The 133307-nt window shown below is 35.8% G+C and overlaps 1 protein-coding gene and 1 long non-coding RNA gene across 5 annotated transcripts in view; one reads left to right on the forward strand and one right to left on the reverse strand.

Moving 5' to 3' along the window:
* Positions 1–50855: 50855 nt before the first annotated feature.
* Positions 50856–112331, reverse strand: Sbp2 (SECIS-binding protein 2). 2 transcript variants are annotated; one of them, XM_081736092.1, is made up of 8 exons: positions 112177–112331; positions 105127–105206; positions 100259–102253; positions 83433–83884; positions 75844–76064; positions 70320–70474; positions 57276–57383; positions 50856–51559 (listed from the first exon to the last, which is right to left on the reverse strand). In XM_081736092.1, the coding sequence occupies exons 2-8, from the start codon at positions 105148–105150 to the stop codon at positions 51362–51364; spliced, it is 3153 nt and encodes a 1050-aa protein (XP_081592218.1). In that variant the 5' UTR covers positions 105151–105206; positions 112177–112331; the 3' UTR covers positions 50856–51361. The 2 variants fall into 2 exon arrangements, with proteins under 2 accessions (XP_081592218.1, XP_081592219.1); XM_081736093.1 differs by lacking the exon at positions 112177–112331 and adding an exon at positions 111864–112096.
* Positions 112332–127607: 15276 nt separating this feature from the next.
* LOC145668340 (uncharacterized) overlaps positions 127608–133307 on the forward strand; it is a 56983-nt gene continuing 51283 nt past the window's right edge. For 2 of the 3 annotated variants that reach the window (XR_014128019.1, XR_014128018.1), the window contains exon 1: positions 127608–127675. This is a non-coding gene — a long non-coding RNA (uncharacterized LOC145668340). The remainder of the gene's footprint in view (positions 127676–133307) is intronic. The other variant, XR_014128020.1, reaches the window with a different exon arrangement.

Raw genomic sequence — 133307 nt, forward strand, 5'->3', positions numbered from 1 at the left:
CAATAAATTCCTATGGGAATTATGATTATCATCCTTGCCTGATAGACTACCCGAAGTGCTGATAGGATTAGCTGGTTTGCATAATGCACAGAACTCAAAATACTAACTTGTCTAGAGAATACAATGCTGAGAAGAGACTATATAACTTTCTTCTTGCCAAGTCTAAAGACTTGAATATTTTCTGATTTTAAATTTTCATTCATTTGACTGAAGATTTTTTTTTTTTTTTTTTTTTGAATGGGAAATAGATGGTGAGGGCAGATGCAAAAATTCAAATTTTAATTTTCATGTTGCGTATACTATGACATTGCTACCAGTAGCGGATGTGGAAGGTTAAAAACTGGGGGGAGAGCAGCTAGAACCCAGAGTATGATAGGTATATCATGAGTTTACCATAAATATATGTTATTTTTGTCACTCCGCCACTGAGTGCTACCTCTATGTCACTTATGGTGCACTTTCTGTTTTGATATTTTATATATGTCTCGCTGTCCTCAAAATTTAATACTAATTTATTTTGAAACATAAAAAAAACAAAAAAAAAAAACAATGATATTGGTGCCTCAAATTTTCATCAGATGACCTTATAATCGCTTCATAAACTGTATCAATTTGATTTGACGAGCGAAATTATTATTTTTTTCTATAAAAGAGAAGGAAAAAAGGAAAAGAAAATCCGTGTTTATGACACTTTAAACTGGATTGCGTTTCTTTTAACGCATTGCAAAAAAAAAAAAAAAAAAAAAAGTTCGTATCGTGAAAGTGATAAATTGTTTGAAATCAGTAGGGGAAAAAAAAACTAAAAATTTAGTAGCATCAAGACCTAGAAACGAAACAATGAAAAGGTATGAGTAACATAGATACTTTGACAAAAAAAAATTCTTTTATTTTTGCATTAAACGAGAGTACAGAGCAGAGAGAGAGAGAGAGAGAAAGAAATAAGTGAACATATACATTTTGTAGAAAATATTGCCAGATTGGGAAACAACAACACAAAAATAATAATCAGTTTGTTGTTAACTTGCTTGCTTGTAGAAGTTTACCACCGCCACGGAGTGAATTGGAAGCAGGACGTGAGTATAGCGAAAAATGCCTTCGAGGTTTGGTATGCTGTGGAACCGGTCATCATCAACTTATCTTTTTCTTTCACTGGCATAAAAGAGAATGCGCTCTCTGGTGGCTTGCTCGAGGTAAAATGAGCGGATGGAGGAATCATTTTACAACAAAAATAATAGTTAAAAAATGCTTGCATTAAGAGAGAGAGAGAGAGGGGTAATATAACCTAAAGGTAAGGAAACAATCGTGAAATCGGGGACATTTTCATTCCCCGACTAACAAATCATTGGTTCTTTATTCTCTCTCTTTTTTTTTTCTTTCTTGTCTGTAATCTTTCTTGAAGATACATTCATTATATGAAGTTCTTTCTTGCTAAAAAGTCGTTCTGACATGTATAAGAGTCAAATGCACGCATTTACATGAAAAATGAACTTTTTCTTTTTCTTTTAAGAAGTAGTAGTTTCTACTACAAATCTTATACTGATATGAATTGGTCACTAATACAGTTACTTAAAATTGTAGGGAATCGTGTACCGATGGCATTGGAAAGTATTACTTACTTTTCAACGAGCTTTTAAAGACATACCTGCCTTGTCTCTCTTTCGAATGACACGTTTCTTTAAAGAGAGAGAGAGGAAAAAATCTTAAGCATAAATAATTCTGCATTGCAAGTAGAACGTATACGCATAGCGACGATTGTGATGACTACGACAATTAATATTATTGCTAAATTATTTTATTTTGAAATCTTATTATAAAAATAAGGTGCTTAGTCTGTCAGTCACGCTACTAACTGTTCAAGTCAAGTCAAAGTCGAATTTATCACTCTCACATAGTATTATGGGAGTGGAAGGGTGTCTAGCCACAGGCTACTTTACTCAGAGTAGAATAGTCTAATATTTATAGCTGTATTGTCTTCTGACACCAAAAGATGTCGCTAGCGTGCAAGCAATTTGGAGACGAGCTCGAAGGCTTGGGGAAAACAACTAATTAAGAAAAGAAAAGAAATTTAAATGGTATATTATCTTTTGCAGTTTGCAACATGAATAATAAAAGAAATTATCGTATCATCGCGTGTATAAACCGAACCTTTAATTTTTGGTACGAATTTGAATATACATTTTTAAGTCTTAGCTGCGTGAAAACAGTTGAAACTCAAAAAGACCAGAAACCGTACTAACTAATCATACTTAATTAAACTGCACTCGTCAACTCATAAACAATGACGACTACACCTTTACCAAGTACAGAATGAATTAAAAATAGTGCTACACATTTGATCAACGAGAAGTGAGATAGACCATTAAAATGTCAATTCTAATTAAAGAGAGAATACCAATCTGACTCCATTTATCGCCTCATCGTAATGGTGTTCACATCAGTGCATAATCTGCAATCACCAATAGTGCTGTATCGATACTGCTTCGAGGTCTCGTTGTAAGGCTTTCCTCCACTTTTCCACGGTTACACGGAGAGGCAGATCTAGCCTGGAAGAAAGGGGCCTAGACCCCAGTTTTTTAAGTGACAGAAGTAATTTAAGCTATTATTTACTATTATTCATGTATTTTTGAAATATTATAATAAACTCATGATATACCTATTATACTCTGGTTTCTCGCTGCCCCCTCCCGCTTTTACGTTCTAGATCCGCCACTGGTTACAAGGTCTCACAATCTTTCTGATATGGAATCATACAAGCTGTAAGTGCTGATGTTGCGTGCCCAGTGCCATCTTTTGACTAATGATGAAATCTCAAGCTGGTAACTTTTATCTGAAGTGAGAAACGAAGTTTTAAGTTTTATACACCACTCACCATTTCCCCTCTACAATGTACAGTAACACAGTACATTTACTTCAAACCTGTAACCAATTTCTAACTAACCTTGTAAGTGCTGGCGTGTATCTGGATACATGTGCATTTCTTATCATTGATGGATATAAGCCGCTTCCAAGGGCGCCGATCCTGGGGGGCGGGGTGCCCGGGCCCCCCAAAGCTCACGTAGGCCCCCCTATTGTATTTATGAATATACAATATTTGGTATAATTTGAGTGCAATTTGACTTAAAATCCTGATATATATACCTTTTGCATCTGAATGGCTCCCCCCAAAATTTACAGAGAAATGGGCGCCCTTGGCCGCTTCCTCTATTTTTGACGATTTTTTGAATAATGCAGTTTATAATGTAAAAATAAAGGGGTTAAGTTCCAAAGTTGTTGTCCGTTTGTAGCAAAATTTTGAAAATTTACCGGAAAGAAATGGATAATTTGCTCGTTTGTGTGTTTGATAATATGTAAGGAGAGCGGAACTTGTATATATATATATATATATATATATATATATATATATATTAATAAGCGGATATAATATGGGACTATTAGGCAAACGAAGAGAACTATTCACACAAGGTTACAGCAGGGTTGATTTATGGAAAAGTAACGAGCATTTGTATTCTGAACGTGGCTGCAGGTATACAGAGACACTCCAGTCAGTATCCTTACACAGAAACGGCAATTTATACCCTATTAATTTTAACAAAATGTGTCCAAACTTTCCTAATCCTAAGCTAACACGACCCTACCCTACCCTACTTATCCCAACATAGCCTTTTAAAGCGTTCCTAAAAATTGATGATTTTAAAATTTTCGTAGCGGACGACCAACTTCGGAATAATTGCCAAATAAAGTATTAAACTTACATGGATGCTTTTGTCGCTATATCAAATTGCTGTATTTAGAAAGAACATACATCAAATTTTACTTTATAGGTTAATAACAACCAAACACTGTATTGTTTCTACGCATTTTTCAGTAACCTATTTCGATTGATTACTGGTGAAAAATGAAGTGAAATCTTTGAGTTTTACGTCCCACGCTTATGCCGGTTAGGCTAAAGGAGACGGTGATAATGAGAAATGAATGAAATGGTGGAATGAAGAAAGTGGGAGAAAACGGGAGAACCCCGAGAAAACCCACGAGCACGGTGTTTGTCCACCGCAAAGTCCACACGGCGCGAGCTGTGATCGAACTAGGGACCCCAAGCACCGGAGGTTTGATTACTGGTGATCTCGTAAAATTAACCTTTTTTGTCTCAGAAGGATTGTTGCAAATTATTAACTGGGTTTAGCAGCCAAATTGTCCTTTAACCTCCACTAGGTTAGCGCTTATTTTTCTCAGTGTACCTTGGGACATTTGAGATATTTTCTACATTAAGGAAGATTTATGTTTGTCTTGGTGCTGGTAACACTGCTCATGAGATGCGCCATTTCATATATAGAAAGTTTGTGTATGTGATTGGTTGTGCACGAACAAGGAAGAAAAACGATTTTTGACAAATTCAGGTTTTTATTTTCTGAAGATATATATATAATTACTAAATTCATTGTTTTTCTTTATTTGGTAGTATAGTTATAATAAATGGTCTTTTCTTCTGTAAACTGTAAAATCAACCGAAGTTCAGTCGTAGCGTTGGAAATGTTAAAAGCAGAAATGTAAAATAAGTCGGGGTGATGTACCATGGGACAGAGTACAGCACGAATATTATATTGTTTTCATTTCCATATTTGGAAAATACCTCGAAGTTCTACTGGTCTTAAACGCCCTGGCCCTCAGAAAGATTCAGTAGAAGCAGCCGTCCAAGAAGTACTTATTGGGAAGTTAGGAATAAGACTTGCTGCCAAAAAATATGACGTTCCAAAGACATGCGTTTTCCGCCACGCCCAAGTGTCCAAAGCTGTAGGGCTGAAGAAGTTCGTATATCAACTCAAATATGACTGTAAGAAAGTTTTTACTGCGAATGAAGAATTAGGGTTAGTGGAGTACTTAAAAAGTTAAGTGCACAGTTGCAGTATGTCTTAACGACAGAAGCAATAAGAAAATTAGCATTTAAATTTGAGAAATGCAATAATAAGAAATATCCGACCGAATGGGAAGAAAATAAAGAATTTGGTGAAAGTTGGCTGCGATGCTTTCGAGAGAGGCATTCTACTGAAATATCGCTGCGCAAACCAGAACCAACAAGTGTTGCTAGATCTCTGTCGTTTACAAGATTAAATATCAAGACGTTCTTCGCCATTTACAAAGAAGTTTTACAACGTAGGAAGTTTTCCCCTAGTAAAATCTACAACGTTGATGAGACAGGACTAGAAGTTTTGCAACGTAGGAAGTTTTCCCCTAGTAAAATCTACAACGTTGATGAGACAGGACTCTCAACTGTACACAACCTACCCAAAATTCTTGCACCCAGAGGAGAAAAACAGCTTGGTAGTATCACATCAGGTGAAAGAGGGCCCAACGTCACAATGATCGCATGTGTTAATGCTATAGGGAACAGTGTTCCACCCTTATTTGTATTTCCCAGAATCAACTTCGTTGAATCGACAATGATGAGAGAAGCACCTGCGGGAGCTATTGGAGAGGCAAATATGTCTGGGTGGTCAAACGATGATATTTTCCTCAAGTTTCTGAATCACTTTATTGATCATGAAGAGCCGACGAAAGAAAATCCAGTTATTCTTTTTCTACCTTTCAGTTCCTGTAATACCTAGAGCAAAAGATGCTGGAGTGATATTCCACCCACACACAAAATGCAGCCTTTGGACAGAACAGTATTTGGACCCTTTATAACATTTTACAACAAAGTAGCAACCGAGTTTATGGCTTCACCGTCCTCTACCTCTCCCGGGACATCTTCCTCTGCATATAACAGAATCACGATATATGATGTGGCTGAACTTGCTGGTAAGGCTTATGACAAGGCGTTCACTTCATGGAATATCAAGAAAGGATTTGAAGTTTGCGGGTTAATGCCTTTGAATGAGGACATATTCACAGATGACCAGTTTTTAGAATCAACTCCACCAATTTCAAGCAGTAACTCTCCATTTGATCAAGCTGATTGTTCATTTGATGTAGCTACATCAGAACACTCTATCTCTGAAACTGCTTGTGCTGATTTTAATATTTTTTTCCCCGAAGAAACCTCTTCGTGCGTGGTTGTCCAACGTGTTCCAAGCCCTCCCTTTACGAATTTGTCAAATTGTGCAAGTGTTTCTTCTCCGTCCGGGCAACCTCAAGCAAGAGCTGCATCCCTATCACCGGAAGAAATAAGACCACTCCCTAGTAATGGATTATTTTTATCTACAAAGGAAAAAGGGAGCCGAGTTAAAGGCAGAGCTCGGGTGTTAACCGACACACCAGAAAAAAAAAAATGAAGAAAGGAAAAGAAATGCGACAAGAAGAAAACGTGATAGCTCACTTACACGAACGAGAGGAGAACCTAGAATAACACGAAAAAAAGCTTGGGAGGAAGATTCAGATTCGGAAGACCTAGAAGCAGTAGAACTCGTAACTGATGATTCAGTAGACGAGTTAGAGGATTTACGAAACGAAAGTCAACAGGAAACAACCTGGAAGATGAAAACATAGAGAAGAATGATTTTGTTCTTATCGTAGTCCGGGGAAAGAAGTCGATCAAGCATTATGTTGGGGAAATATGTGCAAAAATGAATGACTTTGCAATACACTGTTCAGTATTTGACGAAGCCAAAGAAAATTGGTGGTACGTGTTTCACATTCTTGGAAGATTCTGAGGAATTTTATCTTCCTGTTGAGGACATCAAAGTAAAACTACCTCCGCCAAATGAACTTCAAGGTTCATAATCTCGAAAGTTGAAATACCATGTGTTTCCTGTTTCGTTTGAAGGATATGATCTTGCTTAGAGCGTTCTTTATGCAGGTATAAAATTTGTGAAGTATAGACTTTTCATGGAGAGAGATCGTAGTCTGATATTCTTTGTAAATGCTTAAATATTTCAATATACAGGTATATTTGTAACTTTAGTTTCTCCCTTTATACTCAAGTATTTTCACTTTTTTAACTATTGGTGAAATGGAGTTCTTTTATACTACTGAATAGATAAAATAAATGTGTTAGGTTTCGTACCACTCGATAAGTAAAGAATAATCTATGTTTAATTTATATTATCAGATAGATGAATACAACATATGTGTTTCAGAGTCTCAATTTCATTGTCCCTACACCTTTATTTTAGTATACATTTAATTTGCAGTTATTTAACAACAAATCAAACCCCTTATACTTAGTTTAATTTCATGTTTGAAAGTGTCTCGAGGTACATCATCCAATGTTTCAAGGTGTATCACCCCTATGTACCTTGGGACATTTAGCAGTGTCTTAGAAAACAGAGCATTGTACCTAGGTAGTAACAACATAAGAAAATCAAACTTTAACTTTATCTAAATAAATGCTCAAAGGACTATTGCACTCTACTATGCTTTCAGGTACCTGCCTGGACCAATCATTGCTGAGAAATCGGAGATTTTTTTTTTAAAAAAAAAGTGTCAAAAGGTACAGCATCTTCCCCTAAATAAATAAACTGTTTCTCAGTATAGTTCATATTATTACTTAAATATAGGTCATCAGTTTTAATAGTAGTGGTAATAGATTTATTAGTAAATAGATAAGTGTTTTCTAATTTGGAATGTCTGGAACACAATTGTAACTTAGCTATTTAGTTATATTTAGCATTTCGATTGTAATAATATTATATTGGTTGTTGATATAGTTTGTAATGCTCATCCTATAATAATTAGGAAATATCGCTGATTAGAATATTGCTTTAGCTAACAGCATTGCTTGTGTATTATATTCGCTTTCGTAGACTTTTCATAATTTCATTATTTTATTTCTATAGAATTATTATTATTTGCATGTAACATTCATTAAACTTTGTAACATAATCTTTAGTAACATAAATGAATATATTTTCATTCTTTTGAATTTCTTCGTTGCTTTATTCTATGCATAAATAAACATACCTCAATCTTAACATTAAACAATTAAGAGAAGACAATTCCAACACAAGATCCTCAAGAGTAAGATGGTACTACAGATGAAATATATGTGTAGGTATATTGTAGCGGACTGCAGGCATCACCATAATCATTGATACAGCATGAGAAGTCTTAAGTAGAAAAGTTGGTAATACTTGCTGGCAGTGGCATATTTAGGATTTTGTTTCGAAAGGGGGGGGGGGTGTATGCAGAAAACATGAATAATTTCTTATATATATATTTTTTTTTTTTGGGTGCCGACAAATTTTAATGAAGTTGTGTGTAGAACAAATTTATTTCGAGGAGGATTGAGCACCATAGCCCCCCCCCTAAATAAACTACTGTTTGTAGGGCCATCTGCTGATTTTGCGACAGATAACGGGTCACCATTTACTTAGAATTTTGACAATGCTCCTATAAAGATTTAAATTACGTAGGAAGTCATAGGATTTTGTTAACGAGAACAAGAGACTAGTTCACTTGTTAGTTTTTCATAATGTCAAATAGCATCTTATATTAACAATACGATAAACAAATTTTAAATCTAAAACTATTACAATTTTATTTCTAGGGATGCGCACGAGACGAGTCGAGACAGGATTTTCCTGATAAAATTCGAGTCGAGACACGGCTCTTATAATAGAAAAATATACATTTTTCGAGTCGAGACATCACTTTTACAGCACATTTTCGAAACGAGACAGCCACAAATATTGTCTCGTGCGCATCCCTATTTATTTCCACTTGAAAATTATTTATATCTGATTTGATTTTCACAACATTGAATTGCGTTACTTAATAATTAAATAGTATTTTGCTATAATCTTTTGAAGTGCAGTCTGTTTCTATGTGGTCGTTTACTTTTTAAAGACAAAATAATGACATTTGCAATTTATATTTTAAGTAAGTATCATTTACTTTATTTTTAGTTTCTTTTTTCTTTTTTTAAGGAAAATAATTAAGGCACAGAATTAGCTTCTGTTCGCCAACGTATGAAATTAATGTCGTTTTGTCAAAATTACGAGGGTCAGTCAGAAAGTTAGTTGCACTGCTTAAGAAAATAAAACAGGATAAAAAATTTTACAGTCACTTTATTTGTATCGTAAAGTTCCATTCACAGTTTACTTTTCAACGTAATTATCCCCGTTATTTAAGCATTTGTCGACAAGTTTTTCTATGCCTTCTGCAAAGAAATCCCGTCCAATGCCCGATGACCATTCGTGGGCTGCTGCTTTCACCTCGGCATCCGAGTGGTATCGTAGCTTTGAAAGTTCGTCTTTCATAGGATCAAACACATGGAAGTTTCACGGTGAAAGGTCTGGGCTATAAGGAAGGTGATCCCACACTTCCCACCTAAATTTTGTCAGAAGTTTGCACGTTTGTTGTGCTGCACCATTTCACGATAGCTTGAAGTAACATTGCATTTTCACCATATATTTCATGCAACTGCCGATATATTTCAGTGCAGTTACACCTTTTCGCCCACAAAAAACGAATCACTGCACGCATTTCCAATTTGGACGCCACTTGCAGCTGTCGATATCAGTTTACGACTGATTATCAGAACACCTCCACTTGCCTCGTGAAAAGCGCTTCGTCACACACTATACAGCTATATTTCTGCAGTGTTGCCTCACAGTTTCATAAAAATAGTCTTTGACCGAAAATATTTACAAAGGAGTGCAACTAATTTTCTGACTGACCCATGTACGCTAAAACTTTAGAATAAAATTAAAGACAGATAATTTAATCACGATCATTGTAAATAAATAAAAAACATGTTGAATAATCATACTGCCATTTAGGAATTTTTAAAGCCATCACGAAATGTGAAGCATTACAAGAATAAGAGGATAAAACTAATCCACACTAGAGAGTTTCTGCATATGGATAAGATAACGAAATCATTCAACACTATAACTTTGAGCTGTGATATAATATGATTTGTACCTTTTCGAGACTTCCCTATCATCTTCATTGCTTGAGATTGAAGTTAATCAAGAATAAAAAAATGTGTTCAAGATAATATCGTAAAAATCATACCATTTTCATGAAATATGATATGTACATGCGTTTTCTGTGAGTTTGAGGCTTAGATCTGTTTCTTAGGACTGAAAGTGGTCAGAGACAAGGAAGTGAATGTATCTAATTCTTTTAAACAAACAAAAAAAAAAGTTTAACGTGAGTTTTCTTTCAAATTACATTTTCACAGAACATAGTATGATTTTTTTTTAAAAGGATTTCCAATCGAGGCTACTGCTTGAGATTGAAGTCAGTCATGGACAAGCAGATGACTTCACTCTATCTTCACAAAAGCACATTTTTCCTAGAAATTATTCAATTCTCGTTAGAGTCATCCATGAGACGAGACAAGATATACTGTACTTTTTCTAACGAGATAGAAGGCTAAACAGCTCTTCCAATGGAAACATACACTTTTCGACAGGGATGATTTCAATCGATGGCCCGGGAGAAAAATTTCTTCTTTCCGGAGGACATATCTCCCATTGTTCTAAATGTGACACTTCTCTAAATGTGATACTACTTTTTATCCAGGGCCGTAACTTATGGGGGGGGGAAGGATAACTGCCCCTCCAGGAGAGCTTCCCACCATTTGAGGGGACCCACTTTAAGACAAAATTTTCTTACTCTATATACGATACGAACATGAAATTATAAATGAAGCATCAAACAAGTTCATTACATTACATAAACAAAACAGTACACAAAAAGTAAATAAAACAAAAATGAGTCTTGAGCCCATTTCAGTAAAAAATGTTTACACTTAGGGGTCCTAGAAATAATATTTATTCGTATAGCTTTGAGATTTGTTAATATTGTCCCCTTAATTTTTCATGTATGGAACGAGCCCAGCGGAGTGTGGGAGAACCCACAGGCTCTGGGGAGCCCACAAAAAGTAAGAGAAAGATGGAAAGAAGGGCCTATTTTCGAATTTTACGGGAGAGCCCAAACCAACTTTTTCTATGGGGCCAAATATTAATGCTTGCCCTTCCAGAAAAAAAAGTTGTTTTTACCCTCAATATGTTAAAAGTCACCTCCCTTCCCTTCGGGGAAAGTTTCTGAAATCACCACTGCTTTGCGATACGAGATACACTTTCACGACTCTTTTCGAGACAAAATAACCTCAAGTGTTATCTCGTAACCAACACTAATTTTCACGAAACATTTCGTGTCTTTCTTTAAAAAGGGGTCTACTTCTTTAAGTCAAATTCTCGGATAAGGGGTCAATTCAACCCTGATTGTTTTAGCGAAACTTTCATAAATAAAAATAAATAAATAAACGACATTTTTTTAAAAAAAATTATGAAATATACGTAGGTGCATTGTCTTTCAGATTTAATAATTACTCTATTGATTCATATCTTTACCTTTGTCGTGTTACTTTGACAAAATAACTATTAGTTATATCATTTTAGCATTTACAAAAAAGCGTAGTAAGATTATCTTGAAATAGTTTACGACTAATAAATAGCGATATGATTATGCTATGACAATAACGTCACATGTGTAATTTCGATTTGCTCACACCTTAGTAATAATAACAAGAATTTTAGGAGTGATCTAAAAAAATGGATCGAAAGATTGCGATCTTGGCCAAAACTTTTAGGAATGATCCAAATATGCAACAAAAGATTGCGATCTTGATCAACTAGTTTTTGGAACAGGGGCCACAAAATTTTATGAACGGTCCTTAAATCGAGTTATCGTATTTTCTACGAAATAAGCACATCATACTCAGTTAAGTGATAGTTTGGGTTTGGCTACACTATACGTAGTTCTCCAGATATAAAGCCTATAAGAAAATTTTTGATTGTAATATGTTGGATCTTATGATTTAAAAAGTGAAGAAAACTTAAGTCACTTTATTTCATGAATAACTAACACTTTCTGACCAGAGTAGTACACTTATTTATTAAAACTAAAATAATGTGTAACAGTTTTAACAAGTTAACGTTGTCTTCCTCAAATACTCAATCATGCTCTGAGTAAGTCATTGAGTATCTGAGGAAGGCAATGTTAAGTTCATTTTAATAAATAAGTGTACTACTCTGGTCAGAAAGTGTTAGTTACTTATATTATAAGCTCCGAAGTCCCAACCGGTAGAGTGACTCTATTTCACTATTATTCACCGTGTTTTTGGTCTTTCTGTTCTTAGTTACATTAAAAAGGGTAAATGATAACATAAAGGTTGTTGGTGCACTTTATTTCTTACTTTCTTTTACCAGATTCTACCTGTCACAAGAACTAGTTCTTTAAAAAGTCCTCTAGATAATTCTATATTCCAATCGCGTCACCTTCTTAAGAATGGTGCAATGGATTGAAATCTTGTATCATTAAATGTAAAATAAGCTTGCGATTCGATGGCTACGAAAGGAAAGGGATCTGCAGTTTTAAACTTAAAAAAAAAAATCTTTTAAATAAAGAAGAGGAAGAAAATTACTTTCATAGGTGGCAGCACAGCAGCATCAATGATCCGGTTATTTTAGTCAGATTATTCATAAATAGCCTTTGGTGATAACTTGGCTACATTGTATACGGGAGAGTAGGGGAAAGTTGAAATACGCAGTATCAAGAAACACGAACGAATGTTATTGAACGCAGAACAAGTTACTTGATCCTCAAGTATGTGATTTTTTCTTGTTTGTACTTGCGTGCAAAATGTATGTTTCAAATTGCTGCGAAAGTAGCAGGAAACGGGTGGAGAACACATTTCATTTTGTTCTTATTATTTATTTTCATTTTTGTTTTGTTTTTATTTTAATTTAAATGTGTATATACACCGAGAGTATTTTCACACACTGCTGCTACTGTTGTTTGATGGTGCTCCAACGTTATTTTAACAACTATATTTTTTGACATATTACTTTCTCATTTTCTTTTCTTGTAATGAATGGCTTTTGTGATGGACAAACAAACTTTTTATGATGGAATGCTTGTGTCACTGTATTCACACGGAAACACACTATGATTTGTACAGTTTATTGACAACTTCACTTTCCTGCTGCCCGACTTTTTTTTCTTTCTTCTAAAAGGTGTATGGATGAGAGCGAAGAACGTTCAAGGAACTTTTCATACTTCATACCAACACAAAGATTACAAATTAATCAAACTAAACGTTTAGCTACTGATAATGTATTACAATCAGGGGTAAAAGTAGGTCTGAAAAGGTAGGAGGACGGTAGCAGCGGCAGTGATGAAAATTTTCCGATTCATAGAAACATACTCCACTTATTCCTACATCGTTGTATAGCCGTGATGTGAGGTGGGAAATTTTCTTCTATATTTTTCCGGAAAATTTTCCGTTCTTAACAAATATAATTAAGTGATCAAGTAACAGTTCCTCAGTATTCATAAAATTGATTGAAATCATGTATAGAAATGTTAAAAATTGAAAGATCGTTTAAAGAATCTGAAAATTTTCATGGCTCAGACAATTTTCAGTACTATGTAGGAACAAGTGAAACAATTTTTCATGAATCGAAGAATTGTCTGTCCTGTACAGTGGTAAAAATTTTCCGGAAAATTTTGATACGGAAAATTTTCCGATTCATAAAACATTCTCCACTTATTCCTACATCGTTGTATAGCCGTGATGTGAGGTGGAAAATTTTCTTCTATATGTTTCCGGAAAATTTTCCGTTCTTAACAAATATCAGTGATCAAGTAACAGTTCCTCAGTATTCGTAAAATTGATTGAATTTATGTATAGAAATGTTAAAAATTGAAAGATCGTTTAAAGAATCTGAAAATTTTCATGGCTCAGACAATTTTGAGTACTATGTAGGAACAAGTTAAACAATTTTTCATGAATCGAAATATTTTGTCTTGTATGGAAAAATTGAAGAACTTTTTATGAGTCGGAAAATTTTCATCATTTTGAAGCAAAAAGTAAAACAACTTTTTGTGAATCGGAAAGTTTTATTGCTCTGTAGAAACAAATGTAAGGAATTTCCATGAATCGGAAAATTTTCATCATTTTGAAGCAAAAAGTAAAACAACTTTTTGTGAATCGGAAAGTTTTATTGCTCTGTAGAAACAAATGTAAGGAATTTCCATGAATCGGAAAATTTTCATCACGATGTAGAAACAAGAAAAAAAACACTTTTCATAATCCTGACAGTTTTGGATATTATATATAGTGATGTTAGGTGGAAATTTTTCCACTATATTTAACTGCACATTGAGATATACAATTCCTGTAGAGGAAAATTAGACAGCAACAAATTATAATTTTCCAATTAGATTTCGGAAACCAGAAAATTTTCTAATATTTCAAGTTGGGAAGTAAAAATTTACATAGTTCTCTCACTCTCTCTGTATTATATCTACTTATTCATAAATGTTGCAGAATGTAAATCTATAAAAGTAGTAAAGCTATGAGAAAACCGTCTTATGCGTATTAAACTGACGAAATCTAATATTGTAATATCAAAGGTGGATTCTGAGGGAAGAATGCATTGAAGTTTTGAAACATTTTTGAAATGAAGAATCGTTAGATTTTCACTTCATGGTACTTTTTAAGACAATATTTATTACCAATACATTTTACGGCTAAACAACGATGTAGGAATAACTGGAGCATGTTTTTATGAATCGGAAAATATTCATGACTTTTAATAAATTGAAATTTTAAATAATAGAATTGGATATTTGTACTCTTCGATCTCATGTTCTCTACACTTTGCACACACACATACACACACAAACACAGAGAGAGAGAGAGGAGTTGAATTGAGTTGATTTTGAGTTTAACGTCCCTTTCAGCAGCGAGAATATATAAGACGGGAACAACTGATTAACATGAAATCCTAACTACATGAGCTCCCGCTGGAAATCGAAGCCAGGTCTTCCATGCCAAAGGCGCGTCCTTCCAGTTGATTCAGAAGGTCTTGGTATTCGTCGGGCTGTCGATTTGGCGTATCCTTCATTTTTAGCGTCGTTCTATGGCTCCCGGCATACCATTGAGATACTCCTCAACCAACTGAATGAGCCTCACATAGAATCTGACGTCCAAGACTGCATATCTCACTGGTCTAACCTAGTTGGTTTAAGCCCTCCTGAAATAACGGGCAGAAGTTTGCAATCAATTTGGGACAAGCCAATCATCAAATTACATCAATCAGTGTAGGCATTCGAACGTGAATGACATTATCTAGAGAGCACTCACATCGGCGGAAGTTCCATCTGTTCGTGAACCTGTGGGGTGTAATAGATCTGATGGCAAAAGACCAGATGGCATGACGCTTGTACCATGGAAGAGGGGAAGGGTTCTTCTCTGGGATTTCACCTGCTCTGACACTTTCGCGTCATCTAATCCCACTCTTTCTTCATCTCGAGAAGGAGCTATTACAGCCCGCAGAGAATGCGAGAAAAGAAGAAAATATAAAGATCTGCTCAATAGATACATGTTCGTGCCCGTAGCCATTGAATCGAGCGGCATTTGGGGCCTCGAAGGGCTCAATTTCATCAAAGAAGTAGGCCAACGTATAGCACATCTTACTGGTGACAAGCGGGCTACTACTTTTCTGATACAACGTATCAGCATAGCAGTTCAGCGAGGAAATGTGGCTTCCATTTTAGGTACATTACCTCCTGGAAAATTATTAGAAGAAGTTTTTCTTTTATAACTAACTGTTCAGAATTTGCTGTTTATCAGTCTGTAAAAAAATGTCAAATATGTTCCAATTTATAGATAAAAAAAATATTCTATTTAAATTGTAATTTATATGAATGCAGTGTAATTGTCACTTCGGTTAATAAATTCCAATTGAAATTGAAAAAAAGAAAACGAACGCTAATAATTATTCAAAATAAACTGTAACAATTGGAATAAAAAATAATAAAACAATGACACAAACAATAAAAAAAATACATATTTAAAACCATTTTTTAACTTGAGATCATATTTGGGCCCAAAGTGATAGAAAAACTTTAAAATTATATTTGACGCAAATTTCACTTATTGCTCAGAAATATATTTGCCAATATTGGCAACAAGGTTATTTTGAACTTCTCTCACAGAAATATTTGGCCTTGTGTAATGGGATTTGAAGAAATCACTGTGATGGTGTCAAAGTAGTTGACCTGACATAGCATCAGTCGCTTTCAAAAGAGAAATTACCTTCTCAGCGCTTCTGTCTGTCTGTTTCTCTTTTTCCTTCCTTGCAACTACATATAGAAATGTCTAAAGTTTAATTCTTTGTTGCATATTAGTGAAAAATATTTCTTTGCACATCCGGGGAAGATTTTAAATACACGTAAGACTAAAATTGTATTGTGAAATATTGTAAAATTGTATTGTGAAAATAGTGTAACCGACATTGAGTACAATCGGAGATAAAACCCCTGGAGAATTTCGTCCCGAGCTAACTCCTGAAATTATCATTGACACTTATGATGAGACTCTCTATTTACATTGAACGTATAAATATTTCTTGAGTATGAGGGATATTTGACAAAAGTTGAAGGATTTTTTTTTGTCATAGAAGCTGGCATCACTGAGTTTCAAGATGAGGGGTTTTTAGCAGTAGCATTAAAGCGTTCAACGTTTGTATAGGGGGAAGACTTTCCAATATAAGTAGTTTCAAGTTTTTCATTAGTAGGGATCATTATTATAATTTTCATTGAAATATATATATATATATATATATATATATATATATATATATATATATATATATATATATATATATATATATATATATATATGGGTGATTCTCCACAAAAGTGTACCTTTGATGTAACTCAAGCTTATTTGGTTAATTAGGATATTGTACCATTCCTTTTTACCCTGAAATAATTTTTGATAACTTGTGCTTCCTACGGCGATATATACATTTGGGAATTTTTATCTCGTATTTTAGTATTTTTTTTTCCTGAAATCAAAAATGTCAGCTCCGTGGCCTGTAACCGAACACATTTTTAACTATGATTTTGTATGTATTTGCATCCAGAACCAAAGAAACGTTCATTTCTTGTTTTGCTGTGATGGCTGATATATGGAGAAAGAAAATGTCCATTGGTATGATATTTTTATCTGGTGTAGTTTTTCAGATATTTAATGTTGAATATCTGTAACTGAGTTGGGTGTCAGCTCCATGACAAAATAGATCTTTTTCTATATTAATACTCTGCCTACATTCACGTGACACGTGATACCTGCTTGAGAAGAAGCAATCATTTTGTTTTCAGTGTAGCTTAGAAGTGCATGGTTTGTGCTGGTGGTTCCTGCGTTTTCTGCACATTTGTGTTGATTTCAGGTATGTCTCATTTAGAGTCCGCCAACTCCATGGTATTTAGAAAAATGTAGTGTTTGATAGTAACAATACATATTGCGTTGTTTTCTATTATAATAGAAAGAAACTTTAAAAAATATGGATTGATAATGTTCGTAATCGAAAACCCAATTTAAAAAAAAATGTTCAAAATATAATTTTGTCAGCTCCATGGCACTCCATGGGCAGTAGCTTTGCATGGAGTTGACACTATATCATGGGGTTGACTCTTTTATACTTCTGAAATGCACGTTATCATTAATATATTTCTCTATATTTATAAACAGGTACATTGATATAGTTTGGAGGTAACATTAGAGTATCATCTCTTAAAGTTTTCACAGGAATGGCCATCCCGTATTTTGTCAAGAGGGAACGCTTAAATTGTATATCATAAGTAGTGAACTTGCCAAAGTTCTGATGAAAGCATAAATAGTTTGTGACGTTAATTATTTCACCTTGTAGAGGTGGATTGTTTAACAGTATACGTGGTGTGTGAGGATTAGTAATCGTACACAACACAAACCTGGTAAACGAGCTCTGGTAGCGATAACGCGCATATAAGCGTAATCATGCACACAGATTGTAAGTGCTAATAAAAGAACATAGGATATACACTGGAACGTATTTAAATATATTTAGACTATGCAATATAACATAAGAACACTTAGAGTACAGGATGACTTGTATCTTGGCCTATGACAATGGAACCTTTCGCCAAGCACATATACTGTAAGCCATCCGCTTGTATTATTGCAATTCCAAGTAGTATGTAAGATCACCTGTATAATATAAACTGTTAGGCACAATATATTCACATTTGCGTCTTGGATTATCACTTATTACACCCGATGATAGCAGATAAATACAGCGCTACACTGAGAACCAACTCACGGCACCACATGTTTTCGTGAATACATCAAGAATTAAAACTGCTAATGTATAGTAATATGGTAAAAATATATATGTTAATAACCTTTGTCACTGAAAGAATACTATATCACGCTTGTATAAGCACTGGCTAAGACGGATTGGTACAGATAACCAATTATTTCATCTTCGCACATAGAGTTTCTGCAAGCAGCACCTTTGTTTCTCTTTTTACCATGCACAGACTATTCACTGTTTACAGTGTTGCTAACTCGGAGATCTCTTTGCGAGATGAGCAGTGGGACCAAGGTTGGTCACAATATGGCTTCCCAGCGTGGGCGAGCTTAATTGGGTCAGCCCTACTGAGCACTAAGCTCCAGAACTCATGATGGTATCACCTGTATGTTGATGTTTGTGTGAGCTAGTTCCCCCAGGTTAGCAACACTACTAATCAGTCGATCGGTTTTCACCTGTCGTGTCTAAGTTACTTCTCGAATTCTTGTTTAGGATCTCTATCCACTGTTGCTCAGTTTTAGGTGTAGGGTTCCATTTCCTACAATTGTCGACGGACTGGGGTCGAAGATTTTTTCCTGTCAACGGGTCCTTCAAGATCAACACTTTGTCGTCGATCACCTCGCACCAGAAGGGACCTTGGTATACTTGGAAGAACTTGCTTATTTTTCTTTGTGCGAAATTGCTGAGATAATGAGTTCGTAAGAACACCCAATCTCGTGCCTTGATCTCCTTTCGGGAGGCTTGTCTCTCGTTATGGGCTTCATTTCTTCTTTGTCGTTTGGTTAACTTATTCGTATAGGCTTGGAGTAGTCGTCTGTCCCATTCCGCTTTTATGTCTTCCGGATCGAGATTTGTCTGGGTTAGTCCTAAATACCTTTGCACATAGTAGTGTGGAGAATGATTCAACATTAATCCAGCTGGTGTCACTGCTAAGGAGCTGGAAACAGAATTGTTCAGGAGCATGATACATTCCTGCAAATGCGAATACCACTTCTCATGGTTCTCGTGGCAAATATGCCTCAATAGCCTGATGAGCTCTGAATGGTTCCTCTCTGCCCTATTGCTGGAAGGATGATACGCAGTAGTGAAACCTAACTGAATGTGTTGTGCTGCCAGGAAGTCGGAGAGGCGCCCACTTCTAAATATGGTGGAATTATCGCACACTACCACGTCGGGTCGCCCAAGGTGCGTGATGTACGTTGATAGCGATTTGATCACATGGCTGGTTGAGGCCTTGGTGCTAGGATATACTACAATGTAGTTGCTGAAAGCATCCGTAGCTGTCAATACGTATCTATAGCCATGAGTTGAAGCTGGCCATGCGCCCAAGTAATCAATACATAGTACTTGCCGAGGTCTAGAAGCTTGAATACCTTAAGAGGATGTGCAGGAGGGTGTCTATCTACTTTGTTTCTCATACACTCTACGCAATCTTGTATGAATCTCTGCACGTGTTCTTTCATGTTCCGCCAAAGAAGTTTTCTGATAATTTCGCGTAGACCTTCCCCACGCCGAAATGTCCTGTACGTTCGTGACTAATCCGCAGCATGTCCGGTACCAGATCGGCTGGAAGGCAAACCCTCCATCGTTGTGGTTCCGGTGGGTGTTTCACCTCCAAAATGCCATTGTCTAGTCGGTAGTTCTCCTTCCAATACTTCCATCTCCTATCATCTTTTGCTACTCGCGGATCCTTGAGGGCTAGGATAATCGGAATTAGGTCTTCATCTTGTTGTTGTTGAAGACTTAATAATACTGGTGTTAGATGCTGGATTTCCTCACAGAGAGCCTGTACGGTATTCACCCTATACTGGTAAGCTTCCTCATCGATGGCTACCCGTGACAATGCGTCCATGGCTATGTTAGTTTTGCCTGGTACGTGCACTACTTCGTACTCGTACTGCTGCAACTCTATGGACCACCTAGTTAGCCTGCTGCTCCAGTTTCGTGCATTCTTCAACCACTTCAACGCTTGGTTGTCGCATAATACCTTGAATTTATGTCCTACGAGCCATTTAGACCATTTCCGCACGGCGAACATAACGGCTAAGCATTCCAGCTCGCTAGAGCTATAATTCCTCTCTTGTGGCTTCAACGTCCTGCTAGCATACTGGAGGACTCGTGCTTCACCATTATGCTCTTGTTTTAGACAAGCGGCTAACGAAACATGTGAGGCGTCACTCTGGATGATGAATTCTTTGTTCCAGTCAGGATGTGCCAGGAGTACATCTTTTTGCACTTGCTCTTTGAGTTTTGTAAATGCTTGTTCACAATCTTCTGTCCAGGACCACTTGCTGCTTCCTTTCAAAAGGTTGAAAAGAGGTTGCGCAGTCTCCGCAAACTTCTCTAAAAAACGATGTTGATACTGGATCAACCCTAGCCAACGCTGCAACGCCTTCTTCGTCATTGGATGTGGGAAATTGATGATCGGTCTTACCGCATCCATATCCTTTGTCACGCCTTCTGTTGTTATCATATATCCCAAGAACTTTCGATTTCTTCTGCAGAAGACACTTTTGTCCAGGTTGAGATGGAGATTAGCAAGACGAAAGGCCTGTAGCAACTTCCTCAAATGGTCCAGATGCTCTTCGAATGTATCGTCTAGGATTTGGATATCATCCATGTACTTGATTAACGAGTCACCAAATTTTTCTGATGGGATCACTCGTTGCAGAGCAGCATTAAGTGCACTACTACCGTTTATGTAGCCGTAAGGCACGACACGGAATTCCCACTGCTGTCCTTCGAAGGAGAACGCTGTGTATTTTCTGGACTCTGGGTGCAGTAAAAGGGAATTGTAACCCTGCACTATGTCCACCGACGATTGGTACTTCTTCTTTTGAAGTTTTCCCAGAACATCTTCGAGGGGTTCCGTCCTTACTTGCTTCAACTTTACGAAAGAGTTCAGTCCTCTGAGATCGACACAGATGCGAATCTTGTTTCCATCCTTCTTAGGAACCACTAAGATTGGGTTATTGTGGATGGACTGACTGGGCTGGATTATCCCGCTCTTTGAGAGTTTCCTTATTTCCTCTCTCACTTGGTTTCGGTACTTCAGCGGTACAGGATAGGGTTTCCTCACTATAGGCTGATCCGTTTCTACCTCTATCTTGTATATAAAGTCACGGCATAACCCCGGTGTCTCGCTGAACACATCTTGGTATTCCATCAGTAGTTCGTGGAGTTGATTTTGCTCCAACCCATTGAGAACATCCGCGCTCCTAATCGCATCATGGATTCGTGCACTTATGTTTTTGTCACCATCCTCTTCCAAGGCACACACCCTACTCAGGTAGTTTATAGATGATCCTTCCTGTTCTTCGCACACCTCCATCTCTGATGGGAGCGGCAGCATGCGGAGAATTCTCCTTACCTTACCATCGCCCCAACTCAACGTACGTGATCGGAAATCTATCAGGGCTCCCAATTCATTTAACACGTCTATGCCTAATATCAACTCTTCTGACAAGTGCTCTACTATGTACACTTTAACAGAGCACTCAACACCACACATCGTTAACGGAATCACAGCACTGCCTCTAACTCCGAATTTCTTCCGTCCAGTAAAGTCAACTAGCACCACACCGTCTGCCCTTTCAATTCTAGGCCGGTACACATCGTGCGTGACTTTCCTCCATGTGTCATAACTTAGGAGGGACGCTTCACTTCCAGTGTCGAGCAGAGCCATTACTATTACGTCGTTGATGTGTATTTTAATTCTAGCGTGCGAATGCGTCAGTTTGCCCTCTTCATTTCCCGTTTGATTGCCATTTGTTGAGTGGGAGGGAATGCTAGAAATCCCGCATACTAAATATTCTTGAACAGGCCCCCAGTTTGCTTCACTGGTCCAAGATGGGGGATCTTGGCCAGGACATGTTAGTTTTCCTGCCAAGGTGTTGACGCATATGCGTCATGACCGCCGCGAGATGAGCATTGGTTTTCTCTTTGGTTCGGGTTCCCTTTCTCCTCTACTACTTGTTTTGTTCTGGACCCACTATCCGTCTCTCGTCTTTTGCGGCAGTCACATCTTTCGTTCTCTGGCGAGCTGCTAGTCACATTTCCTTTTGTTTGCCTCCGGGTTCGCTTATTGCGGTCCCTCTTCCACTGACGTCTCCTTCTACTTTGATTATTCGGCACTTCGTTTTCACTTGTTCGCTGAGCAGTCTTTTCTGCCTTCACCTTGTTCACTGGTACACTTCGAGCATTAGTTTGTTGCTTTTTCTCACCACTATTCTTGTATTTTCCTTCTGTACGATACAGCGTTTCCAGTCTGTCAACCATAGACAAAAGTTCAATGAGGTTATTGGGTGGATGGAGTATAAGTAGTTCTCGCACCCTTCGTGGCACTCGCGATATTAAATCCGCGATAATTACTTTTTCCGGTACAGTCGGTAAGAGTTCCTTCAGGGTCTGAAATTGTGTTAACACAAACTCACGCACACTACTGTGCACTCGAGGATCGAACACTGTATTCTTACAAGTTACCAGTCGGTTCGCGGTTACGTTATCCGACTCGAAAGTAGAAAGTAATGCAGCCTCAAATTCTGCAAAAGTTTTAAAAGACTGCGCTTGTAACTTTAGCCAACTATAAGCCGAGTGAGTTAACAGTATAGGTAACATTGGTAATAAATAGTCAGTGGTAACACCAAATGCGCTAGCTTCGTCTTTCAGATGTTGTAAAAATGTTGAAGCACTAATGCTACTAGACTCACCTGAATATTTTGTAAATAATTGTATGTCCTTAGGGTTAAGACTTACTGCACACCTGTCTTGCACCTTGAAGAATTTCCTAACCCGCGTATCCTACAGCATGGTTTCCTTCCCCGATGTGGGATACAGTCTTCTTCACTCCGTTAGTATCCTGGAGAAGCTAACCTCTTTGGTTCGGTGTGTTCTTGAGGACTTTTGTTATACTCATCACCTACACACCTACTCTCTGAACCGGTACATTTATATTTTCTGCAGGGCTGGCGTCTTCCTCTCCTTTTACCTCCATTCCCCTTAGTGGTTACTTCACCTCTTGCTCTAAGCTTAAGAAGCTCGCTGTCTTCTGACCAGTCCTCTTCCATGCTGGATGACTGCGACACCAAGTCATAGGGTAACTCAGATTCTGATGCGTGCGATTCTTCGCATCTTTGGTTCAAATTACTAGATCCATTCCTGCTTGCTTGCATCGTACCGTCGCGTGTTTTCACCTCTGTAGCCTGTCCCCTTGTCTGCGCGTCCACAAGGCTCTTAACTTCTTTCCAGTCCTTCTCCATCATATAGAACTTGTGCTCGATGGTATCTTGCTTGGCCTCTATGTGTCCAATTTGGATTTCATAGCTCTTCCGTAGCTTATCTAGCTCCTGCCGCATACCATTCGTTGCTACTTCTGTTTCCTGCCTTACATCTTGCACTTCCTTGTTGATGTACAAAATGTCTGCCCGCACTTCTTCTTTAAGTTGTTTCACTTCCTCTGTGACCTGGTTAATATTGTTCTTTACTCTTTGTATTTCCCCATACATTTCCGTGACATGTGTGGACATGTTTCCTATACTTTCTGTAAGCTTTTCCATTCGCGCATCTGCTTTGTTTTGCTGCGTCGTCATGGTTTCTTTGAGTTCCTTCACACTTTTCAATAGTTCTAACATCATGTCTTGTCTGTCCATCGGTTCTACTGTGTATGACGCTGACTCACTGTCACTCATCTTGATGGCTCACTTAAAATATATCTGCACGGAACGGTATTGCAATGTTCTTTTTTCGTTTGCTCTTGTCTGCACCTTGTAACTGTACGCACTTATAACTTATTTTCTAAGTCTCATAATCTTGTATGTGACGTTAATTATTTCACCTTGTAGAGGTGGATTGTTTAACAGTATACGTGGTGTGTGAGGATTAGTAATCGTACACAACACAAACCTGGTAAACGAGCTCTGGTAGCGATAACGCGCATATAAGCGTAATCATGCACACAGATTGTAAGTGCTAATAAAAGAACATAGGATATACACTGGAACGTATTTAAATATATTTAGACTATGCAATATAACATAAGAACATTTAGAGTACAGGATGACTTGTATCTTGGCCTATGACAATGGAACCTTTCGCCAAGCACATATACTGTAAGCCATCCGCTTGTATTATTGCAATTCCAAGTAGTATGTAAGATCACCTGTATAATATAAACTGTTAGGCACAATATATTCACATTTGCGTCTTGGATTATCACTTATTACACCCGATGATAGCAGATAAATACAGCGCTACACTGAGAACCAACTCACGGCACCACATGTTTTCGTGAATACATCAAGAATTAAAACTGCTAATGTATAGTAATATGGTAAAAATATATATGTTAATAACCTTTGTCACTGAAAGAATACTATATCACGCTTGTATAAGCACTGGCTAAGACGGATTGGTACAGATAACCAATTATTTCATCTTCGCACATAGAGTTTCTGCAAGCAGCACCTTTGTTTCTCTTTTTACCATGCACAGACTATTCACTGTTTACAGTGTTGCTAACTCGGAGATCTCTTTGCGGGATGAGCAGTGGGACCAAGGTTGGTCACAAGTTTAGGTACATACAATCACTTTCTGCAAAAGTATGTATCAACACACTATGAATAAAAAGAATATAACATGATCAATGAGTGTAAGATAGTGATGTAACACTCTCCCCACGTAACCGTTGACTGGAGAAGCTCCAAAGTCTTACGATCTTTTGAATAAACTTATACCTGGGTTCAATTACAAACAACTAAGTATATGTTAATACAGTATATTCAACATGAATAGGCTTATAGTCTTCATGTGATAGATACGATTGATGTGCGAGAGACGGGAGTCTGTTAAGCTTCTGATAATAATTATTTGTAGAAATTTAATACAAAGTTTACTTAGAAAGATTGCAAATTGTTCTAATATCATAAAGGAACAAACTGATACTTAACGAAGTTATATATCTTGTTTCTTTGTAGAATGGGAAAAGTTGACAAGGCCCTTCAAGAGAGGAGGGAGGCAGAATAAGTAAGAAGGGACTGTATCAAGAACGATCCTATGCTATACGAAAAAGCGAGATGAAGAAAAGAGAGAGGTATCGCCGGCGTCGGCAATCAGCTGAAATTAAAAGTCACAACTGATTTAAAGTCACAAAGAGAAAAAAGGTCTCGTAAAAAGAAATGGAGGAAGTGCAGTCGAAAGCACCGTGATCAGACTAAAGCCATATCCAAGTTTCGTATTGACGGTCCATTGTCTATCTCAAATAATGAAGTGGATCGAATGGGACATGAGATTCCTTTTCATGTGGACTTGGCTCAAGTTTCAGTACAGAAGCAAACGGTTGACCAGCCGACAAGACTTCACGAAACATTGTCGATTCATTTTATCCTTCCGAACGTAATACATCCGAAATCTCTGAGAAAGTTATAACGAAATACTTTGGATAGTTTAATAATTACCTGTACCTTGGGCAGAAAGTGCTCATACATGTGCACTATACTTAATAGAATGTTAATTTAATATTAACAAAAGAAGAATGTTTTTAATATCTGTAAGAGATATAGATAGTATTATGTCATTAGTTGCTATGTAATTGTTTATGGATACCTAATCATCATGTCTGTGTGCATGACAGTTTGAATGAAAATATATTATAAAGTGTATCAACTAATAAACCATTTAGTACCGTTCATCGACTTTATAATTCTGATCGAAAAGGTGAGAATAATAGTATATAAAATTATTAAAGATAATTTTACATGCAAATGATTACTACCACTCAAGATTTATATATCATCGATCGAACCAGGTTGACGACTACCCTTGGTGAGTCGTTATAAAAATTTTGGTTTACCTCACCCGGGAATTGCTGTAAATTCATATCCCGAAGCAAAGTAAGGGTGAATTTACTTTTGTAATAAAGTTAATGAATACAAATTTCACAAGACTGAGAAGTGGTAGAATAATTATAAGAAAAATGAACGGTGAGGCAATAGGAAATGAATCCAATGAGGGTGATAACGGTGAACATAGTGTAGCACCAGGAATGACATTCGAAGAACGAATCTTGCTAACCTTACAGCGGCAAGAACAATGTCGAAAGGACGATTTTGAAGCCATGAAACAAAATTTGGTCGAATTGAAGCAGACGATAGAACAGAAGATAGAACAGAAGTCAGAAGAATCCAACAAGCAATACGAGGAATTGAAGCAGACGATAGAACAGAAGATAGAACAGAAGTCTGAAGAATCTAACAAGCAATACGAGGAATTAAGTAGACGAATGGAACAGAAGTCAGATGAAACGAAACAGTCAATTGTCCAGGCGATGAATCACATCACCTCGCAGTTCGAGGAAAAGTTAAAAGGAATATCTGAGGATTGTCAGGATAAGCACAACCACCAAATCCAAGAAATCAGTGATGTAAAAAAGGATTTAGAAGTAATAGAATCTTCTGTTCAACAGCAAAAGATTCAGGTCATCAATAATTCTAACAACATACGTGCAAATACGCAATTGATAGCTACTCTACAGGAAGAAATTAGGACGCTACAGGTTAAGGACAACACATACCACAATAATATGGGTAGTGAGCGCTTGGAGTTTCCCCACTCACCAGAGATGACTTCGCCTTCACCTGTGTCTGATGAGGATATTATCTTGGAAGAAATTCATCCGAAGAGTACAGATGGGCGAAAAATGGATGGTGCAACGACACATCACGTCATGGATAGGAATTGTCACCCAATAAGTACACGGAATGATAAAAGAAAGGTAAAGTTAAGTGTTAAGATGAGTGAAATACGGGCTATGAGTAAATTCAGTGGTAAATGTAATGAAAACGCTACTTCTTTCCTGGAGAAATTTCAGGACGAATGCAATATAATGTGTATAGATAGATCACAATATATGAAATTAATCCCTCATGTATTACTCCCACCATGTTCTTTATGGTTTAAAGCAGTACGTGATCACATCAATACATATGAGGAATTCAAAGCGGCATTGATCGCGAATTATGAAAATGACTTTTTGCTTGCAAATCGAGATGCCACCATTAGAAATCAACATTTCAATCCTCGTTTGCACAAATCTGTTGTTGAGTTTGTCGTAAATACATACAACGAATTAAAAGTCGTTAATCCATTACAATCGGAATCTAGAATAATAGCATCGATTCGAAATTTGCTCCCATTTAAGTTACAACAGATCTTGTTTTCTACACAGTGTATGAGTTTCAACCATTTATTAATGCTTGTCCAATGCTATGAAACTCAGTACCATGCTTTGAATCAACAAGTAGGAGTGGGTAAAAATAAGAATAATTCAGATCATTTTGTACCTGTTCGGAATCTAAATATCAGAAGTGTGAACGATACGGAACACAACCTAAGCCGAGTAAATTCTAGCAATCAAAACGAGCAAAATAGGCAAAATTATGTAGAGAATCAGCCTAACCTAATTAATCGTGGTAATCCTGATGTCAGATCACCCAAGAGAAGTAGACATAAAAACAATCGGAATATAGGGCGAAATTACAGGAATACAACAAGCTACATGGATAGACGTAATTGGAGGTCAAGAGATGGCACTTCGTATCAAAATCAGAATCACGATGAAATACATGTACAACATATTGTGGAACCTAATCATGATTGTGCAGTACAATGTACTTTATTAGAATCATATGCAAGTATGAATGTAACCTGATTACCGTTAATGAAATTAGGTTAAACTCATATCAGTTATAGATTCTTGTGAACTTTTATTTTTAAGTTTATGTGTTAATATCAATAATGAAAACAATTCTTATAACTTCGCTATACAGGCAATATGAGGAATTATAATTCGATTCATAATTGATTAAAAGCAAAGATTATTTATATTAGATTGATTTGTGTTGAAAACTTCAGTGTCCAAGATTATGTTACGAATAAGATCCATTCTATTAAACTAATTATTCGACGACTGTCGGTATGAGCTACTTTATTTGTTATTCGAACAAGATTCTTCTTTATTATGACATCTTAGTGCTACGATGTATACATTAAAATACACCATCTAACTTATTTGTTATTCAATGCGCCCTGGATAATGGTAACTCATGTTTGTTTCTTACGATTTTGACTTCGCACCCTTCAAAGATTAAATAAATGGGCGACGACATTTTAATAATAAAATATAATAATAATGTAATGAATGATAATGAAATAAATATAATTAATGTAATAAAAGATAAGTATTAATGAAATGAAAGATTTGTTATAAATGTATCTATATCTATGATATGTAATCAAGATACATACGAGGGGCGATCAAAATGTGATGGACATATGTAATGTAACGGATGTAATCAATGGAAGATCATTATTGTAAACGGACCAGTGGTTCTTGAAGATAAAAGCCAAGCTTGCTTATGACTTTTATATTCAGTCCAATTGTCGGGCGACATTTTATATAACGAAATACTTTGGATAGTTTAATAATTACCTGTACCTTGGGCAGAAAGTGCTCATACATGTGCACTATACTTAATAGAATGTTAATTTAATATTAACAAAAGAAGAATGTTTTTAATATCTGTAAGAGATATAGATAGTATTATGTCATTAGTTGCTATGTAATTGTTTATGGATACCTAATCATCATGTCTGTGTGCATGACAGTTTGAATGAAAATATATTATAAAGTGTATCAACTAATAAACCATTTAGTACCGTTCATCGACTTTATAATTCTGATCGAAAAGGTGAGAATAATAGTATATAAAATTATTAAAGATAATTTTACATGCAAATGATTACTACCACTCAAGATTTATATATCATCGATCGAACCAGGTTGACGACTACCCTTGGTGAGTCGTTATAAAGTTTGGAAAAGTTTCTCTGAAGCAAAATCTCAAAATTCCAGGGAAGCAGCTGGAAGAAGAAAGAAAATGGAGAAGATGGTTTATAGAGAAAATGAAGTTTTGGAAAAAGAGAGAGATACTTACAAAAAGAAGTATATGAAATGGAAAACACGATATTTTCGAGGGATGAAAAAGAGAAATCAAGTCAGCGACACACCTCGTACAATTGTTACGAACATGTTGCACGGCTCTAATGTTGGCCAAGTGTTTCGGAAACACTTATTTACTGGTGAAGTATTGAAAGCACAATGTTGTTCAAACTTTCAAAAATGTCAGTCGAAGAAACATTTACGGAAAAGCTTTTTATTCAGTTCACATTTGGTAAAATAATATGGAAGTACAGATGCATCAGAATTTTCAAACGCATGCTTGAAGATTATACATGTTTTTATGTATATTATTTATTAATTATCAAACATGTTTTTATGATATTTAGGACATAGACATACGTGAAATCATTCAACTCTGTGCTGAAAGTGGACAGGATCATGGCGAAGCATGTCAGTTCCATGGCTAAATGCGTCAACTCCATGGAACGGTAAAAGAAAAAAGTTTTCAAAACTCGAAAATTGATAAAGATTGATTATGCCCCGTAACTGATTTTCGGACAGTGTATTATAACATTGGTTATATCGGAAGAAGCCAGAATCTCGACTTTTAGAAAAAAATAAAACTCAACCTTAAAAGAACACCTTCTAGGAGCAAGGGCGCTGACTTTCCAAAATTTATGTGGGTGCATATCAATGGGACGTATTATATGTTTTCAGGGAAGTCTCGATATTTGATCGATATTTTATTTTTGGTTAAAGTATTTTATGAACACTTTCATATATTACTGTGCTGTGATAAAGTAGACATACCGGTACGATAATTTGGGGGTGCCCTAGTTTAGTCGATAACACGGCTGACAAATGCAAGAGAAACGGGTTTAAACTCGGGTCCAAAATAAAAATGTTGTGGGTGCGGTGCACCCACAAGATTATTTGTGAGTGCCGGAGCACCCACGTAGTCGGCGCGCATGGCTGGAATCGAATCAGGGAAATTATTGCACCAGAAGTGAGCGCTTTACTTATTGCATATTACGCTGTTAATAGATCTAATTAAACTTTGTTCATAAAATACCAAAAAAATCAATAGAGCATTTTAAAGAGAAATATCGAAACAAAATACATCGATATACTACCCTTTCTGAAATTTTGTGAAAATATTTGTTGTGTAAATACAAGCAGTGTGCGAATTAGATAATCTATATTGGGGGGGGGGATAAAATTAGGCCAAGGGACATAGTCTGAAGGTTCAAATTTCAAAATGAGACAATAAATGCCTTACCCCCATATATATATATATATATATATGTGTGTGTGTGTGTGTGTGTGACATCTGTATTAAATAAGAGATTTATTAATTTAATAAATCTACCGACAATAACTATGCACATATATATTGTCTGACATACACACACCCCACTAAACCTTTCTGAACGTGTTTTAATGTTGTACTCACTCTTGTCCCCGTAGCTCTCTAAGGTTTATTTAGTTAATAATTTGGCTCGAGCGATAGCCATGATCACAAGCATATGTTAATTTTTCCACTCATATTGAAAGCTTCCACTTTGCATTAATACATACAGGTTGCGAAAAGAAACCTACTTCAGTCTTGTGAAAACCACTAAAATTATCAGTTAAACCGGACATTTTTTTTTTTTTTTTTAAGAAAATCTAGAGTTGAGTTGAGTTGATTTTAGTTTAGCGTCCCTTTCAGCAGCGAGGCTATATGAGACGTGGACCTACTGATTAACGTGGAATCCGAACCACATGAGCTCCCGCCGGGAATCGAACCCGGGTCTCCCACGCCAAAGGCGCGTACGCTAACCGCTTAGCCACGGAGGAGCTCAAGAAAATCTAGATATTAGCCTATCAAATAAGAAATGGATTGTTGCTGGTCCCGATTTCTCACATCAAGGTCAAATCGAAGGCCAAATATTTAAAATCTCTCAATTCAAATTTCGAGCTTGTGCTTCTACTTCCCGCTAAAGCTGTGCTCATCACGACTTTTTTCTCCAAATATCGATTCCGTCAACACTTAAAAATTACTTTACTGTTAGGTTGAAGATGAGTTGTTTCACTATGGGCTACGTTATTCAAATAAAGTAAAACATTACACTGAAGTTTTTCAGACAACATTAATTACGTGGACAGCAAACTGTACAGCGAAAAGATGGAAAAATGAAGGGTTAACTTTCCAGTTGAAATGCTTATACAGACACGGACAATGACACGGAGAACCAGTCGTATTAACAAATGCTGAAACAAATCTTGAATTATTCGCTTATTCACCTAAAAATCACCTTCATTAACATGTCTGCTCACTAGGAGCGTATCCCCCAGCGTGTACGTTAACATATACTTACGAGAGAATACCTATATCTCAGATTTTGAGTACAGTTTCAAAAGTTAATTTCCGTAAACTGTAAAAGCAGTGATTACTATGCTAATTATCACAAATTAAATGCAAATTTTGAGTTGCATACACACAACCTACTAGGGAATGAAGACCATGTGCTAACAAAGAGTACACTGGAAAATGAAATAACATGTTATAACAAAAATTAAAATAAGATGATAATCGATACAAATATAGAGGATGAATATGACATATCCGAACTTCGCCAAGTATGATAGAAGAAGCTATTTGTTTACTTCTTCTTGGCCAACCGCTAAGAACATTTATAAATCTATATGTGGCTTTGTTATACGCAATTAGTACATTCAAATTCACAAACGATGACGAACTGAAAGGTACGAAGGTACAGTTGCAAGTAACAACCGTAGTCATAATAATATAGTTCTACTAAACAACGTTGAAAATAGTGGGTAATTAGGTGGTAAGTAGAAATGACCAAAACTGAACAGTTTACATCGATCATTTCGAAATACAGCTAGAAGATTAAATTTACAAGAAATAACAAAAATCAGTGAAATTTGGAGTTATACTAAGCATAGTTTGAGGGGGAAAGCGAGCATCCCCGGTGGGGATACTTCAGCTGACTTCTTTGGGGGGGAACAAAATGTGATTGAGGGGGAAAATCCCCCTCATCCCCCCCCGGTAATTCGCACCCTGAATACAAGTCATATTTATTTATGAAATACAAACATAATATTTTATTAAAAGACTTCTTTGAGAAAATCTTACGAAAACGAACATCCCACCATCAACCTACCATGTCTGATTTTTTCAGGAGAAATACTGTAAGTAGGGCTGTGTAATACCCGGATTTGGATGTCAAAAATCGATATAATCAAAATATCTTGAAGAAAAAAATTTCGATATCGATATTAGAAATATCGCACAGCTCTAGAAATAACTTATGCCCTATTGTAAGGTTATTAATATAACATTTATTTAAGAAATACAAGTAAAGTCACTTTGGTGGTTTTTCACAAAAACATTCGAATAAAGCACCCCCACCAATGAACTACTCGTTTCTTCCTGATTTTTCTAATTTTTCGAATTAAAAACAAAATCGCTCAAGCCGTTTCCAAGAAAATATCAAGTTCAAGTTTTCACGTTCCATTAAAGAATCTTTAGTTTGGAGCTTGGAGTAAATCTCGAAAGAATAGGACAGAGCGAGCAAGAGAGAAAGAGAGAGAGAGAGAGAGAGAGAGAAAGCTTGACATAACAGTGTGACCTCTAGGCGTATGTACACTCATGTACAAAATGATTGTCGCATACCTATAACTGTCTTCTTTAAGAATATAATTTGATAATGATTTTGCAGGGTACAGTAGCGTAACTAGAATTTTTCTCAAGAGGGGCCAATGAAGGGGCCAAGAAAATTTTGAGGGGGCCATCTCCAATGAATGATTTTTTCATATTATATATATATATATATATATATATATATATATATATATATATATATATATATATATATATATATATATAATGTGTGTGTGTGTGCTTTCAAGGTGAATGTTTTCATCTTTGTTGTTCATGATTTTACTCTTTTACGGTGAAAATGTATGAATTTACAATTTCAAACAACTAGGATACATTAATACAATTGATTTCCAATATAAGTAAGCAGTAATTTAATCGCTGCATTTAAAATATGTGTTGCTGGTAGATTTAAGTGGAAGCAGAGAAATACACTTTTACAGGTCAAGAAAATAACTTAGGGGTTCATGCCTCTACTTAAAAGAGGATCTTTCTATTCTTGTGGGCAGCAGCAAACTTATCAACAACTTCTTCAAGATCTAACGATTTAGCAATTTTCTTCAATATAAGTAATCCTAAGTTTTTCAACCTATCATCAGTCATTGAATTGCCTATATATCTTTAATATTTTCAAACATGGGAATAGCCTTTCACATGTAGCACTAGAAACTGATATAGTCGCAGAGATTATATCTAAACTTGTTGGTTTCTAGGAATGCGTTTTTGTAGACGCAAAGATCAACGAAATTCACCAAGGAATCAACTTTGGTTTTCTCTCGTCTTCATACAACTTAATTGTGTTTGAGAGGATTTTGAGTTTACATTTAAATATTTTCAGATCACTTTCATAATACTGGGCCATATGCTCCACAATGTTGTAATTTAGAAAGTTTTCACCTTTTGGATGTAGAGTGGTAATTGATCTCAGTGATTGCTCTTTCAACAGTAGGCAGTTAAATGTCTCTTAGTATATTATCTTTAGAAAATTCCTTTTCTGCCTCCAATGAAGGAAGAGATTTATCCAAAATGAATGTGATATTTCGATGGGGAATGTCTAATTCGTTTCCACGAGGAACACCTATAGCCTATTTGTTTCCGGTTCTGGAATTTCAGGACCATTTTCTATGCATATCCACAAATATTCTTGATAAATGTGTTTGAATGTTGTTCGTTGAGAGTCATATTATCCAGACCAAATTTTCGACAGCGTTTGAACTAGTGAATCAACAAGAATCAAACCTTCCGACATGTCTGCATCTACTTAAAATAAGGCGAAGCTCAAAGTTACAGCATGGCAGCAGTAATATTAAATTTTACCCGAAAACATTCCATCTCGTATAGATGACATTTATTTCATGGATGTAATGATGCAAGTAAATAAATATCACAAGTTCCAGATTTGGTTTAATACCGCATAATAATATTAATAGTTGTTTGGTAGATAAACTGTATTATGATTAATAATAATAATAATAATAATAATAATAATAATAATAATAATAATAATAATAATAATAATAATAATAATAAAGTGAAATGTGATATACGAGGACAAAAGTGCTTACGAGACAAACGTCGCACAGAAACAGGAACTGAACTCTAGCAGGACAGTGATTTGCCGTTCCACCCCACTTTAAATTATATGCCTTGCTCTTGAAGCTTAAGTTTCACTCTAAAGTAAACTGAAAATAATTATCATGTATTCTTAATATTTCAGAAAAATTTCAAAATTTCACGCTCTAAAAAATGGTAGCCTAATCAGTGACGAAACTAGACATTTGGTGACCAGGGCAAATTTTGCGATTAGTGCCCCTTTCATCTACATCCACACCAATAAACACACATTAGCTTTCTGGCGCCGGGCAACTACCCCGGTTTCAGGATCTTGTTTTGATCTGGCCGTAGTTCAATTACTTTTAGTTACTTTTACCCTTGAGGTCTAAAACTGAGTAATAAATGTGCCTTTACGTTATTAAAATGATGAAGTGAGCACTCTTTGAAGCAAAAAGAGAAAATATGTTTTTCTTTCCTTAATATCAAACAGTGTTAGAACAGACATTTAAATCGGGACTCCTTACAGCAAAAGCAGTATATGTGGTCCTTTTCTTTCTTTCGTTTGTTTCCCTTCACTACTTTTTAGAATTTGACGTGAATTCAAATACACAAACACTTCACACCCACACCGAATGGCCAAAGCTCAGCGGTAGAACATCAGCTTAAGATTCGAAAGATGGTGTGATTGATCCCTCGTGGATAAATATTTCAACTGAGGAGATTACCAAGATTCTTCCTCGGTGGCCCTATTGACTAATTTCCCTTATTTCTATCCTCTGAGTCTCGGATGTTTCAAAGCCTTAAAATAAATTCAAATGTAGTTGAAATAGCGCTACTATAATGTAGTCGATGCTAAATTAATATTGTTAGTTAAGAGATTAGATTTGAAGGAGGGGCATTAATTAGTATATCTTGTTGAAAATCCATGTCACCACTGATTTACTGTTCTGCATAATTCCTACAATATAATTTTCTCAGAAATGCTTAATGCTTAATTTTCTCAGAAATGCATATTTTGACGCAGAATTAATATAAATCTGTGATAAAAATTGGTATTCACTGACTGAACTTACTGAATGGAATATCTGTAGACCAGTCCCACAAACATCAGATAACAGGATGATACAACCTGGTCATGGGAGTAACTACACTTTTACACAAAACAGCATTACTGCCGCGACCAAGTTGTATCATCTCGGTATCTTACCTGATGGCCAGGAGATTGTAGCACTGGCTCTGTGATAAATTTCGGAATTTCTCTAGTAGGAGGAATTTTGGGATTAAGCTACAGTTAAAATAGTTTAAAAGAAAATACTTCTGAAAGATTTATTTATAAAGAATCACTGATCTTTGTTAGCCTCATTTCCCCAAACTTTAGTTAGTAGAATAGGTCCACCAAGCGCTGACTCCGTTTTCCTTGGAGATCGCTTATTAACATCGCAGCAGAAGGTTTCTACTTAGTTGCCACGGCCAAGAGCGTTAGGAAATTAGACGTACTAGAGACAAGACCAGAAGGTAGACGAGAAGGAGAACCAGTACCAGTAGTAAATAGTAGGTGTTGGTAGTATTCAGTATCTTAATTTTCTCGAACTATTGGGATACGAACAGCAGAGAGAATGACAGAAATAATAAAAACTTCTGCTCTCTTCTTTTACTGTATATTAAACAAGATCTCTCGATATTATTTGATGATAATAATAATACCAAATTATTTAATGGATGCTATGCATTTATTCTATGTTGCCATAATCGATGGAAATTAATTACTTAGTGCACGAAGACCTCTTTCGTCCAACACAAGTGTAATGTTTCACTGCAGTGCATGCTATTTGTAAGTAAACATCTCTTATTTTAGTATGACTTTCAACATTGAAGCAAATCAGAATGCAGACTGATTTTTTTCTTTGTCGAAAACAAAGAAGACAACTAGATAAGGGACAGAGGTTAAAAGGAACGTTCAGATACTGAGGTCAATGCATGCATCTTACAGATTTCGATAAATTAGATCTTGCTGTACTACAAACAAAAAGGAGTCTGAAGACTTTTGCTCGGAACGCAGACTATTGCAACTAATATTCTGCAGTTGGTAACTTTATTGTCGAGATATGTTTCTGTAGTAGTTTCACTTGCGGCCACTATTAACTCACCGTTTGTCGATCTATAGCAGTATCACTCTGTGTGTGTGTGGGGGGGGGGGGCTAGGGGAACCAAGATTTTGAGCAAGGGGGGCTGGCCCCCCAGCCCACCCTTGGCTCCGCCACTGGCAGGGTACTTTTAATACTGATAGTATCGTATAATCGGGAAATATATATTTGTGGTAAATTTCATAGGAAAAGAATTAAAAATATGAAAATTAGAATGAGTAAAAGAAAATATTGCTAAATCGACAAGAAAGTTTTGTTTTCGTTTTATTGTTCTTATTTACTGCTCTTTTGACATGAAATTTGCCACATACATGTCTTTGTCGATTATGCACATACTAACATTATAAGAAATACCGGGCAAATTCGTTATCAAATTATATTCCTACAACAACATATTTATAGATATGCGACAATAATTTTGGACATGAGTGTACATACAATGAACGAACAAACTGACGGGCCCGTAACATAGTATCAAACCTGGCCCCACCACACTAGAGGTGAACGCTCTACCACTTTTATTTATTTATTTTTAGGGCCAATGGATCATACCTCAGTTTCCTGAGCTTCCCGGGTTTTTCTCCTTACCTACCTGAAAAGGCAGAATCACAAACGCATAACAAGAACAGTTTAAATAATTTCTACTCTTCAGTGGAACTGGACACCCAATGGATTTCATCTTACGATCATCAGCCGAACATCTCAGGACATTTGATTACTACACCGGCGCGGCAGTAGGCCATCATGTGTCCTGCGTGAAAATGATTATACAAAATGACGTTGACTTCGATGAGAGAGATTGATTCATTCCTATAATGACTTTAAGTGTAACAATACCGGTAGATACTACTTCTGTCGTTTCCCCATTTCTTTCACGATCCCCCTCAATGTTAAGTGGCTATCTTTCTCGATACTTGGGTTTGATTCTTCGCGGGGGCATATGTGGTTCGGATAATAATAACTAGTATTATTATCATACGTGTGGTACTACAGCTTGCATAAATACTTTTTTTTCATACCAGGTCTAAATATTATTATTCAGAACTTTTACAATGGAAATGATATTTCCGCATTACATTACGTAATATTGTGAAATTTGCTTATGAAAACTTATCTAATTCTAAAGTCACTACCACGATTTACTTTCTTCTTCCGTGTGGGCAATAAGCATTCTCTATTTACTAGCGATTATATGCACATAATATGCGGTAAGAGTTTGATCGAATGTGAGTTGGGTAGATATTCGTATAAGAGAAAACTGTGACGTCAATTCTTTGGAGAAACATGTCTCCAAACCAAATTTGTAGCTGAAGGAAAACAACTTCGCATCGACAAGTTATTTTGCATGTCGTCTTGAAACACATAAAATGAGCAGGGTGTGAATCTAAGTACACCCATATAACGAGACTGGTTTCTTAAAAAGGAGAATAGAGTTTTAAACATAATTTGTCTGACTGTCTGTGACTGGGATGATCAACGATAGATTTGTCACTTGTAAGCCTATTCAAAGACGAAGTCTGAAATATTAGTTTTTTTTTCTACGGTAAGTACCTACAGAAAGAAAGTGAATTAAAAGGTACCTATATTTCATATATTTTATGATAGGTGCACACTAGTTATGTAAGTGTAGAAATGAAATGAAATCTTTGTTCTACGTCCCACTTTGTTTATTATGCCGAATAGACTAAAGGAGTTAGTGATGATGGGAAATGAATCCAATGGTGGAATGAATAAAGTTCGAAGAAACGGGAGAACCCCGATAAAACCCACGCACAGTGTTTATCCACTACAAAGTTCATTTGGCGTGAGCTGAGATCGAACCAGGGACCCCACGCATCCGAGATGAACGCTCTACTGGTGAGCCACCATAGCCCCTCATGTAAGTGTAGAATTGACTTGATTAGCTAGTTTGCAGTTTCACGTTCCGTTCGGTATCGATGGACCTTCATGGACCTACAGAGCACGGTAAGATCCAAAACCTCATGAGCTTCTGCCGGGAATCGAATTCCGATCTCTCTTGACAAAATTGTGTATGCTAGACATACATATATATATATATATATATATATATATATATATATATATATATATATATATATATATATATATATATATATATATATATATATATATATAGTAAAACTTTCTGGTAGGTAGAGCTGGTAATAAAACAATGACCGAAATCGACTCCCACTACCGGTTTATATACAAAAATTCACTATATAACAGTATTTACAAAAAATACTACAAAGTTGTTATCCTCTAAAGTATCAGGTTGAAATTACGCAGTCCTTGATCGTGAGACCGAGGACAGGATCTCCACAGAGCCCCGAAGCACGCTAAGCAAAGTGGCCAGGGAAACCCCAATGCTCCGTGGCAAGCAGTGAGGGGGATAGTACTCACAGAGCCCCGAAGCAGGCTAATCCAGGAGGAAAGGAATAGCCAAGATTAGAGGCTTTGGGATTAGGTGATACTAATGCTCCGAAGCAAGCAGGGGACAACAGAGAACTGGTACTGGTCCGCTGGTTGCCGCCCAATTTATAGGACTCCAAGATGGCGGTGGCGATGCTGCTCTGATGTCATCATGTGCTTCGTAGGAGGTGCCGAAATAAGGTTATTTCCTCAACTGTCTATTTCCCCAACTTTCAGAAATGGTGTCATTTCCTCAAGTGCTTATCTTTCTTCTTAATCTGATGATCATCTAACCAAAAGAAAGAGAACAACTTCTGAAATTCTTAACTAATACAAGAAAGAAGAGGGGTGACACTTCGGTGCTGACTATTTGAGCTGTTGCTGATAACTAGGGTTGCAGAGTATCAAATAAAATCATACTTTATTGAACAAAATTGCATGTTTTATATTAATCCAGCTGAAAATGAACGTAAGGTAATGCACAGTACGAAATGTCTGTTTTGCAATCAATTCATTGGAACAAATCTCAATGCAGAATCACCACACTGATTTATGCTTTAAGCCCCTTAAATCTAAAAGTGCTGGGTAAAGTAGTGTGATATGGAATAAGTCACACGGACAATGAGAAGTTACATTAATCAATTGCCGAGTTTCTATTGACACTGTTGGAATCATGTTTCTCAAATATTTGTTGAATAAATTATATATTTTTATCACTTTTGAAGGAAATGATCTATTTTAATTCAAAGTTTAGTTCATTGGTCAAACTTTTAGTTATTAACCTACATAGTTAACACGTAAACTTACTAGTAGTTCTGTATAACATCAGGTTAAAAGAGTGTGAGGTAAACAACTTGCGCTGCTCTTTTCAATCGTGAGATCTTGGATTCAAATTCCGAGTCTGAATATCCTGATTAGGCCAGCTAATTTCTCAGTCTTAACAGATTAATAAAAGATTATACTTTCAATGTATACATACAATACAAAATAATATTGTGACTCAATTTTATCGAGATCTGTATTACCATATTGTTTTGTTTTCAATACTGGAGAATTTACTATAGTTTTATTCAATACAGTTCATTCGAATTGTATTATACACAATCCAAGAAACTAATGTGATTTACTGAGGCAATCGTGCGTATAGGACAATTTATTTTAAACAATATTGCCTGTAATTATGTATTAAGTATTTAAAGAAACCTTTAATTCTGAATGGTTCAAATGCAGAGTTTTGCCTTCGTAATTCAAAAATGGGATACTGAAAACGGGGAAACTGCTATGATTGAATCCTAAATTGAAAGCTTGTGTACTCTATATAGTTGAGGAATATTCAGATGTCCTTTGATATAAATGACCTTCATTCTTAAAATTTAGTAGTAAAATTTTACCTAACCAGTGGCAATATTGCATTTATTTTATCACGTATAGAAGTCATATCCCCCCATTCTGGCTGTTGGCCAAGATTTCTATTCCTGTCTTGGATTTCTAGTTCATGATCAATATCAAGATAAGACACTTGAGGAAATGTCCCACATTTTGTGGGCTTGAGGAAAACGTACTTGGGGAAATAACCCGATACCGGAGGTGCCAGTACTCTGTAGTTTGCTGCTCGTAGTAATCTCACGTGGTATGTAATACTCTGTCGTAAATCCAAGAGCATAAAGTATTGTTTGTATAAAGTAGCACGTGGAATATTACAATAATTTAATATACAGTTTGCCTCAACCGGGACATTTCCACTTACGAGTCTCTATCTTATCTTGATTCTAAATTTTACGTAATCTAATCTTTTTACCCACTTTTTTCTTTCCTTCTAGGGGAAATATATTGTATATTTCCAGATATGGTCACCCAACTACAAGAATTGTAGCACCACTTTTTTTCTTGCATCTTTTCTTTCTCTTCTAGGGCAAATATTAAAAAACGGTGAAACATGTATCTAGTTATTCTAAATGAGAAGTTCGTACACCAATTTCATGTCTCTAACCTTAAAAAATTCCGAGATAAAGACATCTTACATTATAATAATTGTAATTCGTACTCTTTTTTCCTTCTCACCCCTTTTACTTCCATTCTAATAATGTAAGTCAAATATCAAAAAACACTGAAACATGTGTCTAATTTTTTTAAATGAAAAGTCTATACACCAAATTCTTGTCTCTAACCTTAAGAGATACAGAGATATGGGCATTTTAATATAATAACTTTCTCCCCTTCCTGATGGAATATCCAAAATTTCTTCCTTAGCAGGACCTTACATCACAAACTCTATGCTGTCCAAATTTTAAGTTTCTACCTTAAGCGGTTTTGTCTTGGCATAGACGTTGATCAATCAGTCAGTCAGGATTTCTTTTATGTAGGGTTTTAAGGTAATGTAAAATCTGGTATGATCGTTTGTTTGCTTCATTTAAATAAAGTGAAAATACTTTACAACAAAATATAAATATACAGGATGGGCCATTATGTTGAAACGCGCTTGCAACTTTTAAACTAACAGATAAAATTCACTAAAATTGTAGGTAGAGATTGCTATATTGCTTAAAATAACAGGTATAGAAAATTGTTTAAAAAATGCTGCTTTTGTCTGATTCTACAACATTACAGTAATAGTTGGGATTGTTAGAACAACTTCTCGTAATTTCATAATTTTAAGCTGTGGTGCAAATTTATCAATGTTCATCCTATTTCCACAACGAGTTGAGATATCAAATTTCTGTAAACTGTTTTAAGATCTTTACGTTTATTGAAAATTATCTGAGAGATTCAATGTGATATTTATCTAAAGCATTTATTTTTAAAATAAAATCTTTTGAGTAAAATAAAATTTTCAGTCTCTTGTAACTTTGTTCCTACATGATATAAATACGTCATATCATGGTCAGAGTATTTGACACAATACTGTCGATATGCATTGACATGTCATTCTCACTCGCTGTTGTAGAGGTCCCCGATCTTTATATGTTTGTGATATTGTAGTGTCATTAATTTGTAACACTGAATAAAAAAGAACAATATATTATAAGTTTTCGTTTAATATGTAATTGAAATACAAATAACTTGATGTATTGCCATTTAAAACATATACCAGTAACTTATGCTGGATTGGCAACACTGTTAATAGGGTTATATTGTGGAGTATGTAAAACAATGCTCCCCTTGTCGCTATTTGTATACTGCATAATTTCATTGAGGATTACTGATCCTTCCGATATATACAGGGTGTTCATTTATTACGTAGTCAAAATCCACTAGTAAAATCCTCACACCTAAATAATTAAAAAAGTCCATATGAACATAAGGCGAAAAACGCTTTGTTTCAAATTGCGAGATGCCGAAATCGAGAAAATTGTAACTTTCAGACTGCCTAGCTCGAAAACTGAGAGATATCAAATGCGGTTAAAAAACTATTAAGGGAACTAGTACCCTCTCTATCAAAATATCTATTTTTCAAGGTTGGATTGTACCGGTGCACACGATTTTAGAGAGAGAGGTGGAAGAGCGGAACCTATACCGCAACTCCTTGTATAAAATCCGTTTCGCCGATATGTCCCAACTCTGAAACACGGTTATTTAGATAGACAATGTACTAGTTCCTCTAATATTTCTTCAACCGCCTTTGATATCTCTCATAGTTTTCGAGCTAGGCAGCCTCAAATTTACAATTTTCTCGATTCTGGCATCTCGTAACTTCGAAACAAAGCGTTTTTCGCCTTATCTTCATATGGCCTTTTTTATTTTTTAGGTGTGAGGATTTTACCAGTGAATTTTGGCTACATAATAAATGAACACCCGTTGTATAACGAACAGTATAATCAGACTCATGGTAATACACTAATTTACTTCTAGCGCTCATCTCAAAGAGCTGTATTTTTGGAGTTAGCCGTAGTTGCGAGTGCATTAAAAGAATAAACAATTTTGAATATTCGATAGTGCAAAGTAATACTATCGACCAGTACACCATTTTTCAATATTTTAGTAGTAGTAACATGATCACTACGAGCAAGAGGGCTTGGCCTCCCTTTAGCTCCGTCACTGCTTAGCAAACACAACAATAAAGTGTTAATGTTAAACTGGTTCACGTTCAGTTACATTAAAACCTGGCTGCAATTGACATATCCTGCAATTTTAGGTGCACGTAATTTACATTCTTTCAGCTTGAAAAATGAATCGTTCGTATTTAAATGCAGTGCTTCCGCTATTCGCTTCACTGCACATACAGTGTGTCCGGGAAGTCCGTATACACCTACACCTTACTAGTGTTCTTATATAATGGTAAGTGTTTCTCTTGTGTGAGGACGTTCATGAATCCATACAGTCATGACAACCTCTCCTTAACAGAAAACGAACTTGTGTCTCCATTTCAACTAAAGAATGACTGAGATGAACTCAGACCAACAACAATGAAACAATAAAAATAACAATAACCATGACACCGTGGCGTAGACAGAAACTCATCAAGATTCTCTCTCTCTCTCTCACACACACACACACACACACACACACATGCATATACAGAGTAGACCATTTAACTTGACACCCTCTTATAACTTTTAAATAGAGAAAAAAATCTACTTACTGGTTACTTACATGTTTAGAATATAATTGAGTAAGTTTCTCATCTAGTTACCATAGGTTTCACGGAGCCGTGAATATCATTAGCAGTCTTAATACCTGTATTACTGTCACGGAATTTAAACATGATCTACTATCATCGAATAAATGGCATTGGCTGATTACCAAAGAAAAGGATTTTTTCTGGCAATATTTAAGAAAACTCGAGCTGAAGAAAAAACGGAAAAGTACACAGTGACTCAGTATTAAGAGGCTCTAGTATCTGGGTATACGGGAAAAGGGAAATGGGCACAAAGGTAACAGCGACAGATTTATAAATATATTTTGGTAGGGGCTTCTTCTAGGAATATTTCGTATATAGGAATCCCAAAATTTTGGGAGAAGCAGCTTGAAGATTATGAGTAATATCTGATTCGTTTCCTAAAGAAATCCTAAAATTTTGGAGCTCAGCCTCCACGCCACTGAAGGTAACTGTGCAACAAAGAGGGTAAAAAATTGTTAAAAATAGCGCTTTGTATTTAATGGACAATCTCTTCCTTTCTTACAAGCTTGTGCCATCTATTTATTGTCAGAAAAATTGTCTGAACAAATCTCAATTATGGATATTGCCCATAGCAGATATGGAATGTTTGGTTGCCAGAAAATGTTAGGCCAGGATACGTTAAAGAGAACAACCTTTGAGAAGACTGGAATTGGGCGATAATGAGAATTGGGAATCTCTGGAAAGCGAACCAAGTAATTCAACTAAGAGCCTATCCGGTTGGCCATAAGCACCAGACTGTGTCACGTGATCAGGTCAAAAGTCACGTTGCGTGCTACATCGAGTCTGGAGATTCTAAATCAAGATGTGAGATATTTCAAGCACGTAACCTCCGCGTGGGGTGACCTGGGTAATTCGAAGAAGATACATATACGTTATCATTATTATTGATTTTACTCAACTTGACTTTTGACAATGTTCTATCCATATTTATCCTATGTGCTCTACATAATTTACAAACTCTTCACCATGTCTTTGCAATAAGCTTTCTATTAGCCATCTCCTTATTATAGTTTTTGAGATATGTAGACAATTTTTTTCACTGATTTTCCATTGACTTGACTTTTCCATGTTTCGTGATTTTTTGACTATGTCCCATCCATTTTAGGACAATTTCTTTCTTTGAATGTAGAATCAGCATAGTCTGTTCAATATTTAATCTAATTTTCAGCCTCTTTAGACTTTTGAGGTAAGTGGAGGAAATATTTGTTTTCCATTGATTTTTCCCTGACATTAAGGTTAATGTTTCGTGTTTTTTGACTACGTTCCATCCATTTTAGGAAAATTGGCTTTAGAAATATAAAATCTGCGTAGTCTCTTCTACATTTGAGCCAAATTTCAGCCATATCCCTGTTTTGGTTTTTGAGATAAGTGGAGGAATTATTTGTTTTTCGTAGATTTCCCATTGACATTAATGTTAATGTTTCGTGCTGTTTTTGAGTATGTTCCATCCATTTTAGGACAATTTGCTTTCCGAATTAGAATCTGCATAGTCTCTTCCACATTTAAGCTGAATTTGTGCCATCTCCCAAAAGGCCTGTTTACATAATTGAAACCGGATAGGCCCTTTATTGTTCAAGTACTCTTCCAGTAATTTAAAGATTTATGGAGTGCACTGGGTATCCAAACTGCCGGGCCTAGATATCCATTTGGATACAAAAAGGTAGCTTAAAAAATGCCCTGCTTTGGGAGACTAGTTCGACGGACTTTAATATGTCACAGGTACGTGTTTCTGCCCTGTACTATTGTGTATTGTTGCAATTGACAATAAAACACGTTTAAAACGACAAAATTTTGTTCGTCTTTTTTCTCGTCTTTATTTTATATTTTTATGGTGGTGTGTGTATTCATCCATCACCCTACTTGTAATGTTTACATATGAAATAAGCTTTCGTTATCATCTTCGAGAAAAAAAAAAAAAATAGTTGCCATGATTTTGCAATGCCCCTCCTCTCTCTCTCTCTCTTGTAAACAGGAAGTTATAAAACTATAAATGTATAATGTATAGTTATGGTTTTAGTTTCTAATATAACAGGTTTATGGATTATCCTTGAGACATTGAACTTCAAATTTCATTCTTAAAAAAATCAATTTTGGCGTTCAAGCGGTGTACTGTAAGATAAATGCCCTCCTCATTTTATTCTAATACGTATTATAGTTTGTTCCGAAGCCTGGAGGTTACATCCTCTCAAATGAAAGCTTGAAAAAAGTAAAAGGGTGGCGGAACCACAAAAACCATTAAACTGAACTTTCCTATAAATACATATGTATTCTACTTCCCTTTCATAATTGATTACAGTCTCCATAAAAAAATAAAAACTCCAGTTTCAGGACATACTTCACAGAATCATGGAATGGGTTCTAACCTAAATAAACCCAAAACAAATATCGTGGTCGTATAATAATTCACAAATTATTGTTTCAAAAAAGTTGAACAATGTCTAAACATTGCTGCGAAAAATGGCTTTTCCGTCGATTTGTAGAGTCTGAGGCAAAATTAAATTGCGCGGATGATGATGAATAGATAAGAATTTCATATCCAGCATGAATAAATTGTTTTGTGCCAACTTCGTGTTTTTTCGTATCAATGATATTGATATCCTCTTGTGAGTGCAGTCCATGACATGAATAGTATGTAATCGTAAAAATGACTTGCCGAATGATGGATAATCAGATCTAAATATTTTGAATTCCAAGAATGAATTAAAATAATAAATGTTACATTTCCTGAAGAGCCTAAATCTTTCCTTCTATGGTGCGGGACCTAGAGCTCATTATTTCTATATAACCTGCGAGTGCAAGTCTCACTGAGGATAGCGAGCCCGAGCAGTTAGTAAGCTCTATCCTAGTGAGGTTAATGAGAGTGAGATCGAGATAGTGGTCTTCATTGAGATTAGCAAATGCGATCCCCATTGAGGATAGTGAGTATAAACCCGAGTAAGCACCGGTTGTGAAATGATCATCTTTGCTTCTTCCTATTTTTCTTTCTTACTCGAGTGCGCAAGGTTTATAAACAGCAGAAGTGCTAGAAAGACCTTAGTGGGCACATGGTCGAATTATCCACAGGAACTGTTTAGATATCTGAGAGAACTTGCATTTGCGTGTAAACAATTCTTCGACCTAAATACTGACCAATTAATTCTTCGTAAATAATTACACTATAAGGTATCTGAAGTGGATTTAAGTAGGACTGAATGAAAAGGTGCACATGTATCCAAACTGTGCAATATGTTGTTTATTACTATGAACCGGAAACACGATTTTGTTTTTCTCTTTTCCCCCCCTGCAAATTGCAAAAGGTGTACGTGCACTTTTAGTTACATCAATCATGAATACTCAAAAGGGAGTGCGAAAACTTTACTTCCAACTTCCTCCCCAATCCTAGCATTCAGCAAGGAAGTTAAGAACATTAAAGAGCATGGAGAAAATTCTATTAACATGCTCCTACGGCGGGGAAACCGTGTTAGACACGGAGTTGGTGGATGCGGGCGTGCGTTGAAAAGGTCCAGGTGTCTTGAACACAGCGGTGATGTCAAAAATTAGGTCCAGGTACTGAGACCTCAGAAATGGGGTTCCGAAGATTTGGGCACGAGTCCCTTTTATTCCCCTATTAAACATGGAGCTGTTAGATGTGGGTGGTAGCGTTAGAAAGGCCCGGATTCTCTGATCACAGCAGTGTTGTTAGAAGAAATCGAGCCTTGGCCCCAGAAATGGAGTCCTGAAGTTTTGGGCTTGGGTTCCTTCTATTTGCCTATTAAAATTAAGTTCTTGGACGTGGGTGGAGGCGTTGGAAATGTCTGGGTCCTCTTTGCACATTGGTGATGTTAGAAATAGTACCCGGGACCCGAAGCCCTAGAAATGGGCGTCCCGAAATTTTGGATTCTAATCTCTTCTATTTGCCTATTAAACATAGAGTTGGACGCGGGAAGTGGCGTTGGGAAGGTCCAAGTCGTCTGAGCACAGCGGTAATATCAGAAATCGGGCACTGGCCTCGAAGCTTCAGAAACGGGGTCCCTAAGTTTTGGGCTCGGGTCCCTTCTCTTTTAAACATGGAGTTGTTGGACATGGGTGTTGGCGTTGGAAAAGCCCCGGTCTTCTGAGCACAACGTTAACGTCAGAAATAAGGCTCTGGACTTGAAGCCTCAGAAATGGGGTCTAGAAATTTTGGACTTGGGTTCCTTCTATTTCTCTTTCAAACATGGAGTTGTTGGGTGCGCATTGTAAAGGTTAAGATGCCCTGAGTACAGTGGTGATGTCAGAAATCAGGTCCGGGGCCCTGGCCCCAGAAATGGTGTCCCGAAGTTTTGTGCTCGGCTCCCTTCTATTCACCTATTAAGCATGGAATTGTTGGACGCAGGTGATGGCGTTGGAAAGGTCCGGTTCCCACAAGCACAGCGGTGGTCAGAAATCGGACCTTGGCGCGAGGCTCCAGAAACGAATTCCCGAAGTCTTTTTTTTTGCTCGAATTCGTTCTATTCGTCTATTAAACATGGAGTTGTTGAACGTTGGTGATGGCGTTGGAAAGGTCCGCGTACCCTAAATACAGCGGTGATGTCAGAAATCCGACCTTGACCCCGAAACCCCAGAAATGAAATTCTGAAATTTTGGGCTCGGATCCCTTCTATTCGTCTATTAAACATGAAGTTGTTGCACGTGAGTTGTCCCGTTGGAAGGGTCCTGGCCCCTGAGCAGAAAGGTGATATCATTAATCAGGCCCGGGACCGGAGACGCCAGAAATGGTGTCCCGAAGACTTTTGCTCGGTGCAATGACAACTAACACCAATCGTGGACAAACCAATTCGAAGTAGCAAAGACGGTTCAGTATGGTCGAAATGAGCGGGTGAACATCCAGCCATGGAGCACTTGCTAAATCAGATATCAATTCTAAAGTACTACTTGTGCTTTTTATCAACCTTGTTACCTCGTAACATGTGTAAACGCCCCAGTAATCAATAAAAAAAAGTATTTTAGCAGAAAGGGTTTCGATTTTCTTTGCTCTGTTTCCAGCAGTAGCATCAACAGCTGCCTCGTTTGACTTGAGACGAGGTACCCAACTATGCTGTGAGACAAAACAATTAATGACCTAACTTGAGGTCCTCAAAAGAACTGAACTAATCAAGGTGCTCAAAGGAACATCATATCTATTTAATAGTTACATGTGCGATGTCGGCTTTTGATATCGTAGCACAGATACCAAAATATTGTTATGATGTGGATACAGTATCCCGCAGTCCTTGCATTACTGTCACAATTACCCCAGATATTCGACTACTCTATCAATTGCAACCAGGGTGATGTCCGAATGCACCAGCAGAAAAATCTTTCATGGTCTGTTTTGGCCAGATCATTACAATTGTAGGATACCCTTTACAAGAATGGCATTGAGTTGATCGCTTTCGATGCCAACAGCGCAATAATCGGTACTCCTCTGGCCCGTGTGCCTTTTTAGATCCATGGAAGCATCATGGTCCTTATTATCATCAACGTCAGCATTGTTTACAGTCTCGAGATGTAAGATCCCAGTTCATAGGACCCACAGGTAATGAGACGTAGGTCGTCTTTAGTGAGACGCGGGAAGGTTGTGGTGACATCGACAAGTGGGAAAGGCACTGGCGTGTCTGGCATGTAAAGTTTGGGGGTGGGTGACATCAAAGAAAGTGATTTAAATGGTACTACCTAGCCTAACCTGTTTATTATCTTCGATTCCATTTCTTACCCTTCTGCTTACCTTCATGGATTCCCTGAGGTATATCAAGAACTCTTGTTATAATTGTTTCACAGCCTGAATATTATATTCCAAATAAATATAATAATTATTATTTAGATGTCATTCTGTCGTTAGTTTATAAATTAAATTAGAACAAAATATTGAATATTTTGTACTTCAAAATATTGGGGGACGTGTCCCCCTCGTCCCAGCCCCAGAAACGCCCGAGGGGAAAGGTGTGCAATAAGTGCAATCTTCCGTGTTGGATTTAATGAGATCATTATCATCCTAAGCTCAGAAAAAAATGTAATAATATAGAAAGTATTTATTTCACTTATTTTTTAACTTCATGATGATTCAAATGTGTTCTTAAAACTGCACAAAAGTACTATTATGATTAGAAAGCTGATGTTACGCAAAATGCTTATTTCTTAGTGCTAGACATATGATAAAAATCAACGTATTGAAGTTCATTTGCAGGATACTGCACCAATTTAAGCAACATTTATTTTACCTAAATATTGCCTATATTGCTGAGGACCTGTGCAGTCTAGTGGTTAGATAGATCGTTGAACTCACGTTCGTGTGATCCCGGCCGATGCATCCCAATGTTCGGTGTTCACCTAGTGTCGTGAGACAAACAGGGGTGTCACGTGAATAAAAGAAAGCTTCTGATATGCCTGTTAGAGAGAGAGAGAGCGAGGCAACGCACTCACGTGTCCGTCGCTAGGCTGGGAGTAGTTCAGCCGCTCGCTAACAGACGGCGTTCGAGCGTTTCAGGGCGCTTTTGTTTAATACAGTTCTACTACTTTTTTAAAAATTCTTCTTACACAAGTTATTGGCACTTTTTATATTTCTTTCTTTAAACTGATATTAGGGCAATAGGGCATACACAATCAAGTACACTTCTCTACATGTTTCTCATCGTGTCTGTGTTCTAACCACTACGCTAAAAATCTACTCTCTGAATGGCCAAACGTTCCTCTCTCCTGACGTATGTGCTCAGGCATTTCGAGCGCATGACTGTACCAGAACTCCAGTTGTATTTGGGCAACCCAGGACCTATATTAATGAACATCTATGGCAGCTGAATAACATTTGAAGACTGTAAAAGTGCGGCTGAGTCGAGAAATGAAGCACGTCTCCTGATTCTCGTGCCTGTGCGTGATCCAATTCTCTCCATGAATGGTCCAGACATTATCTAATCCTGAGATCGTTGGCCAGATATTTAATTACATGAACTGCACCATAATTCATGTCATGCCCTGATAACCTACAGTATTTATTAATGAACACGTATGACTGACAGATTCGATACCTATAGAAGGTACGGAGGTAGGAACGTAAGTTTATTTCTCTCATTTCTCAAATTTACGTTAAATAGCGTCAAATTGTACGACGACGAAATTCTTTTATGCTCCATTTGCCCCTTACACGTCTTACAATTTGCAAGATGCTTCTGCTCATTCGTTCCTAAATAAAGATAAATGGAAATACATTATGAAGTAGATGTGCATATTTTCTAATTAATAAATACCGAAATAGCAGGTCAAAACAAAGTAATATCGTTTCTTTTGTTTCTACTACGGAATATTGTACCCGAAATTTACGATATAATAATATGCAAAAGACAAAAAACTTGAGAGATATCAAAAAAACACTTTATATTTATTGAGTTATACATATACGGTTGCAGCTGAGGGTTTTTTTAAAAAAAAATAGATAAACGTCTATTAGTCCACCTTATCTCGAAGGAAAACTGTCCATTCATAAAATACAGCAAAAATCATATCGGGAGAAACTTACAAAAACCGGTGAAAAATTGCAAGTTGCAACTAATCATACGGCATTTACATTCATTTGTTTAAACCAGATTCTTGGGCGAACTGAAACAGAATTTCGGCACAATCATGTTCGTCTCTAGCACTCTTCGCTGCAGTAGATTATATTTCCCAGCAACACTAATTGTTGTATCATTTAGTTACTGTAACATTATTAAAGGGCAAGGATATCGAAAACTTCATATTAAGAAAGTGACAATCGCTGATAGCTTTTAAGTCAACCACACGTAATTCTACAATATCTTACGTCACATCTTACAACTCGAACTCAGTATAAAATCCAGTATAACAATCTTACAAAAATAAACATGTATATATTTAACTTAATTTTGTACAAATTACAACAATATAACAGTATCTTAGGACAATAGTTGTTCATTATATATCTGGTGATTGAGTAGTTCTCTCTATTGCACGAAGAAGGACAGAGCTTTGATTTCCTGATGTATCACTACCTGCTTGCTCTGATGATGTCATTATTTCTTCTTCAAGTTTCGACAAAAATGAATTAATCACCTGCTTCTGTGGATCAGACTTTTCTTCCTCTTCTTCTGAAGGATTATCAGGTTCCTTGACCTTAAAATAAATAATAAAAAAGAAAATATCACGAGAAGTCTGGTCATAATATGTAAAAGAAATGGGCCGAACTGGCTGGAAGCGTACTCTGCAATAAATGTGAAAATATCGCTGAACTTTAAAGTCAAAATATTACTTACTCTTATCTCAGGGTTTCGTGGCCTCGGGCTTCTGTCGAGCCTCCGTTTGCTGCTAGCTTTCCATCTAAAGTCACCTGTACCATAACTCTTTTAACTCTTTATTTGCTCAACAATAAATTTTGGTTAATGAAAACTTCATTGTTCATTTAGTTACTTTAATAATTGAAATGAAAGATAAATGTTATTTATAGAATATCAACTTTATATTAATTGCAGAATTGTATTTAACTCTGATTGAATTTACAGGTTGATTGGAAATATTTTATACTTCACCTAACACAAAAATATAAGTTGGCCTTTTCTTTAACACCAATGATTACATTTATTTTGCAAAACAAAAGGGAGGAAATTTAATTTTACTCAAATTATAAATGAACTTAATTCGAGGGTGTGTCATTTGGAATTTCAGCTTTATCGCGCACTGCACTCAAAATTCAGTTAATGAAATGTTTGCCACTTTACCTCCTTTTTGATGACTGTCCGTTGAACATTTTCCTTTTCTTCTAGTAAGTTAGCTCCGCTGTCTCTCCGTGGAAGATTTCCGTGTTGCTTGATTGTCTCGCTCCCCAGAAAGTTTTAGAGGGTTCACCTCTTGAAAAATTCGCAAAGTTCCAAACGCTTACTCCATTTACTGCGTTTTATCACTACAGGCAACGCTACACTTTTATAAAACGTTGATTAAATTATTATACTTATTATACGGTCTTCTGGTACAAGAAAGAATTGCAATACTGTTCTTTTGTCACAGCCGAAAATAGCGTACTCTTGCGGCCTCTCGCATTTTTTACCACTGCTTGCCCCACTGAAACTGTCTTTCACCGCTCAGAGCGCGAAGATGTATTATTATACGAGCTGTTACCAATGAATTCAGTTTGGACTTCGCGATTCGATGATCTCGACAACTTGATTCTCTCAACCTAACTAAAACTTTTTGTCCTCTTTCTGTCCTCTTCCTTTATCATTTCACACTAATTACTTATTCATTTTTTTTGTTTCTCCTTTCCTATTTGTCCTTTACACACTCTGACCATTTTGACACACCCCTTGTCTAATCTAACCAATAATTGTTCTTTTCATTTTGTTTCATTAAGTTTCATTTTCTGTCTTATTGGTTTCTCTCCTTTTTCTTGACCACCCTCTCTTTTCATTGGTTTTTCTCCTGTTTCTTAAGAAAGACCTCCCCCCCCTTTTTTTTTTCAAAGTCACCCTCTTTAGCCAGAGACCCCTGCTGAGGTTGCCGCGCTATCAATTTAGAATGATCCTCCAGTGCCAAATGTGAATGCCTTACGAAATTATCTTATTTTCAAATATAGATTTTACTATTTATTAAACCCGATTTATTAAATATTATATTCTTTTGTGACAATTTAATTTGATTTTCTCAGATGTTTCTTACTGGAATATGCATATTTATATTTCTATGACAATCTTGTCTTGCTATAATAGTGGTGGTATTGATAATGTTGAACAAAACAATATTTCTATCACTGATAGTGTTAATAATTATAATATTTGTTGGTTAAATAAGACTAATGATAATTATGGTATCCCTATAAAATATCTATATCTACTTGAATATGTTATACACAACTAAAATGATCCTCATTTTTAATAATTCTTTATGCAAAATACTAGTTACCAGTAATGATGATGATAATGAAAATAATAATAATAATAATAATAATAATAATAATAATAATAATAATAATAGTTATTTTATTCTAAATATTTTTACAGATTATGTACAGCTTTTAACTAGTTTAGGAATGATCTTTTGCCTAGCACTTAATTGCTGCTGTTAATACTTATGATTATACGTAATATATAGATTTCATATACATAGAGATAGAGAGAGACAGTCAGACAGACAGACAGACATAGGGAAATCCTTTCAAAGAAATAGTGCTCCATTTATTTGTTTAGATTTGCGTATAAAATATACTCAATTTTGATCATTGTTACGTACTACAGTAATTTTAGTTAAGAAAATTCCCCCACTTTCTTTCTGTGTATTTTTACCCCCTCATCTTTCTACGTTCCTTGTTTTGTGATGTTTTTTTTCTTAGGGTTGCTTTTCAAAGACCTTTTCTTTTTCTCTCTCTCTTGCGGCTGCAAAACTGACCGCTTAGGGACAAAATCTCCTTGTGGTACATGTTACGTGTCTCAATAAATATCGAGAGACGCCGGAGTCTTGAGAAAATTTCTTAAAATGACCACAAAACTTAGCCGTGTTACTTTTCTGTCACCATGCGTTTTGTGTTTTCGCTTATGTGTAGAATAATTAAAATATTTTTCTAGTGTCATGGCTAGCCATTTTGGACCCCTTACGTAGCCGATTTTGGGTGGTTTTCTCTTCTTTTCCGAAGCGAAGTGTCAGATTCACAGCGTTGGGGTAATTTCTTTCAAACATGTGTTTAACTGTTGCCACATCTCTACGCGTCTAATTCTAATAATTCATTATATAGCTCATTATTCTCGCTCGTCTCATTACTAAATAGTATTATCCCTCTCGCGGCAATGTTATCTATTTTATTATACGCTCTTAGTAGCGAAGCTTTATTTATACTTTAAAATTTTGCGTGCTTATTGCTCTTATAAATATGACAACATATTGGACATTCTGTTTCTGTTAGTATTGTCCCCAGATAGTCTGGACTGTGTGTATGTTAGCTAGTTTTGGGAAATGGTTCACCCACGGTTTAAAACAGCAGTTCGTCTGTTATATCTATGGTCATTTTCTTGAAAGTGCCTTGGTGATAAGCTACAAGTAACAATCTTAAAATAAATAAATGGTCTGTTTCGTATCCGTCAATGAATTGTATATGTTAAAATTCCTCTCCAGGGTGGTAAAGACGCTACAGTCTAAAATTTCATGAAATAAACCACGAAACTTACAAGCTTGTTGCCTATTTTTTTCTCGTGTGTGGCCGTAAAATAATAAGGATTACCTTCTGTCTTGTTTCTTTCTTTTTTTTTTAAAAAAAAGGGAGAAAAGAATTGGATGTATGCAGCCGTCTTGTTTCTTTATACTTTGTTAACCTTAATGAATATAGTTAAATAATATATATAATTAAGCAATGAATGTAGTTAATTAATATATATATAATTATGCGTATTACAAATACAACAAAATAAACTCTGAAGACAGTAGAAAGGATCATGCACTTGAAGTTTAAATTTCATTTAGCAGATGTCAATTCCTGGAAGACGTTTGGTGCCATCTAACGGCGCGATATATAAATTCTACTACTTTTGTTTCAATAGTAGAAAATGAGGCAAGGATAGCTACCATTGAATTCATAGTTACCCGTTAAGATGTTAACGAATTGTTTCGATTAACGAACTCAGCCGAGCTAATCGCTCTATCTACTATAAAAAAAAAATTCTTTTTCGTTCAAGTTATTGTGTCGAGTAGTGGATGGGTTAAAGTAACCGTTACCTGTTAAGATACTAACAGATTCACTCCATTAACGAACTTGGACAGGTAATCAATTTAGCTACCTACTGCTAAAAAAGAATTCAAAAATTCGTTTTTGTTCATGTTATGGTGTGGAGTAACGAGACGGACAGTGGTACTAACAACATAATCTTGTAAGTCTAACTTGCGTGATCTTAATAATTTCAGAAGTTTAGACAAGTACTCACTTCCTATAAGTATTCTTGCAATGGAGCTCAGATTCACTACTCATCAATAACTTCAATTACAGCGCTGTGACCTTCATTCTGGCAAAACAGATAGAGTTTTGAAGAAATGCGTTCTCGTAATATTTTTGAGGTTAAGAATCTTTTCCCACTGAATTTTCGTTAGTAATATAAAATATTGTGCATAAAATAACACTTGTGATAGGAAGTGTTTCGTAATAATTGTGCGTAAGATGAATTTATTAACTTACCTTATCTTACCACTCGGCGCTACAGCCCTCCTCAACTATTAGCCTCCATTCGTCTCGGTTCTTCAATCTGTTAGCCCATCCTTTTATCTTCATCTTTTCCAGATCTCTCCTTACATCGTCAATCCATCGTAACTTGGGTTTTCCTCTTCCTCTGTTTGTATACATTCTTTCGTGCAGGACTTTCTTCGGCAGTCTGTCAACCGTCATTCTTTCCACATGTCCAAACCATCTTAACCGCTGAGCCTTAATGAACCTAACAATATCCTGATTCCCCAGTATATCAGCTATTTCCTCATTAGTTCTTCTTCTCTATTCGACGTCCTCTTTCACGAGTCCGTAAATTTTTCTTATAATTCTTCTTTCAAATACCCTGAGCATGTTCTCACTCCGCTTCGTCATGGTCCATACTTCCGCTCCGTAGGTTATTACCGGCCGAATCACTGTTTTATAAATCTTTATTTTTGTGCCAATTATTAATTAGTTTACTCTTCAGCAGCTGCATGTTACAATAGAACGCTTTGTTCCTTGCTTGTATTCTTACCTGTATTATATCACTCATTCGGGGTTGACTGTTCAGTGTCATACCTAGATATCTAAGGCTTCTTGCAACCTCGAAGGTCTTGTTTTCTATCTTCAATTCCGTTATGTTGAATTTATTAACTTCTCAGTTAAAGACACTGCAATATATATATTACAATATCCACTTTGTATTTTACTCTGTCATATGTATAAAGAATCTACCTCAATCAAAGCAATGCTACGAACAGATTCTGACCATCAAGGAGAAAGTTCTTAACTTTAATAATATTTAAGAAGGCACTTTCTTCTGCCAAACCTCATCTATTCTTCCTGGCTGAAGGTCAGAGAACAGTGACTGAAATTATTGGAGGATAAAAGAACGAAAGTTCCACTATAGGAATACTTATAAGAGGTGAGTATTTGCCTAATAGAATATGTTTCTTGTATACATTCTCAAATAACTAAGGTTTAGGTTAACGTGAACAATATTCTAATCATAATCCTATTTTATTCAATCATAAGTATTCAAGAGTTCTGTAGTATTTTTTTCACATTATTCACAATCAGCTGTTGCGCGTGTCTTTGGTCTGCTGTACATTGTGTTATCCTACTTTCAAATCATTAAATTGAAACACACTAGTTTTCAAGTAGCAATTACACTTTCGTAATAGTTTTAAAACTGCAATTTGCCAGCACAATAGCGAAATCTGCTGGTATCAAAAGGCAACGCAGGTAGCGACACCTATTACCATGACTATTTTATTAATTGGAATTAGTGTTACGCACAGATTGACATGTCTTGCTATTATAAATAGGATACTGCAAATATCAAGAAACAAAATTACAATTTTTCTACGCAATTTTTTGGTACTAATTAAATGATATATTGTAATGAAATATGTTGATAGTTAACAACATGAAAAATTTTAGTACTGTCATAATTTTTCTTTTCTGGCTGGAATTGAAATTCACCTGTATATTATATTGACGAAGAAACTGGACAACAATGTCAATGAGTGGTGTTGAATGGAAAATAAGCTACAACTCATATGTTCCACACAGGAAAGAAAAGTTAAAATTTAATGAAAAATTTAAATTTTCTGTGATCGTTGAAATTAACTGATGGGCTCGTGTATAAATTAATACTTTATCCTTGATAATTACCTTCAAACAGGCTAAACTTCCTTCCAGCTGCTTTACCAGGTTGGCAAATATTTCGTTGTATTTAACTCTTTCTTCCGAAAGCAATCTTATAACACTATCAAAGTTACCCTACAGAGATAAAAAATAAACAAACAAATAAATAAATAAATAAATAAAATACAAGTAAACACTTTATACATGTATATATGACTTATCTACAAATGACTTTATAAAAAATTAGTGATCTTGTGTGGGTTCAAATCACGAGAAAACTACTCAATCGTTTGAAATGGATTTCTGAATGTAGTTATAACTTTTTCTTGAACTGGGATTTTATTATGTCATTTTGATTAAAATGCAAATTCTATGGGGTTACGGGTGGGGCAGAATTTGTGGCAAAAACTGAGTATCTCATGAGCCTGTCAACTTACGAAGATGAAACTTGTTGTATAAACTTTTCTTTAAAATAAGTGGAACCGTGTCCTAGCATTTCTGAAAATTCTTGTTTTAAGGGGGAAAGGGCCCTGCACCATATATTTTTTTTTTTTCGCAACATTGAATGCGACGTTGGCTATTGCTTGTTATCACATCAGGGAAAGCGATTGACCCGCTTGAAATGCATTTTTGAACATAGTTATTGCCTACTTCAAACTCTGAAATTATCACACGATTCTCTGAAAAAGTCTATCCTAAGTAAAGTAGGAGATTCAAAATCTATAAGTAGAGGATCTCATGGGTTTATATCATTCCACTTTCATTGAAATGGTGTCCTAAGGAGAAAAAATGCGTCTAAATAGTTTCCACAAACCTATTCTCCTCGTTCGAAGAACTGATATTTCAGCTAGTCAAATATAATGGAAACGTTGAAACATTACACAAATAGAAGAAACTAGAATGTAAGAACTTTCGCTAAATATTTCATCACTTAGAATCAGGAACTGAGAAGCTTCCACGTTTGTAACATCTTTGTTTGGAATTTCGTGATAGTGTTATCGGGTTGAATTGGAGAAGGCTTAGCAGAGAAATTTAAAGTAAAAATAAAATTTCAAATTTATCCACATTAACATCTAAGTTACGTAATAACCTTCATATTCATATTATATATATATATATATATATATATACTGACTTTATCACGTAATAGTAGAAGGATGATCTTTTAATTACAGGAAGCAAAATGAATAATTCGACATAGCAAACACAATAATGTATTAAACAAATACGCTATCGTACAGGCATGTACAGGCATCTGATTTGTTACTTGTGGTAAACTTAGTAAGATATGTTACTCTTCCTAAAATCAACTCAACTCAGATAATGTTTTCTCTTCTCGTACAATCACTAGATACTATATATACACACACAATTATTTATACAAAACAGATTACTATTAAGATACTACAATAACTTAATTAGAATTGAATTCGAATGATTATTTGAAAAATCACTTAATTTCAAATTATACGATATCGAAACTTTTCAATCGATACAAATAGAAAATCTCTAACAGAAAAAAAGAATACACTTGACTGTAATTTTTCGGCCATTAGTGTCAGTACGTCGGAGGCGAATATTCGTTATACCCCGATTTTAACTTCTAATATAAATAAAATAAAGTTAGTTTGTGTGTGTGTCTGTGTGCGTCCTGGGGACCAGACGAGAGGACCGAGAGTTACCAAATTTGAGTCACGGGCGCCTTGCTCCAGGCCCCAGACCAAGACGAAGCGTTTTTCTTTTTTTTTCAAATTTCAAACCTGAGGGTCTCAGGGGATCGTTAACTGGGACCGTCCTGGGGACCAGACAAGTTCACCGAGAGTTATCAAATTGTGGTCACGGATACCTTGGTCCAGGGCCCAGACCAAGACAAAGCGTTTTTTTTTTTTTTTTTTTTTTTAAATTCGAATCAGTGGGTTCTCAGGGGGGCGTTTACCTCAACATGTAAAAGTAGTAGAAAATGACCGATATTACTGTCGAATTCATAGTTTTCGCGGTCGCTGAGATCAATGGTGAAACTCTGATCGCATTAACTTCCAAATTCACCCTATTTCGCTGCGTGTCGGGAGACAACGGGCGTGGGATACCGAGGCATGTAAAAGTAATCCAAAATGATCGATATTAGTGTAAAATCCATAGTTTTCGCGGTCGCTGAGATCAATGGTGACACTTCCATTAGCGATGACTTGCAAATTCAGATACCATTGTATGCGAGCCTGGGGTCAGCGTGGGGGGGGAGGAGGAGGAAGGGGTACCGAGACATGTAAAAATAGCCCAAAATGACCGATATTAGTGTCAAATCCATAGTTTTCGCGCTTGTTGAAATGAATAGTGGTACTCCCACAGGCACTGACTTCTAAATACATCCCCCATGAGAAGAATAAGTATATTCAGCTAGTTTACAACAAAATAACGGAAATAACGATATAAATCCAATACTAACAATAACTAAATAAACTTTTGCTATTGGTTAAGATAAACAATAAGGGTACATAAAAAGAACAACAATCTTACACTGTAATGGAGACAAAACGGGTCTATTATAGAGGGATTGAATTACATATTTCAGTACGTTTGTATAAAGCTTGGGAGAAATAGTATCACCCTGTTGTAACCCTTCTCTTTCTCACGGCATTTGTACAGCCAAACAGTTAGATAGTTTGTTTCTTATTTCTCCATCAGTTTCGCCCTCCCTGATGGTTTAGTGGCTAGAGCAATGCATTTGTTACACGTTGTCTCGTGTTCAATTCTAGGTGAAAGAACACAAAAATTTAATTTCACAATAAACTCACTTCACTTTCACTTCACTTCACTTTCAATTCACTTTCATTAATCATGCGTCTCCTTTAGCCTAAAGGGAATAACAGTGGGATATTAAATTAAAAAAAAATAATTAAAAAAAAAAAACATTTCTATCAGTTACGTCACTACTTGAATATGCTCTATTGTGTTGTGACCCCTTCCATATTCCGTCCGTTCTCTTAGTTGGGCGATTGCAAACAGTACATTATTAGGTATATAATTACATAGGTCTCTGGGTCCATTCTTACTCAGCAGTATGATCATGGCACTTCTCCATTTCTCGGGACCTTGATCGCTTCGTAAACATTTAGTATAAAATTGCATTAGAACTTTTTCCGTAGCTTTATTTAGTGAGTCTAATATAACTTCATCTTCTTCTGATGCCTTTTCTCATTTCATGTACTTTATAGAGTATACGACTTCTTGGATTACACGTGGAAGCTCTGCCTTCTCTTCATCCTAGCTTTCTTTCACTTCCGGTTCATTGCTTGAACAAAATTTGCTGAAGAATAGCTGAATCTTGTTCAGTGCTTCTTTGCTGTTTTAGTGTTATTATGTAATCAATTTCCGTCGTCCTTACACTTGTCCATTTTTTGTGCGTTTTCTGTTGAAGAAGGAATTCATAATGTACACTTACTCGGCTTCGGCAAATTCTACTAAAAGGTTTATCACGTTCGTCTCGCTTGCCATATCTGAAATTTCCTATTGACCTTTCGTTTGACTCTTTTTGTCCGATTCTGGCGTTGAAATCTCAGATAATAATCTTCATGTACTCTTTATTACGCTAATTTCCATGTAGAATTCCTCCACTTCCTTTTTTAAATAGCTTTTGTGGGAGCATATATACTTGAATTACTTGCAGGGTGAGTTGAAAAGAGTGAATTTTCGAGTATCGAGTTCTAATAGTGTGGAAAAGTTCCGTATTCGCATGCTAATAAAGTAAAAAAAAAAAATAAAATAAAATAAAAAAAAAATCCCATATTTTATCTTCAGTTCACGCAAAGGGTCTGAAGTTTGAAAAAATGAACAAAAACACCAATTATTGATTTAAAGATTAAGTTTCTCGGCTTCTATTAGCATGACTTTATTTTAAGCTGCTTATTAATGGTAAAATATTTTTAAAATTACAGCAGTACATTTAGAGTTCACGTATATGAAACTTTTTTTTTTACAGTATTACAAATAGACTGGAATACCGAGAAAGCTAATTAGATTAATTAAGATATGTTTAAGTGAATCCCAAAGTAAAGTCCGGGTAGGAAAATTTTTGTCCCCGAGCTTCCACGTCGAAAATGGCCTGAAACAAGGAGATGTGTTGTCGCCATTATTATTTAACTTTGTGCTGGAATACGCCATAAGGAAAATCAAAGATAGCAACCAGGGCCTAGAGTTGAACGGCATTCACCAGGTTATGACATATGCTGATGATGTAAATTTAATAGGGGATGATAGGAGAACAGTAGAAATAAATGCAGAGATCTTATTAAACGCTTGCAGGGACATCGGTTTAGAAGTAAATGCAGAGAAAACTAAATACATGGAAGTGCGTCGGGACCGTAATACGGCAAATTGTGGAGGCGTTAAAATATTAAATAATGCTTTTGATAAAGTGGATACTTTCAAATATTTAGGATCAATATTAACAGACGAAAATCATATTCACGAAGAAATTAAATGTCGACTAAAAGCAGGGAATTCGTGTTACTACTCGGTTCAAAATCTCTTGTTGTCGCGAATTCTGTCGAGGAATTTGAAGCTTAAAATATATAAAACGATAATCATGCCTGTTGTTCTGTATGGTTGCGAAACATGGTCGCTTACTCTGAGGGAAGAACATAGACTGAAAGTATTTGAGAACAGGATCCTGAGAAGAATATTCGGACCCAAGAGGAACGAGAATGGGGAATGGTGGAAGCTTCATAACGAGGAACTACATAGTTTATACGGTTTACCCAACATTGTTAGGGTCGTCAAGTCTAGGAGGCTTAGGTGGGCAGGTCATGTAGCTAGAATGGAAGAAGGTAGAAACGCTTTCAAAGTCTTGACTGGTAGACCCATAGGAAAACGAAGATTAGGAAGACCTAATAGCGGATGGGAGGATAATATTAAGATGGATCTCGCAGAGATAGGAATACAAAGTAGAAACTGGATGCAATTAGCTAAGGATAGAAGATAGTGGAGAGCTTTTGTGAACGCGGCACTGAACCTCCGGGTTCCATAGGCCATAGAGTTAGTTAGTTAGTTAGTTATTACAAATAGACGCACTCTTATATTAAAAATATATACAAACTCTTTTTTTTTCATTCATTCTAGAGAGTGATTTTTGATTTTATATATTCAAATTTGATATGAAATAATCAGTTTGCAGCTTTTTGCTATTTTGCAAAATTATTTTAGCTAAAATCTCCCAGATCTTACTACACGAAGGTAGCTGTAATTCGAGTTCCATACACAACTTATGCAACCTTCCAACCACTCAGAGCATGTTAATTACGTTTATCATCATTATCAGTCAAGGGCGTCATATTGAAATCGAATTTCCAACTTAATTTAGGCATCAGATATTGCAATATTGTTCCATTAACCTATCTCTGTTACCTTGTCCGCACACTTTTTCACAAGGTTAAGACATCTTCACACTGAATGTGACAGGGAAGATTATAAATTCAAAAGTCAGATAGAATTTTATTTTGTAGAAATGATAAAATATTCTCTATTATCAAGTTTTCCACCACTGGAGGAGATTAAAGCTTACATTTCGTCCAATCCGCTCAATGTACTCTTTGGAATTAAAATGTATTGAGGCAGGCATAAAAGTTCTAACAGACTTTACCTACGCCTGTTGATTTTTAGCTTTCGGTATTTAACTGTAAACTAACTCTTGTACGTGTTGTCTCTCAGCCACTATCACTGCCAACATGTTCTCAGGTGACAAAAGAATGTATCTCTCTTAATCGCTGGATCGATGATTTAATTAAATGTTGCCCATAAATGTCTCGTGGGGCCGCGGTAGCTCAGTGGTAGAGCGTTCACCTCTAGTGCATGGGGTCCTTTGTTCGTTTCCAGCTCGCTCCAAGTGAACTTTGTAGTGGACATACATACACAGTGTACGTAGGTTTTCTCGGGGTTCTCCGTTTCCTCCCACTTTCTTCATTCCATCATTTCATTCATTTCTCACATCACCGTCTCCTTTAGCCTAGCTGGCATAACCCTGGGGCGTAAAACTTAAAAGATTTCATTCCCATAAATGTCTCGTTCTTTGGAAGACCTTAAAGACATGCTTTCTACCGTGTTTCACTGACTTGTACCTCTTAACTCTTCATGTTTGCACATGAATCCTACTTCATTTCACTTCTGATAGTATTGCAATACTGTAAAGCCTTCTAGTGGAACTTTAAACATATTTAAAGTATACTGAAAACTTCACAGATGTCAGAGATGTTCAATACTCTGCATTTAACGACTGCATGCTCCGGATTTCACCGATAAGATAGGCATTTAAATGGTGAATGAGTACTCGGTCTTCCGACTTTAAGGGTTAATATCAAACCAGGCAGCACCATCCATCTTCGCAATGTGTATGGCTAGTATCTTCAGATGATAGTAGCTGAGAGATAACACTAGAGATGCAAAAAAAGCCGGCTTTTTTGAATCGATGGTTTTTTTCACATAAAAAGCCGGCTTTTTTGAAAAAAAAACGAGAATTTTGGAAATTTTGGCTTTTTTCATTTTCATGATTTTTCTATCTAAATAGCTTACTTATAGTATATTCTATAGTTAGATAAGAATTCCATGACCTAAATGCGATATTTCGCTCTGAAATTCACCATCAAGATGGATGGAGCACATGTTTTACGAATTAAAGCTAACATGAAGAATGTAGTATTTGAGGGCAATTTTAGAGGCTATTTATTTTTATTTTAACTTTTGAGTTATCGACATCTTTTTTCTTCTTTAGATCATTTTAGTTTGTCATCCGTGTTTCATTTCTAAGAGCTTTTAGTACTCTAGCTTCTACCGCAAAAGTTAAACTTGCCCGTTTTTCTATTTATCCGTCAAAGCGTACGTTTTTCAATATATCAGTCAAACCGTACTTCCACATTTCTGTTATACTGTGGCTGTGAAGTGATTTAGCAATAATTTTCCGGACACAACCTTGAATACCAATTTATACAAATAATCAGTAGCGGATTTAGAAAAGTACTTTAGGAGGGGTTTTTCTGATTGTTTCGTTTCCTAAAAAGTCCTAATTTTATTTGGGAGGTGCTTGAAGTTTATGAGTACAGGCATAATTAATATTTCGTTTCGTTTATATGTTTAGCAATAATCTTCCGGATACAACCTTAAAAATCATTTTATACTGTGAATCAGTGGCGGATTTAGAAAAAGTATTTTGGAAAGGGTTTTTCTTACTAATGTTTAATTTTTCTAAACATTCGTAATTTTTATTTGACGGGAGCTTAAAGTTTATGAGTAAAGGCATAACTAATAGATATTTCGTTTGTTGCAGACATTCCGTAACTTTGGGGAACGGGCTTCAGTCCGAAAGACCGACCTCCTAACCTTCGCAAAACTGTCACTGCTGGTAATTAATAATAATAACGATTTAAAAACAATAAGTAAGGAAGTCGGCCAACTCACAGTACACGCACTATTTCTACATTCACAGATGGAATGAAGAAAAGCTTTGTCAGAATGATCGAATGCTGGTTGAATCCCGGACTTCCCGATAGAAGCGCAAAAGCTAATCACTCAGTCATGTTTGTTGTGCAATTGTATTTAGCTTAACTTAAATATATTCCGTAGTACTTTTTTTGGGCGGGGGGGGGGGGGGCGGAGTTCCGTAATGATATGTTGAATCCCTCTTGTTAAAAATTCAGAAAACTTGAGGATTGGGTAAACCGTGGTGGTGGTTGTATAAAACTTAACTGTAGAATTTCAAGAATATGCAGAACCAAAAGCTCTAGATGTGCAGCCTTTAAGTGTATCATATAAATCTAAGTATTTCTCTTATGTTTTATTTTAATTTTATTTTGTTTCAAAAAGAGGGTATGGAATATTTTGAAGTAAAAATACTACATACTATTTTGCTAGTTATTTGTGTATTTTTTAAAAGAAGTGTTTACTTTTAGGGTTGGCTGGTTTACACCAACTTTTTTTTAAATAACTGGTTTAAACCAAAAAAATAAAAAGAATGAAAAATGCGAATCGTGTGAACTTCATGGTGACGTTTCCAGATATCAAACCACCTGCAATAGTTTTATTTCCCTTTCACCTTTTAATCAAGGTGTCCCATGTTCAATTCTCGGTCGAACCACAACCCTTCTTTCATGCGTAAACCAAGTAGCGGTTCGGATGTCAGTTTAAGCGAAAGTCTTCTCCTTGATAACCTCGGTATTTCGTAAGGATGTTAAGACTAAACATACGAAACGAAACCAAATTGTATATTTCTGCATGCCTAAATGCCTGTTGTTTTATAAAGAAGCCAAGATTGCTTAAATATATTGATAGAAATTGGCAAAATTTATCGATTGCCTACGTAGCTTCCAACATTAGCTTGGATTGGACTTTCAATGATATCTACGTACTAAATTTGTAATTTAATACCTCAGTTTTAGCGTACTGATTATGATACGTTGACCTTTAAATTTTACATGCAAAGCAATAACAGGATTTTCCCGTTATTGTCTTACATTTCAAGTAATGACGGGATTTTCCCGATGGATAGGGCGGGAGATTCTCAATTTAAGAAATTTACTAACCGGAGTCTTTAAGCTTATGGGAGTTCTTCCGGCATAACCCCGTTGTTGCATAATAACACCAAGGCGAAACAAACTTATTTCTGTGGATATGTAATATAAATACATAAAGCAAAAAATCTAAATCAAAAAAGCCTGGTTTAAACATCCCCCAAAAAACGGGTTTTTGGCATTTTCAAAAACAACCATGGTTCTTGCCAACTCTGCTTACTTTTGTATATAGGAGGTTAAAAAATTCTTATTATATACATTGGTTAATCCTGTGGAATTCATAATGTAAATATGTTGAAGAAAAATTGTTTGAAATATCTTTCCGAAATTCATAGTTTATTTTCGAGGTTTTATACTATTATCAGCATCGACCACTAATTAAATGACTTTTTGTGTTATAGAGAAGCGAAACAAAGTCTGCTTTATCAATTTAAAGCAGACTTTTGAAAAATGTCCAAAATTTCCCAAGCAAAAAAGCGAAGCAGAAAAAACCGAGTTTTTTTCCGAGCCCTTGCATCTCTAGATAACACATACGGGAGTTGCGTTATAGGAACATACTGAAAGTTACGAATCAACAGACGAAGGGCAAATATGTTGGAACTGTTATGCATCCCTCAATTAGAGATGCAAAAAGCCGGCTTTTTTGAATCGATGTTTTTTTTTTCACATAAAAAGCCGGCTTTTTAGGGAAAAAACAAGAATTTTGGAAATTTTGGCGTTTTTCATTTTCATGATTTTTCTATCTAAATAGCTTTCTTATAGTGTATTCTATAGTAGATAAGAATTCTATGACCTAAATGCCATATTTCGCTCTGAAATTCACCACCAAGATGAATGGAGCATATGTTTTACGAATTAAAGCTAACATGAAGAATTTGAGGGCAATTTTAGAGGCTATTTAACTTTTTTTAACTTTTGAGTTATCGACATTTTTTTCTTCTCTAGATCATTTTAGTTTGTCATCCGTGTTTCATTTCCAAGAGCTTAGTACTCTAGCTTCTAGCGCGAAAGTTAAACTTATGTTTTTCTATATATCCATCAAAGCGTACCTTTTTCAATATCGTCAAACCGTAATTCCACATTTCTGTTAAACTGTAGTTGTGGAACGATTTAGCAACAATTTTCCGGGTACAACCTTGAATACTATTTTATATAAATATTCAATAGTGGATTTAGAAAAGTACTTTGGGAGGGTTTTCTCTGATTGTTTCGTTTTCTAAAATGCCCTAATTTTATTTGGGAGGAGCTTGAAGTTTATGAGTACAGGCATAATTAATATTTCGTTTCGTTTATATATTTAGCGATAATCTTCCGGATACAACCTTGATCATTTTATACTGAGAATCGGTGGCGGATTTAGAAAAGTATTTTGAGAGGGGTTTTCCTTACTAATGTTTAGTTTTTCTAAACATTCGTAATTTTTATTTGACGGGAGCTTAAAGTTTATGAGTAAAGGCATAACTAATAGATATTTCGTTCGTTTTAGACATTCCGTAATTTTGGGGAACAGACTTCAGTCCGAAAGACCGCCCCCTAACCTTCGCAAAACCGTCACTGCTGGTATTTAGTAATAATAACAATTTTAAAACAATAAGCAAGGAGAAAGGCCAACTCACAGTACACGCACTATTTCTACTTCACATATGGAATTAAGAAAAGCTTTGTCAGAATGGTCGAATGCTGGGTTGAATCCCGGACTTCCCGATAGAAGCGCAAAAGCTCCACTCAGTCATGTTTGTTGTCCAGCTGTTAACTTAAATATATTGCGTAGTCCTTTTTTTTTTCGGGTGGTGGTGGGGTGGGGAGAGTTCCGTAATGAAATGAAGGGTGTGAGCCAAGAACATGACCAACAAATTTTCAATTGCTGAGTTATGCAGCACCAGATAGACTGCAACGCATACCGCTTCATTTAATCCTTCATGTATAGTCTTATATGAAAAATCAGCGATTGTGCAGCAGAAAATCTCTAATTTCTTAAAATAGTAAAATTGTGGGTTACCATGTTCTTGCCTCACACCTTTCATATGTTGAATCCTTCTTGTTAAAAATTCAGAGAACTTGACTGAGTAAACCGTGATGGTGGTTATATAAAACTATAGAATTTCAAGAATATACAGAACCAAAAGCTCTAGATATGCAGCCTTTAAGTGTATCATATAAATCTAAGTATTTCTCTTATGTTTTATTTTAATTTTATTTTGTTCCAAAAAGAGGGTATGGAATATTTTGAAGTAAAAATACTACAAAGAATTTTGCTAGTTATTTGTATATTTTTTAAAAGAAGTATTTACTTTTAGGTTTGGCTGGTTTATATCAGCTGTTTTTTTCTTTAAAAAAAAACAACTGGTTTAAACCGAAAAAAAAAAAAAAATAAAAAGAACGATAAATGCGAATCGTGTGAACTTCATAGTGATGTTTCCACACATCAAACCATCTGCATTAGTTTTATTTCCTTCTCACCTTTTAATCAAGGTGTCCTGTGTTCAATTCTCAGTCGAAAAACAACCCTTCTTTCATGCGTAAACAAAGTAGCGGTTCGGATGTCAGTTTAAGCGAAAGTCTTCTTCTTGATAACCTAGGCATTACATAGGTATGTTAAGCCTGAACATACGAAACGAAACCAAATGGTATATTTCTGCATGCTGAATGGCTATTGTTTTATAAAGAAGCCAAGGTTGCTTAAATGTATTGATAGAAATTGGCAAAATTTATCGATTGCCTACATAGCTTCCAACATTAGCTTAGATTGGACTTTCAATGATATCTACATACTAAATTTGTAATTTAATACCTCAGTTTTAGCGTACTGATTATGATACGTTGAACTTTAAATTTTACATGCAAAGCAATAACAGGATTTTTCGGTTATTGTTTTACATTTAGAGTAATGACGGGATTTTCCCAATGGCTAGGGCGGGAGTTTCCCAATTTGAGAAATTTACTGACCGGACTTCTTTAAGCTTATGTGATCTCTTCCAGCATAACTCCGTTGTTGCATAATAACACCAAGGCGAAAAAAACTTATTTCTGTCAATATATAATATAAATACATAAAGCAAAATACCTAAATCCAATAAACCTGGTAAAAAAAAAAAAAAAAAAAACTAGTTCAAACTCCCCCCAAACAACGGGTTTTTGGCATTTTCAAAAACAACCATGGTTCTTGCCAACCCTGCTTACTATTGTATATAGGAGATTTAAAAAATCTTATTATATACATTGGTTAATCCTTTGGAACTTATAATGTAAATATGTTGAGAAGTAAAATTGTTTGAAATATCTTTTCGAAATTCATGGTTTATTTTCGAGGTTTTATATTATTATCGACATCAACCACTAATTAAATGACTTTTTGTGTTATAGAGAAGCGAAACAAAATCTGTTTTATGAATTTAAAGCAGAATTTTGAAAAAAGCCCAAAATTTCCCAAGCAAAAAAGCGAAGCAGAAAAAAACGATTTTTTTTTCCAAAAAAGCCGGTTTTTTTCGAGCCCTTACATCTCTACCCTCAATACATTCTGATTGCTAGGAATACATTGAGATGATTGATTAGACGAAATATAAGTTATCATTCCCTCCAATGACGAAAGCTTGACAAAAGATGATATCATTTGTGCAAAATAAAACTCTGTCTGATCTTAGAATTTATAAATTTCTTCTGTTACACTCAAACAGTGCAAATATGAGTTAAATTTGTGACAAAGTCCACTGGAAAATTATGCTGACAAGGTAATAGAGGTGACTACGTTAGGGGAACATTGTAATATCTGATGCTTGGAAAAGGATTATTTAAGATTCCCTGAATGGTTGGATGGCTGGGTAGGACATAGTGGAGCTCGAATTGCAGCCACCTCTACGTGGTGAGACCTGGGTCATTCTAGGAAAAATAATTTTGTAAAGTGGTCGAAAAGCTGCAAGCTAATGGTTCATATCAAATCTGAATATATAGAATTACTCTTTACAACAAATGAGGAAAAGAAAATGGCCCTGTAAATATTTTTAATCAAGCACGTGAGTGATAGCCCTCCTGTTATATGTGAAAACTAAGTTTCTAGTTTCAACCACTGGGAGGTATTAGATGGCTAGTTCAGTCTGTTTCACACATTTTCGCCTGATTCTCAGCGTGCAAGTGTCCTTCCGGTTAAATACCAGACACCATTTGCAGTTCATATATATTAACATTATCAGGGCATATATGAGATTTGGTGTGTATTAGCTAATTTAAATTAATTTCTGTTTTGTTTCAAAGGTGAGAAAATTGATGCCCGAGTGTTAAGAGAATAAATCAATTTTCAAAAACAAATTACCCCATAAATTGGTATAATCAGGTATGAATTTTGATCAAACTACGATTTGTTATATTATACATATTGCTCTGTATGCTGATTTTGCACCTTTCGTATTAATTCTAAATCGCCGAGTAACACAAAGAATTTAACAGCAACAATAAAGTTAACATATTACAACACTTCAATCGGAAAGCAAAAATAATAATAAAAAGTAATGCTCAGAATGCTTACTTTCGTTCCTTCGTAATTTAAAACTCCAATGCAACTGACTGGAACAAGTCTCAAACACGCTCTGCCTAAGTCCCTCCGTCCTAAAGCAAATACATATGGGATTTCAAACGAATCTGCGGTTGTCTTCATTTGATTTATAACATCATCAAGCCCACCTGCAGAAAACAAAGTGTCTATTATATTAATAAGACCACTTTAAACAACAACAAAAACAATTAATATGTTTATTTGTTTTCATCCAAAAGACACTTTTTTAAAATTTAATTTGGTTGATGCAGGCATCACAAACTTGGGAATACATAAAATATTATCAAAACTTTTATTTCTTAAAAAATGAAATAAACTGATACCGTGATATTAAAACAGCAACAATTCTCTTTCTTGAACTTTTCAAAATCCAAATTACATGCTGCGTTGCATAATAGTAAAAGGCAAAGAATTTTCTTTTTTATGTTCGTGAAGCTTTTGTAACACGCTTACACATCACTTGCACTTACCTACTCATAGTACGAGATTTGTACGTCAATATTGAAAATCGTAAATTAATTAGAGTATATTGTGCTAATAACTAGGGATAAAGTAATTATTTTGAAATGAATTATATGGACGTGATAGTATGACAGATTTTATCACCGGTGTAAATAGGAATACAAACGCTAATAGAGTACTGTCAGATATAGGTAGAATTAACAGCTTTATACCATCACACTACGTACTTAATATCAACAATGGAATGCAAGAAAGACTTTAATTCAAATCTGTAAGTTAGATACCGTTACGCTATTTAGTAACTTAGAAATCTTTATGCTGGTTTTACTTTTATTCTGTATTACATTTCAGCCAGACAGAAGAAACGCATCCTAATATTAGTTTAACTAAGTGAACTACAGATTCGTAATCTTACAATGGATGACAGTGTTTGAAAGTGGAATTTAGAAAATCTAAAAACACTGCATATATATTATCAAATGTAAAATACAAGGTAAGTTGATCTCATGAGATTTCGAAGTAGCGATTTAAGACCAGGTGGGAACCATAAATATTGACACCCCACCTAATGTCTTGATATTTTCGCCCTAATATTTACCATTAATATATTTACTTACAGTTTGTTCTATATGATATGATATTTTTGTGCCTCATTAATTTTTCATTATCTACAATGGGACTGTGATGGCAATCAACAGTTAAAAACTAAAACTCGGGGGCAATCCAAATGAAATCGACCAATTTCCAGGACAAAGGTTGCTGACAAAATTTATTTATTTATTTATTTATTTATTTTTTACCTAAGTTTGTACCACATTCAGGAAGTTGGAAACGGGCATTCATTTATTTTTTAGCCACGCAGGTTTGTTTGTAGCGGCCATTTTGTATAGGCGCGTTTGCGTATTTTGCACTTTTCAGAGGATTCCGTTAAACGCTGTAAGTTTTTAGGTTTTAAACATAATAAGTTCAAACCAAAAACATATTAAAGATAATGGAGTGGACAACATTCTATGTTCTGTGCACATTCAGATGTACTTTAGAACGTCGAAACTTAAAGCTCTGAACACTGAGGTTGGAAATCTGGAAATGACCATTTTGGAATGTACAGTTTGAAACGAAATAAATAAAATTTAACTTCAACATTTTGTCTACATAGAGATCAGATAGTAAACAATGTTCCAAACAAGTTTCAGATCTGAGAACCATACACTTGATTTTTTTGGAATTTTTAAACATTGCGAATTTTCGAAAAGCAACTATTTTCACCATCAAATATATTAGGAAGGACACAAGTGAAAAATCCCAAATTTGCACAAAATAGACGATAGTTGTGCAGTAACAAGTGCGTAAAATTGCATCATTGAGACTTGATTAGTTTCTGAGTTATAAGTTGTTACAATAATGTGAAATTCTCGATTTCGACAGCTGAACAGATGTACAGATTTTGTGTTGATAGGATCTCAGGTATACAATTTATCTATATTTCATCAGAAGTGCAGTCAAAGAGCAAGAAATTCAAGATTTGCTACTTGTAAAAGAATTATCAATACCAGGTCATATAATAGATTTATACCTTTGACGCAGACACAAATCAGATGTTATGAATACTCACAATCAGATGAATTTACTGATTGCAGTACTTCAGTACTTCCAGAACATAGCATGTTGTCATTTGCACCTAATGACACCGTAGCCTGTATTTACGAGAAGAAATGGTGGATTTCGAGAATTGAAGACATCAGTCAGGAAAATAACGATCTATTTGTTTCCTTTTTCCATCCCCATTGTCGAAGAACCTCTTTTAAACTATCTACGAATGATAAAGTGTGGGTGCCAATCAGTAAGGTTCTCCGGAAACTCACATACACAGAGTTCACAACTCCTACAGGTCGTACTTTCAATATCAGAGCCAAACTCTGTACACAAATTAGTTAATTGTTTACTTCACTAATGTCTTAACAGCAGCACTATACGCAGAAAAGAAATAACAGACGCGTTTCGTCTAGGGATGGGCAAAACCGGTTTTCATAAAAGCCAGAAACCGGTTTCTGAAAAACCGAAAACCGACATCCGAAAACTGGTTTCGGTGAAAACTTGGAAAACAGACAAAACTATTTCTGTGGGAACAACGAAACACTATTCTGGTCAGAAATAGAATCAATTTTGGAAAGAAACCGAACCGATTTTGAAGAAAACCGAAACCAGATCCGGTGAAAAACCGACCCGGTTAAAAAAACCGAAACCGGTTTCGGTGAAAACCCGTTTTTTGAAATTTTTCAAAAACCGTTTTCGGTTTTTCTAAAAACCGAAAAACCGGCTTTCGTGCCAACCACTAGTTTCGTCTTTTGTTCAAGATATGATTTATAAATTATGCACACTTTACCCATTTAACATTACTGTTGTGTTATATTGGCTTTTGCTACGAAATTTATATCCGCGCTTCATGATATTGACGTCCCAAAGAAGAAAAAACTTCCAGAGAAGAGAAAACTCAGAAACAACTCAAATCTCAGTGTTGCAATTTTACCCACTTGTTACTGCACAACTATCGTCTATTTTGTGCAAATTTGGAATTTCTCACTTGTGTCTTTCCTCAGATATTTGATGGTGAAAATACTTGCTTTTCGAAAATTCGCAATGTTTAAAAATTTCCAAAAAATCAAGTATATGGTTCTCAGATCTGAAATTTATTGGGACGTTGCCTACTATCTAGTCTCTATGTAGACAAAAATTGATGGTGAGTCTAATTTATTTCGTTTCAAAATATACATTCCAAATTGGCCATTTCTAGGCCTCATCTTTTTTTTTTTCTTCGACGTTCTACAGCACGTCTCAATGTGCACAGAACACACAATGTTGCCCATTCCATTACCTTTCGTATAGTTTTGGTTTGAACTCATTGTTTTTAAAATCTAAAAACTTACAGTGTTTAACGGAATCCTCTGAAAAGTTCAAAATACGCTCAGGTGCTTATACAAAATGGCAGCTACGACAAACCCTGCGCAGGTAAAAAAAAATAAAAATAAATGAATATCCGTTTTCAACTCCCTGAATGTAGTATGAACTTGGGTAAAAAATTTAAAAAATAACTAAATTTTGTCAGCAACCATGATTGGTCGATTTCATTTGGATTGCCCCATCGATCTGAAAATCAAACTATAGAACTCCTTCCTCATTTCTCTTCAGTTGGCTAAAGTATCATGAATTCTCAAGTCCTCCACTAAAAATGGAGGTCAACTCCACAAACAGCGATCGATACTTATGATGATTATATATAAAACTAGTGTCATTTACCCGCTTCGCTGGGTTAAAATAAAACTTAGTAATATGTTCCGTTAGTCAGTCACATTTTACTATTACTGAAGCGTTCTCTGATAGACGATGTTTTTGTCTTGCGTTCTTCAACCAGAACATACAAAGTTTCGGGATTTGCAACTCAAAATACTGCCACATAAAGTTGACCATGTGAGAAGCAAGGGGTTCTCTCCCCCAAGTTGCGGGGCTGAATTTGGATTTAAACGGCATCGGAAGTGCCACTATCTATCTCAGCGACCCCCAAAACTATGGATTCGACATTAATATAGGTAATTTTCAATCATTTTTATATATCTCCCCCTCCCATAAGTTGCTACGTCAAAAGAAATGATAAAAACCATCCCAGACCCCAACCTCATCTATGCTGAAAATTTGATCGAGATTGTTCGGGTGGTTCAAGAGTTATTAAGTCACAAACATAGTCACTTTCATTTATATATATATATATATATATATATATATATATATCGATAGGCTCTTAATCTATGTATATAACCTGTTGGTCTTAATAATACAATGCAAAATTTTCAGCCATCTAAATTATTTTATTGTGTTTCTGCCTAGTCAATATAATGATGTAATATTCAACCTTACAATACAACGGCGATAATGAACACAAAAACTGTAATAATTATATATCAACATTATAGTACGTTATGTATTATAAATTTAATATTTATATTTTTCTCGTCTTTACAAAATTTCCATGGCGCTCTTCGCTTAGTATTCATGGCCAATTAAATAAGGAAATAGTACAACATTATCCTTGTACATTACACAATGTACTATTGTAGTTTGCCACTATCACATATTGCGAAGACTACAGAAATACCAACTGGTACCACGACTTCATTTTTGTTGAAATTTCAAACTAAGTGTTTCACAGAACATCAAATAGTAGGAACTCACGCTCTACATTTTAAATATAAATTTATATCGCATTTAACTTATAATAGCTGTAATATTTTCCATAAATAGAAGCTTTGCTTTGTACAGTATATACTTAAAACACAAACAAACTATTCGCTGAGTAAAACAATATATTCACATTAAAAAACTACATACGTGTTACTTGGCGAAACTGTAACACACAGGTAGTTTTTAAATGTGAATATATTGTTTTGCTCAGCAAAAAGTTAGTTTGTGCTTAATTATAATAGCTACATTCGTCAGCATAGATTTTGGAAGAACAACTGCATGAAATAACTATACCAATCACTATCTTACAAATTAAATATTCATGAAACAAATGAAATAATTTGGAGTCAGGATTCTGAAGTGTACTTAAATACACCTTCCAATAATATTTCAGATTTTGAACAATTTTATGTTTACTGCAGTTCGATAAGTAGTAGAATTTTAAAAAGTACATACACCATTTAATAATATTTTAGATTTTTGAACAATTTTATATTTACTGCAATCTGATAAGTAGTGTAATTTTAAAAATTATGTGTTCTTTATGCAATAATTTCTTACAAACTAGGCGTTTAATGAAGACGTGTTTGAATTATTGTCAACTGTGAAAGGTGATAAAAGAAACTTCGAAAGGATAAGTTAGAAACTGACACTCCTTGTAACCGTTAAACTTATCTTTAATTCGCAAACAAAACTGTCAAATATAGGCAAAATATTAGGGATCAAAGAGGAGATATAAACACATATTTTTAATTTTTTAAAAATGATTTGCTTATTTTCTGAGTAAGATATTACTTCTTACCTTTGGATTTAACTCTTTCCAAATCAGAAGCAATGATAATGAGTTTGAGTTTCTTTAACATAAGATACTTTCTGACTTCACGCAAACCAACCACGTATCTCCGTCGAGCGTGTGCTTTCACGGGATCTCTCTCATACTGCCGATCTTGGAATCTTACAATGTCTTGGATCAAAGCTTTTACCGCAGCCTGTAACTCTTGGCTCATCATATTATCACAGTAGCTATATTAAATAAATTAGGAGAAAATATATATAACCATTTGTGTGGAATCAAAATACAGTACATTGAAATGTACTAAACAAAATACACAGGATTGTCTTTCATTTCAAACTACGGTTATATGTAGTTTCCATTTCGTTACCTATTTCAAAGGGCAAACAAAACTTAAACACTTAAATGAGAAAAATGATGATCAGTGTTATAAGAAATTATTTCTGGAGCGCAAATGTAAAAATAGCAAATTCGATTCAACGACGTAGTATGTAGATTTGGCGATGGAAACAATTGTGAGTTTACTATTTTTTTTATTATTATTTCTCAACTGCTTTAATATTAACTTGCTCGACTCACCGAACGAAAATAGATCAATAAATCTATATATAAATAAAAGAAATAGTACTGAGAGTCTGATCAACGTCCAGGCGAAACTGCGTAGAAACTTGAAATTTTGACAGTGCAAAGGATTTGTGATGTTAAGGTACGACTAAGGACGGATTTTTTGAAAATTAGACGATGAAGGAAGGGGGTATAGGGGTGTCAATTATCATAGTAAAATGTCCCTATCTCCAAAGTTTTGAAGGGTAGAAACATTAAATTTGGTATCTGGGCTTTCCATTTAAAAATAATTACACACGTGTTTCAGAGTTTTTTGATATTTCCCATAAAAGGAAGACAAAAAGGTGAAGTTACAAGTGTTATAACAGGATGGCCATATCTTGAAATCCTTTATGGGGCAGAGTGGCTCAGTGGTAGAGTGTTCACCACTGGTGCGTGGGATATTTGGTTCGATCTCAGCTCGGGCGAAGTGGGCTTTGCGGTGAATGAACACCGTGTAGGTGGGTCTTATCGGGGTTCTCCCACTTTCTTCATTCCATCATTTTATTCATTCTCATTATCACCGTTTCTTTAGCATACACGGCATAATCGGACGTAAAACTGAAAGAATCATTTCATATCGAAATCTTTAAGGTTAATTTGGTATTTATACTGTTTATTTAAAATAATTAGATACCGTTTATATATATATTCCACTACAACGAAAAAGAAGAGGGTAAGAGTTGTAATTGTTAAAATATACGAAATTTTAGAATTTGTTAAAATATACGGCCATATGTCGAAATACCTTAAGGTTAGATACATGAAAATTGGCATTTGGACTTTTAATTTAAAATAATTAAAGACATGTTTCAGTGTTTTGTTTTACGTTTCCTTTAAAAGGAAAGAAAAAAGGCGGGACGAAAAAAGGATAGGAATTACAATTTCTATAATAAGATGCCATATCTTGAAATCCATTAAGATTAAAGACATGATAGGGATATGAAACTTGATATATAAAATGTGTATTCAAAACAAGTGGGTAAATGCCACAGAGTTTCCGTAAATTCTGTTTTTACCGAGAGAAGGGAAGATATTTCTTTTCTTTTCTTTCTTTTTTTTTCAATATATAAAAATGTCTTCGAGGTTGTCAGTCTCATCATCAAGGGAAACGGGTGAACCACTTGAAATGATTGCTAGCACTTGAAATGGACATAGCTAGCCAGGGGTGTAGCCAGCAGGTTTATGTAGGAGGGGCCCGTCGTTTTTGAGGGGGGGCCAGCTGCAAAGCCAAAAGAAATTATGTTGCAGCTAGTGTTTTTGAGGCATGAAAAACCGGCAAATTTTGGTTTCTAGCTTATTATTATTATTATTATTATTATTATTATTATTATTATTTGCTTTTTGTGCATAAATTATATTCCAGGTAGTTTTTATTATGTTTAACCAATAATTACTGTCCCGGACTAAATACCTTAGCGGACCCGGAATATACCTTTGTGCATAATTAGTTTAATTTAAGCCCTTGTACACAGAACCTATCTACATAAGGCTGATTTTCTTTGAAATTTCACTTATTTTCTTTAAGATTTCCAGACAAAAATAATTATTTATTATTCGTGACTAAAAAAAACATAATTATTTTATTAACATCTATATCTTATTTCCTGTTCTAGGGTATATGCAGAGTCTGTCCCAAAAATAAGTAGAATGATATGTTCCTGCCAACGCGGATTGCTGGAATGAGGCGATTTTGTGGCGGGGGTCTTGGAAAAGAAACGCAAGCCACGTCACTTGCCTGCGTCACATTACAGTGTTCGGATCGCTCCTAGATTGAACCCATGTTCGACTTGAGGATGCCACGTTGAATGAAGCAACGATATGCGATCAGATTTTGAGTTAGGCTCAGAAAATCGGGTTTGGAGACCATGACTATGATTAGGGATGCTTATAGGGATAAAACATTGTCTAAGGACAATTTTCCGCTGGTATAAGATGTTCTGGGAGGAAAGAGAGGAGACTGACAACACGGAACACCCTGGATATCCATCAACAACTCAGAGTGTGGTAGCCTCATCCTCATTTACACGCACGGTTCTTACTTTCTCTTCCTTCACATGCGTGGATGTATGCTATGTCGTACGTCTCCTTCACTCACCGTCGTCATGAGGCATCCAACGTTCTATCACGTGGTATGTTACAGATGTTAACATACTACGAGGTACAATCCCATACGATGGCTAATGAACGAAGCAATACAACAGTTCCAGTGAGGAATTGCTTGTATTACGCATCGGTAACGCAATGTCCGGGTTCTTGAATGAACTAGGATCACAAGGAAGACGTTGATTTCACATCGTACGGAATTTCACGAACAATGTGACGAACTTAGCGTAAGCTACATGAAATTATCCTAAAATCATGGAATGATTTGATGACAATATTAAATTTCCAATTGATCATGAATTGTAAATCTGAACCAGTTACAATGTATGGAACATAAAATTCAAGTAACAGTCTCGTCTACATATACTCTATCAGCAAGGTAAGTGAATAAACAAGTAAACATTCTCGCACCGTATGTATTACTTCACGTTGTACATATCTTTGTTACAGTAGTTAGTGCTTATATCCTGTAAAGTAATCGTTAGGCTAAGGTTTCTTATCGTCTTTTAATCTTACGTTATTTCTTTCAGGTAGCGTTCCCTTCTCTCGCTTCCTAGGTGTTTCATCGACTACAAGAATCAATGGATTCCTCTTCAGCGTTTATCAAGTAAGTATTTATTTTAGGTATTTTCCTTTTTCCTATCTCTTTTTCTATCCTTTTTTATTTTTTCTTTTATTATATTATTTATAATATAATTTCCAGTGCATGGCAAAATTATTTATTTTGTTACTCTTATGCCCTCATTATTTATATGTATATATTTATTTAACCTTCAAATTCATCTATTCATTAAACTTCATACATATCGTCGACTCTACTACACTGCATATTCTTTCTTTCAAGAGAACAATAAACTACCCTATATTCCACACCGAGGGTATGTCGGGTAAGTACATTGTTATGAAAGTTCAATTTGCTCTTAGCTTAAGGAAACTTTTGCTTACGAACGCATTCTATGACATACAAGCATGTAACCGTTTTATTTGTAGACATTTAACAGTACCTGGTCTCACGATTATTATAGTTACTTTTTAGTCTGCTGAATAGTATTTACGTGAGACTACGTTCGTTATTTAAAGTCGAACTTCAATATTCAATTTCCTACTGAGAATTTTGATGAACATCCAAAGCTTGTTAGCAAAAACAGATCCTTTTAGTTATGTGGCAGAACGGTGTCGGGGCAGACATTCCCCGAAGGAAATAACTTCTCAGCAACTTATCATATTTGCCTCTGCCATACAATTAAATATATTGAATCTAATTTTATAACAATTTTACCTTTCTAGTTAAACAAATTCTTTTTAATGTTAATATTATGCCGTTTTCCTGGAAATATATTTTAAATCTCAACGAAGATTAACGTTTTAGTCCGTAAACTTTTGTTTTGAAATCTTGTGTTTACTCTTAATTCTTAAATTCTCTTTATTTTCTTCCTGTTCAGGTTCCAGAATTAGACCTTTCTTGCCAGCTCCAGTCATACTTCATATAAAGAAATAAGCTTTCGGGCTCAGATTTACGATATGGGAGCGATTATACACACTAAATTAAAGCATGAAATACAAAACAAATTGAAACGTAATGTATGAATTGATGTCTGTATACTGAGTGCTAACCTGGAGCACTACAAGTGCAACGAAAAAGTACAAAAAGTGAGTGTGCCAAGATTATCTCCAAGGTGCTGTCGGTACTCAGAAGCCTGCTCGTGTGACCATCTCGCGTGAACTGTTAGACCGCTGTGAAAGTGACTCGCTTTTCTTAGATAACGTGGTTAATGGTGACGAGACATAGGTGTGAGTATGACCCCGAGTCAAATAGACAAAGTGTAGAGTGCCATACGATTGATTCCCCGCGCACAAGAAAAGCGCGGATGAGCAAGTTCCGGGTGAAAGAGATGCTTATCGACTGAACGACTTTTTTCTCTCAAAAGGTGTTACCCTCAAAGAGTTTATGCCATAGGGACATGCAGTGAACAGTAAGTTTTACGTGAAAATCCTCGAAAAAGGCAACGGAAAAGAGTGCAACGTGCTAGGAAGATCTTTGCCAACTGGAGACTGTATCACGACAAGGTGCCGTTCTACACCACCTTACTTGTGATCGAGTACCTGGCCAAATACAACGTGGGAACGGTGCCCCAGACACCCTACAGCCTCGATTTCGCACCGACATTCTTTTTCAAGAATGAAAGGCAACCATTTGGGACGCTGGATAACGTTAAAGAGGCCGTGATGAGGTGTTAAAGAAGATTCCCGTCTCCACACAGATATATATATATACGAGGATCATTCAATAAGAGAGAAAGTCTATATTTTTAACACTAATCAATTTTTTTTTTTTTTTTTTTTGTTTCAGGGGTGTTAGCTGGCAACCTTGGGATATGCTCTGATCTGCTGTTTCGTAATTTTATGTCAACATAACTTCAAAAATATCAATTCATCATGGCAAGTCCTCTAGAAGATTGCACCTTAGAACAGCGCTCAGTCATTAGGTTTTTAGTCGCAGAAGGTGTAAAACCAAGTGAAATTTTTTCTCGAATGTTGAGACAGTACGGTAACAGTTGTATGAACCGTGCGAATGTGTACAAGTGGGTTGATCGGTTTAAAAGTGGCCGAACAAGTGTAGGTGATGAACCCCGATGTGGACGTCCAGTGGAAGTTTCTGGTTCTTCGTTGGAATCGAGGATTGACGGACTTATTCGTGATAACAGAAGAATTACTGTTGAAATGATAGCTGAGGAAGTTCAAGTAAGTGTTGGAACTGTTCACAATGTCATTAGGAACATTTTAAAGTACAAAAAAACGTGTGCCAGATGGGTTCCCAGACAGCTTACTGACGCTCATAAAGAATCAAGGCTTTCCATTTGTCAAGCCTTAACGAAGTTTGATTGAAGGTGACGCTTTTTTTGGAAGAATAGTGACTTGCGACGAGGCCTGGATCCATCACTACGACCCTGAGACCAAAAGGCAGAGTATGGAGTGGAAACACACTAGCTCTCCAGTTTGCAAAAAATTCAAGGTTCAACCTTCCGCTGGTAAAGTGCTGCTGACCATCTTTTGGGACTCACAGGGTCCAATCTATTGCGATTTCCTTAAAGATCACCGAACTATCAATAGCCTATACTATTCTGAGATGCTAGAACACAAAGTTAAACCAGATATCAGGAGCAAACGCCGTGGACTCTTGTCAAAAGGAGTCATTCTTCAGCACGATAACGCCCGCCCTCATACAGCCCAGCTGACCCGAGATAAGCTTCAAGAATTGGGTTGGGAGGTCTTACCTCATCCTGCCTACAGCCCAGACCTCGCCCCATCTGATTTTTACCTGTTTGGACTACTCAAAGACGCCCTACGTGGAAAAAGATTTGCTAACAATGAGGAAGTTAAGGCAGCGGTGCAAAGGTGGCTTCGGGGTAAATCGAAAGATTTCTTCGCCAAGGGAATTAGGAAGCTGCAAGAAAGATGGGACAAATGCATAACTGTAAAGGGTGATTATATTGAAAAATAGCCTTAGTTTTGGAAGATTGAAATAAATCTTTATTGAGCTATAGCAATTTGTCTCTTTACTTATTGAATGCCCCTCGTGTATATATATATATATATATATATATATATATATAGGACTGATAGATAGTTACCAATATAAATACCTGAAAAAAGTGCAATTTACCAGATTAATGTGGCGTTGGGGACAATCTTTCGTCCTGAGAACAGCTCTGATACTATGTAAAATGGAGTCGCAGAGGTGTGAATTGTAGCAAATAGAATATTACATCACTCTGTGCACAGAGCATCTCTAAGAGAGAATAAAGGCAAAAATTTGCATCGGATTCATGTGTACAAAACAGACAACAGATATTCAATTATGTTCAGATTCTGGAATTAGGCGGGCCAGGAGAGGTATTGAACTTCATTCCAGTGTTCTTCAAATCACATAACACCTCCACTTGTGTGAATGGGCGTATTATCATTCTGGTATATGGCGTCATTGCTCGGAAACAACATCTGGACTATAAGATACCCATAGTCCCCTAAAATAGCAACGCAATCTCTAGCTGTGACGCAACCTTAAGCGGCAGCACAAGGCTCACTGGAAACCACGATATTGCAGCCCACAGCATTACAGAGCTATGTTTCTTGGCTGGGCGGAAACACTGCTTATCATACGTTTCTTTGGGCATTCGTCACACGGAAATACTCACCCAAACATATTACACGTTTCCAGTTATGATGTATGTCCGTGGGAACATTGGAATCGTACTAATGCGTTATGGTCTTTTATCAGCGATTTAGCCTGTGAAATCGGACCCTGTATGTGCATGTCATGTAACTTTCGCGGAGGATTGTGATTGTCACACAACAGTTCTGAGTAACAATCCACTTTAATGGTCGGTGGAGTCTGTTACTGAGAGGTTTCTTCCGATCACATTTATCTTTTTGTCGACAACTTTTGGGCTGCTATCGCCTTGGACACTGGCTTTGCGACATACACAACATCCTAGCCACTTTCGTCACATCGGATCACATAACCAAGCGCTAAAGATTTGCCCTTTGAGAGGTCCCCCAGTTTGAACTAGCACCGTCTGCTCGGTTTACTGCAAACTGTTCGTCACATAGTACGGAGTTCATCTTAACATATTACCACCAACAGCCCAACGCCGCGATTGCCGCATGACTTTTTTTTTTTTTTGTGTGTGTGTGGGGGGGGTACTCCATTACCTTGGTATGACCATGACACAAGTTTTGCTATGAATGAAGAAATAATTTATTTTTATACTCAGACGTCAGATTCATTCATTAACAAGGAGCAGCAGCTCACATTAATAATATAATAATAACGTAATATGTTATGAAATAATAAGTGAACTATTGAATCAACAGAACATTTTACTTACTCTCTGAATTTCCTGCTATGAATTAATATTTTGGCTCGATTTTCAACACTAGTGATATCTTCTGCAAAGAACGTATTAGCATCTTTATCTACCTGAGCTTCGTTCGTACTTTCGTTTCTCTGCGAACTACTATCTTCTGAAATGTACACTTCACTACCTCCAGATGAACCACTCTCTGTTGTCTCTTGCAACACTGCTTTGTTCTGTAAGTTGACTAGAAGTTGCATTTGTCTCCAGGCTTTTCGCTTGGCTCGTTCTGCCAAAATTACTCCTTTCAAGTGAGTTACTTTCTTCTTCTTCGGAACTTCTCGCTTCTTGCCTCGTTTCCTCTCGGGGTTGGATGCGTCCAGAATATTTCCACCATATCGGACTTCCGGTTCTTGCTTTTTTCTTATTTTACTACCTGTCACGATATCTCTTTCTTTCTTCTTTTGAAGTTTGGCTTGTGCTTTCTGAAAGATATGCAAACGTAAATACGAAGATCTTTACAGTACTGTACATGTTTGTAAATAATAAAAATTCTGTTAAAAAAAAACTGTAACTTCATTCAGACGCTATTCATAAAATCAATACTTCCAGCGTGAACTTATTTAACTGCGCAATTCTAAAATGAAAATACTCAAAAACGAACAGCAAAGAAACTAACTTTTTGTTTTCTGTTAAAATAATCCTTAATTTCTTTTATTAGCTATACCATAATACGAAAAACATAACACATACATGTATTTTCATAGTTAATAGTGCTTTATTAAAAAAAAAAAAAAAAAAGTAAACTCCAAATGACAGAATCTCGTAATAACATTTCGCTGTTTTATTCATAAATATATTAGTCTTAGGTAATGTATTCTTAACATAAGGTATTTATGACTATAACAAAACACTATATTAAAATTGTCGTTTGATTTGTATACGAGTGTTTTGAAAACAGCGCTCATAAACAGAGCACTAGTTTTCACGTCAAAATAAAGCGAAAATCCAATATAATGTACATCCTCTGGGGTCTTTCTAAGCCATTATGGAGAATCAAATTTTCATTATGTGGCAGCGTCAAAGATTAAATTAGAACCATTACGAATCCACCAAGCAGTTACATCGTTGTGCTAGTGTCAAGGTCTATCGAAAAGAATCGATGTACCTATTTGAATGATTGGTAGATCATCTCTGTAGTTCCCTATCTACAACGTTGCTACATAGTGCAATTCGCGTCTCCAGTTGAGGATCCGAAAGGTACGCTCTGTAGTTTGTGGGTGCCACTTTAGAACACCCGATATACTATAAATAATGCCAAATAATCCACGATGAAGAACATAAATAATTTTTCATTGTTCGGAGTTCATTTAAAGCAATATCATTACACTTCCACTTTTCTGGAAAAACGGCGTAAGTTCTCAATTTCATGAGTAGACATATATACATATGTGAGACACAGATGTGAGCATGTGTGGAGTCACTATTGTCACTGTCGCTGAAATTTGATTCCGCAGATCATACACAATAGTTGGGAGTGGAGGCACATAAATAACGTCTTTAAAATGGCCTAGAAGACAAAAATGACAAACAGTAAGATCGGGTAACCGAGGAGGCCATTCATGCAGTTAAATTATTAAGATATCCACGTAGTTTGATACAATGTATACTGCAGCCGATACCATGCATTCTTTTTTGATCCATATGTAAATATTCATTTGGTAACTCATGGATTTGATACTGCCATATTCCAGGGATGTTTTTTTATTTTATTTATTTATTTATTTATTTTTGATAGGTCTTGTATGCGCAGTAAATGGTACGAAGGAGTAATTAAAGGTATGAGGGTTATTGAGGTATTATCATATTCCTGGGATTATTTGTTTTGATAGTTCTTGTACATCCAACAAACTGCATGAAGGAGTCATCAAATTTACGGCGATTAAGAAGCATTGTAAGGAGTATGTATTTTGCAATTTTATTTTGTGCTAATGAGTAATGTAATGCTGTGCTGTAATGAGGAAAAGCTTTGTATATCTATGGAATTTTGTTGTGGTATGTTAAACGTCTGTTTTGATTTTGGATGTAGGTATGTTGTAATATTTTTTGTAAGACGTTAATGCTACCAGTGACAAAATACAATTTATGAGCTTTTCAAATCATGTATAAGTCACAATAAATATATGGTGCCTTCCATTTCAACTCAGGCAAAAAAATATAAAATTGTACCATCACCATCTCAGATATTGTTGAAACTTTTTTTATAGCAACTAGACATGTTTTTAAGAGACCCATATTTTTTTGTTTTGTCGAAAAAAATTTTCCCGCCAAGTAATGGGCCATCAAAGACGGGGAGTACAATTTATGAATTGTAGTAGACATGGAAAATGGTCAAATTCGGAGCCTCACCATTCGGCTATGGAGACAGGTAGAGTTATAATTCTTGTTGTGGTATGTACATAGGGATATAAATAAACTATATTTTATTATAGTTTGGTTTGCGCATGCGAATCTTTTTGTACATAAATTAACAAATGAACGTCAATTTATCTAAAAAGTGGAAGTTTGCGAATTTTTTTCGAGCACTTCTGGTTCGAATTTTAAAATTCTGTTTTCACGGTTGGTAAGACCTGGTTACCCGCTTTCCGAAAAATTTTTTGTATCGCTTCTGTGTGCAACCGTTTTGTCGCAAAAAATTCGAGAAATTGTAAAATTTTCAAAAATCGCCATTTTTGGGCGCCATTTTCTCGAAAACACCATCTTTTAAAATTCTGAAATTTTGTCAGATGGTTCAACTTTACATGAATAATAAACACACCAAATACCATTCTCGACCAATGCTTCATGAATTAATTGCAGCCTTTTAAAGTTAGCGAAATTTTGTTAACTTTGATGTCACAGTTAGCAACACTGGGAACAATAAAAGTGCAATGATTTGACGATGTTTGTGGTTCACATTCATTAAATGAAGAATAAAAAGTTTTCTTGACTGTTTTTTTAAGTATTTTTTGATCAAGAAGGCTCTCTGAAATAGTAAAATGAGCCTCCTCCGTTTTCTTAAACCAAAATAATCTGAGGTGGAAATTACGATTACGAAACGCACAAATTTCAAGTTCACTTATTTAAAATGGTCTTCGGAAACAGAATTTCACTGTTTTTTTTATTATTTTATTTTTTACATGGACCAATCATTTGCTTGGTTGGTGTCTTCTTCGCTAATAGCATGTAACCGTGCAGGTGCTCCAATAGGTGTTGGCTCACTCACAACTCGTTCAGGAGTGGATCTAGGGGAAAGAAACTTTTTCATTTTATATATAAATAAAACCGATCTTAGAGTTTGAAGCTCTTAAAAGTAGCTCTAAGTAGCAGTATTACCCCCCCCCCCCTTCCAGAAGTCCGTCCTGGATCCGCCCCTGCGTAGCACATTGTCGATAGTCACAAATGCTGGTGGAAGCATACACAGTACTTCAACTTCACGTAATTCATGATTTATTCATAATAATTCTGCTACACACCACTGGTTATCATACATATATGTATGTAACAAAAGTTCCTTTTTGCAGATTTCCTAAATCTACACTTTGAATTGCAGAAGTTCGAATTTGGGGGAAGCATGAAGTTAGTTCATGGTGACCCGTTACTGCCATAAAAACTTCGCCATTTCCCGAAAGCCAAAGATGACTTCGTTGAATACCAGTTACTGGTCGCATACTTTCCCTTTTTTTCTTCCGGAAGTCGTCGGATTCAGTTCCAGGCAACAAAACGAGAGTAATACCCAGAGTTTGTACTTGCACTATACTCACGAATTCTTCTGCGATTTTAGTAGGGGCGCGGTGGCTCAGTGGTAGAGCGTTCACTTCCGGTGCTTGGGGTCCCTGGTTCAATCCCGGCTCGCGCCGTGTGGGCTTTGTGATGGACAAACACTGTGCTCATGGGTTTTCTCTGGGTTATCCCGTTTCCTCCCACTTTCTGCATTCCACCATTTCATTCATTTCTCATAATCACCGTCTCCTTTAGCCTAACAGGCATAAGCATGGGACGTAAAACGTAAAGATTTCATTTCGTTTTTTTTTTTTCTTCTGCGGTTTTAATACTGTGTATCTGTATTTGTCTAAGGTTATGCGTCGTTGCCACATTCTTTACACCTCCCCCCCTCAATACCGTCGCAGAAACCCTTGCATGGCCGGTTTCACTGCAAAACCACTGCTTTATCGGACCTGTCTGCATCTCGAACATCTGAAAGCGATTTTTAACGTGGGATGCAGCACCATCAGAAATCACTGACACGGTTTGGGTAATTGTACACACTTATTTTCTCGTATTCAAACCTTTTTCTATAAAACATATTTTCGCTTTTCTTTCGCCATAGAGTATTTTTAGAATCTTGTCTATGGCTATGAGTACATGAGCCGAATCGTGTGTTTTATCGTCGTTTATTACAACAAAACTGTCAGTTGTTTCATATTCCGGTGATAATTCTGAATTTCACTTTGCAGAATAACAGTCCAGTTTTCAGCGAAGTCCACATGAAGTAAAATAGAATTTGTATCTTGAAATTTTATACGGTGCTTTTCGGTAGCAATTAATTCTCTTTGGATTTTCTTGATGTAGTCATGAATTACAATTCTTACAGTTAAACCAGCAATGTACGATACGAAAACAGAAAGTGGCACAGCTTTTTAACGAGATTATAGTTTTCCCATATGGCATACGTAACACTTTCATTTTCATCAGGATCAATAATTAAAGACTCCACACTTATTCCTTCCATTCCAGGACATTCACCACATTCTTGAAGAAGACAGTTGTCATTTTCTACGGATCATACTACTAAAGGAAATAGGTCACTCATGACAGTTTCAATACAGGCTGCATCTTTGATTTGAAGCAACGCAGTAGCAGCTAACTTAAAATTTGCACAATACACACACACACATACACACTTCCCTCGCAGGTTGCGGACTGACCCACTTTAGTCGAATACTGTAAAGTTCCGAGTGATCCATTCTTATGTTGGGATTGTTCTGTTTAAAAAGTCAGTAAATTTCTTTGGAACGCGTAAGAAAACGTTTAGATTTTTTTTTTAACTTTTTGTCCTTTTTCGATCACTATAATGACATCGCACTTAATTGAGACTTTGTATGGAGCATTCCAAATCATCACTAAGGTAATAGTTCAGGCTTTTTGTAGATCATCAGAATTTATTGGATGGCCATTTCAAGTAAACTTAAAATTTGTGTGTTTCGTAATCGTAATTTCCACCTCAGATTATTTTGGTTTAAGAAAACGGAGGAGGCTCATTTTACTATTTCAGAGATCCTTCTTGATCAAAAAATACTTAAAAAAACAGTCAAGAAAACTTTTTATTCTTCATTTAATGAATGTGAACCACAAACATCGTCAAATCATTGCACTTTTATTGTTCCCAGTGTTGCTAACTGTGACATCAAAGTTAACAAAATTTCGCTAACTTTAAAAGGCTGCAATTAATTCATGAAGCATTGGTCGAGAATGGTATTTGGTGTGTTTATTATTCATGTAAAGTTGAACCATCTGACAAAATTTCAGAATTTTAAAAGATGGTGTTTTCGAGAAAATGGCGCCCAAAAATGGCGATTTTTGAAAATTTTACAATTTCTCGAATTTTTTGCGACAAAACGGTTGCACACAGAAGCGATACAAAAAATTTTTCGGAAAGCGGGTAACCAGGTCTTACCAACCGTGAAAACAGAATTTTAAAATTCGAACCAGAAGTGCTCGAAAAAAATTCGCAAACTTCCACTTTTTAGATAAATTGACGTTCATTTGTTAATTTATGTACAAAAAGATTCGCATGCGCAAACCAAACTATAATAAAATATAGTTTATTTATATCCCTATGTACATACCACAACAAGAATTATAACTCTACCTGTCTCCATAGCCGAATGGTGAGGCTCCGAATTTGACCATTTTTCATGTCTTCTACAATTCATAAATTGTACTCCCCGTCTTTGATGGCCCATTACTTGGCGGGAAAATTTTTTTCGACAAAACAAAAAAATATGGGTCTCTTAAAAACATGTCTAGTTGCTATAAAAAAAGTTTCAACAATATCTGAGATGGTGATGGTACATGCTCTGCCTGAGTTGAAATGGAAGGCACCATATATTTAGTTTCTTTAGGCAGAAGTTAGGTTGCGCGAATTTGAGTTTTGAACTCCATATTGCTGGCTAATACGCTGTTGGATGAAATTTTGGAGTTTTGGAGAGAAGAAAATAGAACCGGAGAGCAATCTTGCTTCTTGGCATTGTTTTTGAATAGTACAAGGAATGGAAGGGTCCATTTTTTGGAAGCTAGTCATATAAATAATTTGGAAAATAGGGTTAAGTGCTGTATCGCTGGACCAATTTTAGGAAATTTACCGGGTGAACTGGAAAATTTATTTTGTATTTTGAGGAGAGTAAGTGAAAGTCAGGTGAGGAGAATAGTTGAAGTTAAGAAAATGGTTGTTTTTGATGTAAGCGGCACTGTATGTGGAGGCGGAAAGGATTATTTAGCAGAGAGGCATACTTGTCATGATTTACTCGTGGGAAAGACAGTGTCGAAATGGTGAATAAATTACAAGATTGTGACATCATTTTTCAGTTTTATCGTTATAATACAAAAATAACGAGCGTCAGTTGTTGAAATTGTGTGAAAGACAAGGTCTACTAAAACAGGCGAACAGTTTCTCGTAAATGTGAAAACGAATTGAAACTACATCTGAAAAGAAGAGGAGCCTAACCTAACCTAACCTAATTGAGTATATTTTGGTACTTTTTTTTCTTTTTTTTTTTTTTTTTTTGCATGGTATTTAGTATTTCCCCTAAAGCTGTGCAACAAATAAGTCATGTATTTTATGCCATATAAAGTGTTTATCCACTCTCATCGTTTATGCGCATACCCACCGCCACTGACGCATTTGTTCCCTACGGACGCACACCCTCGTTTCCATTCGAATCCCACTGCTGCGCTCCTGCCCTGGCTCGGTTAGATAACATTCGTGCTTTTTAGTGCCCACCTAGCACAATTTGGTTAGTGTTTTATGCACTGTAGTTTTTATGCATACGTCCACACTATAGTTCGAATCTTACTACCAAGTGAGCCAGAGTCACAACCTAGTGATTTGAGGGAGAAACCAAATAATACTTTTTTTTTTTTTCAGATTTTCTTGTGGTCTGGCGATACAGCACTAACGCCGAAAAATAACTGCTTCACTTTTTAAATAATTCATGTTTTTCCAATTTAACCTCTCATTCAAATTGATGCCATAATACGAGTATTTTAATGCTTTTGGATTGTTTTATAAGATTATCATTTATGTTTCTTTTGATTTTGGGTTTATGTATTTGCGAGATAATATTATAAATTTCGTTTTATTCCAATTTATCGTTCGACCATTATTCCACTCCATTCAGTAATTATTTACAAGGCTGTTTGTAACTAATATTTTCCTTTGTGTATCTTCTATGTTTTACTAAAGAGAATGAGGCATCCGCGAAAACGTTAAAGTCTAATTTAGCAAGCAATTTAAGTTTAGAGATAACAGCTAACACGTAAATATTAAACACATTTCGCAGGTTTTATTGGGAAAAATGAAGAAGAAGAAGAAAAAAGATTTTTACTGTTTAAATAAACCAACTATCATTTATTAACATAACTTCAACAATGAAAAATTGTAATAATTTCTTATTTCATAATGTTGCTACAGTTTCAAAATTTCATAACGGTTTGTCGGATCAATACAAGACAGATTTATCACAAGTTTTACTGCTAGATTCTTTCTTTTTTTAAAAAAAGAAAAAAGGGGACAATATACAGTTAAAAGGATTTAATACGTGTTTTATGCTCGTTATTGAGTCGGCTGGTAATTTTGCCAGGGCAAAGCAGCATGGAAATTACCATTTAGGATTAATTCCCTGAAAATAGGCTAACTCATCAAAGGTAAGATATTTGAATCTAATCTAATGTTTTTAATTTAAAATGGTAGTGTCAGTTGTTAAACCAGAGGAATACAAAAAGTTGTTCGGTTTATACAGGACCGAATTAGGAATGACATTGGTACCTAGAAAACGAAGCTACAACTAGAAGAAAATGTCTGCTATAGTAAGCAGTAGTGTGTATGAAGTTGCAAATGGTTAACTGTCGTCAAATGGCACCTAAATTGTTACTAGGTAGGGTGAGTCATGGCTCTTTTTCGTGCTCTTTTTTCTATTTACGCATAGTGCAAATGTCATTATGTTCACACGTGAGGTGACTACTGCGAAAGCTATTGTGGCCCGTTATATGAATCAGGAGTCCGTAGGGGAAACAGCTACCCAGAAAAGCATCACAATGAGGGCACACAGGAAGGTAACAACCGGAGTGCTGCAGGTGATTTGCCGATTGGCATGCCATGAAAATCCGCGACCGAACAACGTGCAACGGGCCAACGATACAATTTGATTATCTTCAACTGTGAGCACAGTCATTCGTAAGCAGCTCTAGCTAAGGTGTGCCCGTAAGGCTCGCATACATTACCTGCTCCCATGCCACATTGCAGAGGGAAATGAAATCTTTCAGTTTAACATCCCATGGTTATGCTGTTTAGACTAAGAGAGATGGTTTATTAATGCAAAGGAATGATGATGGAAGAATCAGTGAAATGGGAACGTGGAAGGAAACGGGAGTATATCGAAAAAACCACGGCCAATGCTCTCCAACACAAATTTACTTGGCCGGGATCGAACCAAGACTCCATACACTAGAGGTAAGCATTCTAGCAATGTGCCACCCTGCCCCTACATTGCAGAGCGAAAAATGAACTGCAAGATGCTGTATAAAAAACACCTGGTGGAATTCAAATTCCGAGAATCATTACAATGGATGTAGCATACACCCATCTCATTGCTGGTGGTCATATTCATGCACGGACATACCGTAACAGCGACGCCAAGGAACGGTGCAACTTTGTTTGGCACTGTCGGGAGCAAAATTGATATTATATATATATATATATTATATATACACATACACACACATATATATTTAAAAAAAAATGAATGCAAGAAACTTCCACAAGTCCATTATGATACCAATCTTTCGGATCGACACCCCACAACTGCAGTATGCGGACGACAACCAAGTAAGGATCATGCATATGAAAAGGCTTAAATTATATCGTTAGAACAAGTCGGCACTTTGATCAGCAAATAGAACGGGAATTAGGAAATAATGTCATTCTATTTCAAGACATTCTCGTAAAGAGCGTAGATCCAATGAATTTATGTGGCTTTGGCTTGCTGAAAGACGCCTCAAACATCAGTGCCCACGCACCGCTGGTCATCGGAAAGCTTGCAGGGATGAGGAGGACCAAATTCCTTTACCCGTGCTTTGCCAAAGTTCACTCCAATGGGAACTTTAATGTCTGGCGAAAGTCTACAATACTGGTGGTCCAATAGAACCCATCGGTGGTCGTGGTGAGGTTTTTTAAAGGGTGAGCACTACGAAAATCTATCGATAACTTCGGCTTTCTTTTCTTTTTTCTTCGGTAATAGATGATTGACAGATGTTTATAATTCTCAGAGGAATATTATTTTCTAGTAAGTAAAAAAATCGCATGCATCGAATATCATAATCTGCAGTGTGTAACAACACAAGAAGGAAAAAGAAATAAAAAGCCTAGGCACGTTTAGCATGTAGCTGACAATGTACGGATCCGCTATACTTAATTTCTGGCAGTAGGACAAAGCAAAGAAACTACGCAGTCTTTTCGAAACAAGTGCTATTCACTATCTTTCACTCGAATACACAAAGGTGTGTAGAATTGTCATGGTGAGCATTCAGTACTCTTACCATTATACTAAAAAGAAAAGTCAACATCTATATTTGTCATGTCCAATCAAACGTCTGTACAAGGAATGTTTTTCCATTACTACATCATTAGCATTCAGGTCTTTGGTGCGAAAGTTCATGTTGTTCGAAATCACTCGTTGAACGACTGGTTTACTTTTCGTATGATGTGCACACTGATCTAGTGGTTAGCGCATGCACCTTTTGCGCACAGGATACCGTGTTTGATTCCCGGTGAAAGCATTGAAGCCATTACGGTGGTTTGGATTTAATCTTAAACTGTAGGTCTACGTCTCAAATTGCCTCGGTGCTGAAAAGGAATTGAGCTCCAATTAAACAAACAAATCTGTATAGGAATACGATACTTTAGTTAATTCCAGGTAACTGTAATTATTGGTAAACTTGGATTTTTATTTTAAGTTTAAACTCTGAAATACATTTCACTATATTCATAACCGCTTAGTGATTGTTACTTTGTTAATTAACAATCGTAATGAGTGGAAAAATACTGTCCAAATACTGGATATTCCACGAAACTGATATTGGATATGCTGAAGAAATTCAAGAAACTGGATCTGGCAGATCGACCCAAGACTGGTAGACTACTCAGCAACAGACGAAGCAACTATGGCAGTGCTGGCATCATTCAGTCCCAAGCCCCAAGAGAGAAGCATGCGTAGTGTAGCCTGTGAAACTGGTGTTAGTCGCACCTCAATCACACGCATTATCTCAGTGAATAAGTGGCACACTTATAAGTTGAAACTTCACCAACACCTTAGAGATGATCCAGATTGTTGTCTGGATTTTGCTTCCTGGGCCACAGAGCAGCTACGAAAAAATGAAATGAAATCTTTGAGTTTTACGTCACACGATTATGCCGGTTAGGCTAAAGGAGACGGTGATAATGAGAAATGAATGAAATGGTGGAATGAAGAAAGTGGGAGGAAACGGGAGAACCCCGAGAAAACCCACGCACACGGTGTTTGTCCACCACAAAGTTCACTTGGCGGGGGCTGGGATCGAACCCGGGACCCCAAGCATCAGAGGTGAACGCTCTACCACTGAGCCACCGCGGCCCCCAGAGCAGCTACGACAAAACCCCACATTCGTCTCTGACATTTTGTTTACCGATGAGGCAAACTTTTACATGTCAAATAAGGTTAACAAACAGAACGTGCGGTACTGTTCGAATAGTAATCAGGATTGGTTCGACGCATCAGCAGGTGTTCTCGGCAAGACGATGGTGCGCTGTGGCGTGTGGGGAACTTCTGGCGGGTGATGTTATCGGTGCATGCTAAAAGACATCATCTTGTCATCACCGCTGTCGGAGAATGGACATTCTCTTAAGTTTTTCCAGCACGATGACGCCCCACCCCATTACGGTACCTGTGATCTCGATCAGCAGTTTTCTAATGCATGGATTGGCCGGCGACATACTGTAAAATGGAGACATCGTTCCGCTGACCTGACTCACTGAACTACTACCTGTGGGGTCATGTGAAGTCTGTTGCGTATGCGGTGAAAATTAGGGATGTTCAACATCTCAAGGAACGAATTGTAGACGCATGTTAAAGCACTACAGCCGACATTTTGCGCAAGGTTTTGCGTGACTGGAAACTCAGAATTAATTTGAGTTGAGTTGATTTTAGTTTAGCGTCCCTTTCTGCAGCGAGGCTATATGAGACGTGGACTTACTGATTAACGTGGAATCCGAACCACATGAGCTCCCGCCGGGAATCGAACCCGGGTCCCCCACGCCAAAGGCGCGTACGCTAACCGCTTAGCCATGGAGGAGCTCCAGAATTCATTTGACAATCTACCAGAATGAAGAACATGTATAACAGTAAGTGGTCTTTCCCGTAGGACTAGTCTCTTTCGTTGGGGACACAAGGAAGAAATAATCATAACTTCGTAACGGTCCGCGCAAGAGAGAAAATAAGATTGCCATTCAATATATATGAAAATTTATATTAAAAGGATATATCACATCCTATCGTTTCCATTTAGCAGAAAAAAATAAATGAAATCTTTAAGTTTTACGTCCCACGTTTATGCCGGCTAGGCTAAAGGAGACGGTGATGATGAGAAACGAATGAAATGATGGAATAAAGAAAATGGGAGGAAACGGGAAAATTCAAGAAAACCCACGCACACGGTGTTTGTCCACCACAAAGCTCACTTGGCGCGAGCTGGGATCGAATCAAAGATCCCATTCCATTTAACAGAACTGCGTAAAATTCAAGATGGTGGACATCATTATGATGTGTCATCAAACATTTCCCCAATTTCTATACCCCACCTACTTTGTTACTCCAGTTATACTTTGCAGTATTTATCACTCATTAAGGTGTTTCCACACTTTTGGACCACTATACATGTACATATATATGCTAGCTGAAACACCCGGCCTTGGACGGGAAGAAACAGGTTTATGCACAATATTTGAAAATAAAGATCCGAGTAGAATAAATAACGAAAAGCAACATCTTCGGCATTGCTCTGTCGATTCCTTGTCAGAACATTTGAACGGAAGAGAACAAAACGAAATGCAACGATTTTGGCGTAGTCAAGAAAAAGGAAGAAGTAAATAATCTGTCAAAGCAAAGAATTGAGTAAAATAAATAACTACGACCAACATCTTCACAGTTTCCCTTTCAATTCCTGGGCCAGCTGACATACACGTTCTTGACTAAATTTGGGTTTAAACGTCATCAGGCCTATCACCAATCAACTTAGCGGCCCAGAAAATCGTGGATTCCACCCTTATCTTGGTCATTTTGAACATTTTATTTTTCACCTCTTTTAACTCCCCATCTTATGCCGATGGGAGCTGAACTTGGACATAGACGGCATCAGAAGGTCACTATTCATGTCAGCGACACAGATAACTAAGGACTACACACTAATATCAGTCGTTTTCGATTATTTTTACATGTCACTCCCTCCCAGCCTCTCATTTTGTCTTACCGCCATATACTTTGTCCAGATTATAGAAGTCATATGTGTATGGAACTGTTTTTAGAAAACTGTTCACATATCGAGATTGATTTTCTTAACATGAGGAATTCGTGAGATACTCTATTTTTTACATAAATTTTAAATTTTCTCTTCCCATTTAAAACCTCCTCTTTCCTCCTTAGAATACGAACCAAAAAGTTCTATATAGCATACGGCCTCTTTGATAATATTACTTTGCAGCATACTAAGTGAACGGGCTTGAAACTGATATGTGATTTCAGCTGCAAGACTATAAGAATAGAGGTGTATGGGTTAATAAGGACTATAATACTCTGTCTACTTCTTGTAAACACAATTTATTTTACGGAGTTTCATCTTTGCATTGTACTCCTACGATTCCCGCTAAATCCTCATAACGCTAAACTCTTTAGCTACTATAAAAGTACATACACCAATACAGCTAAAGACAAGGACACACACTTCGTAAAATTCTCTAATATTCCAAACCATCTATCTACATTACGACCATAATAACTTTAATTGTACATTCAAATGTTGCTAGAGCATATCAACCCAGAACAGCTGATAAATTGCAAAATTCTAAATACACACTCCTTGCAACCACAATTAACTAATACTACATCCAACAGTGACTTGTTTAACCTATCCGATATACTAGTAAACTCAGGTGATCGCTTACAATTACCTGGAATTAGAACATCCAGAAAATATTCTATAGAAATCCTGCTATATAGAAGTATATACTACTTGTTAGATGAAGTTAGATTGTTCAATGTTGAGAAAATATCTTCAATCTCACCTATAATTCTCGACTGTCGGTAAAATAACCAATAATATATGTTAAATGTAGGAAACAACCAATATTTTGTCGTGCCATATCCTCCATGCGTGTGAATTTACTGAAATTCAGATTAAAAAGTGAGGCACTGGACCGAGAATTGAACAGGGTCTCCAGACCACCAGCCGAAGTGTTACCTACAGCTTATTAATAGAGAGGAACTGTCGAAGCATAGCAGCAGTCGTGGCAAAGTTCATGCAATCTGAAAATCTGAGCACAAACTTCAAGAGTGAAAAAAAAATGTATGTGGATGGTCAGAAAGTGGACAGGCTAGTGTACCAAGGTTAGCGGAAGATCCAGGCTCAATTTTCAGACCAGTAACTCATTTTACACTCTTCAAATGTTATTACAATAACTGATAATAATTTATATAAAGAAATCCTGCATTACATTACCATTTTCATGCCGCTAACTGAAGTGCTCTCGCATTAACGATCTTTATAAGTATAAACGTAATTTGCAATCCTTACGTAGCCTTACTTGTTGAAATGATGATTTTAAATTAATAGTGATACTTCCATTAACATTCATTACTTTTGGCAATATATAGAAAAAACGTTTCACGAAATAAAGGTCAGTACATTCTTTTACGTGGATTTTGAAGCTGGAGAAATAATTTCTCGAAACCTTATTGCACTGCATCAATTGCCCTTCCTATTTTTTGTTTTCCGCTTGCATACGTATAATGATCTGTTACTACAGAAATGTTAACCTATATGCAGAAAAGCTCATATTGTTGACAGAACTTTATTATAAAACAATATATTACTAAGAATAATTTTATTTAATATCTTAACGAGGTTATGAATCAGAACCTTTAAAAGCTCAAAGTATCTTGTACATAAAACACATGAGTATTGGGTTTTGATTCTCCTTAATGTGAAAAACAGAATAGTATTTCAATTCCGAACTTTCTATTATCTTCTAAAGTATACAGGTTTTATTGGAAATTACATGACCTTTAAAACCACAACTTTGTATCACAATCAAGAATTTAGTTAAGGAACGGAATTTCTTATATCCAATTTTGTCAAAATATGAAGATAATTTTTGAATATATTTAGTGACTAAAAATAAAATAAATAAACACTATCTTGGACCAAGCCTTCTGATTACGATGTGAAATGTTTCTATCTATTTCCAAATTCAGTAAAGACAGGCGTATCTATTTAAAGCGCAATCTCAGTATTCATATGATGTGAGGTAATATAACATTTGTCAAGACGCTGATCTAACTATTCCTTTTTTTTTTTTTTTTTTTTTTTTTTTAATTTAGCAAAATATCTTTCGAAGCTGAAAAGCACTATGGTAGTATTAATATATATGCGGTGGAAATGCATTTAAGATACCCAGTACAAAATAGCAAATCTAGTCGGAAGTTTGTATACTTTAAGATGAGGTAGCAGGGGCGTATACATAATGGGTAGCCTGGAAAATATCCAGAGTCTAAGAGACAAAAGGGTCTACCTGCGACCCAGTAGAATTTTAATTTCTAAGGATTTTGGTTTACCTTACCAAAACTCTTTGTATATATATTTACCTGTCCGTGTGACGGTCCGTCCGTTAAGGGAAAAAAAAAAAAAATCTCAAGAACTACTTGAACGGATTATCAAATTTGATCAGGATGCAGAGGGTAAAAATTTGGGAATCGAGTTTATTTTTGGAGGCGATATTCGAACTAGAAGTGGTAAAATCAATTATTTTCGGTTTTTACGTTGATCACTATAGAGCAAAAACGGTAGTAGGAACCAAGAAGCGGTTTCCCGCAATCGATTAAGCGATCGAGAGATACATTTCAAACCCATTCTTAACTCTCTACTGAAACTGACAGTGATAAAAATCCAGTGCAAGTTCCAGTTCCAATAATTTACATAGATGAAAAAAGATAAGAGATAGTGAGAAGCGGCTGTTTGGGATCGATTCAGCGTTTTAAGAACAGGTATTATAGTTTGTCTTAACCTCTATTCAAACTGGAAGTGGCAGAAATCATCCGCTTTTGTTTTTAACATGGATCGTTATAGAGTAAAAACGATACCAGATTGCGAGAAGCGGTTTTCTGCAATCAATTAAGCGTTCTAAGAATATACTCCATCTTCACTCTAATCTCTCTTCTTAAACCGGAAATGGCAGAATCTACCGCTTCCGATTTCAATGCTGAGAAAATATTACGTCATACAAACGAAATTCTTTCACGTGGTGTTCACATTACACTGCTACGTGTTAATGTTTCTTTTTATTTTTTATTTTCAAGAAAGCATTTTTAACATCAAAGAGGTTAATAATAAATGCATGGTATTCATGTCAATACTGATGACATTCTTAACTATTAAATTATTACCATAACGAGCTCATGAGATTCCTGGATAATGTAATAATAGAAGGTGTATACATAATTATATTAACAGATTCCTGTCTTGTGAATAAAGAGCGGCATTTATATGATATGCTGGATAAAGAACATGAAACGATAAAGAAACATACACAGTCTGGCAGTGGGAAATGTGACACACTGTTTGCCGCGGAATTACCACAGCCTCTAAGAAGTATTTGTACTACGTAGCGATAAATTTCGACTATCTTCCGTTTTCTGTCGAAGTTGCAAAGCGCTAGTAGCGACAGTTCATGTGTACGATAGTATTTGTTGAACGTCGGTCGGAAAGAGAGCAATGGAGTGACAACCTTCTCAATGCAAAGTAACCTAACTCTAGTTATACATAGCATGATTCCAAAAATACTGTAAATTGTGTCGTGCCAGCAAAAGTGCTTACCTCTCCCAACATATTCTTTTGCAAACACATTCAGAATGAATTGGCCAATTTAAATAGAATTTCTGAAACCATACAGACAAGGATATTCTCATTGAAATAAATAATCTCAAATAGGCCAATTCGTTTCCTTCCGAATTCCTGGAGAAATAAATATGTAGAGAATGGGGGGAATGCATTTTTACTGGTGACTGTACAAAGGCATGTACATTAAACTTACTTCAAAACTATTGGTTAGATCAACAATTGACAATTTTATATAACGTACAACATGAGTAACAGTACTTAAGAGAGGGAAAATCCCTGAAAGACAAGACAAATTCCTACCTCGTGTATAACAGTTTAATTTATGTTTCTTGTAAAAATTAGCAAGTTATATCTAATAAAATCAATTAAAAATAAAAACAAGAGTAACATCAAAATACCTGTAATGCTTTGAAGATGTCAATTTCTATAGGATCCTTTTTGCGAGGTTTCCTTTTCGCCCCAGATATAGTTTGTTCACTTTCACAAGATTCTGTACTGTTTAGCTTTTGCTTTGGCGTTTTTTTAACATTATTTTTCACTAGTAATCTAATCTGAGATCTCACGGTAGCCGATAATTCTTCAATTTGAGGTGTTTCTTCATTGTCTACATTCTCCCACTCAGAATCACTCTCATTAGGCTTTTCCAAGGTTTCAGGACACTTCAAAGGCTTTTGGGACGGCTTCCTTTCCCCTAATGCAGGAAACTCTGCAAGATTGTTAACCAAAGATTCCAGAGGAGCACAAGATGGCCTATCTTGATTTGTTATTTTAGTTTCTTTTAGTTTTTGAAGAACTTCCATTTCGATCACCTTAATTTTATCTCCTTTTGGAGCAACGATCTTCATTAATTCCTTCTGCTCTCGCTGTTTCCTCTTCTCTTCTTGTAATTTTTTTCTAGCTTCCTTTTGTTTTTTTCGCCTCTCTAAGTTCTTTGGTTTCTCCGTTACGTCTTTTCCGGTTGCTCCATTTGTACCGGTATCATTTGAATCACGTGGAGGCAAGTTTAGATGAGTTTCCTTCTTAACACTATTGGCCTCACAAAACGAGCTTGAGCTTGTTTCGCTCTTAACATTACTAGCCACGCAAAATGGGACTGAACTTGTTTCTTTCTTAATGCTGTTGGTTTCAAACGGCAAGTTTGGATTTGAATCTTTCTTAGTAGTATTGGAGTCCGTATCTCGCTTACCTTTCGATATAATTTTCGTTTTATTCTGTTCTTCATTACCATGATATTTTTCCCTATCGACAGGTGTGTCTGGAGATTGCCTTCTGTTAACCTTTAAATTCTTAAAACTTCCGTCACTGTGTGAATCACTAGATGATACCACTATAGTTCCAGGTACTTTATTAATATTTGTACACTTTGATTTGCCGTCTTGACTACAATTCCTTTTATTAACCGCTTTAGCTTTCTGTTTCCTATTTTCGGAATGTCTTCCTTCGGATCTGCCCTGTTGCTTTGTTTCTATACTCTGTCTGCTAGAATTATTTGCAGATACTTCTTTCGAACAAACTGGAAGACACGCTTTCTCATCAGTGATAGCCTTATTCTTCAAGACATCGGCGAACGATACCGAATGTTCATTGCATTTGATTTGTACGTCCTCGGTTTGGTCGTTAGCAGTACTTACGAGATCCGGCCAGGATGTTCGTAACGCGGATTTGTACGATTGACTGTAGGGTTTGTTTTTATCAGCGAGATCAGCCCGTGACTTTTCATTTGATTCTTCGCGAACACGTATCGTTTTATTTTCTCTACCTTGAGAATACATTGTTCCACTTTCAACAGGTGTATTATTATTGTACTTATTCCGATTTCTATTTCTCTTGGATTTCTGAGTTTTCATATCTCTAGGATAAAACTGAACAGGATCTACACTTGCTGTGTTCCAGTCACTTCTTTCATTAGGTTTCGGTTTCCTTCCATTTCCCTGTCTCTTCGGTCGATGCCTATAGTTTTCCCCCCGATCCGGCTCTTGCAACTTATAACTGTCTTTTCTATTCTGAATACCAATTTCACTATGATTATTGAACACTATCCCTGTATTATCATATCTACGTCTATTTCTCGGTATATTGTATTGATAAGTAGGATATTTATTCACATTAATAGGAGGTGCTGGTGAAAATTCATCAATTGGCATGTAGAGTGCATTTGCCTCCGGCAAGTATGAAGACGGATGAATGGAATCATGAACTGGGTAAATATGATAAGGAGACGGCGGAAGAGAATAATGTGGACTGTGATGACTATCAGAAAATGGATGCACGTAACTAGGATGTGTATAGAGTCCGGTCGATGTTGGCATACATGGTCCAACTGGTACATAAGATTGGTCCCAGTAACGCTGTTGTGGTATGAATGGCTCTACGTCCACTGACAATGTCTGAGTCTGAAAAAGAAACATTATATCATAATAACAACAACAACATTGATTTTCTTTTCTTTCTTCGAGTAAGGGTAACACAAGAATCAGAAAAAAAGAGAATTTCTATTTCATGCCAAAATTTAGTCTATGTTATTCTTACATATGCAGATGAACTAATTTGTTGGATCAAACGTTATGAAACTGCATTTGAAAATAACATTTTAAGGTTATTTTTTACATACTACAAAATCAATACTGGAAACGACCTTGAAATAAGATTAATGATAATGTTCATAAATATTACATTTTTACATTGCTGATATGATACGACGATTTACCTAGGTATATTTGACTGTTTAAGCAATATAAAATAATCGAAACAATATTCTATACCATATATCTAGGAAATATTCAAATAATAATAACAATAAAATCAAAGAACATGTATTTTCAAATACCTTTATTCATTCGATACTTAATTAACTGTAAAACAGGAGCGAAATAATTAACAACGAGTCTACTATCATTCCAAAATGAAATTTCGTGACTTTTTCTTTACCAAACAATAAAATTTCACAACATTCTTAAGAGAAAATTTGGGTGCGAATTAGGCCGTATTTTCATGCATGCGGTAGAACCGTGCTTTGCTTGCGATTTGGTAGCGTCTAAGGCCGACCAAACATATTTTTGATGGTGAACTTGGACGCTTTATAGAACAAAATTTTCCAGTCTATACTTATATTTGTACAGATTAAAAAAAAAAAAAAAAAAAAAAAAAGTCGTGCCCCAAAAGCTAAATTTCTTGACTTTCATGACCGTTTTCTAATTTCGTGACTCTTTCATTACTTGCGTGACCGACAGACACTCGGATCAACTAACATTACGAGCCTCATATACTGCATAAATGCTGTAAAACATAAGTAACAGAAACAAAGAAACACGCACAATGAACAACACCACTCTACATTTACATTTTATCCAAAATCACAACAGGCCTTTAGGAGTCAACTTCCAACACCGCTTTAACACACGTCATATTAATGTGTTCCCCCATGAAAAATCTATAACTCTGATTTAAAACATTAAGTGACTATCCAAAACATTATTTTGACAGTATCATTTACACCACCACCACTACTACTACATCAAAACTGTGAACTTCTAGTAAAATATTAATTTTTGATTGATAAGAGCTGTCTTTTTTCAGTATGAGACAGACCTATAACTTAGAAGTGGAATTTTTTAACGTCCCGCTTTGTTACAGACAAACGTTAACGACAAAAATAAGTGAAAGTATATAGGTAGGGATAGAAGTATAGAAATTAAATACTATACCCGAGAACAAAAACACTTCTTTTCATATCACAATAGGATTTTTCTTTCTTCTTCTTCTTATATGTATATTTATTCTTTGTCTAATTATTTCCATATTAATTTATGTATTTTATTCCTTCCTGTCCTAATTTACTATTTTTTGCTAGTTTCTGTGACACACTATGTTGTATCATGTATATATTTTTTCGTGTATGTACTTTCAATCCTATATATTTCTATGTTCATATTTTTAATTATTTTGGATACTCAATATGGCCAATTTTAACAATTCTATGTGCCGAGAATTTAATGCTAACAGTTCTAAATTACCTGGGTTAAAAACATTTTTCTTTTATATTTGTTAAGTCTAGTACATAATTCGGTGGTCACTTTTATTTCTGAAAGAAGAAACTTTGTTGAAACTGATACTTTACAATAATTTATGCTTGTACATTAGACAGAAGCTGAATATTCTGCAAATCAACTTCATCAGAGTAGGCGTGATTTAACGACTTAAAGATTTTGTTCTGAAATGTTCGTGAAAATTAAAAATGTAAGCGGTTAATAAGCCTGCTTTGTCCTAGTTCTAAGCTTTAAGGTACCTGATTCCTCTACCAGATTTTAAGTAAATTTTCCTTACTCCATTTGTGCCAAGAAAAGGTCGAATTCCATCATGTTGGGTTACTGAAATAGTTTAAATGATCAAGATTTGTAGTTTTACTTCTATTTGTATATGGTTAATGCATGCATGCATATCTGTACATTTTGCCGCCTGACTTTGATAATTGCTGCTTTCACCTCTTAATTCTTATATTCGACCCAGATATTTAATCTATTGACGGTATTGATTAATGAGTCGACTGTATATAATGATTAATATGAAATAATGATGAGGGTAATTAATGTTATTGAGATCTACGTCGAATAAGATAATTTACTCATTTATTGTGTTAGAATATTCAATGAAAGATTATTTCAAAGTCGACTGAGTGATAATGATTTTGCACAGTTAGAATGGTGATGTTTTGACATATTTGTAACACTGTGATACAATTGTTTAAACTGATGGGATTGTATATTAACTTTCAAACAAACACTTCCGTGCAGATTTACTATAGTACAACAAATTTTTATCTTATTTACGTCAATACAGGTAAAAAAAAGTAAAAAAGAAAGAAAAAGAATCGCCTGAATAACGCTGTATAACACATATTAAGACAAAATACTGAACTGACCTACGTATGGTTGCGAAAATACAGTCATTTAAAGAAAGGTGGGTTTGACAGATTTCTTTAAACAAGAATACTCAAGACAACTTTAGACATTTTTGATTATAGCAAGAACTGGCAACATGACAACAATTGAAAAATTAAATGCAATTATTAAAGTTTCATGAAAATTGTTTCTTCTGAATTTAACGTGTCGTTACTTCTGAGTTTTATACTGACACACTGAACAACTACCGGCATAAATTTCATACTCAACATTTTCGCTTTCTGTCCAAGGTCTCTATCCGTTTAAACCTAAGGTCAATAAAAATGAGAACACCCAGAAGTTAAGATTATAACAGAATTGTCAATTACCTTTTTTCCACTGGATCCCGCCATATTGGCAGTGCAGATGGTTTCTTCTATTTTTGAATAATTTTAGACATTTTAGATATCTGAAATAAACAAAATTATTATAATTACCCACTGTATTAATGTTTAACTAAAAGAGAATAACGTTTTAGCTTCAATTCTCACAGAAATTAGGAAAATTTCGATTTATTCTGATGAATTACAGTTTAAAATTTCAAGAATATATATCCTGTACTTCCCTTTCTTTGTTTAGTTCACAAAATGATGGGACAACAAAGAACATCAAAATTACAACAATGATCTAAACCCTTTATGAACGAAAAGGGCTCTGACTCGGCAGATGTACAAACTGAAAGAGGTGTCTACAGCGCATTGACTCCCAGACAATAATTTGACCTTCTTGACCGCAGTTCAGTATCTTTTAATTCAAATGTCTCCTCAATGCTGGATAATATCGGCAATCCTGAATTCACAGGGATACGAATCCTAAATTGTCTACACTAAAAGGATCCACTTAAACCATTAGGTTATAGGGATACACGGAATTTACAAGTGTTTACCGAAAAAAAAAAGTACATGATCCGTAATATAACACCATCTTTATATAAAATAACATCTAGGGATACTGAAAAGAAGGAAATAAGAACTTCCTTCATTGAAACAAAGACTATTTATAATAATAATAATAAAAAAAAAACAAGTAACATGTCTTCACGAATGTCAGTAAGTTGTTTACAGTGAAAATTAGCCTAGGTTTAGTATTCTAAATATATTCTGAACCTGTCTTTAAATTCACTATTCCTTGTAACAGTTGAATTATCTAAGTTTTTTTCAATAGCATCAGTCACGCTACTCACGTACTCAATACAGACACTGTGAAGGGTTAAATTAGTTTCAAGTCTTGCCACTATAATTAAAAATTGAAATTATAAACTGAAGTATCGAAATGTTGACGGCAACATAAAGTTTCGATGATCCTTTATCATCTTCTACATGTGATTTTTTGAAAAAGTAAGCTTCTCGTAGAACTACATATTCTGATCAGCTTCCTCTACTGTAGAGAAAGACAATTTAAGTTCCTCTAGAATCACTGCTACAAAAAAAATCTTTGGCACTGTAATTCAAATAATGCATTTCAGACCAGGAGGATTTTTCAAGGACTACAATCTTTTCATTTAGATCTGCAAATTAATAGAAAACTTTTTTCTTTCTTTTTAAAGCATAGTATAAGGTGAATCGCTTACCAATGGAACTTTCCGCCTAACTCCTCGTCCCCGAGTGTTCCCTCAGCAATACCAGATAAATTTGAGATGTGGGATCGAGAAAGTGAATAGTCAACACAATTTTTTTTCTTCTGTATTTGTTTTTGGTATACAGAAGACGATGATAGCATGAGCGAAGTTGTTAAATGATTGCTAAACATAATTAAGAGAGAAAGACAGAGAAAATTCGTCTCACATAACATCATTATAGGCTTACATGATCGTTACGGCAAGACGTTCGTCAATAAGCAGTACATCACGCTCTTAAAAAAAACTCGTTAATTTTTTTACAGTTTCTCCATAGGAAGGAAGATCCTAATAATGTGTTCAGTCTAGTTTAGCAATTTTAAGGAGTTACTGAAGAAAGTGGCAGAACACACTGAATATAATAAAATCGCCTAATTGGAGATACAAGAGAACATTAAATTCAGTATGTACCCACAGCATGTATAAGCAAGTACTTTGTGAAACAAGGTAAGACTGTTGAGCTGTGTTAATTGCTAGAATCAGTACTGAAAATAACTCCTCCACCCTATTTTAAAAATAGAGGAGCTATACGTGCACGGAATAATGAATTTACATAAAAATTGACATTCAAAATTTCTTGCACAGTAGCAAAATTTCAAAATTTTCTATATGACAACAATACTCCATGAAATCCCATGGACGCTATATAGTTTAATTTTATACAATTATCTATATATACGCAGGAGATCCAAAGATAATCGGAATCGTACCCATGCGCATCGTGCACTTGTAGTACGAGGTTGCGCCGCTAGGGTGCTGTGAGAGGACTTTTTTCAGAGTCAGTATGCCAAGAGGAGTCAACTGACAGCGACGCGTGTGGTTTGTCTGACTGTGTATGTGTGTGTGTCTGTAGTGCACTTGTGACATGAAGAAACGGCAGATTCTCATGAACAACGTGCGGCTGTAGTTTTGATTTTTACTCGGCAACAACGTAGCCAGGTGACTTCCATTGACGTGGTTGTTATTTACTTTCGGGATCGTACCAATAGCAGCATGGCTCGTTGCCTGTGATGATTTTGTTAAAAAACTCTGGGTCGCTTGTAACTGCGGCCTTCATTGCAAGATAAGTTTTCCACGCGGTTATCCCTTTGCTTATATATATATATATATATATATATATAAAAGGACTTTACGAGAAACAATCTTCAGCAAAACACAGTTAAAGATTTGTGTAATATACTAGGTTAGTTGGAGTTGAGTGTAGTCTGTCTTTCAGCACCAAGGTTATATAAGACGACGACGTGCGGCTTAACGTGAAATTCAAGCCATATAATCTTCTACTGAGAATTGTATTATACTTTTTTTGTGTTTTTTATGTGTTTCAATTGTCTTTTAATGAAACAGGCCTATCAAAATTATTCTGCGCTACTATGTGAAACCATGTATGTTTGTTATACACAAATTCTCAATATCACATATCTTGTGATTTTTCCCATAGAAATCGTAAGATATTCCTTTTTTCTTCTCTCTCTCTGAAAAATCTGGCAAAACTGTGGTCAAAGTGGGATCCGAACCATTACTTGGTTTGGATTCGAGAATTGTCCTTCATCTGGATCGACGGCGGGATCACCTGATTACAAAGGCGACGAGTCTATTGATTTCTCCACGGAAGGCACATGACAGAAATACGTTGTACTTGTCTTGCGTACTTGGTAAAAATTTTAAAATTTCACAAGAACAAAAAGTTATACACATTACTAAAATAACTAGACAATTTCAAAAGACTACAGAGTAAAAAAGATCTACTTTAGTTCAAGTTCAATGAGTCAGAAATACGATGATTTAATTCAATTTGCGTATCAATAACAAAACTACCTCGTTCAAGTTAGCTTTGGTTTACTTTAGTTTACAGAAGAATTGAAAAAACCCTAAACAAAGTAATTTTTAATTAAAAATAATAATAGTATGACTGTTTTGCGGTTTGCATTGATGAACGATATACAGGCTCTAAAAATATTTATTTACAGGGTGAGTGTTTCAACTTGAGACTGCAAAATATCTGGAGAAATAACCAATGAACGAAATATGTCTGAAATAAGAAGTTAATATTTCGATGTGAAAATTCAACTATGATAAAATTATCTCTCCTGAGAGTAGGGTAGAATCAATTTTGAATTCTGAAATAGAGCTTTTTTTTTTTTGTGATTCGACGGCAGAAAACAAGTAAATTTTATTCGGAACATTCTTATTGATTCGTGTTAGATGGCACCGTAACTAGAGAAAACTAATTTCACTTTGGATTTCCCCCCCCCCCCCCCAATTGGGAGTTTCCATGTTTCATTCCAGAACAAACCTATAACAAAGAGTATCAATATTTAGTAAATGAAATGAAATTTTTCAGTTCTACGTCCCACGCTCATGCCGGCTATGCTAAAGAAGATGGTGATGATGAGAAATGAATAAAATGGTGGAACGAAGAAAGTGAGAGAAAACGGGAGAACCCCACGAAAATCCACGCACACGGTTTTTACCAAAGCACACTTGGGATCGAACCAAGGACCCCATGCACCAGAAGTGAACGCTCTAATACTGAGCCACCGCGGCCCCACCAATCTTTTGTCTTAAACGTTTTCTGAACTCGTGAAAAGCAGCTGCACATTTGGTGTAAATTCAGATAATTCAAATGTGTTACTGGAATTAAGAAATGCAGTCTGCAGTGTTAACTGTGGTTGGCTACTAAGCATTTTATTTAACTGCATCTCTCCGTAGTTATGAAACTAGCTAAACTAGTTTAGAAACAACCAATGAACACAGTTCAAAACAAATGAACAACACAAAGAATGTTGAAAAAAAAAAAAGTGGTGTAAATAATACTCAAAACGTGAAATAAAATGCACTTCAAACGAATGAACTTTCAAATGAAAGAAAATACTTATCAAACAAGCGAAAGAAGCGAGTGATAAACACACTTCATTAACAACTAGATTAGGGTACCATCTTTCTCAATTAGGAACATTAGTATTAATTATAAAAATATCGGATAAGAATCACGGAGAAATGCAGCTGATAAAATGTTCGCTACCACTGCACGCTGCATCGAATTGCACTGCTACATTTGAAATATCTGAATTTATGCCAAATGCAGTGCTAACGTGGAAGCTTCCAAGTAAAGAAACCTAAGTGAAACTAATTTTCTATGATCACAGTGACAGTTATCAAGAATCGAAAAGAAGGTTTTGAATAAAATTTACTTGTTTTCTCTTTAAAATCCCAATCTGAAAAAAAAAAAAAAAAAAAAAAAAACCTGTGGGTTCTTATTTACGTTTTCAAAATTGGCCCCATCCAGGAGGGCTTATTTTTGTCACAGATGAATTTTCCCCTCCAAAATATTAACTTTTTATTTCGGACAGTTTCTCCGCAGATGATTATTTCTCCAGATATTTAGCAGTCTCAAGTCAAAAGTTTCACCCTGAATATAAGGATTCTGAAAATCTGTGAATCGCACAACAATGCAAAGCACAAAATGAAATAAACAATTTCTATTCAGAACTAGAAGTATCGAGGACCCAAATTACAAATTTCGGAGGGCACTTAGCATCTCCCTCAAATGCATTGACGCCTCGGAGTCGGTATACTATGATTTAAAGTAAGTCGTCGTAAACGACCTCGTTTATGCGTATACCCACCATCGGTGAGCTGCCTGCTCACCACGGACGCAACTCCATGCAACCACTCACACCCTCCCCCTCGTGCCTTAACTCGGTTAGATAGCATTCGTGCTTTTTAGCGGCCACCTAGCATAAATGGGTTAGTACACATCACAATTACAAAAAACGAACCGTTATCAATACTAATTGAGCTAGGTCACAACTAAGCGATCTGGGGAAGAAACGAAATAATACCCCAAATTTCTTCCTGGTAGGTACTCCTTTTGAATTTTTTTTATTTTACTTGTAGAGCTACAAATTGGGGGTTAAATTCCAAAGTTGGGCGTCCGTTTTCAGCAAAATTTTTAAAACTTACAGGAAAGATATGGATAATTTGATCGTTTGTGTGCTCGATAATATATAAGAGTCTCGAAAAATCTGTTTACTTGTTATATATAAGCGGTTACAAACATGGGACTATACGGCGAGCGGAGGGAACTACTTGGCGCAAGGTAACCAAACAGTTGCATTGTGGGAAGGAAACGATCATTTATGTTATCAATATGGCGAATGTACAAGGGCAATGAAATAACAGTTTAAACATTTGTGAAGCAATACGTTGATAACGAGCAAAATCTTTAAAAAGTTTGTGAAGAGCACGGATTAATGAACCTAATAACAAATTGCATAAAGTGTGCAAAGGAGATAACAGCGAAAAAACGTGGCGAAAGCGGACGCCCAACTTCGGAATAAATGCCCAAATTGGCATGAAGGACTTTCCACTTTCAGTTATAATTCACCATCTCTGAAAACCTTTCTAGCAATAGCTTTTGTGCATAAAACCCATTCTATGGTTTCAAGTACTTTCGATTTCATATTTGAAATAAGCAAAATTTTGTACCGGTTGCATTCGATATCGTGAACATCACTTTTACCAAAACAATATCTTATTTTTACATACATTTTATGAAAGATCAATACCTCCAGTTTAATGCAGTAGAAATCGTATTTTTTCTTTAATCTCTGGTAATAACCGTGAAGCAACCTGTTATCAGTGTAGAATAATAAGTTGAAATCCAAGACGGCGCCAGTCGAAAAAAAATATATATTTTCTCAGCACGCCATTAGTATCGGTAAAGTAACCTTTGGTAATATATATAGGCTTGGTGCTATTTTTGCAGAAATAATTCCTGCGTATACCCACCGTTGCTTCACTCTGTCCTGAATAGAATTATATACAACTTTTGCTTGTAGTAACCATCTAGCGTAAGTTCGGTTTTATCAATGTTTGCATCATTATCCGAGCATGTGCAAAGAAAGTAACACTTGGGCATGTATTGGGGTATCATTTAATGGACAAGGTTCTAGAACACAGGTCTCCCTTCCCATTTAGCTGTGATAAAGACAGAAAACAACGTGCCCTGCGGGGCTCTAACTCGCCTTCACTCGCTGACGCTCGCTCGGCAATACTATATGAATTAAATATTAAACTTTGGTACAGGAAGGAACCAACCTAGCTACTAACCTATATGAGGGGACCTGTGTTCCAGAACCTTCCCCATTTAATGCAAGAAAAGTGTGAAATAATTATTCTAGTTCAACATTTTGTTAAACTGCACGGACTATTGTACAGTGGTAGTTTGCTGTTATCTTATTACTATGCCATCTAAAGTATGATGATTAGTCTATTAATGTATCGTAGGCAGAAATATATTTTAGAAACAACTCAACTTGGCTGTAAAATTCCACATTCATGAAACTGTATTTTTAATCATCACTAATAATCTTCCCTTGTATCTTTAAAGATATACACTTTTATCAAAAATAATTTGGAGATATAGACGATATAACAAATCAACTGTACCTCCATCACTAAACTAGATCCTGTCTAGATTTCATTTCTGAATTCACCTTAATAAGTTAATAATCATGGTCGAGTCTTTATCAATTAAATATTTCATTCTGGTCTACATTAAGTGAGCATATTGTCAGTTTGTTGTATCCATCATCACCAATTAATTAGTTTCTTATATTCAAGTTAGATACCTCTATACAGATGTCTTCACATCATGACCCTGTTTGCAACGAAGTAGGCTATGAAGTGACATAAATCGAAATAAAAAAAAAACTTATCTCTCATGACACACATGATTTGTTCAAAAAACATAATGACATACCCTTATAAAATAAAATGACAACGATTCGCACAAAATCAACAACTCATCAATTGTGGAAATACACTAACACTAATATTTAAAGAAAACCACTTCGCTACGTGTATACAAAACACCACTGCTGTCGACATCAATTCGTTGAGCAAGAGTACCAGGTACTTAAGACAAAATTCGTTAGAATAGATATGTAAAATACACTGTGCAACAAATGGAAACATTGCGTTTTGCCCCGGAATGTAAGTAGGTGATGTTTACTATCAAATCCTCTGAACTCAAATATGAACTCCGAATTGTCTTATCAAGTACTAGTTCTTGGAGAAATGATAATTTAATTACAGGACACATAAACATATGATAATGAACATATTTCTTGACATTTATTATATATAAATTTCAACTCTATAAAGAAAAAAATAAACTCATGCCGCCTTAGGTCGCGCCTCCATTGCATCCGAATGCGACTGCGAACGCGAATGCCAATGCGAACTGCGAATTCATGTGCCTCTACTACATCCGAAGTTTTGTGAATGCGAATCAAGTTGCAATGTTTTATTCAAACCTTCAATGTGATATATTTTTGCTTTAAAATTCATATCTTAAAGTTTTCAGAGCAACAACAACAACAATAATAATAATAATAATAATAATAATAATAATAATAATAATAATAATAATAATAATAATAATAATAATAATAATAATAATAATAATAATAATATTTCTTTTGCCTGCAAAATAGAGTAAATGTCGCTCCTGTTAGTATTATGCTTCTGTGGTAACCGCTATTTTCACTTTAAAATAAATTAATTAAATGAAAATTAGAGATTGCAAAATCAACAAATTTTCTAAGAAAATTTTCTCAATGAGTAAAAAACCCATTCTTGCTATTTCAAACATATTAGTCAATAATTAAATGTATTCGTAAAATCATTATTTGAGGAACAAAGAGGATATATAAATTGAATAAAAAGTTGCGGTTCGTGTATTAATTAAATCTTCATATTTTAAAGAAAAACAAAGAAAATTATATATTAACTAACGAGCTATTACTTTCCTCGATGATGTTTTGTTCGAGTAAAATGTTTATCTGTTCTTTAACCTTATCCTTCATTGCTATCGGTATTGGATATTGTTGACGTCGAAACGGAACTTCCGTTTCCAACTCTATCTTATGTTCTACTCCCTTGACTCTTCCTAATTCGTTTTCTCGCCACGCAAAAACATCTGCGTAATCGTAGCACAATTTCTCTAATTTCTTTTTGATTTCTGGTTTAGTATTATTGCCAAATTTTAACCGTGATTTATCGTAGTTTTTTCTCGCCTCTAACACTTCTTCAATTTCATCCTCTGATAATCCTTCTTTCCTTAATTCCGATTCATTCATGCATGCTTCTGCATCTCCAATTTTTAAATTTTTTGTCAACATGATCGTCTTATTTGACGGATTGATAACTTCTAAACACTTATTTTCATTCGACAAAATTACTCTAGGTACAAATATGTTATATTGAGACTCTAATAGCTTATCTGGCTCTAATAGAAATTCATTGTTCTCCCAAGAATTAACTAGGTTAACCTCGACAGTTGTCCTAGTTCTTGGTAACAACTTCACCCTATGACCAAGAACCCATTTTGGCTTTAAACTTGATTTAATACTAATTGCAACATTATCAGAAACTGTTCTGGTTTCCTGATCGTTTTGACAATGTTTAATTGGTTTCCCAAATCTTTGAACAATAATTTTACTAGTTCCATAATCAATTCTACAATTTTGTGTTTGCAAAAAGTCATTCCCAATCAACATTTGATATGGGAAGTCTTTTATTATTCTAAAAGCCTGATGAAACGTTTGATTTAAAATTTTGAACTTAATTATGGCTAATTTGTTAATTACCAGCGTGTTCTGCGTGATCCCTTTGATCTTAGTTTGTTGTGGGATTATTTTTGCACTCGGTGGCACTAATTTCTCGTTTATAATTGAAATTTGCGACCCACTATCGAGTAACGCTTTGATCTCTCTATCATCTATTTCTAATGGTAAATATACCATGTTGTTGTCTAAATTCACTGAGGCAATTATTTCTCTTATTCGGACATTTCGATTGCCTGTAAATGCGCCTCTCCCATTTACAGATGTGTTCCGTTTAAATTACTTGAGCCTGGTGTTTGATAATAAGTAGTACCATTTACTTGTGCTGGTACCACTTGCACAAATCTTTGCTGATTCGGGTTTTCGAAATTATACGACTGGTGACAACACGAATTCTGACAATTCCCTTGCCAGTTTCCTTGCTGACCACGTCCTCTATTGTTTCTCCAAAAATTTCCTCGATTACCACGCTTACTGTAATAACGGTTATTACCTCTATTGTTGTTTTGATTCCTATCACTATTACTGTGCCAATTCTTATTTCTATTTCCATTTCCACGGTAATTATTTCGATAACCACCTCTATTCTGCTTATTATTCCTATAATACTGATTTTTCCCTTGTTTTCTCGCATTATTCTCTTGTTTCTCGTCGTCTTGTGTTTTTACCGACAATGCTAACTGTAATTTGTCTATTTTCTTTTCTAATTCCGCGATTTGTGTAATACTCGGAGGTTCCTGTTTAATCTTACTTTCTTCTTTATGTTTTCTTACAACCATATGATCTGAATCAGATCCACTCTCCTCATCTTCTACCTGCTCTCTAATTTTCTTTACAAGATCTTTAATTGTAACTTTGCCGGATTCCTTTTTCACACGCTTTGCTATTTTACACTTATTCTTTTCTATCTTTTGCAAATCCTCCACGAATTTGTCTAAGCTAGAATATTCACGCGTTCCTACCTTTTCCATATAGTATGGATGTAGACCTCCAACTATAATACCTATCTTCTTGATATCATTCATTTTTGAATCTAGTCGTTCACAAAGAACGAGCATGTCATAAACGTAATTAATTACAGCTTCGTCCTCATGCTGTAACCGCTCCTTAATTCTATCTTCAATGTCTATAGTTACATTAGATTTCGTAAACTCGTCTACTATTTCAGACTGCAATTGTTTATACTGTATTTCTGCCATGTTTCTCCGTTTCAGGAACAACTTTATCCATTGCCTCCCTACTCCTTTGAAAATATTGGGCAGTAACTCCTTTCGTTTGCTTTCGGCGATGCCTGCCATTTGACAAGCATCGTCGAATTCATCGAAAAACGACACGATGTCATTATCGTTCTTGAGATCGAATTTAGGCAATTTATTAATATCTGCGTAAAACGTAATGTTAGACGCCATAGTAAAATTCTTATTTTCACTATTTACTAATTTCGGATCTAAAGTTATGATTGAAGGAAAGTCTTCCGATACAGATTTCGTCACCGGACTACTTGGGAAATTAAAAACTGGTTCTTTACTCAAAACAATTTTCGGACTCGCGACTCTATCGTAACTACAAGCAGTATTTTGTCTTTCTGGTGTCCTCACACCAAATAAATTCACATCAATATTTATTCCCTTACTCGCTTTCTGTGCTCTAGTCAACACAGTTCTTTCATTCATTTAACTTAATACTTAATTCAACTTTAATTTACGAAGTGAGGGTGGGTGGTGAGGGTTAACGTATTACTTATTCTACTTGAGTCAATTGCCTTTAGTCATTCGAGATCCGAACCATATCTCGTCTTTGAGTGGTGAACGATTATAATACAAACTCTTAACATACTAAATAACTTAAATCTAAACCGAACTTAACCATAACCTAATAAAATATATTCTTAACACTAAAATTATTCCATTTCGGGATTCGAGTCATCGCTATTTTCACCATAAGTTTGGTGCGACCTACTTTTAGCACTGTTCGGGAATCGAACCAAAATATCTCCACCATAAAACTGCCCTGGAATCGCTACAATACCCAGCATCTCCACCATAACAACCTTCCACCGTCGTGCCTATATAGCATGGGGATGAAATGTAAATGACGGTCGAAGATCGCTGCTACTCACCATCTAGAATGAGTAGGTACAGGATGACGGAAAGAAACCACATTAATTGACTTTGAACTAAAACTGTATATTTCCATTAAGCTTGTGTATTATTGTGATTGATCGTCGACTGAATATAATCGCAAGATCACATATCCTTAAGCAGCTAGGAAGTTAACCACGATGAACTCAAACATAGCTGAGATACACGTACCTTTATACAGCTGATGACTGGAACTGCTATCGATGTTCTGGACGATCTCTGTATTGCTGCCAATAGTCTAGAATGGTCGACTATTGTGTACCATTATTTACTATAATGGTCTGCTGAACTATTAGATCTCCTGATCTAATACTGGACTTCGAATCACAGAGAAGTGACTACTGTGACATGAGCAACTATGTGACTACTAGACGTATGATGATCTCTTAGACTCCACTCTGAGACAAATGCTCGAAGACTGCTCCCTAGAGACTGATCCTCGAATCCCAATCTCTAAAAACTATAAGGTTTTATACGAAGATTCCAGACATCTTGGAATTCATTCTCGTCGACTTTCTGTATATCTCAGCTATTGGTAAAACGTTGGTTTCACCCGAATTACATCGTGATCAAATTCTCAGACTTACAAATTTCTGCGAACTCAACGATTATATCACAGTCAAAGTGTGTCAATGTTACAATGTGACAATCTGATGACAATTCAAAACATTACAAATACAAATTACAATATCTTACGAATTGACGACCAAGCGTCTAGCCGTAGAACATTCATTACATACACACAACATTGATGTCAACACATAAACACACACACGTGTTTACGTTACGTGATAACACTTAGTTTCTTAACATTCAATCTTATTAAATATACTTTCCTTTACCAAAATAATATCTTTTTGAATAAAATCAATGACATGCCTCAACAATATATATATACCTTCCAAACCAATTTCTTTACTTACATCTGCCCATAATTTGTTCACGATTTGTCGTTTGTGGTAATCTGGATGAGCTTGGTTCACAATGGAACTTTATCAAATACACAATTTATTAAAGCATCAATATATATTTCCATTTTTATTTTTATCTCCGCACCTCGCAACGTCGTCTGGTTTCACGCAAAAAAAAAAAAAAAAAAACTTTCTTCTCTCACGTAGCGCTCAATTTCCCTCCAGACGACTCTCCGTTCGCACGAGTTCGGACGAACAATCCCAGCATGTTGGGATCGTTCGCATTAGCATCTTTTCGTCGGTTTTCGCAATTCGCAGGTCGGAACTAGTGAAGGCACTCCTATTTATTTACACGTGCTGGGAAATTTGCATTCGCATTCGCAATCGCATTCGGAAGCAATGAAGGCGCGGCCTTATGCAGAGTCGTTTTGACGAATGATTAACACCATACTAAAGGCCTCACTACAGCAGGAAACTTATGTTAGTCGAACACTTTAGTATGGCACTAATCACGTTTCAAAACGACTCTGCATAAGGTCCATGGAGCTTTACGAAAGAAAACAGAAATCAAGAACTGAAACAGAAAATAAATAACTTGCGGGAGCAAAGGAGAGAAATAAGAAAAAGAACCCAATGTACTTACTCAGGAGTTTTTCTACCGAATCTTCCGCTTGGCTCGGTGATAGCACTTCTTGCGGTAAGATCCAACAGTAATCTGCTAGAAGATTTGATGACTACCTACCAATATGTCTCTTATCCACTTCTGTGATGTCTTGAAACCGCTCATCATGTTCATAGCTGAGATCGGTGGAAAGAAGAAAAAATATCACTACAGAAAATGAATCTTGACCCCATTGCACCTTATTGCTTGACAAGGCATTCTGTCAGTACTTTTCCTAGAATTCGGAGCCTTCACATTTTTCAGGAAAAAAATTGCAAATTTCCCTGAATGCAACTCAAGCGCCTTTCTCGGTGTCTGTGAGTACTGCCTCGCAAGCATTGTCCTTCATTTAGCCACGAATTTGAGGACCCAGGAAGATTAATTCTTTAATTCTCGCATCATTCACCTTTGGAAATTTTGTTCGTAGATACTGGAACCCATTTGTGATTTTACATGAACCACAAGTTTAGATGAAAAGCTGGTAAAAGGTCACTGTCTTGGGCAACAAGAGATAGATACTACACAATTTATTTGCTGGGTGTAACAGACTCGGGACAGGCTACTTTAATACAACATAACGTTGATTCTATAACGAAATACTTTAGTTTGTATAATATTTACCTGTACCGTGGGCAAAAAGTGCTCATAAATATGTAATATACTTAGTAGAATGTTCATTTTAAATTAACAGAAAAGAAGAATGTTTTTAATATATGTAAGAGATTATTATGGGATAGTTGTGGCTATGTACATGTTATGTGTTGACCTAGTCAAGTAAATTTATGTATTTTACGGTCTTAAAAAGAATATTTAAGACATATCGAGCAATAAAGGTGAGACTAATAATCTTTGAATATCTGAGTTGATTTTTGCATAAAGAAAAGTAATTATCGCTTCGTAAATGATATTTTACAAGACGAACCAGGTTGACGACGCTTTTCTATAGAGTCGTTATAAAAATTTGGTTTACCAAACCCGGGACTTTTGAAAATTCAGTTCCCGAAGAAGGAAAGTAGGGCTGAATTTACTTGGATATTACCATTTATGAATACGAACTTAACCGTATTACGAAGCGGTAAGGTCATCAAACGAAAAATGGATAGTGAAATAGTGCAACAGGAATCTAATACCAGTAATCCAGGTGAAATTAGTGCAACACCAAGTTTGTCATCTGAGGATCGACTTTTGTTAGCTGTGCAGCGACAAATTATGCAAATGACGACTGAGATAAAACAAACCATGGAACAGAAGCTCAATGAATCTAACACAAACATGGAACAGAAGTTCTATGAAGCTAACCAGACCATGGAACAGAAGTTCTATGAAGCTAACCAGACCATGGAAAAGAAGATAGAACTGAAATTTAACGAAGCTAGCAAGCAGTATGAAGAATTAAGTAAACGAATAGAACGGATAGAACTGAAATCAGACGATACGAAACAAACAATCGTCCAGGTGATGAACGACATATCCTCGCAGTTTGAAGAGAAGTTAAAAAGGTTAGCCGATGAGTGTCAAGAAAAGCACGATCATCAAAATCATGAAATCTGTGCTGTAAAAAAGGATTTAACGTTAATAGAATCTTCCGTTAAACATCAAAAGATCCAGTTGGCTACTATGCAGGAAGAAATTAAAACGTTACAGGCTAGAGATAACATTTATCGCAATAATCTGGGCAGTGATCGCTTCGAGTTTCCCCAATCACCGGATATAAATACGCCTTCGCCGGAATCTGAGGAGGATATTATATTAGAGGAAAATTGTCCGAAGATCACTGATGAACGAAATATAAATGGTATCATGACACAGCACGCTACGGACCGGAACAATCACACCACAAGAACAAGGAGTGAGAAAAGAAAGGTAAAGTTAAGTGTCAAGATGAGCGAAATCAAAGCCATGAGTAAATTTAGTGGTAAGTGCAATGAAAATGCTAGTTCTTTCTTAGAGAAGTTCCAAGACGAATGCAGTATAATGTCTATCGACCGATCACAATACATGAAATTAATACCCCATGTATTACTCCCACCTTGTTCCTTATGGTTTAAGGCAATACGTGATCACATTAGTACATATGAGGAATTTAAAGCGGCATTGATCGCGAATTACGAAAATGACTTTTTGCTGGCAAACAGAGATGCCACTCTTAGAAATCAACATTTCAATCCTCGATTGCACAAATCTATTGTAGAGTTTGTTGTAAATGTCTATAATGAATTAAAGGTCGTTAATCCCTTGCAATCGGAATCAAGAATAATTGCATCGATTCGCAATTTGCTTCCATTTAAATTACAGCAGATCTTATTTTCCACACAGTGTATGAGTTTCAGTCATTTATTAATGCTTGTACAATGCTACGAAACTCAATACCATGCTATGAATCTAACACAATCAGGAATGGGTAAAAATAAGAATAATTCAGATCATTTGGTCCCTGTTCGGAATTTGAATATCCGAAGTGTGAATAATAATGAACCGAACCTAAGACGAGTATACTCTAGCAATCAAAATGAACAAAATAGACAAGGTTATGTAGGGAATCCGCCTAACCTAATTAATCGTAATAATTCCTATGTTAGACCATATAGTCAAAATAGGTTTAAAAATAGACGAAATGTATGGAGAAATTCCACCAACGCAGCGAACTACGTGGATAGAAGTAATGGAAGGATAAGAGATGGCACTTCACATCAAGATCCAGGTATTGAAGTAATTTCTGTACAAAACAATAATACAGGACATAATCATGATTGTGCTGTACAGTGTACCCTATTGGAACCCTACTCGAGTATGAATTTAAACTAATTGCGGCTGATATGGTAGGGGTTAAACCCATGTCAGCTGTAGGTTCTCATGAGCATTTGTCTAAAAATTTAAGCGATAATTTCTATGAACATTTATCTTCCAATTTACCGGTTCATGCTAATTATGAAAATGATCTTTCCTATGATTCAAACGTAGGTTATGTTTAATTTTTATTCTTTCTTATTAATGTGAAGAATCATAATTCAATTTATAATTAGTTAAAGGCAAAAATTATTTTATATCAGATTGATTTGTGTTTAATTATCAAAGATTATGTTTAGAATAAGATCCATTCTATAAAATCAATTATTCAATGACTACCTTGAGTGAAATTCTTCTTTATTTTGGACATCTTAGTGCTACTATGTATACATTACAATTGCAACATCTAACTCATTTGTTATACAATGCGCCCGAAAAGAACAAATATTATTTGTCACATCATCGTTTGTAATAATGATCGAAACTAGTAATCTTGATAATTTGTGTTTCACCCTCGTTAATTATATTCCTAAGCGACGATGTTTTTTTTTAATGATAAAGAATAAATAATAATGTAATAAAAGAGAAATATTAATGAAATCAAAGATTTATTGTAAATGTATTTATGTGAATGATAATAACTAATATTTTATATATATATGAGGGTTAACCAAAAAATAATGAAGATATATACGAGGTGTGATCAAAATATAAAAGAACATATGTAATGTACGAACATTAATCTAATCAGACCAGTGGTTCTTGAATATAAAAGCCAAGCCTACTCATGACTTTTATATTCAGTCCCTTTGTCGGGCGACATTTTCTATAACGAAATACTTTAGTTTGTATAATATTTACCTGTACCGTGGGCAAAAAGTGCTCATAAATATGTAATATACTTAGTAGAATGTTCATTTTAAATTAACAGAAAAGAAGAATGTTTTTAATATATGTAAGAGATTATTATGGGATAGTTGTGGCTATGTACATGTTATGTGTTGACCTAGTCAAGTAAATTTATGTATTTTACGGTCTTAAAAAGAATATTTAAGACATATCGAGCAATAAAGGTGAGACTAATAATCTTTGAATATCTGAGTTGATTTTTGCATAAAGAAAAGTAATTATCGCTTCGTAAATGATATTTTACAAGACGAACCAGGTTGACGACGCTTTTCTATAGAGTCGTTATAATTCCTTGCACTGCTATCCCAGAGACATAGTCAAAAACATGATTTCGTATACTAGCTTTCATGCCCAAGAGAAATCCCACAAATTTCATAACAAATTTTTCATTTGCGTTATTATATCCAAACACCCTCAGTAGGCTAACGATGTTTCATATGCTTCCTTTAACTGTGTAGTGTTGTGATTGGAATGATTTTTTTTTCGTTTCCGTTATTGAGAAGAACAGTTTAAAGCTCGTTTACGATAAGTCAATAGAAATAAATCATTTCACAGGATTGTGACTTGATACGGTACATCATCCTTTACTGCTAACTAAGCTAAAATATTATTGCTTTTCACACATCACGAGGAAGTGCTTCACATCATATTTACATGACAGAAGTCAACGACTTGCACTTCCTAGTAATAGTTCTCTTCTATTACGAAAGATGTTTCTAAATGCTGGTGTCCCACAAGGTTCTATATTGGGATCATTGTTATTTGCCTTATCTATTGCTGATCTACCAAAAGTTATTCGGTTCTGTACACCTCACTTTTATGCAGATAACACCCAACTTTACCTGCCTACAAGTCTTCAAACTCTTGAAAGGGATGTGTCATTGATGAATAGTGATCTTGCGGCAATCAGCCTTTTGTGCACTTGAAACGGTTTCAAATTAAATCCTGGTAAATCCGTATATATGGCAATTGGCTCGCGATCAATGTTAAAGTCAGTTGTGCACAGCAACATAAAACTGGCGGTGAATGACTCCCTAATTCCATGTGTATACGTTCCCAAAAATTTAGGACTAATATTTAATGAATTTCTCAACTGGGATGACCATATTCAGTCACAACGCAGAAAGGCATTTGGAATATTAAGGAACCTTTACAGAAACAAACCAATTTGCTGAGAAAAACAATATATTCACATAAAGGCTACTGATTAATAAAAATGTTAATTCAACATTCTTGAGTATCGGTAGTCAGTATTCTACTAAAGTCAATTTAAAAATAATGGTTCTTATCTCTTCTCTGAGGAAGTAAGTAAAAGAACCAGGAATTATACTTGAGCAAGCAACTTTATTAACACTGAGAGAGAGTATATGAAAATGCAAAAACACAATAAAATTACATTGAAATAAAGAGAATTTTGTAAACACAAAATATTATACACGAGAGACCTTACTTGGCTCAGATTCTTCTCTAACTAAGATTTTACAAAGAGAGAAAAGGTCTTACATGAATGTTAGGTGGAATCCTCTCACCCACGTGGCTGAATAACTTTTCCTTCGTCTTTGGCTGCTTCCGTCCCTTTAGCCAGCCTGGATTCTCCTTATATCCCCCACTTTATCATGGTTTTCACAATTAAGAGGCCTTGTTCTTTTGTTTATCTTGTCCCTTAGGCCAAGTTATTTGAACAAAACATTTTAATAGTTCATCTTCTTAAAATTCATTTAACCACAGATTATCTTATCCATTTGTTTTCTTCTTTAAATCTGTTTCCCAACACATTCCCCCACTGAAATAGTACAGGATTCGAGTAACACCGTTTAGTGTGTGTCTGTCTTATCCATATTTTTTTTCATTGTTTTCCTTTAAATCTGTCCTGGTAGTGAGCTACTTAACACTATCTCAGAATGTATTAGATTCAAAATAATGTGAATCATGTTATAAAAAAAAAGAATAAAAAAAGAATTCGTAAAGGAATAAACGAGAATAGGAATCACCATTCACATTCACAACATCGTACTGTATCACTGTATAACGATGTTCTACACTGCATCACAATTTCCATGAACACAAGAATATGGCATGACCCAGTCCTCCAGTCCGCTGAAGGGGGGATAGACTGTCGTCCATTGGGGGTGAAAATTTCCGGGTGCTCGTCACCTGGACTTCCTCATCTTTAATACACTCAGCCTGAGGAAGGAGTATAACAACCCGTTGTTGTCTTGAAGTACCATGATAGTCCATTGGCAAGTCTGTTTCTATGAGAATTCACTACACGAGCTTGGCAGTAGGTTGAATGGGTGTGGGAACCATCTTCTTCTTTGGAGTTTTGGGGGAGACGTCTGCGTCATCCAGCATGGAGAATAGACCGGAAGCAGGATCCAGCATGGAGAATCGAACCAATGTGCACCATCCTGTGCGGCCCTCGATGTTGCTTGAGGAGATGTCTGCGTCGTTCAACGGAAGTAGAATCCACCATGGAGAATCGAACCAATGTGCATCATCCTGTGCGGTCCTCGATGTTGCTTGAGGAGATGTCTGCGTCGTTCAACGGAAGCAGAATCCACCATGGAGAATCGAACCAATGTGCACCATTCCTCGATGCTACTGGTGGAGACATCATTGCTTGAGAGGATCAATGTATGAGAGGTATGATGAATGACGTGAAAGGAAGGAAATAAAGGAGAGGCTTGTATGTTTGTTTGATGCGTAGGTGGGTGGGGTATTGTTGTTATACCAGATTTATGCGATAGAAAAAAAGACATGCTTTTCTCAATTCAAGGCAGAGACATGACAGCAAATTCCCAGGGCAATTATAATTGTATTTTTTTATATATATATTTTGTCGGTGTGCGTGTGAGAGGGTGATATAGAAGGATTATAATTAGATGCAGCAAATTACAGATCTGTGGGATAAGAGAAGGTGAATATGTGGATTAGAGGTAGGTTCATAAAGGACAAATGAAAAAAAAAAATAGAAGGAACTAAAAATATTAAATGTTGATTTTTTTTTTGCATGGATTCGCCAGTACTGTGTTCCTGGTACCTGGGGATAGGTACTTATTATAAAACACAATTACTATTTCTTTGTGGAGAATAGTACGGATTAGCGATGGGAAGAGGGGGTTCTATCACCTGTTGAAGGGGGATAGCCACATGCTGTCTAACTTGTTGGTAGGTTTTGTGGGCTAGGTATTTTTTGTAACAGCATAGCCCTAAAATGATTAACAGTAGGAAAGAGAGGGGAGTAACTGTTATTAATGTGAAATCGGAATAAGAGAGTGCAAGGATAGGATGCGGAAGTTGGGATAGCACTGCGACCCATTTTCTGTAAAAAAAAAGTTAAGAAAGAACTGTTAGTTTATATTTTGTAATGGGATGAGTTCTGGAGTTGTAGGAGTGGATATTGTTTGCAGTTGTTTAAATTTGTTATATAACCGGAAGAGGAAAATGGAATTAGTTACGGTTAAAAGGAATTGAAGTGTCGTTAAACTAGTGGTTATAGGATCAGAGAGCTCTGGAGGTATCCAGTTACTCCAGGAGGGATTATTGTCTGTTGCTTCTATGGCGCATATTGTGGAAATAGTGTCAGTAAAATTAAATGGGATATTGGTGAGATTTGTCTTATATGTAAAGAGTCTGTCTGGGGTGAGCTGAAAAAGGGAATCATTGATTGACAACGCGTGATGCATTAAGATGTGTCTCATAATGATATCATTAGTACCACATAGATCATCTTGTGTAATAAGTAGTGTCCCCTTTGAGAAGAGTTTATGTTCGCAGGGTAAAGTTAGTCTTATGGTATTTGTTTTTGGCGTAATTAGTTCATGTTGTATGCCTTGGGGGGTTTCAACGATTAAAGGATGCGGTGGGTTTGTGAGTATATATTCATTGTTGGAGAATTGAGTGATTACGACTGTTTGATTTTGTGTACAAATGAAAGGACAGACCTGCCTGTATATGCCTGTTACCTTAGGAAAACGAAAATTATGTAGACACTTGGATATGTCGTTATTAGGTTGTGAAATGGAGGGTACTTTGCAAAGGAATGGTTTACTAGTGATACTGCAATCCCGCATTGCTTCTGCTGTCATAGAGATAGTGCGGGATGTTGTAAATAATGCATATTTGACATCTGTATGCAGTGTACATGTTTCGTTAGGTAATCCAATAGGATATACAAATAATTTGTGTAACGTATAAAGTGTATTTGTGGGCATAACCGGAACATTGATGGTGAGATATACTTTCGATGGGGAAATGTTACAATAGGCCACCATCATTTGATAAGCTGCATGAGATGTGAATAAGGGGTTAATTTGCTTATTTTTCTTGGCTAATTTGATATTTAGTTTTTTAAGGTCGGATTCCAGCATGGTGAGTGGTAGTAATTGAGGCGGGATCCTATTATCATTACATGCCGTATAAATGTCATTAAAAATACTTGCTTCTAGTAAATGATGGACACTATTAAAAAGTAATGTATCTAAGTTGAAAAATAATTCGAAAAAAGAGATCATTTGTTGCCGATTCGAAAGAATGTCGTTCTGGATAGTTTTTTCATCCCGAATTATTCTGTTAAAAAGCAGTTTGAACATCCTGGAATCCCTGCTTAGTTTCTTTTGACAGACGGGACACGAGTTTCGACACGTTTTGCAACTGGGAATGCACTGTTATTTCTCTCTGTTCCAGATTTTGAACGTGTATCTTAAGTTCTTCTTCATTGGAATGAAATCGCGCTATATCTGATTCAGTGGCTACTCCTGTACTCCATTTTAAAAAACTACCTAAGAAGGGAAGTAAAGCTCTTTTTTGTTTATTTTGTTTGGGTATAAACCCATACTTCGAATTATATGTAGCCTGCATTAAGTCCTGGGAAAAGTTATTAGCCGCTTGTATTATCTGAAGTAAAGGTAAACAAAATTTTGAGCCGTTGACAGGAGAACAATCTATGTTCACTTGGTTGGTTTCAATAACAGGGATATCAAAGGTATAAATGAGGGGTGCTAAGGAGGTATATGTAATTGCTTGGTGTATTCTTAAGAAATCTAACCCAATCGTTACTTCTACTCCTTGCGGATCCAAAGTTGCATGGAGAGTTGGGGTTTGAAAGAGAATGAGGATTAGGATCCTGCAATGAAAGAACGAAAAAGAAAGTAAATAGTTATTTGTTGTCAATAAAATTGAAAATCGTAAGGGTTTGTTAACGTTCCCTATGCATATTATGAGTAATACAATGGTTGAATACAGTGACATGGTTGCTGAGAAGGTAACCATTTGACGTTAATGAATGCTATTATTATTATTATTAATAATAATAATATTAGGCCTATGTGTATTCTGTATATCAAGAAGCTTGTGGTGTTCTATGTCTTCTTGTGTGGCAGCGTAAGTTGCTTGGTGCTAATATTAGAATGTTGCTGTGAAAATGACCTCTGGTAAAAGTTAGAGACTGAAATGCTTCATATTGTGTATGAACTTTCAATGACATGTAGTTGTTTAGTTCTGGGAAGGAAATGAGTCCGTGATCTTTTTTTTTTTTTTTTTTTTGTATTGTTTCTCGTTGACGGAAGATGGGATGAGGAAAACAAGGCGGACTAGTAGCTGCGGGGTAAATCGTTTTAAAACTTTCTGTATTATTCAGCATTGTTTTTAAAGTTCTATGCAATACGATGGAATTTCTCTTTTCGCCCGAAAGACATGAAAGATGTTAGTTTAGTACTGCAAATGAACTTCCTTGTTATCAGATGAACTGAAGATGGTTATCTAATTGTTACTTTCACAAGTTTTCATGTTATTTCTATTCTGTATTTTTTCTTTTTTTCTTTTCTTTTTTTATTTAAGTATGTGATAAACTGAAGTGAACGTTAGTTAACGATGAGATAATAAATTGTCCTTAGAGTTGTTTGTAAAAAGAAATTGGAATGAACTGGAAACGTGTGTCATTTGCAGCCTAGTTATTAATGAAATTTCAAGGGTGGCGTAATCTACAACGGAGCAATTTGTTGCCTACCGAAAACATAGTTTTGCCGATTTTAATCGTATTTTTACCTTGTAGACGTTATGTCTGACGTGTATGTTGTTATTGATCTGTTCGTCATTTATGTCGCCGAGGGCGTATATACGGAGCTAATGCGTTAAAAAATGCCTTGATAAAAGGACACAGATTTGTGAGAATATATCAGTGTCAATTTGAGGAAAGCAACGACATCAATTTAGAAGATAATAGGTATGTTTTCTTCTTTTGTTAAATTTGAATTTTATGGTTTCATTATGAGAATTGGAGTTAATGTTGGAACGTGACTTTATCAATATTGCATGAATTTCATTAGCTAAATGCTAGCTTCCTGTGCAGGATTTCGCTTAGGAAATCGACATGGCCAAATCTCTCTGAAAAGAGAATTTAGGTTTCAGGCACAGGAAAAACGAAAGGAGCGGATGCCTTGAAGGCGACATGGCCCACAATGAGATTGTGAGGTTTCAGCCGTTCCTATTAGGTCTTAATAAAGTTTCGTTCAGAAACGATATAGGATTTTCACTCTGTTAATGAACTAGAATTGAATTTTATATTTATTTTGTGATGTATGTCTATAAGAACAGATGTCTCCAATTGAATTGTAAGAAGTTTTAATGAATTGGTTAATGATGTTCGAGATGGTTAGAAGGAAGAAGTCGTTGTTCAAAATGGGCGCGATTAGTTTGTCCATGAGAAATTTGATAATGAAGGATGGATGCATAGAGGTCAGTGATGACGTCACAATTAGAGATTCTTAAGTAAATGATAGTGCCGAACTGCATTTGTGATGCAGGTGAGTTCGGTCGTAAGTTTCACAGCGTTGTACTTAACGTTTACAATACATGCATATGTAAAATAGCTGAATGTAATCCGGTGCTCTGTAATGTGAGGTCATTGAGGGTGAGTGTTAGTCTACTTTCAACCCCTATCTTTTTATTTCTTTTTCGTTCCTTTTTTTTTTGGAATCCTGCTAAAGTCAGTGTTACTGAGAAAAGTGAACAAGAAGTTATGTTTTGGTAGTTTTTTTTTGTAAGTTGAAGTGAAACAACTGTTGATAGGAATGGGTATTCAATTTGGGGAGGGGGCTTTTGACCCAGTCAATAAGTCATTCCCTCTTCTTTGCACATTCTCTTTTATCAATTTGAATACATCGGCTGAAAGGGGTGGGGCGTTCTCCCCCAGTTAAAAGTGTTTTTGGTTTTTATTATTGTTCTTTGAAAATGTGATCAATGGCGGATTGAATGACTTATGCCTGAAAGGCAACGTAATGCATATGTCTGTTTTCAGGCTGGTTCAATTCATAAACGTTAGATACGTGAGGCTTAGCCTCTGTCATTGATGTATCCCGGTCTCTTACTCGGTACTTATAAAATCCATCAGGACGTAATTTGTGTCATGCAATATTCGTTCTAAAGTGTAAAATGAATTTAATCTATTATTATTAGGAGCATTTAATATGTCAATTATCCTAATAGAATGGGTCTAAAACTGATGGGGTGGTCGCGAGTGTTCACCTGCTGGGTAGGCCCGCATGTTAGTGACGGCCTATGTCGTCACTTTTTTATGTGTATGTAAGGAGTATAATGTTGAAATGTTGGGTTTGGTTCAAGGCAAAATACCGGGGGTGGGGAGTAGGAGTACCCTTTCACCGTAGTAGAATTTTTTCCAGAATATGAATACCTATAACCTTACAGTTCGTTGTCCTGCTATACGTGTTGGATGTTATCAGCAATCCGCGTAAACCTCAGCTGCGTGGGTTGTTATGTGCGGAGTACAGAGATTTTTTTGGGGGGGAGAACTGCATTCTCGTTATCTGTGAGAATTCAATTTGAAGGTGCAGTGTATATTTTCATAGGAGGATTAAGTGAATCATGCGAGTGGGAGACAAAGGCGGCAAGCTTGCATGAATGTGTCTGTTAATGAATGGGAAGGAAAAGGATAAGGGTCAAATGTGAATGAAGGATAGAGTGAATGTAAATCACTAATCCTATTGCTAGACCGTTTTGATAGTGCAAAATCATGACTGTTTGAGATATTAAATCTCCTTAGGGATGTTTGTTAACAATTTAGATGGGCTAAGGAGAGACACTTAATGAATGGCAGTGAGTTTGGTCGGGAGTAGTGGTGCTCAACTTTTCGTTACTGACCATACGCTTTTATACCATGCACTTAAGGATCGTCAAAAGATACCTGCAGCGTGTCTTTACAACTCATCTATGATGCTTTAATATGGTGAAACGATAATTATTGCTGCATGAGACAACATAGGTAGCGACTCACTGTTTGAGCAGTATTGTTTTAGATAATCACAATATGTTCTTAGCAATGTGGTTGAAAAAAACGCGTGGAAAGGATGCAATGGAGTTATATGAGTTGTCTGCAACGGAGATTGCGTGCTTTGTGGGAGTGGATTGGGCTATAAGTTTGATTTGGGTGGGGTTGTATGCCATGTCTGCTGCCTATTCCTTGATGCCGCGTAGGTATTGGTTATATTTAGTTTCAAAAACTGTATTTTTCTATGTCTGGAATGTATAGTTTAAGTCTGTTTTTTGCAACATTAATTATTTTTCCTCCAACATCAATCTGATATGAATTTTTATCAAGTTTATTCAGAACTGTGTGTGGGCCTGTATAAAGTTGCCTCAGAGGTCCACTTTCTTCCTTCTTTGTGCTGAGTTTTCAAAAGAACTTGGGAACCGGGAATGAATTGGGTGGGGGTGTTTTTTGCTTCCTCTTTTTCTTTATGCTTCTGAAAAAAATTGTTCCCTCCTGAATTCTATTAGGTCACGTAGTTCTTTGAGCATAACTAGCCTGTCATTGATGTCAGTGGGAGGTGTATTATCATGAAGAAAGTTCTGAATTGGGAATCTCACTTCCTTTCCAAATAAAATGTGAAATGGTGAAACCCCAAACTGTGGTAATGGAGTGTGATTAATTGTAGCCGTAGCCTTGTGTAAATGCAATGGCCACTGTTTGTGGTCCTGTCTGGTAAGAAATTTGAGGGCTGTTTGCAAGTTTGAAATTCTTGATTCTACTTGTCCTATGGACTTATGCAAATTCGGTAACGCGTATATGGCCTTAATGCCTAGAGAATTGAGAAATGCTTTTGATTTGGAGCTCACGTGACTTGTTTGCTGGTCTAGACGTAAACTGCGCATGACGCCGTAGGGTATAATTATGTCAGTTGTAATGAAATCTATGAATGCATCTGTAGTAGGAGATTTTATAGGTTTAGTGACCGTAAATGATGATACTTGTTCCACACCTACATAAAAGTGTCTGTATTCGTCACCCTGTGATGACATAAGTTTGCCAAATATATCTATGGTCCAGCAGTCGAAGAGGTCACCCGTCGATATTCTTTGAACTGTGTCAATGTTTTGTTGGCAACTCCGTTTAAAGTAGCCACAATCTAAGCATGAGTTCACTTTGTGATGTAACCAATTTTTTAGATTTGGTAGGTAATACTTGCTACGAATGAGGTAGTATAATTTCAGGTATCCAGGATGTACTAAAGAGTTATTGTGAAACTCGTTAAATACCGTATCACGCAGTACCCTCGGAATGCATAACAAGGTGCGCGGTTGTGTTGGTGAATACATGTTACGGTATAGTAAATTTTTTTTGAAACCGTATTGCTTTTGCCATGTTTTGTAGTTTTTATCGTTTTTATTTTCCGTTAGTAAGGTTCGCACTATTTTAGAAAAGAAGGGATCATCCCTTTGGAGTTGCGCAATGTCAGTGTTTCCATCTAATGCCAAGAGATGAAAGGGATGAACTTCAGTGTCGAGAACTTCCATATCTTTTTCATGAAAAGGCAAGGGGTTCCGACTTAATAGGTCTGACAGTGAAGTTTGATATGACCTGACGTGAACTATTGTGAAATCAAAGGTTTGTATTTGTTCCAACCACCTCGTAAGTTTCGGAGTTAATTGGGTAGTAGTCTTTAATGCTAGCAGACTCTTATTATCCGTTACTAGTGTAAAATGTTTACCTAGTAGATATTTCTTTAACTTCATTAGCGAGTAGAAAATCGCAAAAGTTCTAAATTGTGAATTGGCAGAGGTCGAATTCTTTGGGATGACGAGCTGAGACGTAGCATACCGGATGATAATTTTTTTCTCCTATTTTTCTCTGAAAGAGACACGCTCGTATGCCTTCTGCCGAAGCATCTGTCATTAACATATGTTCTGTGTTTTGTGTACTATATAATTGTAAGATTGGAGGATTTACCATAGTTATTCGCATTTTTTCGAATGCTTCATCCATATCAGAATTCCAGGTTAATGTTTTTGGATTTCCCCTAAGTGCTTTGTACAGTGGTTCTAGAGTTAGCGAAATATATGGAAAGAAGTTACGAAAAAAATTTACACTCGCTAGCCAACTACGGAGTTGTTTTATGGTTTTGGGTTTTGGTATTTTAGTAATGGCAGCGATTTTGTCAGAACAGAAGTGACCCCAAATTCAGATTTGTCTACATTAAATAAAAGTGAATGTTTTTCAGCAATAGCTAAGACTTGGTCTAATAGTTCCAATAAATGCGAGTATGAAGAAGAATAAAGAAAAAAGTCATCAACATACAGGGAGAAATTTTGAGCTGGTATATCGCGATAGATAGTGCGTAGTATGCGTTGCAAGTTAAGCGTACTAGATTTATGTCCTTGCTTTTGCACTGTAAGTTCAAATTGCGTGTGGGGCAAATGAAAATCCCGAACCGAAAATGCCGTGGCCTTGCGATCTTCAGTAGCCAAAGGACACTGATAAAATGATTGTGCTAGGTCAAGATGAATAATCCAGCGAGCAGCCGACATGTTATCCAAAACGTCTGTCATGGGCTGTATGGGATCTGCTAATGTTTGGCATTTGCTAGACAAAGTTCCGAGATCCAAAACTAGACGGATGTCCGATTTACTATTTGGTTTCAGCACTGCAATAATATTATTTCTATACTGACTGTTAGATGGTTGTAGTATGCCCTGTTCAAGAAACTGTAGGATTTTTTCTTTCACCATAGGCCTAAGGCGATGTGGAATTACAAATTGGGGCATAACAAAGGGTTTATCATCGATTAAGTCCAAAGAAACTTCAAAGGTTTTTATTTTACTAAAACCAGTTTTTGTCCATTTAAAAGTAGTGACCCGCTTTTCTAAAATTTCCAACATTTGTTGCCTCTGAGATGGAGAAAGTGCAGGATTAATGTTAAATTTAGTGAGATCAATGTGATCCTTAATTTTTTCCATCCTTTCCCTTCTATTTTGTTCTGCATGTTCTTCTGTCGGTTCAAAAAGTTGCCTAACAGAGTATGCCTTATAGGTACTAGGCTCTGTAGGGAAGATTGTGCCCGAGGCAATAGGTAGACCCTTGAAAAAGTTTGATCGTAGTGAGAGAGGTTAATAATTGGTATTTGAAGATTGTCAATTGAAGTAGCCGTGTGAACCGTGTAACACCCTTTAAGATTGACATGTATAGGGGAATTGATGTAAAAATGTTTTATGTTCGTTTTTAGAGGAATTGTTAATCTTAGCATGCCAACACTATTTGCCGGAATGGTTTGTGTTTTAGCAAGTTGAAAAACAAATTTGGGGTTTTTCTTAACTGCCAGTAAATTTAAAAGAAAACGAACCTCCTCGGGTTTATGTGATATGGGTTGTGCCGGTTTGCGCCCAAAATATGTTAAGCTTAGTGTGCCTGTTTCGTAATCAAGTTTAGCCAGATGCTGTTTGAGGAATTGATTTCCTAAAATGGTGGGGAATGACTGCAGGGGTGAAATGCGAAAAAGAACCGAAATTGTACGACCTTCTATTGTAATAGGTAATGTAAGTGAGTGGGTAAGGGTAAACGGGAG

This window comes from Thermobia domestica, chromosome 13 (genome assembly GCF_964235325.1).
Source record: "Thermobia domestica chromosome 13, izTheDome1.hap1.1, whole genome shotgun sequence".
Lineage (NCBI taxonomy): Eukaryota > Metazoa > Arthropoda > Insecta > Zygentoma > Lepismatidae > Thermobia > Thermobia domestica.

Excerpts from the sequence above, each read along its gene's own strand:
- Sbp2 (XM_081736092.1), bottom strand. The coding sequence starts at position 105,150 with ATGGCGGGATCCAGTGGAAAAAAG. Across the intron at positions 102,254-105,126 it reads CGGGATCCAGTGGAAAAAAG|ACTCAGACATTGTCAGTGGA; the intron begins GTAATTGACAAT and ends TTTCTTTTTCAG. Across the intron at positions 57,384-70,319 it reads TAAATTACGAAGGAACGAAA|GGTAACTTTGATAGTGTTAT; the intron begins GTAAGCATTCTG and ends TTATCTCTGTAG.